Genomic DNA, 144,179 nt, shown 5'->3' on the forward strand with positions numbered 1-144,179 from the left:
ACGAGTTCATGCTTCTCCCTGCTTCCTTCTTCTTCAGCATTCCCTAGCCACTTGATGTAGGATATGTTCTATTAGCCAAATATTCTTGCACCAAGTCTCTGGTACTGATCTGCTTAGCTACCACTCTAAATTCAACTTCGGCCAGCTGACAGGGCGACCCCAGTTGCATGTTGCATAAGGGCCAGGTCATTCTGAAGCTCAAGCTCAGAGGACTCATGACCATTATCATCAGCTTCTCCCTGTTTTTCTCATCAGCCTTCATATAAAACCATTCATTTTTCCAGCCAGTTGGCCATTTTGTGCGGTAGCTAAGGACTGGTGCCTTTGTATCCTTTCGATACGCAAAATTATAACAACCAAAATTTTCGTGAAGACCATCTGCCCTGGCCTTCGTCTGATAGTGCAACTCATGCACGCGGCAGAAAGCTTTAGCATTTGGGCTCATCCCTTGGCTTCGAAGGGCCCAGATAAAGACTCTACGCCTAATAATAGCGTTAGGAGTCAGCTGATGAAGATATATTTCGAAGTTCTTTAGGACTTCCCCTATCATCTCATTCAGGGGAAATCGCAGCCCCGCTCTGAAGAAGCTCTTGAAACCCACAACTTCATCCTTCTTCGGCACTGGGGTAGTCTCTCCTCCGGCAAATCAAACAAGTTTGCTTTCAGCTTCTCCAAAATAGCCCAGTTTCATCATCATAGGCATGTCATCTTCAGACACAGTAGATTTTTCAAAATCTAGATGACTAGGCTTCATTGGGATCAGAATACTTTAGTCTTCTTCGCTCTCAGCATCTTCACCCTCAATCACAGTCTGCTCAGCTTCGACATTAGAAGTACCTTCGTCAGCTACAACAAGACCTGACAGTTTCATTACTTCTGAAATTGGTGCTGTTTCAGTGGCCTCGGTTTCTTCTCCCTCACGAGACACCTTTGCAGTTGATCGCACCCTGGCCATTTTGATGGATTTTTACAGTCTGACGAAGCTAACCCATTTGACGAAGTTAACCTTAAATGATGAAGTGTTCTCTTGAAAGCGCAGTGCAGAAAGCTTCGTCTATGGTTAAATTTTTTAACAGCACAATAGTGCAATGGCAATGAATGCTGTGGTAACTCTTCACCAACCCGTCTGTTTATATAGTCCTACAGGTGGAAAGGCGAACTGCCAAATCGCCTGCATTCGCTGAACGGTGGACCACTCGACGCTTGGAATATTATAATCGTTTCTCGGCAACGAGCTCAGGGAAGGTGTTTTTCGGACCTTCGGCAACGAGCTCAGGGAAGGCCTTCGAGTCTTTCGCGGATCGAGCTCGTTACGAAAATGATCTAGCGCCGCGAAGGGGCTACTGTTGGGGGCCTTCTTCTCTGTCGAAGGTCCTCTAAGAAAAAACACCTTCGGTAAGATGACATGCAAGCAGGCGTGACATGAAGATGTATGCCGAAACTACAACTGAAAGAGCTTCGACATGATGACATGCTTGAGACGAAGGGTGGCACCGACTTAAAAAGGAAAAGACCGCATAGTCCCTGGTAGTTTGTGTCATAGTTATGATTAGTTATCAAGGGCATGAATGTAATTTTGTTCGGGCTGTGTCCCATGCCTATAAATAGATGAATAGTACCCCCCGTACTATTCACGCTGACTTGTAATCGCTCGTACGTCACTCTTAGACTTTTGCTTTCTGTCAAGTCGAAGGTACAAATGTAATTCGATATCATTAATGTTTGTTCATGATCATATAAAGATAATATGAATAATATGATGATTTGATTTAATTATTCATGCTTCTTCTATGTCACTGTTTATATTCTTACATATCGAAATGATGAAGGCATGCCCTTCATGACCTTCGTCTGAAGATCATTATATCCTAAGAGAGATGTTGGGGGTATGCTTCGTAGCCGAAGATCCTGAAGAAAGAAACACCTTCGGCAGATTCTCTCAAAAGCAGTGCTGAAGCTATCACTTATAAAGCTTCGGCATAGTGACATGACTCAAGACGAAGGAGTGAACTGACTTAAAGATGAAATGACCAATAAACCCATGATAGTTTGTGTCATGATTGTAATCGATTGTAAAGGGCATAAATGTAATTTCACACAGGCTGCACCCTGTGCCTATAAATAGATGAACAGTACTCCCGTACTGTTCACACAATCTTGTAATCGCTTCCACGCGACACTTGAATTATTTCCCTCTGTCAAGACGAAGGTATAAATGTGATTAAATGTTATGCTTTAATATTTGAATTTATATGATGAAATATATAAATAAATTTATGTGTTTTGATATATTATTCCCTCATGCCTTATATTTCATATTTCATCTTTCATTATTTCACAATTCTAGTCACGAAGGTATGACCTTCGTGATTTTTGCTCATGACCTTCGTTCGAAGTTCATTATATCCTTGGGGAAATAATGCTTCAATGGACGAAGGTCATTAACATTTAACATTTTATGTTGCCTTGTTCTTAATTCGAAGCATTTGAGAACAAGTCACCAACATTGGCGCCCACCTCCTATGAACTCACGTCCACTTTTTGAGTTGATGGCTTCGTTCAACAACCAAGCTGAAGTTGCTTCGGCTACGAAACTAGTGCTCCCGATAACAGGCAGATCATGTTCAGAGACGACTAACAAGAAGCAGAAGAAAGAGGCTCAGAGAAGGGTACAACATGTCGGGGTACAAGGACCCTTCATCAAGTCGAAATGGTCCCACATCCCAATTACCTTCTCCCAGGAGGACCTTCAGCTCAAGGACTACCCTCACGATGATGCTATGGTCATTTCTTGCGTTATCAAGGGATTTCTGGTCCATAATGTTCTGGTTGATACGGACAGTGCAGCGGATATTATATTTTCCAAGGCCTTCAAACAGATGCAAGAGCCAGAGGATAAAATTCATGATGCTACACACCCTCTTTGTGGCTTCGGAGGAAGGCAGATCGTAGCACTCGACAAGATCACGATGCCAATGACCTTCGGATTTGTCAACAATACAAGGACTGAGCAAGTTGTGTTTGATATTGTCGACATGGAGTACCCCTACAATGCAATCATTGGTCGTGGGACACTCAATGCTTTTGAAGCAATTCTTCATCCACCATATCTATGCATGAAGATACCTTCGGATCAAGGACCTATTGCTATTCATGGAAGTCAGGAAGCTACCAGAAAGGCTGAAGGAAACTGGACAGATTCAAAAGCAATCCATAATATAGATGGAGCCAAAGCTTGTGAGTAGTATAAGTACAGAAGGGAGAAGGCTGCTTCGACCGATCAGCCGAAGCCCATGCTTCTATGTGAAGATATAGCAGAGCAGAAGGTATTGTTGGGATCTCAATTATATGAGGAGCAGGAGAAAACTCTAATAAGGTTTTTGTTCAATAACAAAGATGTCTTCACATGGTCAGCCAACGATCTCTGTGGTGTCAACAGGGACGTCATTGAACATTCGCTCAATGTCGATCCATCCTTCAGACCCAGAAAGCAGAGGCTTCAGAAAATGTCTGATGACAAAGCCGAAGGTGCTCAGAATGAAGTAAAAAGACTTCTTAGTGCTGGAGTCATCAGAGAAGTAAAATACCCAGAATGGCTAGCCAACACTGTTATGGTAAAGAAGGCCAATGGTAAATGGAGAATGTGCATTGATTTTACTGATCTCAACAAGGCCTGTCCAAAGGATGAATTCCCATTACCGAGAATAGATTCTCTAGTAGATGCAGCAACTTCGTCAGAGCTCATGAGTCTACTAGATTGTTATTCAGGCTACCATCAAATCTGGATGAAGACGGAAGATGAGCCAAAAACCAGTTTCATAACCCCCAGTGGTACATATTGCTATCTTCGGATGCCTGAGGGGCTCAAGAATGCTGTAGAAAGCTTCAGTAGGATGACAGCCAAAGTCCTTCACTCTCAGATAGGCATAAATGTGCTAACATATGTTGATGATATCATAGTAAAGAGTATGAAGCAGGAAAATCACATTGCTAATCTGCAGGAAACATTTGCTAATTTTAGGCAAGCTGGCGTGAAATCAAATCCAGAAAAATGTGTCTTCGGAGTAAAGAAGGGAAAATTCCTTGGTTGTTTAGTTTCAACGAAAGGGATCGAAGCTATTCCGAACAAAATCGAAGCTATTCTTCGGATGGAGCCGCCAAGCACGAAGAAGGGGGCTCAACGACTGACAGGAAGACTGGCATCTTTGAATCGATTCATATCTAGATCAAGAGAGAGAATTTTACCATTCTTTGAAGTGCTGAAGTCGGCCAAAGTCTTTCAATGGGGGTCAGCTCAGCAGAAAGCCTTCGAAGAGCTGAAGCAATACCTGATAGATCTAACAACACTAACTCCACCCACGCCAGGGGCTCCTCTGCTATTGTATGTAGCAGCTTCGCACTCTGCAGTAAGTGCGGTGCTTGTACAGGAGAAGCTTGAAGGACAAACTAAAAAGCAAGTCCCAGTATATTTTGTCTCTGAAGTATTAAGCTTATCAAAGAAAAATTACACAGAATTGGAGAAAGTGTTTATGCTGTATTAATGGCCTCCAGGAAGCTTCGACATTATTTTCAAGCTTACCACATAATTGTTCCTCGTCACAGCCTCTGAAGGACATTATGAGGAACAGAGAAACTACTGGAAGGGTTGGAAAGTGGGCCGCGGAGCTCAATGAATTCACCATTGACTATGTGCACAGATCTTCAATTCAATCCCAGGCGCTAGCAGACTTCATCGCTGACTGGACGCCAGGGGCTCACGAAGAAGGGACAAGCAAAGATACCGAAGCCTGGATGGTGTTCTACGATGGTTCTTGGGGAACCTTTGGTACAGGAGCAACTGCGGTCTTAGTGGCACCTTCAAAAGTCAAAACATGTTTTGTAGTCAAACTGGATTTCAGTTGCACAAATAATATTGCCGAGTACGAAGCACTTCTATTGGGGCTTCGGAAACTAAGGGCAATGGGAATAAGAAGGGCCATCCTAAAGACCGATTCTCAAGTTATTGCTGGCCATGTGGATAAGAGAAGCAAGGCACGAGATCCGAAGTTTGAAAAATATCTGGATGCAGTCCGAAGGTTGGAAGCTTCCTTCAAAGGTTTTTCCGTCAAGAATATTCTAAGAGGTGAAAATGAGCATGCAGATTTGCTAGCCAAATCAGCGGCTCAGGGGCTCCCCTACCCTCCGAAGTATTTTTTGAAGCAATAAAAGCACCTTCGGTTGAGCTCATGGAGAGAGCAGTGCTTACTATTTCTCCAGTACATAGTGAAGACTGGAGAACTGAAATAATATCTTTCCTTCAAGGCAATTGTCTTTCAAGTGATGAAGCTTATAACAAAAGAATGGAGGCAAGAACAAGACCATATGTGATAATAGAAGGGGAATTGTATAAATATGGAGTTTGTTCACCACTACTCAAATGTTTATCAAGAACCGAAGGTATGGAATTAATGAAAGAGATACATGCAGGTTAGTGTGGATCTCACATTGGATCTAGGCCCTTGTTGGGAAAAGTTTTTTGACAAGGATTTTATTGGCCGAAGGCAGCTTTGGATGCAGCAGAATTAGTCCAAAAATGCGAAGGCTGTCAAAAATATGCAAGGGATCAGAAGCAACCTTCATCTCTCACTCAATTAATACAACCCACTTGGCCGTTGCAAAGGTGGGGCCTCGATTTGCTAGGCCCACTTCCACCAGCACAAGAAAATCTAAAATATGTTGTGGTGGCGGTAGAATATTTTTCCAAGTGGATTGAGGCGAAGCCTTTAGCCACAATAACTTCGGTCACTGTCCAGAAATTTTTCTGGCAAAATATTGTTTGTCGCTTCGGAGTGCCGAAGGCTATTACTGTGGACAACAGAACACAGTTCGATGCTGAAGCTTTCAAAGAATTCTGTGAACAAATTGACACAAAGATTCATTTTGCATCAGTCAGGCATCCGGAGTCAAATGGACTTGTTGAAAGAGCTAATGGCATTATAATGACGGGAATAATGAAGTTAATCTTCAATCAGCCCAGAGGAAAGTGGCCAGATGAATTGATCAAAGTGCTGTGGAGCCACAATACAACAGTATCAAGGTCAATAGGTTTTACACCATTCAAACTATTGTTTGGTGACGAAGCAATAACCCCAGAAGAAGCTAAGGCAGGATCAATAAGAATAGTGGCTTCGGTAGAGGATGAAGCTGATTATTCTGTGGCAAAAGATGCTATAGAAGGGATCAGGCTTCAGGCTGTCGAGAACATCAATAAATATCAAGCCGAAACAATAAAGTGGCGTGACAGAAAAGTTCGGCTAAAGAACATCAAGCCAGGGCATTTGGTGCTTCGGAGAGTTGCCAACCTAGATATAGTAGGCAAGCTACAGTTGAAGTGGGAAGGACCTTTTCTGGTAGTATCTTCGTCAAGACCCGGCTCTTATAGACTGAAGGATATGGACGGCAACGACATTCCTAGATCTTGGAATGCGGATGAGCTTCGGCGATATTATGTTTAGCTTGATGTATTTTTATTTTTTCCTATGGCACCCTTTTCCTTTCCGAAGTGGGAGAAAGGTTTTTAATGGGGCCATAGCATGTAATTTCTCTTTTTCTTATTCAGCTCTACGAGAGCAAAATCCCCCAAAAATGTAAATGTAAAAACTGGGCATGCACCATCGAGTGCAGGCAAAAAGGAAAAAACAGGGAGAAGCTCGAAAGTCGTCCCTAAGGGGATGCAGAGCACGACGAAGCTACAAAAAGCCGTTCCTAAGGGAGCGCAGCGTAAGTTTTCTGCTCAAAAGTCGTTCCAAAGGGAATGCAGAGCTTACAACGAAAAGTCAACGCTGATTCCGCCGAAATATAAGGCGAAGCGCGAAAAGTCAACGCGATACCGCCGAAATAGAAGGCGAAGAAGTTCAAAAGACGTTCCTAAGGGGATGCAGAACTTACAGCGAAAAGTTAGCGCTGATACACCGAAAAATAAGCGGTGAAGCTGAAAAATAAACGGCAAAGAGACTTCGGTCATTCCCAAGGGAATGAAGGCTATGGTTCTGGCTTCGTATGTGCGTGTTTGGACATTCATTTGCATGACACATTACATGATACATTTGCATTCATAAACATTCATTTAGACATACATAGGATCATCATCATCATAACATACAGACACAGGCGGATGCTTCGGCTCTAAAGATAAGGCTTCGGCAAAAAGAAAAGAAAGCAGTTCATGCTTCGTTGTATACGAAAAGAAGGGAAGGTGTTTTTCGCCTTCGGCTCAAAAAATACTGGTTTTGTTCACATCGAAGAACTTCATACATTGATGGAAAGGTAAAAATATATTACAAGGTATGGACAAAGTTTACAGAGTAAAATCTAATTCTCAAGTTACAATATTCTTTACAAAGGTTATTACAAGAATTCTTAGAGCCCTTTCATAGCTATCTATTCAAGCTTCATCATTTTCTATTAAGCTTCGGCTTCGCGCTCTTCAGCTTCGTCAACTTACTCCTCAGCTTCATCATCCTATACATATTAAGGTATTGTAAGAATTATTCAAGTTTAAAGGGAAAGGTAAGCACAAGGTATGATTTTGTTACCGGCTTAAGATGACTTCGAGCTTCGTCACCAGCTATGCTTCATCCACCCTTTGTCCATATTAGTTTTATAAACCTGTTTCCTATGCTTCGGGCAATATTGGGAATATGAACCAGATCTCCTGGTGATAAACTAAAGTTGGGCCTATTAACAATATTTCCATGTGTGCAACCAGATTTGAGGAAGGGGACAGCTGTGCCCTGAGAAGCTACCAGGGCACAGAAATCACCATGTCCGGCTATAATTTCATCAAGGTCATTAATTTCACCCTCGATATGTTCGAAGGCCCCTAGCAAGTCTTCAGTCGAAGGATTAAAATTTTCACAGCTGGCTCCAACCGAATTGAAGATCTGCTTCAGCCGCTGTACACATCGGCTACTGAACTCCAGACATTTGTTTTGAAGCTCTATCAATGATTTCTGTAGATTCGAACTTTTCTCGACCTCAGTCTTAAATTTAGCATTTAACTTCTGCTTTTCCTGTTCAAAGCTTTCCGAGTTTGAGAGAAGCTTCGTATTTAACTGTGCAATTTTAGCTTCGGCTTCTGCCAATAAACCTTCTGTTGTCTGAAGCTCGAAATCCTTCTTTTCAAGAGCAGCTGCTTGATCTTTTAATTTGCTTTCTAAACCCTCAATTATAACTTCATGCTTTTTATCTTCAAGATCTTGTTGCATTCTCAAAGCTTTACTCAGCAGCATACTCTGTGCAGAAGCAACCTTCGTTAGAAAACACCTTCGTTGTTCAAAACAGCAAAAAGTCGAAGAAAAGTTTTTACCTTGAAGTTAGAATAGAATAAACTACCGACAAGATGCTGTCGTCGGTAGCGGCTTATGTCGGTCTCAAGCTTCGGGAAACCAATACTCTTTGACAGAGTACCGATAACCTTCGCTCCGATTTGATCTCGGACGTAGCCCAATTTTTCTTCATCAACACCACCGAAGAGTAGTGCCCCTGGTTGATACCCGCAAGATATGGCGTATTCTCTCAACTCTTCTTTCTCAGCCTCCGTCAATTCCTGCCCAATTAAGTTTTGAAAGTTAAAGTTTTCTTCTTCCGAAGATTCTTTAGCTATTTCCTTCTCCTTCTCAGGTACTGTAGCCATGGCTTCTTCAGTGGCTGCGGCAGCTTCTTCTGTGGCCATGTCCAGAAGTATCTTATCAATGTTAGAAATTGTGCTTTCTAAATGTACATCTTCGACCGTGGCATCTTCAGCAGCTGCAGCTTCAGCAGGTGCAGTTTCGGTCGCTGTTGTGCTCTCAACAACTGGTGCCTTCGAAGCCGAAGCTTGCGGTGGTGTCCCTTCAATGACTTCTGTCACTGTAACAATTCTTCGTTTTTTCGGCCCAGCTACCTTCTTCGTTAGCGAGGGCACCTTTTCCTTCTGAAAAAGCTTCGTCAGATGCGGCCCCAGTGGACTTAGCTTGATAGGCAAAGATTCAGTCATTACCTTTAAAATTTCCTCCACGTCGGTCGCAGAAGGTGTTGCAGCAGTTTCTTCTTCTATATCAGTTGCCTTCTGCTTCGGAGCCGGAGCCTTTGTTTTCTTCGAAGCATCTGTCTTCGGCTCGGGCCTCAGCCTTTTCTTTTTCAGTTTTTCTTCATCATCTTTCATCAATTTAGCATCTTCTTTATTAACGACGCTGGCAACTCTCTTTTTTTTCTGTCCTTCGGCGCCTCGGTCCAGCCGCTCATAGTCAGGATACTCAAAGTTCAGAGCATCCATTACCCGGTTTAACCTTCGCTTCGGACGAGTGCCGAAGGCTGCAGTCATTAGTTGATCTTCTTTTCTAGAATAATTGCCAAGAATGTCGTTGCACATAACTTTAATTGTGTCTAACCATTCTTGGCAAGGTACTTTGAAATGTTTCTTGAATTTATAATAGTAGGGCAGCCGAACAAGTTCCCCCTTTTTCTTTTCTCCCTTGAGCTTCGGCATGTCCCACTCTTTCAAAGTTGGGAACACTCTAAAAGCCAAGAATTCTTGCACCAGACCCCTAGTGCCAATATGCTCCGCAATAACTTGAAATTTGCCCAGTGCAATTTGGCTTGGACTGTTCGGTGTCATGTTGCACTAGGGCCTGGTTTCTCCGAAGATTAATTCCAGTGGACTTTGGACCAGCTTCTCCTTTTCTTCATCAACTTTGACGTAAAACCATTCGGTCTTCCAACCAGCTGGCCACTTGGTACGATAGCTGATAACTGGAAATTTTGTATTTTTGCGATAAGCAAAGTTATAGCAGCCAAAGTTTTCGTGCAGCCCATCATCTCTCGCTTTTGTTTGATAATGAAGCTCATGTACTCGGCAGAAACTTTCGGCAAATGGTTCTACCCCTGGCTTCGGAGGGCCTAGATGTAGACACTAAGCCTAACGATGGCGTTAGGAGTTAGTTGATGAAGATAATCCCAAATTTCTTCAAAACATCAGCAATCATCCCATTCAATGGAAATCTTAATCCTGCCTTAAAGAAGCTTTTGAACACTACCACTTCATCCTTTTCCGGCTTCGGAGTAATTTCCTCTCCGCCAAAACGAACCAACTCCTTTTTTGCTTCACTAAAATAGCCCAACTTCATCAGCTTAGACATATCACCTTCGGTAATGGTGGATTTCCCAAACTCCAAGTTGCTGGGTTTAGATGGCACGACGCTGTAATCATCTTCAGATTCAATTTCCTCAGCATCAACCTGCTCAGCTTCAGCGGCAGGTGCATCCTCCAATACTACCAGCCCTGACCGTTGCATCACTTTAGAAATTGGAGCGGTTTCGGCACCTTCGGCTTCCTCTCCGTCGCGAGTAACCCTAGCTGTTGAGCGTACCCTAGCCATCTGATGATTGAATTTCTTATTTTTTGACGAAGTTGAATTTTTTTTAACTTTGCCGAAGCTCTTTCTTGTTACGAAGCTTGAGCAAAATGAATAGCTTCGGTTGACGATGCAGTAAGCAAACTTCGTCTATGGTCAAATTTTTGGCAGCAAAACAGTGCAATAGCAATGAATGCTGTGGTAACTTCACACCTACCCATCTGTTTATATAGTGCCGCAGGTGGGAAGGTAAATCGTCAAGACTTTCGCACCGGACAAACAGTCGCCCGCACCCACTGAACGGTGGGCCGCAGAGTATGAGAAGGTGAATCGCCAGGACGCACGCAATCACTGTAGAGTGGGGCCGCCTCCCGCTCGGACCGCTCAAATTATTTTAATCGTTTCTCGGCAACGAGCTCAGGGAAGGTGTTTTTCGGATCTTCGGCATCCCGAAGCCTAGGAGATTTTTCACGGATCAAGCTCGTTACGAAAAAACGATCTAGCACCACGAAGGGGCTACTATTGGGGGTATGCTTCGTAGCCGAAGATCCTGAAGAAAGAAACACCTTCGGTAGATTCTCTCAAAAGCAGTGCTGAAGCTATCACTTATAAAGCTTCGGCATAGTGACATGACTCAAGACGAAGGAGTGAACCGACTTAAAGATGAAATGACCAATAAACCCTTGATAGTTTGTGTCATGATTGTAATCGATTGTAAAGGGCATAAATGTAATTTCACACAGGCTGCGCCCCGTGCCTATAAATAGATGAACAGTACTCCCGTACTATTCACACAATCTTGTAATCGCTTGCACACGACACTTGAATTATTGCCCTCTCTCAAGACGAAGGTATAAATGTGATTAAATGTTATGCTTTAATATTTGAATTTATATGATGAAATATATAAATAAATTTATGTGTTTTGATATATTATTCCCTCATGCCTTATATTTCATATTTCATCTTTCATTATTTCACAATTCTAGTCACGAAGGTATGACCTTCGTGATTTTTGCTCATGACCTTCGTTCGTAGTTCATTATATCCTTGTGGAAATAATGCTTCAATGGACGAAGATCATTAACATTTAACATTTTATGTTGCCTTGTTCTTAATTCAAAGCATTTGAGAACAAGTCACCAACATGAGATATGCTTCGAAGGGCGAAGGTCTTTAACCATTAACATTTGTGTTGCCTTGTTTTTAATTCATAGCATTTGAGAACAAGTGACAGGGACGACGACAAGAAGGGGATGAAGAAGGAGAAGAAGAGGTACTACAAGAAGAAGGGCAGCGATGCCCACGTGTGTCGGGAATGGGACTCCGACGAGAGCTCCACCGATTCCTCCTTCGACGAGGACGCCGCCAACATCGCCATCAACAAAGGCCTCCTTTTCCCCAACGTCGGCCACAAATGTTTCATGGCTAAGGACGGCAAGAAAAAGAAGGCACACCCTAGAGCCACCCCCAAATATACAACATCTAGTGATGAGGGTAGCTCTAGTGAAAATGAAGATGATTTACTTACTCTTTTTGCCAACCTCAGCATGGAACAAAAGAAAAATTAAATGAATTAATAGAAGCAATTCATGAGAAGGATGAACTCTTGGATAGCCAAGAGGACTTCCTTATTAAAGAAAACAAAAAACATGTTAAATTGAAAAATGCTTATGCTCAGGAAGTAGAAAAATGTGAAAACTTAACTAAGGAGCTTAGCATTTGTCATGATTCAATTTCTAGTCTTTGAACTGAAAATGCTAGTTTAGTTTGTAAGATTAAAGAATTGAATGTTTGCAATAATTCTATTTCCTGTCTTAGAGATGATAATGCTATTTTAAATGCTAAGATAGAATAACTAAACAATTGCAAACCATCTACATCTACTGTTGAGCATGTTTCTATTTGCACTAGATGTAGAGATGTTAATGTTGATGCTATAAATGATCACCTTGCCATGATTAAGAAACAAAATGATCTTATAGCCAAATTAGATGCTAAAATTGCTGAGCATGAACTTGAAAATGAAAAGTTTAAATTTGCTAGAAGCATGCTCTATAATGGGAGACGCCCTGACATTAAGGATGACATTGGTTTCCAACAGGGGAGCAATGTCAAGCTTAATGCCCCTAAAAGATTGTCTAATTTCGTTAAGGGCAAGGCTCACATGGTTCAGGATAATGAGGGTTACATTTTATACCCTGCAAACTATCCTAAGCACAAAATTAGGAAGATTCATGCTAGAAAACCTCACACTGTTTCTCATCATGCATTTATGTATAAAAATGAGGCTTCTAGCTCTAGGCATACTACTCATATTAAATTGCCTAGAAAGAAAATTCCTGCTACATCAAATGAGCATAATGTTTCATTTAAAACTTTTGATGCTTCATATGTTTTAACTAATAAATCAGGCAAAGTAGTTGCCAAATATGTTGGGGGCAAACACAAGAGTTCAAAGACTTGTGTTTGGGTACCCAAGGTGCTTGTTTCTAACGTCAAAGGACCCAAGACTGTTTGGGTACCTAAGAACAAGGCCTAAAATTGTTTTGTAGGTTTATGAATCCAGTGGTTCAAGTTGGGTAATCGATAGCGGGTGCACAAACCACATGGCAGGGGAGAAAAAGATGTTCTCCTCCTATGAGAAAAATGAAGATCACCAACGCGCTATCACATTCGGGGATGGAAATCAAGGTTTGGTCAAAGGTTTGGGTAAAATTGCTATATCAGCTGACCATTCTATTTCCAATGTTTTTCTTATAGATTCTTTAGACTACAATTTGCTTTCCGTTTCTCACTTATGCAAAATGGGCTACAACTGACTATTTACAGATGTAGGTGTTACTGTCTTTAGAAGGAGTGATGATTCAATAGCATTTAAGGGAGTGTTAGAGGATCAGCTATATTTAGTTGATTTTAATGAAAACAAGGTTGAACTTAACACTTGCTTAATTGCTAAGACTAATATGGGTTGGCTCTGGTATCGCCGACTTGCCCATGTTGGGATGAAGAATCTTCATAAGCTTCTAAAGGGAGAGCACATTTTAGGACTAATAAATGTTCATTTTGTGAAAGACAGGGTTTGTAGCGCATGCCAAGCAGGAAAGCAAGTTGGTCTCCATCATCCACACAAGAATATCATGATGACTGACAGGCCGCTTGAGCTACTCCACATGGATTTATTCGGCCTGATAGCTTACATAAGCGTCGACGGGAGTAAGTACTGTCTAGTTATTGTGGATGATTATTCTCGCTTCACTTGGGTGTTCTTTTTGCAGGAAAAATCACAAACCCAAGAGTCCTTAAAAGGATTCTTGAGATGGGCTCAAAACGAGTTCGGATTAAGGATCAAAAAAATAAGAAGCGATAATGGGACGAAGTTCAAGAATTCACAAATAGAAGAATTTCTTGAGGAGGAAGGCATCAAGCACGAGTTCTCTTCTCACTACACACCTCAACAAAATGGTGTAGTGGAGAGGAAGAATAGAACTCTACTGGATATGGCAAGGACCATGCTTGATGAGTACAAGACACCGGACCGGTTTTGGGCCGAGGTGATTAACACCGCCTGCTACTCCATCAACCGGTTATATCTTCACCGAATCCTCATGAAGACATCATATGAACTGCTCACTAGTAAAAAGCCCAATTTTTCATATTTTAGAGTCTTTGGGAGTAAATGTTTTATTCTTATTAAAAGAGGTAGAAAATCTAAATTTGCTCCTAAGGCTGTAGAAGGCTTTTTACTAGGATATGACTCAAACATAAGGGCATATAGAGTCTTCAACAAATCCACTGGATTGGTTGAGGTTTCTTGTGACATTGTGTTTGATGAGACTAATGGCTCCCAAGTGGAGCAAGTTGATCTTGATGAGCTAGATGATGAAGAGGCTCCATGCGTCGCTCTAAGGAACATGTCCATTGGGGATGTGTGTCCTAAGGAATCCGAAGAGCCCACACAAGCACAAGATCAACCGTCATCTTCCAGTCAAGCATCTCTACTACCCAAGATGAGGAATAAGCTTAAGATGTTGGGAATGAAGATCAAGAGGATGAGCCACCTCAAGAGGAGGACAATGTTCAAGGGGGAGATGAAGAGAATGAAGACAAGATGATCAAGAAATTCAGGGTCAAAGACCGCCACACCCAAGAGTCCACCAAGCAATTCAACGAGATCACCCCATCAATTCATAAGGGGGTAACCACTAGATCTCGAGTTGCACATTTCTATGAGCATTACTCATTTGTTTCCTCTAGTGAGCCATACAGGGTGGAGGATGCACTAAGAGATCCAGATTGGGTGCTGGCAATGCAAGAGGAACTCAACAACATCACAAGGAATGAGGTATGGCACTTAGTTCCACGTCCTAATCAAAATGTTGTAGGTACCAAATGGGTATTCTGCAACAACCAAGACGAGCATGGTGTGGTGACAAGAAACAAAGCCCGACTTGTGGTCAAAGGGTATTCACAAGTCGAAGGTTTGGACTTTGATGAAACTTATGCACCTGTAGCTAGGCTTGAGTCAATTCGAATATTACTTGCCTATGCTATTTACCATGGCTTTAAGCTCTATCAAATGGACGTAAAAAGTACCTTCCTCAATGGACCAATCAAGGAAGAGGTCTATGTTGAGCAACCTCCTGGCTTTGAAGATACTGAGTATCCTAACCATGTTTTCAAACTCTCAAAGGCGCTTTATGGGTTCAAGCATGCCCCAAGAGCATGGTATGAATGCCTAAGAGATTTTCTTATCACTAATGGCTTCAAAGTCGGAAAAGCCGATCCTACTCTCTTTACTAAAACTGTTGCAAAAGATTTGTTTTTATGCTAAATTTATGTTGATGATATTATATTTGGGTCTACTAAGAAATCAACTTGTGAAGAGTTTAGTAGGATCACGATTCAAAAATTCAAGATGTCAATGATGGGGGAGTTGAAGTATTTTCTAGGATTTCAAATCAAGCAACTCCAAGATGGCACCTTCATCATTCAAACAAAGTACATTCAAGACATACTTAAGAAGTTTGGGATGAAGGATGGCAAACCCATCAAAACACCCATGGGAACAAATGGGCATCTCGACCTCGACACGGGAGGTAAATCGGTAGATTAAAAGGTATACCGGTCGATGATAGGATCATTACTCTATTTATGTGCATCTCGACCGGATATTATGCTTTCTGTATGCATGTGGGCAAGGTTCCAAGCCGATCCTAAGGAAGTTCACCTTAGGGTCGTGAAGAGAATCATGAGGTATTTAGTTTACACTCCTAAGTTTGGACTTTGGTACCCCAAGGGATCCACTTTTGATTTAATAGGATATTCCGATACCGATTGGGCAGGGTGTAAAATTGATAGGAAGAGCACATCAGAGACTTGTCAGTTTCTGGGGAGATCCCTGGTGTCATGGGCTTCAAAGAAGCAAAACTCAGTGGCTCTTTCCACCGCCGAAGCCGAGTATATTGCCGCAGACCATTGTTGTGCGCAATTACTTTGGATGAGGCAAACCCTTAGGGACTATGGCTACAAATTGAGCAAAGTCCCTCTCCTATGTGATAATAAGAGTGCAATCTGCATGGCGGATAATCCCGTTGAACACAGCCACACTAAGCACATAGACATTCGGTATCACTTTCTGAGGGATCACCAACAAAGGGGAGATATCGAAATAGCTTATGTAAACACCAAGAATCAATTAGCCGATATCTTTACCAAGCCACTAGATTAGAAAACCTTTAGCAAACTTAGGAATGAGCTAAATATTATTGATTCTCGGAATTTTGATTGAAACATTGCACGCATAGCTCATTTACATACCTTTAATCATATCTCTTTCTTTTGGTACAAATGAATATTTCTTATTATTCTTGTACCAAGGCTACAACTAATGTGTTTCCAAGTGCATTTCTATACTAAGTCGTAGATTGAAAGGGAAATGGAGTATTCGGCGAAAACAAGGCTTCCACTCCACTCTAACGGTATCATTTACCCTTCGTCGTTGCTCCACACACTCTCAATTGGTATAATCCTTCACTCTTATTTATTTCTACCAATGGGAGAAAGTATTAAAGGGCTCTCAAAGTCTCTATTTTTGGCGATTCATGCCAAAGGGGGAGAGAATATTAAGCCCAAAGCAAAAGGACCGCACCACCATAATTTCAAAATTTTCGAAATAAAGCTTTAATTGATATTTGGCAATTTCTCAATTGGTATTCATGCTACACTTATCTTGAGAAAGCAAAATTTCAATTGGTATCTAAATAATGGAAATCTCTTCAATTGGTATCTTTAAAGATCAATTTTCAAATTAGTATATATTTCAAAACCCTCTTGAAAGCTAAGAGGAGAATTTCATTCAGGGGGAGTTTTATTTAGTCAAAGGAAAAGCATTTGAAACAGGGGAAGAAATTTCAAATCTTAAATATGCTTCTTGCAATCTTATTCATATACCTTTGACTATGTGCAAAAAGATTTTGAATAAATTTTCCAAAAAGATTTGCAAAAACAAAACAAGTGGTGCAAATGTGGTCCAAAATGTTAAAGAAAAGAAAAGCAATCCATTCATACCTAGAGAAATATTCAATTGGTTTAATTCCAAGTAACCTATGCACTTACCATATGCAAACTAGTTCATTTCTGCACTTTATATATTTGCTTTGGTTTGTGTTGGCATCAATCACCAAAAAGGGAGAGATTGAAAGGGAAATAGGGTTAACCTTTTCCTACAATTAATTTCGGTGGTTGAATGTCAACACAACATATGGACTAACTAGTTTGCTCTAGAACTCATGTATTACAGGTGCATAAGGTTAAAACAAACCAATAAATATTCAAGTTAGGGACCCAATTAAAAAGGAGCAAAAAGGACTTGAGTGTGCTGTGGACTGGCGCACCGGACTGTCTGGTGTGCCACTAGACAGTGTCCGGTGCACCATGCCCGTACAAATCCGAAGCAACCACTCTCGGGAATTTGCAGGCACCCTCTTGCTATAATTCACCGGACTGTCCAGTGTGCCAGCGGAGCAACGACTAACTTGCGCAACGGTCGACTCTGACAGGAGCTACAGTGAGCAATAGTGCCGCGCAGAAGTCAGAGCAGCGAAGTAAGAGGGGCACCGGACTGTCCGGTGTGGCACCGGACTGTCAGGTGCCGCAAGAGGACAAAGCCCCAACGGTCGACCGGGCTCTAGACCCTAACGGTTAGGTGACGTGGCGGCGCACCGGACAGTGAATAGTACCTGTCCAGTGCGCCCATCGACAACAGCCTCCCCAACGGCTACCTTGGTGGTTGAGGGCTATAAATACCCCCCAACCACCACCACTTCTAGCATCCAAGATTTCTGAGTATCACATTCAATACAAGAGCTCTAGCATTCACTCCTAGATACAATTCAAAAGATCAAAGCCTATCCAAGTCCCAAATTCATCTCAAACACTTAGTGACTTGTGAGAGAGAGATTTTGTGTTCTTTTGAGCTCTTGCTTCTTGGATTGCCTTTCTTCTTTTCTCATTCTTATTCTCAAGTGTTTTGTAAGCGAGGCAAGAGACACCAAGTGTGTGGTGGTCCTTGCGGGGTCTTAGTGACCCGTGAGATTAAGGAAGAAGGCTCACTCGGTCTAAGTGACCGTTTAAGAGAGGGAAAGGGTTGGAATATACCCGGTCTTTGTGACCTCCTCAACGGGGACTAGGTTCTTTGGAACCGAACCTCGGTAAAACAAATCACCGTGTTTATCCGCTTGTTTTCATTTGATTTGTTTTCTCCCTCTCTCCCGGACTTGATTTTAGTTCTAACGCTAACCTCGGCTTGTAGTATGTGTTTAAAGTTGTAAATTTCAGATTACGCCTATTCACCCCCCCGTCTAGGCGACTTTCAGGAACTGTTAAAGGCATACGTAGATGAATCTATTAAATAATGGACACTTTCATATGAGAAACCTAGTGCCCCTAGTTTTCTGTCGCATGAATCTAATATGGAACCACCCACACCAAACACATCGGCTACAAATTGGTCTCCCTTGGTCCATCATATGGTATGTCGATGCACATGTTCGTGTCACCATCACAACCGCCGCCGTCAGTTATGCGGCCGACTCTAGACACAATCGAACCGTCCGCGAGTCATCTCGGACAGTCTGGATATATCATAGACCATTTGGTGTATTTCGCTGGACAGTCTGACCCTACACAAGCCCGCACATAGATCACTCCGGTAGAACCATACATGATTGAACCATATAGGTGTACCCACGAATCATTCACCCCGGTCGTGGACCGTCCGGTCCCTTACACCAGACCATCTGAATACGTCATGAACCGTCTGGGTGTTTCGCCGGACCGTTCGACCCACATGAATCCACGTGCAGACCACCTAGGTCACATCGCACATGGCCGGACTATCCAGGTACAACCCCAGACAAATTGGTAAGGTCGCGGACTATTCGGTCCCTCCACCGGACCGTATGGGCACCGAACTACCTAGGCAGTGTCATATACGGTGAGACAGTCCGAATACACACTCGTTGTTTGCCCCAGTTGTGGACCATCTGTCCCCTTACACCGGACCGTTCGGGTTTGCGTACATAGAACCATGAGCTACACAATATGCGTAGTTCCCGCACCCATCGCAGCTGCACTACGGTGCCTCACCGACAACATATTATAACCATGTCGTGCCACCTCATGTACATAGGGTCGAATATTCTTCAACCACCGGAGAGCCCAAGAGATATAGGGCATGAGGTGGTGGCATTAATATGACACCTAACACACATATTGGACATCCCTATGAGGAAAGTCGATAGAATGATGTCAGGAAACCTATGGATGGTAGCCAGATGTGGTGGAAAAAATTAGGGCTGAGGTAGCCAGGTTGTTCAGAGACAAACTCAGTGTTAATGTGTCAGGCATAGGACAGTCGTATCAGAAACCTTATAGTCACCGATTTGACGTCGTGCCATATCCGCAAGGGACTAGGATACCATATTTCTCCACAATTTTAGGTGAAGGCAGGAAAAGCACGCATGAGCACATAAGCAAGTTCTTAGCACACCTAGGAGAATTGGTTGATAGGGAAGCCTACCGTGTTCGTTTATTCTCGCTATCTCTGACTGGTACCACATTCGCGTGGTACGCAACCCTGCCACCTAACTCTATTAACTCTTGGGAGGAATTAGAACAGAAATTTCTTGAAAACTTCTTCTTAGGATAACATGAGTTAGAATTGTTAATTTAGCTTCAATCCGACATGGGCCCAAAGAATTGGTTAATGACTATATCTGGAGGTTCCGGGACACTAGAAATCGATGCTTTTAGATCCGTGTCGCGGAAAATAGTTAGCAGGATTAGCTTTTAATGGGTTGCGACCTTACTTAAAAGAGAAATTAGATGGCACCCAGTTCTTTTCGTTAGTGTGCTTGCACCAGCGGGCTTTGGCCTGTGAAATCCGAAGTAAAGAGGCATCAAAATCAACTAGCCATAAGATGCATCTAGTGGGGCACGATAATTCGGATGATGAATCTACAGATGTACATATCGCCAAACTTGTTTGCCCAACACAGACTAAACCTTCTATATGTTCTTCTTTGCAGTCGGTTCAAAAGAATCAGCAAGAAAAAGTTAAATTTACTTTTAATATTGCCAAATGCGATAAAATATTTGACGAGCTATAAAAAATGGCAACATTAAATTAACGATAGTATTCCTCCTCTAGATGAATCAAAAAGATGTGCTTACTGCAAGTGGCATTATTCGTTTTCCCATGCCACCAATGATTGTGATGTTTTCCGTTGACAGATACAATTGGCCATAAATGAGGGTCGATTGAGTTTTTAGGAGATGCAAGTGAACGCACAACCATTTCCTATAAATATAATAGAGGTAGCAAGCAAAAAGGTCTTGGTTCGACCGGAAGTGGCTAGAAAAGGCAAAGGCAAAAACATCATCAAAGTTGATCCTCACACGTCGAATATATCATAAAGAGGGATTGCTCGTAAAGTTCCAGACTGAAAGACTAACAAGTCCGGAGGGCACCGGGGCGCAGGCTCAATCGAGCAGCCAAGCAAAGCTCCCTAACTCGAGCATCACTAACTGTCCGGCACCTGCGCGCGAACAGTTCGATGCTCATCCAGATGATCTGGCTGACTTAGTCGGATAGTTCGCCCATGGCCAGAGGTGTCGCTGTGACAGAAACTCCAAAGTCATTAGGCCCACCTACAGTTGTCCTTGTCCATCGGACCTCTGACAACCCTGCAGGTGCACCTGATCACTTGACAAGTTCAATATCTGAATTCTTTACCTTGCCCAAGAGTGTTTCACCCGTCACGCAGATATTACAACACATCGGAGGAACGAGTATGCGGAAGCAGTTATAATAACTTATTTTATTTTAAAGTATAGAAAGAGTAGTATTATTACAGACCAGGGCAAAAAAATATAAGAGTGCTGGAGTAATATTATTACATAACCTGGGAGGCAAAAACCCCTCCCGATAAACAGTAAAAAGTTTTAAAGGAGGACACTTCCTCCCGAGGCTTCGGCCTTGGCTTTCTTCTTTAGGCACCACCTTGGGACAAAAGCAACAAAAATATGCTGCTTCCTCACCTAAAACAACATGGGACAAAGCCCTGAGTACAAAGTGTACTTTCACAAGTCTTACCCGTCAAAATAAAGACTCTCAAGTATATGCTGGCTTTAAGGGAGTCAAGGTAAGGCTTAATCAAGAATCAAGACTCTGTTTGCAGAAATGCTTACTAATAGTGGATTCTTAAAATCCAATTTTATTAGCAGGTTAAGTCATTACCTGAGTCTAGACTTCTTACTACCCTAGTTCAAGCACTTGACCTATACTAGCCAATTTCTTACCAACCCTTCTTATTCACTGGAATGCTACGTGTAAGTCAGTGACCAAGTCTTCATGTCCGAGAAGTAACGGCGATCCGAATCGATTTATACTCAGTTGAGGATCTCCAATCACACGACATATGTAGCACTTAACCCTTGAATATGTCAACTCGCCACCGGGGTTCTTAAGACCAGATTAGGTTCACGCCAACCGAGAGCACAGATACACCACTGTCCAGCCTCTTGCCACGGAGGGTACACACTACTCTCGCCATCTCTCCACTCCCATTGCGTGTTATCTTATTCTGGTATTAGTCTGCCTGAGGCAAAGCTTTCCCATGATGAGGCATGTGACCAGTTAAAGGGTCCTTGATCATCAAGCCTACATCGACAAGGTCCTTAATCGATTCAGATGGAGACACTACATCGAGACTCTCTTCTCGTGCAAGTCACCTGCCCGGTCTCAGCTTTATCATTTCAAACCCAAAGTTTGGTACCTGGCAGAGGTACATCTTTTCTGATGTTGAATCCATCATGGCCATGATGGATCCACCATCAAGTTTTATTTTGAAAACATACCACCCACTTGAAGCATCATCTTTTGTTAAAACAAAACATTTTGTTTTTCTAGAGCAAGGCTAAGCATAAGAAAAACATTTTTATAAAACAGGGGATCAAGGAAAGGGAATCAAATTCTCAAGGAAGGAAATGCAGTAATTTGTTTAGCACACAACTCCTATAACTTAATGCATCAAGCAAGTGAGAAAGATTTTAAAATAGCAAGGAGGTGGCAAATGCACCGGGGCTTGCCTTGTGTTATAGGTCAGTCAGGCTCTGCTCCACAGATGTCAAAATAAAAGCAGTTCCCGGTCTGGGGTTCTTCAGGTGGTGGTGTAGTCCTTGCTTCTTCAACTTCTATCTCTTCTTCGTTTTCTATATATAGCCATATATAATCATGAATGCTCATGTAATGCTCATGTAAATGCAAAGATAATAAGAGTATATCATCTTAGGTCTTGAATATAATTTTCCTTCACGGATCCCCAGGAAACTAGGGTTTTTGAAGTCTATAGTGAAGTTCATAGGGAAGGAGACTAGGGTTTTAGGTTCTAGGTATCAAACATGGTCCAAATCATACCAAACTTTACCCAAGGCTTCTAAATAACATCTAAAGCTTATCTAAAGAGTTTGGTGATTTTTGGGATTAATAATTAATTTCTAAAATTCCAGAAGTATGGGTTTTGGCTATTTTAAATACACCATAATTCCTTATTTGGAATAAAAATCCTAAAACTATTTTTATTAAATACTATAGAAAATCAGGAGCCTAGCAAAATTGGTCTGGTATTTTTAACATTTTTCTATAATTTTCTAGGAATTCTCTAAGTCCAGAAGAAAAAGAAAAAGAGAAACTATGAACAGTGCTAGGCTGAATCTGGTCCAAGTCGGCCAGAAACTGGGAGAACGCGCGCCCGCACGCGTTGCGGTGTACATTTTGCGTAGGGGACCTTGGTGGTTTGAAATACTAATAAAGAGCCCCCACTGTTCCTTTGTCTCGCTGACATTTGCACAGAGGTCCCTCGTCTTCTGTTTCTTCTCTAACTCGACCCCTTGGCCACGGCGCGCTCACCGCCAACCACCCTGTTGCTCGGACCGGCCAAGGACAACGATGGCTGCCCAAATTAACTATGGGGCAAGTATTACCGACCTGAGGCGACCCTAGAACAGGCTCTAATTGGATTAATTCGGCCCTGGATTTGCCTGCCCACGATGACGACGATCACCGAGACCAAATCTAGGTGTTCCCGATGAGTGGATGCTGTCAAGCTCAGCTAGTTGAGTCAACAAGCATCACAAAGTATGCAAGGGTGCTAAAACACGGACACGAAGGGTGGGTGCGGACCTGGGAGCAGCTAGCCGCGATGAGGTGATTCACGGCGGCGCAGTCGACCAATTTGGGGGAAGAAGGAAATTCTCCGGCTATGGTGGCTGATTGAGGGCAGGGATGGATGCTTTGGCTTGGTGATAACTTAGCAAAGCAGACCGTGCCGTCAATTTATAAGGGCGCTAAGCGGTGGCCGGTGAATTTGGTCTCGCACGGTGGCGGCCAGAGAAAGAGGAGATCACTGGTGCAAGTGATTAGTGGCATCTACCGTGGCGGCTCTCCGGCGATCACCAGATATAGATGATCCGAGCTATTGCGATGTGGTTAAGGGCCTGAGGCATGGCGCAATCGCGGTGAACAACACAGATTCCGCTGACGACCGTAAGGCCAAGTCGCCGGTGAAGTGGTTGAGGGACAGTGCGGCCATAGTGTCCCGTACCTATCCGCGGCGTGATCTTTTCACCGTCGAGCTCAATCCACAGACCTGAAGCACGAATCGTGGCGATCAGTAGCAATCACGGCGAAGGGTCACCGGCGGCGAGATTCACGGAATCTGTAGATTTTTTTGCCACTGTACCATCAGAGGCTTCATCAGTTGGTCTGACAGGGCTTATTTGGGGCGAATTCTCTCTAGATTTTGTGTGGTGACTAGACCAATACTCTCCATCAAAGTTGTAGCTTATCAATCCAGTTTTAATTCGACTATAGCAACTATCCTCAATCGAGCACTAGATCCTACCCAAACTTGATCCCAAAGTTCGGCCAGTGGCACTGGTGGCCATGTTTCAGTTTCAAAATTGACTGACAGCCCAACTTTGTGCTTATTTTACTCCAATTTCTATTCAGCACCAGTGCTCAGTCACTTAATCAAACTTGTTCTCCTATGATAGCTCTACAACTTTGCTATATTGACTTTGAGCAAAAACTTCAAGAATCCTGAGATGTAGGGCTCCAAAGTAAGCCTTGTTCAACTGTATTTCAGACTTAACCATATGATCACTAGAGTGGCCTTTTTGCATTTAGGCCCGAATCTCATGGTTTCTTTTGCAAATATGCAAATATGTAACCCATATGACTTAAGGTACCCTAATTCCATGGTTTTTGCACTTAGGTCCAAAAATGGGCATTATTTACATATAACCCCTTAGGGTTTCAGTCCTAGGTTTTCTAGGGGTCTATTTATGGGTTTTGGTACTTCTGGGGTTTGGATGCCACTTAAGTCCATTAATGGTGACATTTTATGATCATTACTAATGAGTTTTGAAGTTTTCTCTTATTTAGGCTTTGTTTACTCTTTTAAGCCCAGTTTAGGGTTAAGTACCCTACTCTAGGGTTTTACCCATGACCAGTCACATCAATACAACTTGTTTGAAATTTTTTCCTAGTGAATGCATTCTAAGTGTAACAATCACATGATATGCTGATGCACATGATGTTTTGCTCAAGTTTTAGTGATAGTAACACCAGGGGTGTCGGCGTTTTGGACCCACGAGGACCCTCAACCGACCAGTGAATTTGACTCTGCGTGTCCCTGCCCAGATTGGTTGATGCAAGATGAAACACGAGAAGGAGGATGATGCTTATATTATCTTGCACCGGGGTGCTCGTAGTAGGGGTTACAAGCTTCGCCAGAGAGGGTGTGGCCTTGGAGTGAGCCGTCTGAGTTAGCCCCCCTCGCCCTTGCCTCCGCTTTCGCCCCCCTTGGGAAGGCCTTGGGCATCCCCTTTTATAGATACAAGGGGATGGTCCAGCTGTACATATGGGGGTGTAGCTATGTGCTAACGTGGCCGGCGGAGAAGTGCTTGAGCCTGGTAGTAGCGTAGCTGGTGGTACGACCCTGGGTCCTGCTGACGTTTCTTTGCCTTCGTAGAGAGCTGAGAACAATCGACGTCATGGACGCATGCAGGGAACCATCATTACCTGTTGCCAGAGTAATCTAGATGTGACACCGGTCTTGTTCCCTCGTAGCTTGAGATGGCTAGCTAGAGGTAGGGTAATGATGTATCCCCTGTAGCGTAGTCGGTCCGAGGCCGAGGTCGGGCGAGGCGGCGACTTCTCCTGAGGCCGAGGCTGAGGTCGGGCGAGGCGAGGACCTTCTCCCGAGGCCGAGACTGAGGCCGAGGCTTGGAGTCGGGCGAGGCAGAGACCTTCCCCCGAGGCCGAGGCTAAAGCCGAGGCCTAGGGTCAGGCGAGGCGGAGACCTCCCCCTGAGGCCGAGGCTGAAGCCGAGGCCTGGGGTCGGGCGAGGCAGAGACCTTCTCCTGAGGCCGGGGCTGAGGCCGAGGCCTGGGGTCGGGCGAGGCGGAGTTCCCTGTTGCGCCCGAGGCTGAACTCGGGAGAGGCCGCGACTTACTGTTGTTAGTCTTACCCTGGTGGTTGGCACAATAGTCGGAACGAGGTGAATAGTGTTGTTTTCCTGTCAGAACGATCAGTAAAGGGGCAAAGTGACTGCGGTCATTTCGACCTTGCCGACTGAGGCGCACGTGTCAGGATAAGGTGTCAGGCGATCCCCACATTAAATGCGCATGCAATACGGTCGGTTGGTAAGGCGATTTGGCCGAGGTTGCTATACGACAAAGTTTGCTTGAGCTTAGCCTCGAGCGAGCCGGGGGTGCACCCGTTGCTTGAGGACGCCTTCGGGCGAGTCATGAATCCGTCCGGGACTACTTGTTCTTACCCGGGGCTAGCTCGGGCGAGACGAGATCGCGTCCCTTGGTAGATGAGGCTTTAACTTTGAACCGCGCTTACCGGTCTTTACGGTCTGTTTTGAAGGTGTTTTCCAGCCATGCTTAGGAGTATTGGGGGTACCTCTAATTACGGTACCCGACAGTAGCCCCCGAGCCTCAAAGGGACTGTAGGCACTCGCTTGGAGGTTCTGCCGGATCCTTTGCAAGGGGACTAGACTTTCTCGGTTATATTTTGTTCCCAGGGGTGCGCGCGAGCGCACCCGTCGGTTGTAGCCCATGAGGCCTCTGAGGAGTGGTTTGACTCCTCTGAAGTCTTAATTCTTCTTGTGATTCCTCGGTCGGCCTTGTTGTTCCCTCATGCGGCCTGGCCGCAGCCCGGGTGCATGGACAAGCTCCGAGTTTTCAAGCTGTTTTGTCGATGTGGTCAACAATTTGGCCGTAGCCTGGTGCGAGAGCATCCTCCGAGCCTCTGCACGGAGCGAGAGGACGATCGAGGACTGTCTCGGCTTTTTATTGTACGCCCCTTCGTCGCCTTTCCGCAAGGAGGAGGGGGAACACGCCATGTTACCCTCGGTGGGCGCCGAGCATGGTGTTTCTAGTGAGTTGCTATTGGGTAATCCGAGCGAACGCCCAAGCCCTGTTCGATAAGGGTCGGCTAGTGGCCCAGAGGCGCGCTCCAAAAGTACCTGCAGGTGATTTGCTGGACCCGGACCCGTTCGATAGGGTCCAAGGGCTCAGCGCCTCCCTTCGGTGGCATTCCATTACAAACCGTTCCCGCTGGTCTCAGAAATGTCTTAGGGTACCTCAGGAGCGTAGCCCGAGCCTTGGCCATATAACGGACGTACCCAGGGTCATCCCTGACTCTGCATGCTCTGGGGCGGCTATCGAATCCCTTCGAGGGGCCAGCCTTCGAACCCCTGATCAGTAAAGGGCTCGGAGCCCGAGTGCTTTGGGGCGATCGTCGAACCCCGTAAGGCGCAACCTTCGAACCCCTGATCAGTAGGAGGGCTCGGGGCCCGTTTCCTTCGCTGAGAAGGATCCTTTCGAAATATCCCCTTTCCCGATCCCTGTGGCAAGAGAGAGAGAGGGAAAAGGAAAAGGATATAAATTTGAACAATGTGGCACACCTTTTTTGAGGCGGTCATCATGACGGAGGCGAAACGGCGCCCGCTTGGCCTGCCAGAGGTGTCGTGTGCCCTGCCAGGGAGTTAATGCGACGGGACGGGCGACTCGCAGGGCATCTATTGCGCGTGCGCGAGTTGTTCGAAGAACGGAAAAACCATTTTGCCTTCTAGTTTGAAATTCACGAAGGGTTCGGGCGAAGTTTTGGGTGGATCTCGCCCGGGCCTTTATATACCCGGAAGAGGGGCCGGTGGTGGTTCTTTACCCTGTCATTTGCACTTGCCTTCTACTTTTGTTTTCACAACCTAAGAGAGTAGATAGAGAAGAGAAAACCGCGCACCTCATCCCCTCCGCCTCCACCGCTTCTGCTTGGCGATGGCTGACAAGGCGATTGTCATTCCACCGCGCGACCCGTGGCCTTTCTCCATCGTCACCGTGGAGGATTTGCAGGCCGTTGTTACCGATGGTTTGCTCCGTCCCCTCTTCGGCGGGCCGCAGCCTGAGTGGTTTCTCCCCGGGAACGAGGCCGACCCGACTCCACCGTCCGGGTACGTGGTCAGTTTCACCCTCTTCCATGAGCAGGGGTTTGGGATGCCAGCGAGCCGCTTCATGCGGGCGCTCCCGCACTACTACGGGGTGGAGCTGCATAACTTCAACCCCAACTCCATCGCGCATGCGGCTATTTTCGTGGCGGTTTGTGAGGGGATTCTGGGGATTGACCCCCACTGGGACCTATGGACCCATCTCTTCTCCACGGAGTTCTTCACCGCGTCGACGGACGTGAAGAAGGTCCGTATGGCGGTGCGGGCTAGCGGCTACACCCTCCAGCTGAGGTCGGGGCGAGCACAGCAGTACATCCCTGCCTCCCTTGTGTCTTCGAACAAGGGGTGGTAGAACCGGTGGTTTTATCTCTGGAACAACGACGGGATGCTTCCGCCGTTTTCTCAACGAGTGGTTACCGCCGCCGGTGATAACTGGCGCTGGGGGGCCACACGCGAGAACCAGGAGAAGCTCCAGCCCATTCTCCATGCCCTACAGAAGTTACAAGCCGAGGGCCTTACCGCCGCGGGGGTCGTCGCCGACGTCTAAGTTTATGTAGCATAGTTATCCTAAGTATGTGTGTTTGTTTTCTGTGGCTGCTGATGCCTGAACGTTTGGGTATTTGAGTATAAAGCCGTGTTTCTTTCCTCTTATTTCGAGCATTAGGACTTGTTCGTCGGTAGCAGAATCACTTATCCAAGCGTGAGCTACCTTTCGCGGAAGGTGATGAGTGAGGTATCCGTATCCCGGAGGCGTAGGAGTCCCTCGGCTCGGTCGGCCTTGCCGTTCGAGGTCTCTCTCACTCGTTTTTAGGATTCCGTTACCGACATAGTCGAAAGGCACGAAAGTCGTTTTGGTAGAAAACTTTTCCGAGGAAAATTTTGACGCAGAGGGGGGTTCCCCCCTTTCTAGACCCGAGGCGACCGCTCGGGGCGGGACCCTTGCGGAGGGCCTAGCCGTGGCCGTCGGGTCTGCCCGGTCCGCCCAAGCCATGGCCTCACAACAGCGTGCCCGGGCCGAAGGTATGTTTTGCCCTCTTTGTGACTTTGTTTTAGCTTCATTCTTCTCCTCGTGTCTGAAGAATATTGTCCGGCTGTCTTCAGGGTTCAAGACGGCTCTTAACGAGTCCGTCAAGAACTGCAAGACGCTTGCCCAGGCGGCCGAGCAAAAGGAGGCTGACCGCATGGCCATATCCGAGGCCATCTCGACCTTTTGCCGGACCTTTGGCCTCGACGATGTCCCCTCGGGTAGCTCCCCCCAGAGTCACCTGCGGGCCTTGGGCGGCCACGTGCGCAGCAGACTCCGCGGGGCGCTGCACCACGGTGTTAGGCGGGCCTTCGCCGTCCTCTACGACGTGGATTTGGAGCGGGTTAGCGAGGGCTACTGCTTACCCGACGAAGAGGAGGACGCCCTATCCGAGGTCTGAAGGCTTGACGTGGCTGCCGAGGGCCTAGGCGCGGTGCTAGCTTCCTTTTTCGAGGTGGAGATCCTTCTGCCTGTGTCCCATCTGAGGCCGGGCCAGATTCCGCCGTGGGTAGGAATGACGCCGAGGGTGCCGTTCCTCCCCCTGCCGACACCTGAGCCTATAGGGAACAATTTGCTTTAAGTATGTGTATGTTTCTTGCGGCTGCTGAGGCCAAAACATTTTTAGTGTTATAGTATGAAGCTGCGTTTCTTTCCTCTTGTTTCGAGCGTTAGGACTTGTTCGGTAGCAGAATCACTTGTCCGAGCATGAGTTACTTTTTGCGGAAGGTGATGAGTGAGGTATCTGTATCCCGGAGGCGTAGGAGTCCCTCGGCTCGGTCGGCCTTGCCGTTCAAGGTCTCTCTCGCTCGTTTTTAGGATTCCGTTATCGATATAGTCGAAAGGCACGAAAGTCGTTTTGGTAGAAAACTTTTCTGAGGAAAATTTTGACGCAGAGGGGGTTGCCCCCTTCTAGCCCCCGAGGGAGGGTCGGTTTTTGCTGAGGCAAGGCCGATCCTCCCTTGACGGTTAGACTTTTTATTTATATATGTAAAGGGACCGAGGTACATGAACGACTTGAAACATTTTAGGGATAAAAGCGACGTAGTTGTTCGATGTTCCAAGCATTGCTGTAGACCTCGCCTTGATCGTTGGCCAGCTTGTATGTCCCGGGCTTCAGAATTTTGGCGATGATGAACGGCCCTTCCCAGGGGGGAGTAATCTTGTGGCGCCCTCAGGGAACCGTATTCCAAGTCCGTGGGTAAGATGGCCTCGGCCCCATAGACTAGGAAAAACAGCGAGAAGCCCGTGGCCCGGCTCGGCGTCGTCCTCAGACTCCAAACCACCGAGGGTAGCTCTTTCATCCACTGCTTGCCAAACTTGTTGAGGTCATTGTAGATCCTCGGTTTTAGTCCCTGCAAAATCATGCCATTGGCGCGCTCCACCTGCCCATTTGTCCTCGGGTGAGCCACGGCGGCCCAGTCCACACGGATGTGGTGGTCTTCGCAGAAGTCTAGGAACTTTTCCCCAGTGAACTGCGTGCCATTGTCGGTGATGATGGAGTTTGGGACCCCAAAGCGATGGATGATGTTTGTAAAGAATGCCACCGCCTGCTCGGACCCGATGCTGGTTAAGGGGCGGACTTCGATCCACTTGGAGAATTTGTCGATGGCGACCAGCAGGTGCGTGAAGCCCCCAGGTGCCTTCTACAAGGGACCGACGAGGTCCAGACCCCACACGGCAAACGGCCAAGTGATAGGTATTGTCTGTAGGGCCTGAGCGGGCAGGTGCGTCCGTCTCGCGTAAAATTGACACCCTCGGCAGGAGCGTACAATCCTAGTGGCATCGGCCATCACGGTCGGCCAGTAGAACCCTTTTCGGAAAGCGTTTCCCACGAGGGCTCGAGGTGCTACATGGTGACCTCAAGCCCCCGAGGGTATTTCCTGTAACAGCTCTTGTCCTTGGGCGACAGACATGCATCGTTGGAGAATGCCTGAGGGGCTGCGGTGGTACAACTCTTTTTCATCACCTAGTAAAACGAACGACTTGGCGCGCTGAGCCAGCCGCCGAGCTTCGGCCTTGTCGAGGGGCAGCTCTCCTCGGAGGAGATATTCCAGGTACGGTGTCTGCCAGTTTAGGTTTGGCGTAACCCCATTCTGCTATCTCTCGACATGCAGGGCCTCACCCTCGGCGGCCGAGGGTACCTTGGGCTAGGTCGAGGTCTCCTCGGGTTCGGGTGCGCCATCGAGTTTGACGGATGGTTGATATATGTCCCTGGAGAAGACGTTCGGGGGAACCGTCGTCCATCCCGAGGCTATTTTAGCCAGCTCATCCGCAGTCTCGTTGTACCGTCGAGAAACATGGTTGAGTTACAGCCCGTAGAACTTATCTTCCAAGCGCCGAACTTCGTCGCAGTAGGCCTCCATTTTTCGATCGTGGCAGTGGGAGTTCTTCATGACTTGGTCAATAACGAGCTACGAGTCGCCACGAGTGTCGAGGCGCCGGACCCCTAGCTTGACGGTGTTACGCAATCCATTAACCAAGGCCTCATACTCGACCACGTTGTTTGACGCCGGAAAATGGAGGCGCATCACGTAGCGCACATGTTTCCCGAGGGGTGAGATGAAGAGCAAGCTAGCACCTGCTCTGGTTTTCATAAGCGACCCATCAAAGTACATGGTCCAAAGTTCGGCCTGGATTGGAGCTGTCGGCAATTGGGTGTCGACCCATTCAGCTAGGAAGTCTGCCAAGACTTGAGATTTTATGGCCTTCCGAGGAGCGAATGACAGTGTTTCCCCCATGAGTTCCACTACCCATTTTGCTATCCTACCCGAGGCCTCTCGGCACTGGATGATCTCTCCCAGGGGGAAGGATGACACCACAGTCACCGGATGAGACTCGAAGTAGTGTCGCAGCTTTCGCCGTGTTAGAATCACCGCGTACAGTAGCTTCTGGATTTGCGGGTAGCAGATTTTGGTCTCGGATAGCACCTCGCTGATGAAGTAGACCGGCCTCTGGATGAGCAGTGCATGCCCCTCTTCTTGTCTCTCGACTACGACCGTGGCGCTGACCACCTGAGTGGTTGCGTCTACGTAAATCAAGTGGGCTTCTTGATAGTCGCCTAAAGGGGGGGGTGAATATGGCGAAACTGAAATTTACAAATATAAACACAACTACAAGCCGGGTTAGCGTTAGAAATAAAAACGAGTCCGCGAGAGAGGGTGCAAAACAAATCTCAAGCAAAATAAGAAGTGAGACACACGGATTTGTTTTACCGAGGTTCGGTTCTCGGAAACCTACTCCCCGTTGAGGAGGCCACAAAGGCCGGGTCTTTTTCAACCCTTTCCCTCTCTCAAACGGTCCCTCGGACCGAGTGAGCTTCTCTTCTCAAATCACTTGGGAATCAAACTTCCTGCAAGGACCACCACACAATTGGTGTCTGTTGCCTCAATTACAAGTGAGTGTTTGATCACAAGAAAGAATGCGAAAGAAAAGAAGCGATCCAAGCGCAAGAGCTCAAATGAACACTACAAATCACTCTCACTAGTCACTAATGCTTTGTGTGGAGTTGGGAGAGGATTTGATCTCTTTTGGTGTGCTTTGCAATGAATGCTAGCTCTTGTATAGTGGTTGGAAGCTGGAAAACTTGGATACATTGAATGTGGGGTTGGTTGGGGTATTTATAGCCCCAACCACCAAACTTGACCGTTGGTGGAGGCTGTCTGTCGTATGGTGCACCGGATAGTCCGGTGCACACCGGACATGTCCGGTGCGCCAGCCACGTCACCAATGCCGTTGGATTCCGACCGTTGGAGCTTCTGTCTTCTGGGCCCTCCTGGATGTCCGGTGCACACCGGACATGTACTGTTCAATGTCCGGTGCGCCAGTATGGGCATGCCTGACTTCTGCGCGCTTCTGGCGCGTATTGAATGCGCCTGCAGGTGACCGTTGGCGTGAAGTAGCCGTTGCTCTGCTGGTTCACCGGACAGTCCGGTGTACACCGGACATGTCTGGTGAATTATAGCGGACCAGCTGCTGCGCGTTCCCGAGGCTGGCGAGTTCCGGAGGCCGCTCTTCCTTGGAGCACCGGACAATGTCCGGTGTACACCGGAAAGTCCGGTGAATTATAGCGGAGTGCCTCTAGAAATTCCCGAAGGTGGCAAGTTTAAGTTGGAGTCCTCTGGTGCACCGGACACTGTCCGGTGTACACCGGACAGTCCGGTGCCCCAGATCAGAGGTGCCTTCGGTTGTCCCTTTGCTCCTTTGTTGAATCCAATATTTGATCTATTTATTGGCTAAGTGTGAACCTTTTACACCTGTATAACTTATACACTAGAGCAAACTAGTTAGTCCAATTATTTGTGTTGGGCAATTCAACCACCAAAATTATTTAGGAACTAGGTGTAATCCTAATTCCCTTTCACTTCTCCCACAGCGGGGGGCACCAAGATGGGCGCATTAGTAAGAAGTGCCTTTAAGTTTCTGAGGGCTTCTTCGGCCTCGGGAGTCCAAGTGAAGCACTCGGCCTTCCTTAAGAGGCGGTACAAGGGCAATCCTTTCTCGCCAAGGCGCGAGATGAAGCGGCTCAGAGCCGCAAGGCATCCCATGACCCTTTGTACTCCTTTTAAATATTTGATGGGTCCCATGTTGGTGATGGCCACGATTTTCTCTAGGTTGGCCTCGATGCCTCATTCGGAGACGATGAACCCTAGGAGCATACCTCGGGGGACTCCGAAGACACACTTCTCGGGATTGAGTTTTACGCCCTTCGCTCTTAGGCACCTGAATGTTATCTCAAGGTCAGAGAGGAGGTCGGAGGCTTTCCTTGTTTTGACAACGATGTCATCGACGTAAGCCTCGACCGTTCTACCGATGTGCTGCCCGAACACATGGTTCATGCACCTTTGGTATGTTGCACCTGCATTCCTCAAGCCAAATGGCATAGTAGTATAACAATACATGCCAAAAGGTGTGATAAAAGAAGTCGCGAGCTGGTCGGATTCTTTCATCTTGATTTGGTGATAGCCTGAATAGGCATCAAGGAAAGACACGGTTTCGCACCCAACAGTGGAGTCCATAATTTGATCGATGCGAGGCAGAGGGTAGGGAACCTTTGGACATGCTTTATTTAACCCAGTGTAGTCTACACACATCCTCCATTTCCCACCTTTTTTCTTTACAAGTACAGGGTTAGCTAACCATTCTGGATGGAATACCTCTTTGATGAACCCTGCAGCCATTAGCTTGCAGACCTCCTCACCTATGGCTCTGCGCTTTTCCTCATCAAAGCGGCGCAGGTGCTGTTTCACGAGTCGGGCACCGGCTCGGATGTCCAGTGAGTGCTCGGCGACATCCCTTGGTATGCCTGGCATGTCCAAGGGACTCCACGCAAAAATCTCGGCGTTTGCGCGGAGAAAGTTGATGAGCACTGCTTCCTATTTGGGGTCAAGCTCGGAGCCGATCCTGACTTTCTTGCCGGCGTCGTTGCTGGGGTCGAGAGAGACAGACTTAACCGCCTCAGCTGGTTCGAAGTTGCCGGCGTGTCGCTTCGCGTCGGGCGCCTCTTTGGAGAGGCAATCCAGGTCGGCGATGAGGGCTTCAGACTCGGCTAGGGCTTCAGCGTACTCCACGCATTCCACGTCGCAATCGTAAGCGTGTCAGTATGTGGATCCGACAGTGATGGTTCCCTTGGGGCCTGACATCTTGAGCTTGAGGTACGTGTAGTTGGGGACGGCCATGAACTTGGCGTAGCACGGTCTTCCCAACACCGTGTGGTAAGTCCCTCAGAACCCAACTACCTCAAAAGTGAGGGTTTCCTTTCGGAAGTTGGAGGGAGTTCCGAAGCAGACGAGCAAATCATGTTGCCCAAGGGGCAGGACGCGCTTACCAGGGACAATCTCGTGAAAAGGTGCTGCACCGGCCCGAATCGTGGACAGATCGACCCCCAAGAGCCCTAGGGTCTCGGCGTAGATGATGTTGAGGCAGCTGCCTCCGTCCATGAGGACCTTAGAGAGCCTAGCGTTGCCGATGATAGGGTCGACGACAAGCGGGTACCTTCCTGGGCTCGGTACGCAGTCGGGGTGGTCGCCTTGGTCGAAGGTAATGGGTTTGTCGGACCAGTCTAGGTAGACTGGCGTTGCTACCTTCACCGAGCAGACCTCCCGACATTCTTGCTTGCCGTGTCGAGCCGAGGCATTCACCACTTTCCCACCGTAGATCATGAAGCAGTTGTGGACCTTCGAGAACTCCTCTTCCTTGTCGCCCCCTTCTTGTTGTTGCCTTGGTCCTTGCCACCTTCTGGCGAGGGTCCTGCCTTATTGAAGTAACGCTGGAGCATGTCGCACTCTTCAAGGGTGTGCTTGACAGGACCCCCTGTGATAGGGGCACGACTCCTTGAGCATCTTGTCGAACATGTTGGCCCCTCCAGGAGGCTTCCGAGGATTCCTGTGCTCGGCAGCAGCGACGAGATCCACGTCAACGGCGTCGCGTTTTGCTTGCGCCTTATTCCTGGTCTTCTTCTTCGTGCCACGCTGGACGGACGCCTCGGGGGCATCTTCCTTCTGCCTTCCCTGGGGTTGCTTGTCCTTCCAGAAGATGGCTTCGACCGCCTCCTGACCAGAGGCAAACTTGGTAGCTATGTCCATCAATTTGCTCGCCTTGGTGGGTGTCTTACGCCCTAGTTTGCTCACCAGGTCTCGGCATGTGGTGTCGGTGAGGAAGGCTCTGATGATATCCGAGTCGGTGATGTTGGGCAACTCGGTGCACTGCTTTGAAAACCGCCGGATGTACTCTCGCAGGGATTCCCCTGGCTGCTGGCAGCAGCTCTGGAGATCCCATGAGTTCCCAGGGCGCACGTATGTACCTTGGAAATTGTCACACCCAGCTTTAAGGAACAAAGCCGGGTGCATCTCATATATGCGCCAAGAAGACAACATATATAATAATAGAGTGTATAGAGATAAATGTCACAATAATCAGAGTATTTATTACATAGCGGAAGTCTTACAAAAAAAGATAAACATAACAGGATCTAAAATCTATCCTTGGCGCCAGAAAGTCAACTGGGAGACGCCACCTAGATCGAATCGAACTCCTCGATACTTGGCTCCACTTGAACCACCTGTTGTTCTCCTATGGGGGGTGTGAGACAGGAAGGGTGAGCTCACACACGTTCATCGCTCAACAAGTTGTGGGGAATAATGTGGCATGAACTCACCAAAGGTGGGAGCTCATGTTATGTGTTAGGCTGATCAACAATAGGTGTTTAAAGCTGAGCATTGCTTTTAATTAGTTGGTCAAAATTTTATTAGCAGTTACTAAGTGTAAGTAAATACCAAACCTTAAATAAAGTAATAGAACAAAATTAATAATAATCCCATGCATATGCAAATGACAAATTGAATTTAAGTTCCATAAATTAATCATCAGAGAGTCCTGAGCTGCTCATGACCGTGAGCTCAGCTAGTATACCAGTTTTATACTCTGCAGAGTTTGTACCCTTTACCCACAAGTCGTGTATCCCATGTCGCCAGGGTTAGCTAGACCCTTAGACACTACCGAGGTGAATGGCTAGGGATCCACTACGAGGCCTTTACAAAGTTCCACTAGCTTCCGAAAACCCGCTACAGTTTATGGGAAGAGCACTTGCAAGAATCCCCCGTCTGACAGCCATCGCAGCAAAATCAACCCGAGAACCTCCTCGCATGCAATCCCCTACTGCCCTTGCCCCTTTCGGGTAAGGTAGTCTTCCACTAGCTTTCCTAGTTAGTTGGCCAAGTGCGTCCCATTAAACCCTTATGGTGGCACGTGTTTCTCAAGTTAAGCTCCATGTTCCAATTAACATTTAATGATCTTGACATGAACATAAATAATATAACAGAATAATTGGAACATGGATATAATGAAATATTATCCCAAAACCATATAAAGCGATAGCAAAACTACCCAAGTGATTCAGGGGTAAACAAGGTAAACAGGATAAACAGACTAGGGTGACCTATTGGGTCCCATCAAAATTAAACCTATGCATGGTACATGATTATAAAGAACATTATTGGGTAACAAAAGTGGTCAAGGGCACAACTTGCCTGGCACTTGAGATTCCAGGTACCAACTTGCTTTTCAGATGACACGTGTCCTCGCGCTAGTCGTAGCAATACAAACAAACGTGGTATAGATAAAATTAACATCACACCAACATAAGAACAAACTGAATAATAATCTACACGTCGCTACGATATCGCGGGTTCAAAAACCACTAAAATCGGAGTTAGGGTTATTAAGTTATGATTTTCTGAAGTTATTTAATGCCTAAAATAGAGTTATTCATGTGGATAATTTTAAATCAAGTTTCATGGTTAGACAAAGATACCAGGTGATAAACAATATTTAAACAAAATAAATGCCACTGGAATGAATCAATTTGGAGTTATATATTTTAAGTTATGAATTTCTGAAGGTTTTATGTGTTTTGTACAAGATTAAATAGGATATAAATTTTATTGTAACATTCATGTCAAAACAGTGGTACTAATTGATAAACAATAATATTAAAAATTATAGGAACTGAAATGAATTAATTTGGAGCTAGAATGGATTTTCTATGAATTAAATAAATTCTAGCTATTATTTTCATATTAAAATCCATTTCTAAATTAATTTCTCTGATTTCTTAATTCCCTGGACTGCGCCTCAATTTCTATACAAGACAGGGGCCCCGGTGTAAGGTTTCCTAAGACTCAGTTTACCCGTGCAGTGGACCGAGGGTTTATTTAGTAAAAGCATAAAGTCTTATTCGCAAAATGAACGGACGAAGGGGTATTGCACAATCCTGGCCGTTTGATTGAAACCGAGGGCCACGATTAAATCTGGCCGCGTTCGAATCGGTACGCAACCCGAACCCCACGATCCAAGATCTACGCCCCTGATTTAATGTGACTACGATCAATCCTATGCCCTTGGATTCCAATCTGGTGGTCCCGTTTTAATGAGCCGAACCGGTACATCTCCCTTCTAATCTCATCCGTCCATCAAGATCTGACGGTGCACGCGATTCTCCCAATCCCAGAGCGCCCAGGCGGCAGCGCCGTCCACCCGACGACGGCGAACCCGCCGGAGCGGCGTGCTCCCGCCCCTCCCGGGCCTATTTCCTTATCCGAACGACACTACACGAACTAGAGATGAACGCGAGTCGGGGGAAGGAGTCCTTACCGTGAATCACGCCGAGCTGCGCCCTGCCCACGAAGGTGTGCGGATCTGTGGCGTCGCCATTACTCCGGTGAGCAATCAATGGCGCAGGAAGCAGGAATCCCCCCGCGACAGCCGGTCCGAGATCACCCCACGCACCGGCGCCTATCCCCGGTCTCCCAATTCCATGGATTATCGGCGTCAGTGGGCAATTGAGGTGGTCACGATTTCTCTCCCTCGCGCGGTAATGTCTGGCGGCGGCGTGCAGATAGGGGAAAGCCACTGGGTCTGGCGTAGACATTTTATAGGTCGGGTACCCCGCACTCGAAGGCTCCATGCAGGACTCGGTCCCCGCACTTGCCGTGGTTGCCCACGATTCCCGCGCCGCGCGCCGGCTATTGAGTCCGTCCGAGGAGAGCGGCGAAAGAAGAGGAGATGCCCGACGACATGGCCCCACCGGCAGTGAAAGGGGGCGCGTGTTCAGCTGAGAGGGACACTGGGGATTGGGCCCGAGCGCCGCAACAACCCCCTGCGATTCGCGTCGGTATCCCGAGCTCCGCGGAGACGAATGCGCATGGGGAAGATGACGACCGCGACACTAACCCGATGGCCCCACCCACAGAGACAACCGGGAGCGGCGTCCAATTTTGGGCCGATGCGCGTGGCAGAAGGGGAAACGGGCTGCGCAGAGGTTAATGGCCAGATGGGCCGCGCCAGGAGGTTGGGGATGGGCTGAGGGAGTTGGGCCCAAAACGAGGTTTTCCTAATTTCCTTCTCTTTTCTTTTTCTTTTTATTTCCTCCTTTTGTTTTCTCTTTTTCATTTCTAATTCTAGTATTTGAATTCAAATTTATTTTGCAGCATAATTTGTTCTCAAATTAAGTACTCATCTTGAACATACTAGTGTGGAATTTATTTTGTATTTTATAGTATTTCCTCTTTCCTTCTCTATTTCAAACCCTTAATTCTCAATTTAGGATTCAACTTCATCTCAAGTCATTGTTTTATTTCTACTAGGATTATTATTGTTATTATTTTATTGCACAAGCAAACAAAAACTCCAAAGGATGCACAAGTTATTTGAGTGTCTTTTGTTAACTATTTATTCTTGTTAAGCAAAGTGTTCTCATGTGATGGTAAATAAATATAACACCCACTTAAAAATAAGAAAATAACCTTTCTCTTTTTTATATTATTTTTTTTACAAATTGGGTATCACAGAAATTTCCAGCGAAGGCCTTGACTAGGTCGTCCCAGCCAAAGATCTGCGCAGGAGGCAGATGCTCCAGCCAGGCCCGGGCAGCGTCGGAGAGGAAAAGGGGGAGGTTGCGGATGATGAGGTTGTCGTCGTCCGTCCCTCCCAACTGGCACGCCAACCGATAATCCGCGAGCCACAACTCCGGCCTCGTCTCCCCTGAGTACTTGGTAATGGTAGTCGGGGCTTGGAACCGGGCCGGGAACGGCGCCCGTCGTATGGCCCGGCTGAAGACTCGCAGACCTGGTGGTTCGGGCGAGGGGCTCCAATCCTCCTCACTGTCGTAGCGTCCCCCACGCCTGGGGTGGTAGCCTCGGTGCACCTTCTCCTCGAGGCGGGCTCGACGGTCGCGACGGTGTTGCTCGTCGCCGAGGCGATCCCGGGCTGAAGGTGTCCTGTCTCCCGTGTGCTCGGTGTGGACCAAGGCCTCGCACATGCGTCGAGAGGACACTGCATGATTCTCCGAGGGGCCTCCTCGCCCTCGGGAGGTAGAGCTCTCAGCTCGTCGGACAGCGGCGTTTTCCAGGAGGCCCTTGAGTTCGCCCTGGATACGTCACCCCTCGGTGGTGGATGGCTCCGGCATTGTTCGAAGTAGCATCGCCGCTGCGGCTAGGTTCTGGCCGGCCACGCTGAAGGCCGGGGGCAGCCCTGCCCTAGCATCGTCAATGATACGACGCTGGACGTCCCGGGCCCGATGACGCGCTCCTCTAGCGAGTGCTCGGCATGCCCACTCCTGCTCGATGTTTTGTTGGAGCTGCACAAGTCGCCCCGTTTCTTCGTCGAGCTTGGCCTGCATCTCGTGGAGTTGCTCGAGTTGTGTGCCCTGACCCCCCGCAGGGACTCGGACCACAGCTAGCTCCCGCGGGATCTCAACGCGAGACGCAGGCACAGGGGCGTCATCATTTCCTGGCATGCCGAGGTGGTTGTCTTCGTCGTGATCCCCCTGATCGATGTGGAAACACTCGCGAGTTGGGTTGTAACCCTCGTCGTCAAGGCTGTGGCCATCGTCAGAGTAGCCGGAGAGGCAGTGGTCACATGCGGACATGAAGTCTCGCATGGCACTGGGATCACGGAGTCGGGAGAAATCCCAACTAAAGTCGAGGTCGTCCTCTTCCTCGGAACCCGCGGGTCCGGAGGTTGAGACGGCCGTCAGTCGGGCCCAAGTTGACCACATATGGTACCCCGAAAGGTCAGGATATGCCCTTGCGAAAGCGCTTGCCGAAGCGGGGTCGCTTGGTGGATCGAAGCTGAATCTAAAGGGAACATGATGAAAAACTGATGGTACCTCCTGGTTGATGGATGGTGGTGAAGTTGCATCGGGGACGGAATGTGTCGTTTTCTCAGGTGCGAGACTAATGTCCGACAAGTCCCTCGCAAGGGTGCCGGAGTCATCAGTCCGCCCGGGGTTGGCACGTTGCTGGGAAGCGACACCCGTCGTTGTCCCAGGTGCGAGGATAACACCCGACATGTCTCCCACAGGGGTGCCGGTGTCATCAACTCGCTCTGATCCGACAGCCGACGAGGCACCGCCTCTTGCCTGGCCATGGTTGCTCCGTCTCCTCCTCCTCCGGCGAGGAGGGTGTCGGGGCAAACCCGGGTGTTCCTCTTCTGCCACAGAGAGATGACATTGTCGAGTTCGCCTCCACCGGGCGAGCCGACGACCATCGTTGTTGTCGTGCTGAGGGGGGAGGAGTACCATGTCGTAGCTGTTGTCGGGGGACATGAACTCGAGACTCCCAAAGCGGAGCACCGTCCCGGGCTGAAGAGGCTGCCGAAGATTGTCCATCTGGAACTCAACGGGAAAGTATTTGTCAACACGCAGCAGGACCCCTACCCGGTGCGCCAACTGTCGGCGTTTTGGACCCGCGAGGACCCTCAACCGACCAGTGAATTTGACGCTACGTGTCCCTGCCCAGTTGGGTTGATGCAAGATGAAACATGAGAGGGAGGATGAGGCTTATATTATCTTGCATCGGGGTGCTCGTAGTAGGGGGTTACAAGCTTCGCGAGAGAGGGTGTGGCCTTGGAGTGAGCCGTCTGAGTTAGCCCCCCTCGCCCTTGCCTCCGCTTCCGCCCCCTTGGGAAGGCCTTGGGCATCCCCTTTCATAGATACAAGGGGATGGTCCAGCTGTACATATGGAGGTGTAGCTATGTGCTAACGTGGCCGGCGGAGAAGTGCTTGAGCCCTGTAGTAGCGTAGCTGGTGGTGCGGCACTGCGTCCTGCTGACGTTTCTTTGCCTTCGTAGAGAGCTGAGAACAATCGACGTCATGGACGCATGCAGTGAACCATCATTACCTGTTGCCGGAGTAATCTAGATGTGACACCGGTCTTGTTCCCTCGTAGCCTGAGACGACTAGCTAGAGGTAGGGTAATGATGTATCCCCTGTAGCGTAGTCAGTCCGAGGCCGAGGTAGGGCGAGGCGGCGACTTCTCCTGAGGCCGAGGCTGAGGTCGGGCGAGGCGGGGACCTTCACCCAAGGCCGAGACTGAGGCCGAGGCTTGGAGTCGGGCGAGGCGGAGACCTTCCCCCGAGGCCGAGGCTGAAGCCGAGGCATAGGGTCGGGCGAGGCGGAGACCTCCCCTCGAGGTCGAGGCTAAAGCCGAGGCCTGGGGTCGGGCGAGGCGGAGACCTTCTCCCAAGGCCGGGGCGGAGGCCGAGGCCTGGGGTCGGGCGAGGCGGAGTTCCCTGTTGCGCCCGAGGCTGAACTCAGGAGAGGCCATGACTTACTGTTGTTAGTCTTACCCTGGTGGTTGGCACAGTAGTCGGAACGGGGTGAATAGTGTTGTCTTCCTGTTAGAACGATCAGTAAAGGGGCGAAGTGACTGCGGTCATTTCGACCTTGCCGACTGAGGCGCGCGTGTCAGGATAAGGTGTCAGGCGATCCCCGCATTAAATGTGCATGCGATACGGTCAGTTGGTAAGGCGATTTGGCCGAGGTTGCTATATGACAAAGTTTGCCCGAGCTTAGCCTTAGGCGAGCCGGGGGTGCGCCTGTTGCCTGAGGAGGCCTTCGGGCGAGTCATGAATCTGTCCGGGACTACTTGTTCTTACCCGGGGCCGGGCTCGGGCGAGACGTGATCGCGTCCCTTGGTAGATGAGGCTTTAACTTTAAAAACCGCACTTACCGGTCTTTACGGTCTGTTTTGAAGGTGTTTTCTAGCCATGCTTAGGAGTATTGGGGGTACCCCTAATTACGGTACCCGACAAGGGGTGTTACATCCTTTCCCCCATAAAAGAATCTCGTTCCGAGATTAAAAGTCGAGGGAAAGTAATGGAAAAGGAAACGCGTCATAACTTTATTTCCTTATTTCTGGTACAAGGCAGGGTGGTATGGGGTTTATTCCTTTATTACAACAAGTGTACATATCTTACAATTTACATGAAGCTAAAAAGCCTGGGAAGTTCTTGTCTAAAAAGTCTTGAGTTTCCCAAGTAGCTTCATCTTCCGTGTGTTGGTTCCATTGTATCTTATAAAACTTGAGAGTTCTCCTTCGGGTAATTCTGTCCTTTTGATCTAAGACTCGAATAGGATGCTAGGAATATGTCAAGTCTGGTTCTAAGGCAACATCCATCACTTCAATGGTTCGATCTGGAACCCGAAGACACTTCTTCAATTGAGATACGTGGAACACATTATGCACCGCAGACAATGTTTCGGGTAACTGGAGTCGGTATGCTACTGGTCCACATTGTTCAAGAACAGGGAAATGACCAATGTACCGGGGTGCAAGCTTCCCTTTTACCCCAAAACATGATACACCCTTCATTGGTGAGACTTTCAGGTAGACATAATCTTCAACTTGAAAGTACAAGGGTTTGCGTCGCTTGTCTGCATAAATCTTTTGGCGAGCTTGGGCTTCTTTCAAATTATGTATTATTCGTTAAACCTTCTCTTCCGTTTCTTTTACCATATCAGGCCTGAAAAACCATCTTTCTCCTGGTTCAGACCAGTTTAACGGAGTACGACACCATTGTCCATACAAGGCTTCAAAGGGTGCCATTTTGATGCTCTCTTGATAGTTGTTATTGTATGAAAACTCTGCTAAGGGTAAACAGTCATCCCATTTCTGTGGGAATTCCAGAACACACGCTCGCAACATATCTTCAAGTATCTGATTTACTCTCTCAGTTTGCCCACTAGTTTGAGGATGATAGGTCGAACCGTGGAGCAACTTAGTACCCAAGGATTTGTGAAGTTCTTCCCAGAATTTGGATACAAATTGAGGTCCACGATCCGACACTATTGTCTTCGGAACACCGTGCAAACTGAGGATGCAAGCAATATACATCTGGGCATAAGTGATGACCGAGTAATATGTCTTGATTGGCAGAAAATGAGTGATTTTCGTAAGCTAATCAATTATAACCCAAATAGAATCATATCCTTTTGCTGTCTTGGGCAATCCCATAATAAAGTCCATGCTTGTATCCTCCCATTTCCAAGTTGGGATAGGTAATGATTGCAATGGACCAGCAGTTTTCATATGTATGGCCTTGACATGTCTGCAAGTGTCACATCTCGCCACATAGCTTGCTATTTCAATCTTCATCTTTGTCCACCAATAATGCTGCTTTAGGTCATGATACATCTTAGTGCTTCCGGGATGAATAGAATAGCGACTAAGATGTGCTTCATCTAAAATTTGCTGGCGAATCTCATCATTCTTGGGCACAACTATGCGGTTGTTAAACCATACAATGCCTTGATCATCTTTTCTAAAACAGTTTGCCTTACCGGCCTTTATTTTCTCTTGAATGTGTTTCATACCCTCATCATTTCTTTGTGCATCAATTATTCTTTGCAGAAGAACCGACTCAAGCTTCAGGTGATTGAAAGTTCCATGTTGAATCATTCCCAGGTTCAACTTCTCCATTTCTTGGCATAATGTAATGTCAGAAGTTTTCATTTCAAGACAATGGCAGGAAGCCTTGCGACTTAGTGCATCTGCCACTACATTGTCCTTGCCTGGGTGATAGTGAATTTCCAATTCATAATCTTTAATCAGCTCGAGCCATCTCCTCTCCCTCATATTAAGTTATGACTGGGTAAAGATGTACTTCAAGCTTTTATGATCTGTATAGATATGACAAATATTCCCCAGCAGATAATGACACCATATTTTTAGGGCATGAACCACATCAGCTAATTCCAGGTCATGAGTTGGATAAAGTTCCTCATGCCGGCGCAACTGTCTTGAGGCGTATGCTATAACTCGGCCTTCTTGCATCAAGACACAACCTAAGCCACTGCCTGATGCGTTACAATACACATCGAATGGCTTTTCAATGTCCGATTGAGCTAATACCGGAGCAGTGGTCAATAACACCTTTAGCTACTCGAAGGCATCATTGCATCTTGAAGTCCAATTAAATTTGGTATCATTCTTCAATAAACTTGTGATTGGCTTCACAAGCTTGGAAAAATCTGGAATAAATCAGCGGTAATAACATGCCAGTCCAAGGAAACTTCGGACTTGATGTACCATGGTTGGTGGTTTCCATTCCAAAATATCCTTGACTTTGCTGGGATCAACCGCAATCCCCTTAGCAGACAATACGTGTCCCAGAAATTGAATTTCTTCCAGCCAGAACATGCATTTACTAAATTTGGCATATAGTTGATGCTCCCTTAAGCGCGTTAACACGATCCACAAATGCCGAGCATGCTCCTCTTCATTCTTGGAATATATCAAGATATCATCAATGAAGACTACCACGAATTTTTCCAACTCGGGCATGAATACCAAGTTCATAAGATATGTGAAGTGGGCAGGAGCATTTGTTAATCCGAAAGACATAACCAGATATTCAAATAATCCATACCGCGTAGTGAATGCGGTCTTGGGTATATCTGTGGGTCGGATACGGATCTGATGGTAACCTGACCTGAGGTCAATCTTGGAAAATACCCGAGCTCTGGTAAGCTGATCAAATAAGATATCAATCCGGGGAAGAGGGTAATTATTCTTGATTATGACCTCATTAAGGGGTCTGTAATCCACACACATCCAAAGCGTTTGGTCCTTCTTTTTGACAAAGATGGCTGGACAACCCCAAGGTGACGAGCTTGGTCGAATGAATCCTTTTTCTAGTAGATCTTGTAATTGTGTCTTGAGTTCTGCCAACTCATTCGGAGGCATTTGGTATGACCTTCTAGAAACAGGAGCCGTACCGGGCTTCAACTCAATCACAAATTCTACATCTCTCTCTGGAGGCAATCCAGGCAGATCTTTCGGAAGGACGTCCGGGAATTCACATACTACCAGAATATCTTGAATCTCCGGTATGATGGCTTCATAAACTCTGCCAAAAGGTTTAGCTGGCATAGCTACAGGGATGGACAAGAGAACCTCTTCCTGGCCATAGCTCAACCTGATGGTTCTCAGATCAGTGTTGAGGATAGCTTTGTGTTGGGCTAACCAATTCATGCCCAGAATTACATCTATATCTTGGCCTTTTAGAACAATCATATTTGTGGGAAAGTCCCGTTCAGCCAATGTTACGGGCACATGGAAAGCCATTTCTTTAGTGAATATTTGTCCCCAGGCGAATGAATAATGAACCCTTCCCTTGATTCAATGCATGGAATGCAATATTTCTCCACAAACTTCTTGCTTATGAATGTATGTGAAGCACCAAAATCAAAGAGAATGACTACAGGGTGATTGGCCACGAGAAACGTACCCATCATGACTGGCTCTCCCTCCGGCATCGTGGCCACTTGTGTATAATAGATTCGCCCAGTTTTCTTCATATTCTTCCCTGCTGCATTATTTGTCGTGTTTCCTTTGCCTTGGCTAGAATTTCCTGGGTTTTGTTGATTATTGGACTTGTTCCGCCTCAGATATGGACAGTCTTTGATGAGATGTCCAGACTTCCCACAATTGAAGCAACCAGTAGATGAACTCGGGAGTGCAGGGAAACGAGCACTAGGGGCACTCGGCTGAGTTGTTGAAGTGGGGGCAGTGGCAGGGCAGATGAATACAGGCTGTTTAAAGGGGTAGGAGGGTGGACGAGGTGAAGAACAATTTTGATTGAATGGTCGGATCACCAACCTTTGTAGCTTTTTAGGCCCTTGGTTGGACCTGTCACCTCCATAGCCCTTTGCCTTGCCTAGGCCTGCATACTTGGCTTCAACTGCCAGCGCGGTGCTGATAGCCCTGCTGTAGGAGAGGTTGAGGCAGGTGGCCATCTTCCGTTGCAGTCGGTCATTAAGGCCCCTCATAAAATAGTTTCTCTTCTTTAGGTCATTGTTGACCTAGTCAATGGCATACTGGGACAAATGATTGAACTTGTTGAGATACTTTGTAACAATATCTCCACCTTGTTTGAGTTTTATGAATTCTTCTTGCTTCATATGGAGCACCCCTTCTGGAATGTAGTGCTCCCGAAATGCCAATTTAAATTCATCCCAGGTGACTTGATGGCCGGCAGGCTGAATGGCCACATAATTTCCCCACCAGGTGCTGGCAGGGCCTCTTAACTACTGCGCCGCAAATAATGGCTTCTGGGTCTCTTTGCATCGGATGAACCCAAATTTCTGCTCAATGACCCGAATCCATTCGTCAGCTTCAAGGGGATCTTCAGCCTTGACGAATAGTGGGGGACATGTTTCCGAGAAATCCAAATATGAAGTTTCGTGGGGTCCTTGCGGATAAGCTCTCTCGCCTTGCTGCTGCAGTTGTTGTCCCGCCATTTCGCGAAGGAAGCGTGTGTTGTCAGCGATCGCGGTGACCAAGGCAGCGATAGCCTCGATCAGCGTAGGTGGAACTGGCAGTGGATTTGGTGTATCATCTTGGCCACGGGATGTTCCCGTGCTGTCATGTGCACGAGTTCGAGATGGCATCTGAAGCAAAGAAATATTTGGAATAATATCACATGCTGGTACATACCATCATTTTACATTACTTATGAGGTAATGTTACAAACTCAATGTACAACATGACATCATTACCTATTTTACATTAATATTATTTCTAAACTATACTACTACTAGTACTTATTATCATTAGCAGCTTCGTTGTCGGGTGTAGGAGTCCATTCACCAGCCAGGTTCATTGAAGGAGGGGGCTTGAAAAGATCCAGTTCCCCACCAAATGCTTCACCTGCTGTTCCAGAAGTTCCAACTCCCATTCCGACAGGGTCTGTAGGTACGTCATGGTTGAAAGTCGCCTAGAGGGGGGGTGGATAGGCGAAACCTGAAAATTAAAACTTTATCCCCCAACTAGATCCCTTGATTAGTGGTTAGAACAAGATATATAATTATCGGAGTATAAAAACTAAGTCCTTGCTTGTAAAGAGTATTGCTTTCAAATAATGCGGAATTGCTAAATCAATACTACTAATAAGTCTATGAGAATAAAGCAAGAAGGCTTAGGCAAGAAGAGCAATAACACAAGTTCTCTCTTGCAATGTGTTGCTTCACTAAATGAGAATTTAACTCAAAGCAACACCAAATAGAATTAGCAAAGAGTAGTGCAAGAAAAACTTAGAAAGGGAAGGGACAAACAAATCACAAGCAATAAGCACACGAGACACGGGTGATTTGTTTTACCGAGGTTCGGCCCTCGAAGGCCTAGTCCCCGTTGAGGAGTCCACTAAGGACGGGTCTTTTTCAACCCTTTCCCTCTCTCCACTGATTACCCAAGGATTGACGAGCTCTTCTTCTTCTCAAGGATCACTCTCGATCCCGCAAGGACCACCACACTCTTTGGTGTCTCTTGCTAGCTTTTACAAGCCTCCAAAACTTTGGAGGAAGTTCAATGGGAGTCAAAACTCCACGAGCAAATGAACACAAAGATGCAGTACACACTATCTCTTAATGAATCTCACAAGGAACTAGGGCTAAACTCAATTGAGTAGCTCTCAATTGCTTGCTCTCTCTTTTGTGGCACTTGTGTTGGTTGTAGTGGTCTAGATCTTGCGTATAGGATGTATCAATGAATATATGTGGTTGAGAGGGCTTGAGTATGTCAACTAGATGACTTGGAATGTTGCTTGGGCTCCCACACCTTGAAGTGGCCGGTTGGGGTGGTATTTATAGCCACCAACCAAAATCTAGCCGTTGGTGAAGTCTGCTGGTGACAGTGTCCGGTGCGCCACCAGACAGTGTCCAGTGCGCTGCCACGTCATCCTTCCGTTAGGGCTTGGAGTTGGTCGACCGTTTGAGGCTTTGTCCTCATGTGGCACCGGACAATCCGGTGGCACACCGGACAGTCCGGTGCCCCTCTGACTCGCTGCTCTGACATCTGAATTCCACTGTTCACTTTGCAGAGTCGACCATTGCGCGCAGGTAGCCGTTACTCCGTTGGTGCACCGGACAGTCCGGTGGCACACCGGACAGTCTGGTGAATTATAGCGGAGCTGCGCCTGAGAAACCTGAAGGTGAAGAGTTGGAGGTTGATCCTTCCTGGTGCACCGGACACTGTCCGGTGGCACACCGGACAGTCTGGTGCGCCAGACCAGGGAGCACTTCGGTTTCCTTTTGCTCCTTTCTTTTGAACCCTGGCTTGTACTTTTTATTGGTTTGTGTTGAACCTTTGGCACCTGTAGAATGTATAACCTAGAGCAAACTAGTTAGTCCAATTATTTGTGTTGGGCATTCAACCACCAAAATTATTTAGGAAAAGGTTTAAAGCCTATTTCCCTTTCAATCGCCCCCTTTTTGGTGATTGATGCCAACACAAACCAAAGCAAATATATAAGTGCAAAATTGAACTAGTTTGCTTAATGTAAGTGCAAAGATTGCTTGGAATGAAACCAATAAATATTCTCATAGGATGTGAATGGATTGTTCTCTTTATTTTTTATCATTTTTGGACCACGCTTGCACCACATGTTTTGTTTTTGCAAATGTTTTGGAAAATCTTTTCAAAATCTTTTGCAAAGAGTCAAAGGTAAATGAATAAGAATTTTTGAGAAGCATTTACAAGATTTGAAATTTTCTCCCCCTGTTTCAAATGCTTTTCCTTTGACTGAACAAAACTCCCCCTTAATGAAATCCACCTCTTAGTGGTTTTGATATTAATTTTGAAGAGGGTATACCAATTTGAAATTATATCACAAGTAAGATACCAATTTGAAAATATTTCTTTAAAGCCAAAATGAAAGACTAAGTTTGAAATTGGTGGTGGTGCGGTCCTTTTGCTTTGGGCTAATACTTTTCTCCCCCTTTGGCATGAATCGCCAAAAACGGATACTTATGAGTGAAATATAAGCCCTTTTACTTTCTCTCCCCCTTTGGCAAATAAAATATGAGTGAAGATTATACCAAATTGGAGGGCTGGCGGAATACCGACAAGGAAGGACAATACCGAAGATGTAGAGTGGAAGCGATGTCTTTGCCGAATACTCCATTTCCCTTTCAATCTAAGACTTAACACAAGATATGCTCATGGAAACATATTAGTCTTAGCCTTGGCACAATAGAGATAGGAAATATGCAAATGTACCAAAGGAAGGAGACATGATTAAAAGGATATGTCAATTAAGCTTTAAGTAGCTCTATATAACATGGATTGCTCCCCCTAAATATGTGCATGAAGAGGAACACACATTTTGGCCTTAAATGCCAATTGCACATAATTAGGTTAATGAAAGCATATCTATATCATACATAGGGTGAAGTGCATTATGTCATAGTATAAGAATGATGCTCATGACAGTTTATGCACTTATGAAAGCATGTTAAAATATAGCATTTACCCTTAAGGATTTCAAAAAGACTTAAGGACCATCCACCTTTGGAACAAAGGTAGCTTATCCTCGTTACAAGGTTAAGCTTTAAGCTCTTTGACAATAAAATCACTTCATCTAGTCGTAATAAAGATGCATAAGTGAATGTTTGAGGAGTTAAACTAGGTATGAAGTAGGGCAAATGTATGAACATGCTTTCTCTTCCTTTTATACAAGATATGCAAAGAATGTATAGAAAAGGAAGATTGAGGTACATGTTTAAAATGAAAGGAAGTCGTTTTACCCTTTTTGTACCTTCTCATAGAGATGCTCCCTTCATTGTGCTTTGTCCTTAGTCTTAGTCGCTTAATACCTATACTCAAGACAATATATGGAAATATTTTGCACAAGAGAGAGTTCTGCAACTAGTGATCCTTTTATAAGTCATTGTCAGCATATATCAAATGGATCACAAATTGTATAGATGATCAAGAATTCTCCTTTAAACTTAGTGCATATCAATAGATATTGATTGATAGAATATGCGGCACTAAGAAACATAAGTGTTCATTTAATGATCAAACAAATAACAGATGTGATCAAAAGAACAACATATGCAATAGCTAAGCTTTGAAAAATAGGAGAATCCATTAAATATGCTACTTTAGCAATGAAAGCAACAATCCTTGATAAGAGTGACATTATTTTAACAATTTGGATTGACATGTAGTAGCATACTTCATGAGAAACTTATTCTCATACAAGAGACTATATAAGATTACTAGGATAAAGTAATAGTCTCAACAGGATCAAGATATAGCAATAGGCTCCCCTAGAGATATGCATCAAAGAATTGTTGAAATGAAAGAAATAGATGCATTCAACTTTTAGAGACAAATAAGGAGAAGCCCCATTCATCTTAATCAAGGCTTACAAGATTTGCAATAAGTATTTTATGCCTAGTATTCTCATAATGAAAAAGACTTAGAATTCTTACAACCACACCATGATTGTTTTGAAGAGCTCATTATCCAAGCAGGTGTTGTTGCTCTTGATTGCTTCCTTTTTCATTTGAGTGACCTCCCTTTAGTTGACTCTTTTTCCTTCCAAACTTATTGAAAATAATTAAGAGAGATGTTAATAGCACAAGGGGGTACATGATGACGAATGATTTCTTTTAGATAAGGAATATAAACAATTCATCATTCATCAGTCACACTGACATGAAGTAAAATCCTTAACATTAGTGCACATTAGAGGAATAAGCACTTTTTAAAAATCTTGATCAATCATAGGAATTTTACTCGTTCATATTGAATTTATTATTACTTAAGAGCATATCAATATGAGAACAGATATAGCAAAGGCATGAATTAGATTAAACAATCATTGATGGGAACTATATTTGATTAAGAAGATGAGTTCCCATACCTTTGCTTTTACCTTTCTTCCTTTGGGTGAAGATCAGCCCTTTGAGGCTTGTGGCATTAAACTTGCACTTACTCTCTTGTAGATTTTCATAAGTAAGCTCAAGAGAAATGTTAATAGCAACACAAGTACTAGTTTCCCTTTTTGTAATCATTTTGATAAGGAATGAAAAAGTGGATTACTAAAGCATGGACACTTTATAATATGAACTAGATTATTCCTTGAAGTATTCTTAGTTTTAACTTATGGAACAAGCATAGTTAGTTCTTTAAGATTACGGGAATAAATCAAATTCATAACATGGAGAGCGATAAATGTAGAAGAATCATATCCAATATATAAGCAAGAAGCAAAACAACATAAATCATTGGATTGACTTTTCCTTTTATGTTAGATTACACATCTCCAAAGAGAAACTTATTCTCTACAAGTGAGACCACTTGATTTACTTAGAAAAAAGCATTAGTCTCACTTTTCTAGTTATAGAGAGAATTTTCCTTTTATAAGTGTCCTAAGGATTTGAATTCCTTACTTGACACCTTATTCTTTTAAGAACTTGGAATATCTCTCTATATCTAGAACAAGGCAATAATAAGATAATCTGAGAAAAGCATGCCATGAGGAACTTATAACAATTTAAAGCATGTAGATTGCTATGGTATAGAAATGTTGAATATACAATCTACCATATGAGAGCAATTTCTTCAAAGAAAGGTGACATAATTTAAAAACATTTGAAGTGCTTTCTTTTTCTATGTGACTACACAAGACACATAAGAAATGATACTTTAAGATACTTGCACTCAAAAATATAATTGTTACCATCCTTTGGCTTTCCTCCATGTTGTAGGTCTTGATTTTTCTGCACAGGATTAATTCCTTATTTCCTACAACACCAATATCTTTCCCGAGATGATACGAGTTTTAGATATAATAATTCAAAATAACCTTGGGCCAATCATGGATATATATCATTGAAGATTGATAGCTTGAGTTAATAGAAATTGAATTGACTTTCTCAAGCACCCCAAAGCTTCATACCATCTCCTCCTGCAAAGCTTGTCAAGTACATTTTGGTACACATCGCTTGATGGGTCCGTTAAGGTTAGTAAACAAAGATCTAGGAACCCAAAAGTCCTTTGTGTTAGCGCTTGATAAGCTCATTACCTTTCTAGCACAAGTTGCAATTTTGGGTTGCCTAGTTACATGCGAAATAATTGACAAGCTAGAAGTGGGGTTGTTACCAATGGGACAATCCTTGCATTGATGTCCCTTTTCCGGCATATGTAGCAAAGTCGATCCTCAAGTCTTGAAGACTTCTTCTTTCCTTGTTTCTTGCTTGCTACATGGTCAGTTAATATTTTCTTTTCTAACCCTATGCCTTTTTGTTTCAAATAGGGACAAGATTTGATTAAGTGTCCCTTCTTTGAGCATTTAAAACAAAGTCTATCATCCTTGCTAATAATCAAGCCATTTTTTATGTAAGGACATGACCTAATCAAGTGTCCCTCTTCAAGGCATTCACTACACTTCTTATTTTTCTTAGTGTGAAGTGTGGCTTGATCATTACCTTGGATGTTACCTTTTATGGAGGCATGGTTGAGGTTTTTCGAGGAGGTGTTGATTTCCTTTCTTTGTTCCTTCCTCTTGGCAATCCTCAAGTCCTTGACATTTTCTTCAAGGGAGTTAGTGCATGCATCGGTTGTTCCCGTCTCAAGCTTCTTCACCATGTAATCACGGTTATCTTGAGAAGGTTGAGCAATACACTTCCCTTTTAGTTGTGTCAAGCTCATCTTTAGCCTCTCATTTTCTTCTTTGAGCTTGTGATGTGTATCATCTTTTATTCCTGCAAATTCTAGCTCAAAGGAAGGTTTGCTTGTCGACGAACAACAAGCATTAGCACATGGTAATATAGTATCAATTTGAATACATGTGCATGAGTGAGGTTGTTGGGATTTTAAGTTTTCTATCACAACCTCATGAGCAATGTTTAATATGATATGATCATCTCTAAGATTTTCATGGGAACATAGAAGCATATCATATTTTTCTTGAAAAGCTAGATTTTCAACTTTTAGCTTTTCTACTTGGTCCTTAAGCAAGGTATTCCTATTTACTAATTGAGCGATACAATGTAAAGCGTTATCTTGCTTAATTGAAACAGTTTCATACCTTTGGACCAAATCAACATGAGAGCACTTTAGCTCCTCATGTTCTTTAGTCAACTCATCAAAGTGTAGCATTTTTATGGAGAGAACATCTTCTAGTCTTTGACGAGCTTCGCTTTGCTCTCTCGCTCTTTCTAGAAGTTTGAGCATGACCGCCTTATCTTCTTGCCTTAGGCGAGCGTAGAGTTGCACGAAGCTTTTTTCTTCCTCCTCATCCTCATTTGTACTTCCGCTATCATTTTCATTAGCCACACAACATATGTGGGAATCCAAATGGGAAGACAAACCTTTTGGAGAGGTGGATTCATCGTTTGGTCTCCATCGATCATTTTCCTCTTCTTCCTTGCAAAGGTTAGTATCACAAATACCAAAGGAAGTAGAGGTACAAAATGAACTATCACGTTTGGACTCATCAAATTTACTTTTAATCCTAGTCCAAATATCATGTGCATCGGGAATATGTTCATAATGATTCATTATGAGGGCATGATAATCTTCCTTGCTAAGACAATTAACTAAGATGTCAAAAGCTAGATAGTTTAAGCGTATACATCTTTGATCTTCATCGGAAACATTTTTCCTATCATAACTAGGAGGGATAATACTCTTGTCTAAGATTTGTTCTAATTGTGGATCTACTGTTCTAAAAGCATTTATCACTCTAGTAGACCATGAATCATAATTAGAACAATCAGAAAGTAATATTTCAAGAGTTACCTCCTTGTTCTCCTTCGGAGTTGTCTTCTTGTTCTTTTGGGATCTTCTACGAGCCATCACTTCGAGTTGTTAAACTCAAGATGAAGTGCCTAGCTCCGATACCAATTGAAAGTCGCCTAGAGGGGGGGGGGTGGATAGGCGAAACCTGAAAATTAAAACTTTATCCCCCAACTAGATCCCTTGATTAGTGGTTAGAACAAGATATATAATTATCGGAGTATAAAAACTAATTCCTTGCTTGTAAAGAGTATTGCTTTCAAATAATGCGGAATTGATAAATCAATACTACTAATAAGTCTATGAGAATAAAGCAAGAAGGCTTAGGCAAGAAGAGCAATAACACAAGTTCTCTCTTGCAATGTGTTGCTTCACTAAATGAGAATTTAACTCAAAGCAACACCAAATAGAATTAGCAAAGAGTAGTGCAAGAAAAACTTAGAAAGGGAAGGGACAAACAAATCACAAGCAATAAGCACACAAGACACGAGTGATTTGTTTTACCGAGGTTCGGCCCTCGAAGGCCTAGTCCCCGTTGAGGAGTCCACTAAGGACGGGTCTTTTTCAACCCTTTCCCTCTCTCCACCGATTACCCAAGGATTGGCGAGCTCTTCTTCTTCTCAAGGATCACTCTCGATCCTGCAAGGACCACCACACTCTTTGGTGTCTCTTGCTAGCTTTTACAAGCCTCCAAAACTTTGGAGGAAGTTCAATGGGAGTCAAAACTCCACGAGCAAATGAACACAAAGATGTAGTACACACTATCTCTCAATGAATCTCACAAGGCACTAGGGCTAAACTCAATTGAGTAGCTCTCAATTGCTTGCTCTCTCTTTTGTGGCACTTGTGTTGGTTGTAGTGGTCTAGATCTTGCGTATAGGATGTATCAATGAATATCTGTGGTTGAGAGGGCTTGAGTATGTCAACTAGATGACTTGGAATGTTGCTTGGGCTCCCACACCTTGAAGTGGCCGGTTGGGGTGGTATTTATAGCCACCAACCAAAATCTAGCCGTTGGTGAAGTCTGCTGGTGAAGGGCGCACCGGACAGTCCGGTGCGCCACCGGACAGTGTCCGGTGCGCCGCCACGTCATCCTTCCGTTAGGACTTGGAGCTGGTCGACCGTTGGAGGCTTTGTCCTCATGTGGCACCGGACAGTCTGGTGGCACACCGGACAGTCCGGTGCCCCTCTGACTCGCTGCTCTGACATCTGAATTCCACTGTTCACTTTGCAGAGTCGACCGTTGCGCGCAGGTAGCCGTTGCTCCGCTGGTGCACCGGACAGTCCGGTGGCACACCGGACAGTCTGGTGAATTATAGCGGAGCTGCGCCTGAGAAACCCGAAGGTGAAGAGTTGGAGGTTGATCCTTCCTGGTGCACCGAACACTGTCCGGTGGTGCATCGGACACTGTCCGGTGGCACACCGGACAGTCTGGTGCGCCAGACCAGGGAGCACTTCGGTTTCCTTTTGCTCCTTTCTTTTGAACCTTGGCTTGTACTTTTTATTGGTTTGTGTTGAACCTTTGGCACCTGTAGAATGTATAACCTAGAGCAAACTAGTTAGTCCAATTATTTGTGTTGAGCATTCAACCACCAAAATTATTTAGGAAAAGGTTTAAAGCCTATTTCCCTTTCAAGGGTACAGTCGCGAATACAAGTCATGAACTTCCTCATGCAATATATTGCAGTACACCTGCAAGTTATCAACGGTCGTGCTAAGCTCCTCCACACGGGCTCGAGCTTTGGCCTCTCGGTCCCAAGCAATGGAACGCAAGTTGGTGGCCCAATAGAGTGCCAAATCTCGTTCGGCAAGCTCGTCTTGCAGATGCCGGATGTCAGTCCTTAACTCATTTATGCGCTAACCATCCTCGACCACACAATGTTTCTATGACGCAATTCCGTTCGAAGCTGCTCCACCTGAGCTTCCAGATCTCCAATGGGGTCATTGCTGCCGCTGCTACTATCCTCATGCCTTGGAGCTAGCTGATGGCGAGGCACGCCAATCGGTCTAGTGGAGTTGCGCACGGTTTTCCTTGTGCGCGACGGCATATCTCCATAAGGGGGAAAATCTTATTAGTATAGTTTTAACATGATGCATGCATAATTACAGAATTAACCTTAGTTGATTCACAACCTTCTATACATTGTACTCTACTATCTGGTCTTTAAAATAAGTACTTCAGAAGGTAGTCGATAAGAAGGAAAGAAATTTTCTTAGATAAGTCTTTGAAAATTCTTTTTGAAAATGCCTCATAACATCTGCAGAGATGGGCTTCGCTCCGATACCAGCTGTGACAGAACCTCCCAAGTCATTAGGCCCACCTATAGTTGTCCTTTACCATCGGACCTCGGACAACCCTATAGGTGCACCTGATCACTTGACAAGTTCGGTACCTGAATTCTTTACCTTGCCCAAGAGTGTTTCACCCGTCACGCAGATATTACAACACATCGGAGGAACGAGTATGCGGAAGCAGTTACAATAACTTACTTTATTTTAAAGTATAGAAAGAGTAGTATTATTACAGACCAGAGCAAAAAATATAAGAGTGCTGGAGTAATATTATTACATATATAACCTGGGAGGCAAAACCCCCTCCCGATAAACGGTAAAAAGTTTTAAAGGAGGACATTTCCTCCTGAGGCTTCAGTCTTGGCTTTCTTCTTTAGGCACCACCTTGGAACAAAAGCAACAAAAAATTGCTGCTTCCTCACCTAAAACAACATGGGACAAAGCCCTGAGTACAAAGTGTACTTTTGCAAGTCTTACCCGTCAAAATAAAGACTCTCAAGGATATGCTGGCTTTAAGGGAGTCAAGGTAAGGCTTAATCAAGAATCAAGACTCTGTTTGCAGAAATGCTTACTAATAGTGGATCATTAAAAATCCAATTTTATTAGCAGGTTAAGTCATTACCTGAGTCTAGAGTTCTTTCTACCCTAGTTCAAGCACTTGACCTATACTACCCAATTTCTTATCAACCCTTCTTATTCACTGGAATGCTACATGTAAGTTAGTGACCAAGTCTTCATGTCCGAGAAGTAACGGCGATCCGAATCGATTTATACTCAGCTAAGGATCTCCAATCACACGACATATGTAGCACTTAACCCTTGCATATGTCAACTCGCCACCGGGGTTCTTAAGACCAGATTAGGTTCACGCCAACCGAGAGCACAGATACACCACCGTCCAGCCTCTTGCCACGGAGGGCACACGCTACTCTCGCCATCTCTCCACTCCCATTGCGTGTTATCTTATTCTGGTATTAGTCTGCCCGAGGCAAAGCTTACCCATGATGAGGCATGTGACCAGTTAAAGGGTCCTTGATCATCAAGCCTACATCGACAAGGTCCTTAATCGACTCAGATGGAGACTCTACACCGAGACTCTCTTCTCGTGCAAGTCACCCGCCCAGTCTCAGCTTTATCATTTCAAACCCAAAGTTTGATACCTGGCAGAGGTACATCTTTTCTGATGTTGAATCCATCATGGCCATGATGGATCCACCATCATGTTTTATTTTGAAAACATCCCACCCACTTGAAGCATCATCTTTTGTTAAAACAAAACATTTTGTTTTTCTAGAGCAAGGCTAAGCATAAGAAAAACCTTTTTATAAAACAGGGGATCAAGGAAAGGAATCAAATTCTCAAGGAAGGAAATGCAGCAATTTGTTTAGCACACAACTCCTATAACTTAATGCATCAAGCAAGTGAGAAATATTTTAAAATAGCAAGGAGGTGGCAAATGCACCGGGGCTTGCCTTGTGTTATAGGTGAGTCAGGCTCTGCTCCACAGATGTCAAAATAAAAGCAGTTCCCGGCCTGGGGTTCTTCAGGTGGTGGTGTAGTCCTTGCTTCTTCAACTTCTATCTCTTCTTCGTTTTCTATATATAGCCATATATAATCATGAATGCTCATGAAAATGCAAAGATAATAAGAGTATATCATCTTAGGTCTTGAATATAATTTTCCTTCATGGATCCCCGGGAAACTAGGGTTTTTGAAGTCTATAGTGAAGTTCATAGGGCGGGAGACTAGGGTTTTGGGTTCTAGGTATCAAACATGGTCCAAATCATACCAAACTTTACCCAAGGCTTCTAAATAACATCTAAAGCTTATCTAAAGAGTTTGGTGATTTTTGGCATTACTAATTAATTTCTAAAATTCCAGAAGTATGGGTTTTGGCTATTTTAAATACACCATAATTCCTTATTTGGAATAAAAATCCGAAAACTATTTTTATTAAATACTATAAAAAATCAGGAGCCTAGCAAAATTAGTCTGGTATTTTTAACATTTTCTATAATTTTCTAGGAATTCTCTAAGTCTAGAAGAAAAAGAAAAAGAGAAACTATGAAAGTGCTGGGCTGAATCTGGTCCAAGTCGGCCCAGAAACGGGGAGAACGCGCGCCCGCGTGCGTTGCGGTGTCCATTTTGCACAGGGGACCTTGGTGGTTTGAAATACTAATAAAGAGCCCCCTACTGTTCCTCTGTCTCGCTAACATTTGCATAGAGGTCCCTTGTCTTCTGTTTCTTCTCTAACTCGACCCCTTGGCCACGGCTCGCTCACCGCCGACCACCCCGTTGCTCGGACCGGCCAAGAACAACGGTGGCTGCCCAAATTAACTACGAGGCAAGTATTACCGACCCGAGGCAACCCTAGAACGGGCTCTAATTGGATTAATCCGGCCCTGGATTTGCCTGCCCACGATGATGGCGATCACCGAGACCAAATCCAGGTGTTCCCGATGAGTGGATGCCGTCAAGCTCAGCTAGTTGAGTCAACAAGCATCACAAGTATGCAAGGGTGCTAAAACACGAACACAGAGGGTGGGTGCGGACCTGGGAGCAGCTAGCCACGATGAGGTGATTCACGGCGGCGCAGTCGACCAGTTTGGGGGAAGAAGGAAATTCTCTGGCTATGGTGGCTAATCAAGGGCAGGGATGGATGCTTTGTCTTGGTGATAACTTAGCGAAGCAGACCGTGCCGTCAATTTATAAGGTCGCTAAGCGGTGGCCGATGAATTTGGTCTCGCACGGTGGCAGCCGGAGAAAGAGGAGATCAATGGTGCAAGTGATTGGTGGCATCTACCGTGGCGGCTCTCCGGCGATCCCCGGATATAGATGACCCGAGCTATTGCGACGTGGTTAAGGGCCTGAGGCGTGGCGCAATTGCGGTGAACAACACAGATTCCGGTGACGACCGTAAGGCCACGTCGCTGGTGAAGTGGTCGAGGGACAGCGAGGCCACAGTGTCCCAGACCTATCCGCGGCGTGATCTTTTCACCGTCGAGCTCAATCCACAGACCTGAAGCACGAATCGTGGCGATCGGCAACAATCACGGCGAAGGGTCACCGGCGGCGAGATTCACAGAATTTGTAGATTTTTGCCACTGTACCATCAGAGGTTTCATCAGTTGGTCTGACAGGGCTTATTTGGGGCGAATTTTCTCTAGATTTTGTGTGGTGACTAGACCAATACTCTACATCAAAGTTGTAGCTTATCAATCCAGCTTTAATTCGACTATAGCAACTATCCTTAATTGAGCACTAGATCCTACCCAAACTTGATCCCAAAGTTCGGCCAGTGGCACTGGTGGCCATGTTTTAGTTTCAAAGTTGACTGACAACCCAACTTTGTGCTTATTTTACTCCAATTTCTATTCAGCACCAGTGCTCAGTCACTTAATCAAACTTGTTCTCCTATGATAGCTCTACAACTTTGCTATATTGACTTTGAGCAAAAACTTCAAGAATCCTGAGATGTAGGGCTCCAAAGTCAGCCTTGTTCAACTGTATTTCAGACTTAACCATATGATTACTAGAGTGGCCTTTTTGCATTTAGGCCCAAATCTCATGGTTTCTTTTGCAAATATGCAAATATGTAACCCATATGACTTAAGGTACCCTAATTCCATGGTTTTTGCACTTAGGTCCAAAAATGGGCATTATTTACATATAACTCCTTAGGGTTTCAGTCCAGGGTTTTCTAGGGGTCTATTTATGGTTTTTGGTACTTCTGGGGTTTGGATGCCACTTAAGTCCATTAATGGTGACATTTTATGATCATTACTAATGAGTTTCGAAGTTTTCTCTTATTTAGGCTTTGTTTACTCTTTTAAGCCCAGTTTAGGGTTAAGTACCCTACTCTAGGGTTTTACCCATGACCAGTCACATCAATACAACTTGTTTGAAATTTTTGCCTAGTGAATGCATTCTAAGTGTAACAATCACATGATATGCTGATGCTCATGATGTTACGCTCAAGTTTTAGTGATCGTAACACCAGAGGTGTTACAGTCACCCTCTGCAGAAAGCGAGGAAGGGGATGCAAGGGCTGAGCACATGTAGCGCACATGGTCGGCTAGTCAAAGCTGGCCCTACTTTTGATCAATTTCTCTCCAAATCGCTAGTAGCAAGTCTGTTCTACACGATTGGCCAATAAAGGAACCCTGGTCACCTGCTAAAACAAAAAGGTCGAATAAAACGGTCCGAAAGACGGTGCAGCTGAGAGCACCTAGAGGGGGAGGGTGAATAGGTGATCCTGAAAAAACAACATAATAAAACAAACTTGGACTAATATTAGATTAGTGAAAGCTAAGGCCAAGTTTGAGAGAGGAGAATGAGTAGAGACAACTTCTTTACTTAATGGCTCTTTACAAGATTAGTATTATACTTAGAGCAATTATGAAGTGAATAGAAGTAGAGAGAATCACACAAGAATAAAAACAAGTGACACAACAACTTTTATCCCGTGGTTCGGTCAAGTAGAGCACTTGCCTAGTCCACGTTGTGGCGTCCCAATGGACGAGGGTTGTACTCAACCCCTTTCAAGTGATCCAAAGATCAACTTGAATACCACGGTTCTCTTTATCTCCAGTTTATCCCTTTGTGAGGAATCTCCACACTTTAGAGTCTCTCACGCCTTACACAAAATGATCTCGAATGAGCACATGAGTAAGGAGGGAATAGCAACACACACAAAAAGCGAGAGTCGCAACACTAACACGCACACAAGACGAGAACGAGCACACGAAAGCAGCACGACGAAGTTACAACTCAGAAAAGTGCTCAAATCTCTAACACAATGAATCAAATGCGCGAATGCAAGGTCTCGGCATCTTAGGATGTTCAAGAGGGGTTTGATGTACTGCTCCATGCGCCTAGGGGTCCCTTTTATAGCCCCAAGGCAGCTAGGAGCCGTTGGAGCTCCATTTGGAAGGCAATAGTTGCCTTCTGTCCGTGGGCGCACCGGACAGTCTGGTGCACCACCTGACAGTACATAGTGTGCGACTCCTTCCTTTTCTGGCGAACCCGAATATTGCAGCCACGACCCCCTTGGCACACCAGACTGTCCGGTGCGTCCTGGTGACCATTGGCGCTGGCCACGCGTCGCTCGCTGATTGCGCTGCTGACCATTGACGCGAGCGTGGTTGGCTCACTGGACAGTCTGGTGAATTTTAGCTACAATGTCCCCAACTTTTCCCGAGAGCAGCGAGTTCGTCGAGCGTGCCAGCCTTGGCACCGGACAGTTAGGTGCACCCGTAGGCTGGTGCAAGTCTAGCTAGGCACTGCCAACCTTCTCCAATCCAATCTCATTTGATTTGATAAAGTTCCTAGCACTTAGAGGAATATGTTAGTACCAAAAACAATTCACTAAGGCTAGAGACATACCTTGATTCTTGATTTGCATCTCTTTAACACTTTAGCACATATCAACTAAAACACTATGTGTTGGGCATCTAATCACCAAAACATTTATTAGAAATGACCCAAGGGCACATTTCCCTTTCAATCTCCCCCTAGTTTGTGATTTATGCCAACACATTAAAAGCAGCTCGAAATGCAACAACATTTTCAAATATAAGTTAAAGAGTGCGAATTTGAAGACAAATTTATCTCACATAGGATTTGGCATATTTTGATCACTTTTGCCACCACTTGGTTTATTTTCACAAAACAAATTCTTTTTCTATCTCTACGTCAGAAACACTTGTTTTGGCAAATCAAAAGATCCTTCAAGAGTAAATATGGTCAATGCCAAAAACTCCCCCTTTTCCCATAATCAAATTTCTCCCCCATAAGAGAACAATTTTTGCAATAAGAGGGTTTTGATCAAATACCAAGAATCTAACACTAAAATTTTGAAATTCACAAGTGGTTGGCTGATCCAGTTGTTTTGGCCTTAATTTCTCCTCCTTTGGCATTAAGCACCAAAATAGGATAACTAGTTGGCCCTTTAACCCCATTTCCTCACCAAAATGTCAAATAAGATCAAAAGGCAATGAGAACACAAAAAAGAACTTGGGACAAGATACATTGATACCGGAATGCAGTGGATGCCCTTTCTTTGTCCAAGTTCACCTTTTCTCTTTCAATCCAACTTTGAGACTATATCAAAAGTACTCAAGCAAACACGTTAGCCTCAAAGGATCAAGTTGTAGTACATCCTCCCTCTAAACATGTGCATCATGTGCATAGGGACGTGTGAGGTCTGAGGATGACTTGTACAACTTGAGCACCAAAAATAAACATGTAAAGACATTAATGCTTAAAGTAACATGATCAAAGGCATAAAACACATGTATGCTATAGACCAATCCAAGTTTCGCGAATCTAAGACATTTAGCTCATTACGCAACATGCAAAACCTTTTCTCATCTAAAAGCTTGGTGAAGATATCGACTAGCTGGTTCTCGGTGCTAATATGGTAGATATCGATATCTCCCCTTTGTCGGCGGTCTCTCAAAAAGTGATGCAGGATGCCTATGTGCTTAGAGTGGATGTGTTCAATAGGATTATCCGCTAAGTGGATTGCACTCTTATTATCACATAGGAGTGGGACTTTGCTCATATTGTAGCCAAAGTCCCAGAGCGTTTGCCTCATCCAAAGCAGTTGCGCGCAACACTGTGTTGTAGCAACATACTCGGCCTTAGTGGTGGATAGGGCAACATACGTTTGTTTCTTAGAACTCCAAGGCACCAGGGACCTTCTTAGAAACTGACAAGTCCCTGATGTGCTCTTCCTATCAACCTTGCACCCGACATAGTCAGAGTCTGAGTATCCGATTAAGTCAAAGGTAGACCCCTTTGGATACCAGATCCCAAAACAATGCATAGAAACCAAATATCTAAGAATTTGCTTAACGGCCACAAGGTGACATTCCTCGGGGTTGGATTGAAATCTTGCACACATGCATACACTTAGCATAATATCTGTTCTACTAGCACAAAGATAAAGTAAAGAACCTATCATAGACCGGTATGCCTTTTGATCAATGGACTTACCTCCTTTGTTGAGATCCAAGTGCCCGTATGTTCCCATCGATGTCTTTGCGGGCTTTGCATCCTTCATCCCAAACCTTTTGTGGAAGTCTTGGGTGTACTTCATTTGGGAGATGAAGGTCCCTTCCTTGAGTTGCTTCACTTGGAATCTAATGAAGTAGTTCAACTCACCCATCATAGACATCTCGAATTTTTGCATCATCACCCTGCTAAACTCCTCACAAGACTTTTGATTAGTAGAACTAAATATTATGTCATCGACATATATTTGGCATACAAATAGATCATGATTACAAGTCTTAGTAAAGAGAGTAGGATCAACTTTCCCAACCTTGAAAGCATTAAAAATAAGAAAATCTCTAAGGCATTCATACCATGCTCTTGGGGCTTGCTTAAGTCTATAGAGCGCCTTAGAGAGCCCGTAGATGTGGTCAGGATACTTGTCATCCTCGAAACCAGGGGTTGTTCCACATGTACTACCTCCTTGATTGGTCCATTGAGGAAGGCGCTCTTCACGTCCATTTGAAATAACTTAAACGAGTGGTGAGCGACACAGGCCAATTGAAAGGGAAATAGTCTCAACATTTCCTATAATTGATTTTGGTGTTTGATGACCATCACAAACTTTGTGGACTAACCAGTTTGCCTAGTTGATCATTTCACAGGTGCATAAGTTCATCTACAACTATTCTAAATCGATTGTCCGGAATACCGTAGATTATTCTGGACAGGAGAAGCTTTTTTGAAGATGTTAGAATCGACCATTGGAGGGTCGCGCACCGTCTGGGTCCTAGCCATGGACCGTCCGCCAGTGCAATTTCTTGCAGATACTGTAACACCCTGAATTTGGGGGTATAAAATTTCTTTGCTCATATTCACAAATTCAGGTGTTACTTCTCTTTTCTCATCCTTCCCCAATCTTCTCTTTCTCATTTCTATAGAAGAAGAGTGGTTATTTTATTTGTAATTTTAGTCTATTAGCTCAAACTCCAAGGGAGTGTGAATTGTTGCATCTTGTTGAACCCTAGATTTCACTTTTGTTTGGTGCATAATTCTTAGAAAGTCTAATTTGAATTTGTGGCTTATTTGGATTTGAATCAAATAGAGAAAATAAAAAGAAAAGGGAAAACAAATTCCAGAATAAAAGAAAAAGGAAAAGAAGCCCAACCCTGCCCCCCCCCTCGGCCTTTCGGCCCAGCCAACCCAATCCCGCGCGCGCGCCCCTTCCCCCTCCTCTCTCTCTCTGCCCTGGCGGGCCCGCCCGTCAGCGCGGCCACCTTCCCCGCGCCCGCGCCCGCTTTCCCCTCTCTCTCTGCTCACGGGCCCGGGCTGTCAGCCCCGTCATCCTCGCGTAACCGCCGCCCGAGCTGCGCGCTGCCGCGGACTCCACGCCCACATCGCGCGTGGAGCTCGCAACCACCCCGCCCCCGGCCAGTTGAGCCCAGAACCCCACTCGCCCTCTCCCCCTCCCTCATTTGCGCACCAGCAGACCCCTCTTCCACCTCCCCCACGCTGCGCGCACGCCAGAGCGCCGCCGCCATTAACCATCGCCGCCCGAGCCCGTTTCCCCGTCGCCGTTGGAGCTCCGCCGTGCCCTCTACCACGGTGAGCTTCGCCTCGACGTCTGCAACCCGGGACGCGCCCCAATTTCCCCTCCCCCTCCCTGTTTCCCTCTGCCCGCGCTCACCCGCCGTCCTCCATGCAGCCGCGGAGGTCCGCCACCGTCGACCCGGGCCGCCGTCGCGCCATTGCCGCCACCGAGGAGTCCCCGGAGCCCGCCTTGAGGTAAGGAACCTCTCCCGCCCCCTCCCGACCTTTGTATTGCCTCCTGTCGCGTTTGATTGCTCGTCGGAGCCCTTTTGCGCCGCCGCCGAGCCGCTTCGCCGTGGACCGCCCCCTCCGGTGCCCCTGCCCCGACCTAGCCCCCACCAGAAGACTCCCCGCGCCTTCCCCAACCTCCCCGGCCGCTCAGGTCGCCCCGGGGACCCGCAGGGCCCCCGCGCCCCTCGTCTCCGGCGAGTTCTCCGCCGCGGGAACGAGCGCCGCCGCCCCAGCTAGCCGTAGGAGAGGACAAGGCCGGCCACCCGATCCCCGTCGTCCATCCCAGATCGGGCGGCCCCGTTTCAATTAGGTCGAGCCCAACCCTAGCCGTTCGCCGGAGATCCAACGGCCCAGGGCCGCTTCCCCCCACACCCCGCGCCCGCTCTGCCCGCTGGCCCCGCCTGTCAGCCCGCCCTCGCCCGCGCTGCCCGCCTGGCCCCGCCTGTCAGCCGCTCAGGCCGTCGCGCGCTCGCGCGCACGCCCGCGGATCTAATCCTGCGCGTTGATCTGAGATCCGACGACTATTAGAGCCCGATACCCCTTTGCCCGTGCAACTTCTTAAAGAGACCCCCGGTTTTCTGAAATTTGACCCGCCGTCCCTGGATTCTCGCAGTTAGGTCCTCGGACCTTTTATTCAATTCAAAATAAGTATTTAGGGTATACTTTTAATCCCTAAACTTGTAAAATTCATAACTTTGTCATATGAACTCCAAATTAGGTGCTTCAAATTGCAAAATGCTCATAGTATTTTTGTCTATCTATTTAAACAATGTTTTCCTGCTCTTTCCATGTCCCAATTAATAGTTGATCATTAGGATAGGATTAAGGTTATTGGGACCCTATTTGAGATAATTAGAAGATGGTAGACTTTAATAAAAGTTGGAGCACCTAAGTTTATGGACTTAAACACCCAAGTTCAGGGACTTAAAACCATGTAATGATTTAACCCCACCACTGACTTAAACCTAATTAGTGGATAATGAATCACTTGGTATAGTCCTCTACCCTAGACCTAGGGAATACCAGAGGGCCAATCCTTTTCTATTATGAACTTGTGATCTCTCTGCTGCATATGTTTGGTATATTGCTTTTGTTTGTTATTTCCCAAGTGCATAGTGTGAATGATTACTTTACGTAGACAACGAGCAGTCTGTGTTTCCCGAGGAAGTTGCAGAGGAAGTCCCTGATCAGCAGTTTGGTGAAGGCAGGTGTCCTCTGACCCATTATGTCCTATTCACTTATAACTTACTATCCCGCATTACTTACTTGAAACCTAAGGATTGACTAGCTTTACACTTTACTTTATCCTTGATGACCTTATGGGCTGTTATGGTTAGCATTCTGCTATTGCCTTAACTTAATCAATGAACATGATGTGACTATTTATGATACTGTTATCCTGATGATGTTGATGATCTGGTGATACTCTAGGGGGCTCAGGCTGTTTCCTGAGTACCTCTCCGTAAGGACCTGTTCGTTGAGAGACCACTCGGGATAACAGTGCAACCATGAGGGTGAAATGGGATGCCCTTAGCTAATTAATTAGAGGAACTAGAGGTGTAGTTGCTTAGCCGTCGTGCCGTCAATGGGGTCCAGGCACAGTGCTTGCTCTGCCGAGGCTGAGTGCCGAGGTTCTTTCGTTTTGCTCTTTGTTAGTCACTCTCCTGCGGGGAGGGGTACTGTGTTTATCAAACTGGAGAAACCTAACGGGCAGCTATGATCTCTAGGGAATCTTTGTAAAAGCTACGTAGTGATGCCCTGCCGGACCACCTAGGTAGTGGTCAATGGGGATTAGCTCTCCCCGGGTAGAAAGGGAATCATGACTCATGGGTAAAGTGTGCAACCTCTGCAGAGGGTAGTGAAACTGATATGTCAGCCGTGCTCACGGTTAAGAGCAGCCTTGGGATCCTCTTTGATTAGAGATACAGATGGTTCGAGATACAAGGATTATGTTATGGTTTTGGTTCGACTATGATGATGTTGTTCCTCGATGAGGAAATGGTTTACGGGTTGGTTAATGCTAAAATCTGGCTTCTACTAATGATAAATACCTGACCAACTAAAAGCAACTGCTTGAGCCTAACCCCACATAAAGCTAGTCCACTTCAGCCAAACGGGACATTTGCTGAGTACGTTGATGTGTACTCATCCTTGCTTTACCACAAAACACCAGGTTGTCCGCATTGTAACCACTGCTCAGGAGAAGGTGAAGTCGTGGAAGGAGACTTCCAGGAGTTCCAAGACTATGACGAATTCTAGGTGTGGGTTAGCGGCAACCCCCAGTCAGCTTCCTGTGAAGGCCTTATCTTTACTGCGTTTCGCTAGCACTTTGATTTAACTGTTAAGTTGATGACTATGTGGATGTCTATGACTCTGTGATGTAATAAGTTAATACTCTTTTATGTTATTATTCGAGCATTGTGCGATGATGTTCATTTATGTAATCGCTGTGTACGTGAGTTCTGATCCTGGCACGTACATAGTTCGCATTCGGTTTGCCTTCCAAAACCGGGTGTGACATAAGTGGTATCAAAGCCGTGCTGACTGTAGGACCGCTGACCTAGAGTAGCACTGGTCGTACTAAGGACTATTGACCTTCCCTCTCACCTTGACCTCTGAGGTTACTTCAAAAGTCGGTCACCTCGACCAACCTTATGTTTTACTACATATATATATACTATATTATACCTTGTTAAAATTTTTATCTTGTTCTGTCTATGGTTTATGCACTTGTCATATTAGTTCTACTCTTACTCTTATGCTTACGGTGTCTTTTGTAGATGGCTCGTCTTAGACACACTGCACGTAAGTCAGTGATTCCTTTCCTGCCATCTCGACTTGCGGAGCGTCCTCTGCGCCGGACCGTGTCCGGTCAGTCGAGTCACCTGGAGAGACTGCACCACCGCCTGTGTGAGGAGCAGGAACGCCGGCGCCAGCACAGAGAGCAGCAGGGCTCTTCTCCCCACCCCAGCAAGAGGTGGAGTCCGTGAGGCCCCGTTCCTCTGTTGCCCAGCTAGAGGCGCCCCCTGCACCACCGCGGGACGTCCCGGCTGTTGGAGGAGCTACTGGAGGAGGTCCTGGAGGAGACCCCGACGACGACGACTCAGACCACAGCACGGAATCCTCTGAGCCACAGGAGGCGGAAGGATGGGTCACCCGACCCATCACCCGTGACGCCCCTCGCGGCTGTCACTTCCACGACGCACTCGACACCTTGCTGCGCCAGGCTTTCGACCGGCACACCTGGTCGATCGAGTATCGTTGTGTAGTCTACCAGCACAGTCGCGGGAGGTACCCGGACCGCTGGGAGGCTACCTGCCTAGTTCGCCGTCCGGAGGATGACCTCCGGGGTGCGGAGGCCGTTTCGGAGCACTACTCCATCTCCGAGAGGGACACTGCAGAGGCGGCTATGCAGGATGCAGCACGGCGTGCACTCTCCCAGTACTGTTCCTTGTTCGGTGGGGTGGCCGACGGTCTTAACCTTCGGTACTACCCCCGCCGTCCTACTGGCAGCACGGAGAGTGTGGTTGTCTCACCTGTTGGTGAGGCTAACCCTAGGTTGAGCAGCACAGTCAACCTAGTCGCGGTGCTTAACACTGAGCTGGATCACTCTCTGGACGAGCTAAGCAGGGCTCGAACAGAGATTGCGGAGTTGCGTGCTGAGCTGGCAGAGCGCCATCACCAGGAGGGTGGTTCCCCCGCTCCTGTTGGGACTCAGCACCCTTACCGCTCGCCGCCACGTGGTCACCACACTTATGGTTCCCCTGCCTGTAAGACCAGGATAGATCTGGATCCTTAGATCGTTAGCGTCGGAGTTTGTAATAATTCTTAAGTCAGATGTCTCACTCTTAGGTAGTCAGTTTAGTTTGCTTATCAGTTGCTTTCATGCTTGTTATGATGAACTTGTGCTGGATTTGAATCTTTGTAATGACTGTTGCCAACCTGTGGGTTTCCCCTGCAGTTTGGCTTAGCTAGTAATGTCAATGAAGTCAGTTGTTTAGTTGGGAAACCATTTACTTCTACTTTCCTTTCTATCTGAGAAGCTGTGTTGAATCATAATGAGGATCAGTGAAGCTCTTTGTTCACTCAGTGTCATGAAGAATTCTGTATTCTCTTTTCTTATGCTGAAGGGTTGTAAGATCAATGCTGATGTATGAATGTCTTCCACAGATGTCTGACAACAGGCGCCGATGCAACAGGCGTGCTCAACAAGAGCAGCATGACCAGCAGGAGGAACATCAGAGGCAGCCTCCCCCACCACCCCCGATGTTAGTGGAGCAGATGTTTTTGATGCAGACTCAGGCAGTGCAGGCCATTGGGCAGACTCTGGCAGCCATGCAGCAGGCTCAACAGCAACCCCAACCCCAATTGCAAGTGCAGATGCCCCAGATGCCACGGGATAAGCGTGGCGAGTTCATGAGAGGGCACCCTCCTACCTTCGCCCATTCTGCTGACCCCATGGATGCAGAAGACTGGCTGCGCGCAGTGGAAAGGGAACTGCGCACCGCCCAATGTGACGACAGGGAGAAGGTTCTGTATGGTCCCCGTCAGCTAAGGGGAGCAGCCCAGTCCTGGTGGGAGTCCTACCTCGCCACACATGCTGACCCCGAAGCCATCACTTGGGAGGAATTCAGCGAGAGTTTCCGTCGGTACCATGTTCCAGAGGGACTGATGATCGTGAAGAAAGAGGAGTTCTTGGCTTTGAGGCAGGGACCCCTGTCTGTTAGTGAATACAGAGACAAGTTTCTGCAGCTATCTCGTTATGCACCTGAGGATGTCAATACTGATGCTAAGAGGCAGTACAGGTTCATGAGGGGTTTGGTGGATCCCCTGCATTACCAGCTGATGAATCACACCTTCCCCACCTTCCAGCACCTGATCGATAGGGCAGTTATGACTGAGAAGAAGCGTAAGGATATGGAAGATCGGAAGCGCAAGATGAGTGGACCCCAGTCCGGAGGCATCAGCCGTCCACGTTTCTAAGGCAGTTCATCTCAGCAAGGCAGGCCTGGTCACCCACAGGGATATCAGAATCAGAATCAGCGTCCGCATCAGCAGCAGTTTCAGAGGAAGTACCCACAGCAGCAGCAGCAGTATCGTCAGAACAGCCAGCAGGGAGGTAATCAGTATCAGAAGCAGAACAACCAGGCACCTCGCCTTTCTGCCCCCGCAACAAATCAGAGCAACCAAACAGCCCCAGCACAAGGAGGAGGCAGAGGATGTTTCCACTGTGGAGAACAAGGCCACTGGGCGATGCAGTGCCCAAAGAAGATGGCGCAGCAGCAGACCAACCCCAATGCTCCAACAAGGCAAGGTGTACTGCAGCTGGCAACAGGCAATCGTAGCCAAGCGTACAACCGTGGAAAGGTGAACCACTTGGAGGCCGAAGCGATCCAGGATGCACCAGATGTGGCAGTAGGTATGTTCTCAGTCGAATCTCATCCCGCAAAAGTGCTATTTGATACTGGTGCAACTCATTCGTTTGTCACTGCAACATGGGTAGAATTGCATAACATCTCAGTAGAGGCAATGATGCCGCCCATGAGGATTAATTCGGTTGGTGGCAAGGTGCAAACAGATAAAATATGCTCAAATATAATGGTGGAAATAAGGGGGATAGGATTCCCCAGTGACTTAATAGTAATAGACACCCCTGGGATAGACATTATTTTAGGGATGAATTGGTTAATGAAGTATGAAGCAAATGTTAGTTGTGACAAGAGGACCGTAACATTGAAGTCCCCGTCAGGAGAAGAGGTAGTGGCCGAGCTAAGAATGCCTAAATCAGCAGAGGGAGTCTGTCACCAGATTTCAGTTGATAGTAAGGAGCCCAACCCGTTCGAGGCTATCAAGGTTGTGTCGGACTTTCCGGACGTGTTTCCTGAGGAGCTAACGGGCATGCCACCCGAGAGAAAAGTCGAATTTTCCATAGAGCTTATCCCTGGTACCGCCTCCATTTCCAAAAGAGCCTATCGAGTGTCTGGACCAGAATTGGTGGAACTCAAGAAGCAGATTGACGAGCTGTTAGAAAAGGGTTACATCAGGCCAAGCACCTCGCCTTGGGCCACTCCAGTGTTGTTTGTAGAGAAGAAAGATGGTACCAAAAGGATGTGCATAGACTACAGAGCCTTGAATGAAGTCACTATCAAGAACAAGTACCCCCTGCCAAGGATAGAAGATTTGTTCGACCAGCTCAGAGGTGCCAGCGTATTCTCAAAGATAGATCTGAGATCAGGTTACCATCAACTCAGAATCCGACCCTCGGACATACCGAAGACGGCATTCATCACCAAGTATGGGTTATATGAGTTCACAGTTATGTCCTTTGGTTTGACAAATGCGCCAGCCTTCTTTATGTATCTGATGAACAGCGTGTTCATGGACTATCTAGACAAGTTTGTGGTAGTATTCATCGATGATATCCTCATATACTCTCAAAGTGAGGAAGATCATGTAGAGCATTTGAAGATGGTATTGCAAAGACTTCGAGAGCATCAGTTGTATGCCAAGCTGGGCAAATGCGAGTTCTGGATTCTTGAAGTCTTATTTCTGGGTCATATCATAAATCAAGATGGGTTGGCAGTGGATCCGAAGAAAGTGGCAGATATCCTGAACTGGAAAGCACCAAAGGATGTTCGTGGGATCAAGAGCTTCATTGGAATGGCTGGGTATTATAGGCGTTTCATTGAAGGCTTCTCAAAGATTGCTAGGCCAATGACAGCGTTACTAGCGAAGAAAGTTGAGTTTAAGTGGACCCAAAAGTGTCAGGAAGCATTTGAAGAACTGAAGAATAGATTGACTACAGCTCCTGTGTTAGTCCTGCCTGATGTTCACAAGTCATTCTCAGTGTATTGCGACGCTTCTTACACCGGATTGGGATGTGTGCTAATGCAAGAAGGAAGAGTTGTAGCATACTCATCTCGACAGCTGAAGATCCATGAGAAAAATTATCCCACACATGACCTGGAGTTGGCAGCAGTGGTTCATGCCTTAAAGACCTGGAGACATTACCTGTATGGGCAGAAGTGCGACATCTACACAGATCACAAGAGTCTGAAATACATATTCACCCAGTCAGAGTTAAACATGAGGCAACGAAGATGGTTGGAATTGATCAAAGACTACGAGCTGGAGATACATTACCATCCAGGCAAAGCCAATGTTGTTGCAGATGCTCTGAGCAGGAAGAGTCAAGTCAATATGTTGGCCACGTACCCAATGCCATATGAGTTAGCCAAGGAGTTCGACAGACTGAGCCTCGGTTTCCTGAACAGTACGCAAGGAGTAACAGTGGAATTAGAGCCCACCCTAGAGCGGGAGATCAAAGAAGGGCAGAAGGATGATGAAAACATCAACAAGATCCGGTAGCTGATCTTAGAAGGAAGAGGCAAAGACTTTCGAGAGGATGAAGAGGGAGTAATACGGTTCAAGGACCGATTGTGTGTTCCTGACATCAAACCTATTCGGGAACTGATCCTCAAGGAAGCTCATGAGACAGCCTACTCCATACACCCTGGGAGCGAGAAGATGTATCAGGATTTAAAAAGGAGGTTTTGGTGGTATGGCATGAAAAGAGAGATCGCAGAATATGTCGCCATCTGCGATAGCTGTCAGAGAACCAAAGCAGAGCATCAGAGGCCTGCCGGATTGTTGCAGCCATTGCGGATTCCTCAGTGGAAGTGGGATGAGATCGGGATGAATTTTATAGTTGGCCTACCTCGTACCCGGGCCGGCTATGATTCCATCTGGGTGGTTGTGGACCGCTTAACAAAGGTGGCCCATTTCATACCTGTGAAGACAACATACACCGGAGCAACGTTAGCTGAGTTATACATGTCACGGATAGTCTGCCTTCATGGTGTGCCGAAGAAGATAGTGTCAGATCGAGGAACGCAGTTCACCTCTCATTTTTGGCAGCAGCTACAAGAAGCTTTGGGCACACATTTGAACTTCAGCTCAGCTTATCACCCGCAGACAGACGGTCGGACTGAAAGAACTAATCAGATCCTAGAAGATATGTTGAGAGCCTGTGCGTTGCAAGACAAGTCAGGATGGGACAAAAGGTTACCTTATGCAGAATTCTCCTACAACAATAGTTACCAGGCCAGCTTGAAGATGTCGCCGTTTCAGGCACTCTATGGACGGAGTTGTAGGACTCCGCTGCATTGGGACCAGCCTGGAGAGAGACAGGTGTTTGGCCCCGACATTTTGCTTGAAGCCGAAGAGAATATCAAAATGGTTCGAGAGAATCTGAAGATAGCACAATCAAGACAGCGAAGCTATGCGGACCGAAGGAGAAGAGAGCTGAGTTTTGAAGTGGGAGATTACGTCTATCTAAAGGTGTCACCTATCAGGGGAGTCAGAAGGTTCGGAGTTAAAGGCAAGTTAGCACCCCGGTACGTTGGACCAAATCAGATTCAAGCAAAGCGTGGAGAAGTGGCTTACCAGCTCAACCTACCAGAGAGCTTGTCAGCAGTGCACAATGTGTTCCACATTTCGCAATTGAAGAAGTGTCTGCGAGTACCAGAAGAACAGTTGCCAGTGGAGGGTTTGGAGGTCCAGGAGGATCTGACATACATAGAGAAGCCAACGCAGATTCTGGAGTTTGCAGACAAAGTCACCCGGAGGAACACCATCAGAATGTGCAAAGTCAGATGGGGTCACCACTCGGAGGAAGAAGCAACCTAGGAACGAGAAGATGATCTGAAGGCCAAATACCCTGAACTCTTTGCTGACCAACCCTAAATCTCGGGGCGAGATTCTTTTAAGGGGGATAGGTTTGTAACACCCTGAATTTGGGGGTATAAAATTTCTTTGCTCATATTCACAAATTCAGGTGTTACTTCTCTTTTCTCATCCTACCCCAATCTTCTCTTTCTCATTTCTATAGAAGAAGAGTGGTTATTTTATTTGTAATTTTAGTCTATTAGCTCAAACTCCAAGGGAGTGTGAATTGTTGCATCTTGTTGAACCCTAGATTTCACTTTTGTTTGGTGCATAATTCTTAGAAAGTCTAATTTGAATTTGTGGCTTATTTGGATTTGAATCAAATAGATAAAATAAAAAGAAAAGGGAAAACAAATTCCAGAATAAAAGAAAAAGGAAAAGAAGCCCAACCCTGCCCCCCCCCCCTCGGCCTTTCGGCCCAGCCAGCCCAATCCCGCGCGCGCGCCCCTTCCCCCTCCTCTCTCTCTCTGCCCTGGCGGGCCCGCCCGTCAGCGCGGCCGCCTTCCCCGCGCCTGCGCCCGCTTTCCCCTCTCTCTCTGCTCGCGGGCTCGGGCTGTCAGCCCCGTCATCCTCGCGTAACCGCCGCCCGAGCTGCGCGCTGCGGCGGACTCCGCGCCCACGTCGCGCGTGGAGCTCGCAACCACCCCGCCCCCGGCCACTTGAGCCCAGAACCCCACTCTCCCTCTCCCCCTCCCTCATTTGCGCACCAGCAGACCCCTCTTCCACCTCCCCCACGCTGCGCGCACGCCAGAGCGCCGCCGCCATTAACCATCGCCGCCCGAGCCCGTTTCCCCGTCGCCGTTGGAGCTCCGCCGTGCCCTCTACCACGGTGAGCTTCGCCTCGACGTCCGCAACCCGGGACGCGCCCCAATTTCCCCTCCCCCTCCCTATTTCCCTCTGCCCGCGCTCACCCGCCGTCCTCTGTGCAGCCGCGGAGGTCCGCCACCGTCGACCCGGGCCGCCGTCGCGCCATTGCCGCCACCGAGGAGTCCCCGGAGCCCGCCTTGAGGTAAGGAACCTCTCCCGCCCCCTCCCGACCTTTGTATTTCCTCCTGTCGCGTTTGATTGCTCGCTGGAGCCCTTTTGCGCCGCCGCCAAGCCGCTTCGCCGTGGACCGCCCCCTCCGGTGCCCCTGCCCCGACCTAGCCCCCACCAGAAGACTCCCCGCGCCTTCCCCAACCTCCCCGGCCGCTCAGGTCGCCCCGGGGACCCGCAGAGCCCCCGCGCCCCTCGTCTCCGGCGAGTTCTCCGCCGCGGGAACGAGCGCCGCCGCCCCAGCTAGCCGTAGGAGAGGAGAAGGCCGGCCACCCGATCCCCGCCGTCCATTTCAGATCGGGCGGCCCCGTTTCAATTAGGCCGAGCCCAACCCTAGCCGTTCGCCGGAGATCCAACGGCCCAGGGCCGCTTCCCCCACACCCCGCGCCCGCTCTGCCCGCTGGCCCCGCCTGTCAGCCCGCCCGCGCCCGCGCTGCCCGCCTGTCAGCCCGCCGCCCCGCGCTGCCCGCCTGGCCCCGCCTGTCAGCCGCTCAGGCCGCCGCGCGCTCGCGCGCCCGCCCGCGGATCTAATCCTGTGCGTTGATCTGAGATCCGACGGCTATTAGAGCCCGATACCCCTTCGCCCGCGCAACTTCTTAAAGAGACCCCCGGTTTTCTGAAATTTGACCCGCCGTCCCTGGATTCTCGCAGTTAGGTCCTCGGACCTTTTATTCAATTCAAAATAAGTATTTAGGGTATATTTTTAATCCCTAAACTTGTAAAATTCATAACTTTGTCATATGAACTCCAAATTAGGTGCTTCAAATTGCAAAATGCTCATAGTATTTTTGTCTATCTATTTAAACAATGTTTTCCTGCTGTTTCCATGTCCCAATTAATAGTTGATCATTAGGATAGGATTAAGGTTATTGGGACCCTATTTTAGATAATTAGAAGATGGTAGACTTTAATAAAAGTTGGAGCACCTAAGTTTATGGACTTAAACACCCAAGTTCAGGGACTTAAAACCATGTAATGATTTAACCCCACCACTGACTTAAACCTGATTAGTGGATAATGAATCACTTGGTATAGTCCTCTACCCTAGACCTAGGGAATACCAGAGGGCCAATCCTTTTCTATTATGAACTTGTGATCTCTCTGCTGCATATGTTTGGTATATTGCTTTTGTTTGTTATTTCCCAAGTGCATAGTGTGAATGATTACTTTACGTAGACAACGAGCAGTCTGTGTTTCCCGAGGAAGTTGCAGAGGAAGTCCCTGATCAGCAGTTTGGTGAAGGCAAGTGTCCTCTGACCCATTATGTCCTATTCACTTATAACTTACTATCCCGCATTACTTACTTGAAACCTAAGGATTGACTAGCTTTACACTTTACTTTATCCTTGATGACCTTATGGGCTGTTATGGTTAGCATTCTGCTATTGCCTTAACTTAATCAATGAACATGATGTGACTATTTATGATACTGTTATCCTGATGATGTTGATGATCTGGTGATACTCTAGGGGGCTCAGGCTGTTTCCTGAGTACCTCTCCATAAGGACCTGTTCGTTGAGAGACCACCCGGGATAACAGTGCAACCATGAGGGTTAAATGGGATGCCCTTAGCTAATTAATTAGAGGAACTAGAGGTGTAGTTGCTTAGCCGTCGTGCCGTCAATGGGGTCCAGGCACAGTGCTTGCTCTGCCGAGGCTGAGTGCCGAGGTTCTTTCGTTTTGCTCTTTGTTAGTCACTCTCCTGCGGGGAGGGGTACTGTGTTTATCAAACTGGAGAAACCTAACGGGCAGCTATGATCTCTAGGGAATCTTTGTAAAAGCTACGTAGTGATGCCCTGTCGGACCACCTAGGTAGTGGTCAATGGGGATTAGCTCTCCCCGGGTAGAAAGGGAATCATGACTCATGGGTAAAGTGTGCAACCTCTGCAGAGGGTAGTGAAACTGATATGTCAGCCGTGCTCACGGTTAAGAGCAGCCTTGGGATCCTCTTTGATTAGAGATACAGATGGTTCGAGATACAAGGATTATGTTATGGTTTTGGTTCGACTATGATGATGTTGTTCCTCAATGAGGAAATGGTTTACGGGTTGGTTAATGCTAAAATCTGGCTTCTACTAATGATAAATACCTGACCAACTAAAAGCAACTGCTTGAGCCTAACCCCACATAAAGCTAGTCCACTTCAGCCAAACGGGACATTTGCTGAGTACGTTGATGTGTACTCATCCTTGCTTTACCACAAAACACCAAGTTGTCCGCATTGTAACCACTGCTCAGGAGAAGGTGAAGCCGTGGAAGGAGACTTTCAGGAGTTCCAAGACTACGACGAATTCTAGGTGTGGGTTGGCGGCAACCCCCAGTCAGCTGCCTGTGAAGGCCTTATCTTTACTGCGTTTCGCTAGCACTTTGATTTAATTGTTAAGTTGATGACTATGTGGATGTCTATGACTCTGTGATGTAATAAGTTAATACTCTTTTATGTTATTATTCGAGCATTGTGCGATGATGTTCATTTATGTAATCGCTGTGTACGTGAGTTCTGATCCTGGCACGTACATAGTTCGCATTCGGTTTGCCTTCCAAAACCGGGTGTGACAGATACGCCCCAACGGCTATATGGGTGGTTGAGGGCTATAAAAGCCACCCCAACCAGCCTATTTACAAGCATTCATTGATCCATTTCATACACAAGAGTTGGGTATTCACTCCTATCTACTAGAGCAACACTTCTATACACATCAAAGCCTCACAAGTGCCACAAAAGAGAGATCAAGCAAGAAAGAGCTACTCGTGTGCGTTTAGTGATAGTGCCTTGTGAGAAATATTGAGAGAAAGTGTGTGCTACCTCTTGTGGTCATTTGAGCGTGGAGTTTTGACTCCCATTCATTGTAAAGCTAGCAAGAGCCCCTTATATTTGTGGGTGGCCTTGCGGAGATTTCGGTCTCTTGTTGACAAAGAAGAAGAGCTCGCCGGTCTTGGTGATTGGTGGAGAGAGGGAAAGGCTTGAAAAATACTCGTCCTTAGTGGACTCCTCAACGGGTATTAGGTTCTCGAGAACCGAACCTCGGTAAAACAAATCACCCGTGTCTCTTGTGCTTACTGCTTTTGATTTGTTTGTTTTCTTCCTCTCTAAGTTCTCTTGCACTATTCCTTGCTAATATTATTTTGTGTTGCTTCAAGTTAAATTCTCATTTAGAGAAGCAACGCCTTGCAAGAAAGAACTTGCGTTATTTCTCCTTTTACCTAAGTCCTCTTGCTCTATATTCATAAACTTATTAGTTGTATTGATTTGCTAATTCCGCATTCTTTGAAAGCAACACTCTTTACAAGCAAGGGACTTAGTTTTACACTCCAATAATTGTGCATCTTGTTCCAATTACTAATCAAGGGATCTAGTTTGTGTTTAGAGTTATAATTTTCAGGTTTCGCCTATTCACCCCCCCCCCTCTAGGTGACTTTCAATTGGTATCAGAGCTAGGCACTTCATATTGAGTCTAACAACTCAAAGTGATGGCTCGAGGAAGATCCCAAAAGAACAAGAAGACACCTCCGAAGAAAATCAAGGAGGTAACTCTTGAGATTTTACTTAATGATTGTTCTAATTATGCTTCATGGTCTACTAGTGTGATAAATGCTTTTAGGACCATAGACCCATGATTAGAACAAATTCTAGATAAGAGTATTATACCCTCTAATTACGATAAGAAAAATATTTCCGAGGAAGATCAAGGATGTATACACTTAAATTATCTTGCTTTTGACATCTTAGGTAATTCTCTTAGCAAAGAAGATTATCATGCCTTCGTAATAAATTATAATGAACATATTCCTGATGCACATAATATTTGGACTAGAATTAAAAATAAATTTGATGAGTCCAATCATGATAGTTCATCTTATGCGTCCACTTCCTTTAGTTCTTGTGAAACTAACCCTTTGAAGGAAGAAGAAGAAAATGAACATTGGAGACCAAACGATGAATCCACCTCTCCAAAAGGTTTGTCTTCCCATTTCGATTCCCACATATGTTGTGTGGCTAATGAAAATGATAGCGGAAGCACAAATGAGGATGAGGAGGATGAAAGAAGCTTCATGCGACTCTACTCTCATCTAAGCCAAGAAGATAAGGCGGTCATGCTCAAACTTCTAAAAAGAGCAAGAGAGCAAAGCGAAGCTCTTCAAATGCTAGAAGATGTTATCGCCATAAAAAGCCAATGCTTTGAAGAGTTGACTAAAGAACATGATGAGCTAAAGTGCTCTCATGTTGACTTGGTCCAAAGGTATGAGACTATTTCAATTGAGCAAGATAACTCTTTATAGTGTATCGCTCAATTGGTAAATAGGAATGCCTTGCTTAAGGACCAAGTAGAAAAGCTAAAATTTGAAAATCTAGCTTTTCAAGAAAAACATGATATGCTTCTATGTTCTCATAAAAATCTTATGGATGATCATATCATGTTAAACATTGCTCATGAGGTTGTGATAGAAAACTTAAAATCCCAACAATCTCACTCATGCACATGTATTCAAATTGAAACTATATTACCATGTGCTAATGCTTGTTGTCCGTCGACAAGCAAATCCTCCTTTGAGCTAGAATTTCCAGGAACAAAAGATGATACATGTCAAAAGCTCGAGGATGAAAATGAGAGGCTAAGAATGAGCTTGACACAACTAAAGGGAAGTGCACTGCTCAACCTTCTCAAGATAACTGTGATTACATGGTGAAGAAGCTTGAGACGGGAACAAGCATGGCATGCACAAAATCCCGTGAAGAAAATGTCAAGGACTTGAGGATTGCCAAAAGGAAGGAACAAAAGAAGAAAATCAATACCTCTACCAAAAGCCTCAACCATGCCTCCATGCAAGGTAACATCCAAGGTAATGATCAAGCCACACTTCACACTAAGAAAAGTAAGAAGTGTAGTGAATGCTTTGAAAATGGGCACTTGATTAGGTCATGTCCCTATATTAAGAATGGCTTGATTATTAACAAGGATGATAAACTTTGTTTTAAATGCTCTAATAAGGGACACTTAGTGAAGTCTTGTCCCCATGTAAAACAAAGAGGCACAGCTTTAGAAAAGAAAATATTAACTAACAATGTAGCAAGCAAGAAACAAGGAAAGAAGAAATCTTCAAGACTTGAAGATCGCCTTTGCTACATATGTCGAAAGAAGGGACATCAATGCAAGGATTGTCCCATTGGTAACTATCCCGCTTCTAGCTTATCAATTAATTCACATGTAACTAGGCAACCCAAAATTGCAACTTGTGCTAGAAAGGTAATGAGTTTACCAAGTGCTAACGCAAAGGACATTTGGGTTCCTAGATCCTTGTTGACTAACCTTGATGGACCCATCAAGCGATGGGAACCAAAATATGCTTGACAAGATTTGCAGGACAGGGAGATGATATGAAGCTTTGGGTGCTTGAGAGAGTCAATTCAACTCTTATTAACTCAAGCTATCAATCTTACAATCATCTATATATCCAAGATTGACCCAAAGTTATTGTGAATTGTTATGTCTAAAACTCATATCATCTCAGGAAAGATATTAATGTTGTAGGAAATAAAGAATTATCTTGTGCGGAAAATCAAGGCCTACAACATGGAGCAAAGCCAAAGGATGGTAACATTTATGTTTTTAAGTGCAAGTATCTTCAATTATCATTTCTCTTGTGTCTTGTGTAGTCACATAGAAAAGAAAGCACTTAAGAATATTGCCAAATTATGTCACCATTCTTTCCTCTCATATGGTAGATTGCATATTCATCATTTCTATATTATGGCAATCTACATGCCTTAAAATTATTGTAAGTACCTCATGGCATGTTTTACATTAATTATCCTATTATTGCCATGTTCTAGACATAGAGACATATTCCATGCTCTTAAAAGAATAAGGTGTCATATAGGGAATTCAAATCCTTAGAACACCTATAAAGGGAATATCTCTTTATAAGTAGTCTCACTTAGTGAGAATAAGTTTCTCTATGGAAATGTGTAATCTAATATGAAAAGAAAAATCAATCCAATGATTTATGATGTATTTCTTCTTGCTTAAATTGGATATGATTCTTCTACATTTATCGTTCTCCATGTTATGAATTAGATTTGTTCCCATAATCTTAAGGAATTAACTATGCTTATTTTATAAGTTAAAATTGAGCATACATCATGGAATAATCTAGTTCATAATATAAAGTTTCCATGCTTTAGTAATCCACTTTTCATTCCTTGTCAAAAATGATTACAAAAAGGGAAACTAGTGCTTGTGTTACTAATCACATATCTCTTGAGCTTACTTATGGAAATCTACAAGAGAGTAAGTGGATGTTTAAAGCCACAAGCCTCATGGGTTGCTCTTCACCCAAAGGAATAAAGGTAAAAACAAAGGTATGGGAACACATCTTCTTAATCAAATATAGTTCCTATCAATGGTTATTTACTCTAAATTATCATATTCTACCTATGTGAAGAATAGATTCTTTATTGGACTTAAATCAGCTAGATGTGCATTCAATCTCGTTCTCATAAATGCACTTGCCCATTAGAATCTAATTCATGCCTTTGCTATATCTATTCTCATATTGATATGCTTCTAAGTTATGATAATAAATTCAATATGAAGAAGTAAATTTCCTATGATTGATCAAAAATGTTTAAAAAGTGCATATTCCTCTTTTCTAATGATGTGCACTAATGTTAAGGATTTTACTTCATGTCTGTGTGACTTGTGGATGATGAATTGTTTATATTTCTTATCTAAAGAAATCATCATTTATCTCCCTTGTGCTGCTAATATTCCTTTTTTAAGTATTTTTATAAGCTTGCAAAGAAAAGTGGACAACTACAAAGGGAGGACACTCAAATGAAAAAGAAGACATCAAGAACAACAACACCTACTTAGACAGTAAGATCTTCAAATGGTAAATGGTGTGGTTGTACGTATTCTAAACCTTTTGATTTTTGAAGAATACCAGGCATAAGTTGATTATTGGAAATACTACATGCCTTGATCAATATGTTAATAGAATTCCCCTATTTTTTGTTAAAAGAGATGAGCATTCAAATACTTGATGCATACCTTTAGGGGGAGCTCCATTTCTATATCTTGATCATATTGAGACTAACATTTTATCTTAGTAATCTCATAAAGTCTCAAGTATGAGAATAAGTTTCTCATGAAGTATGCTGCTTCAATTCAATCCAATTTGCTAAAGTAATATCACTTTTATCAAGGATTGTAGCTTTTATTGTTAAAGTAGCGTATTTACTGGATTCTCCTATTTTAAGCTTATTTGATATTCTTATGTTGTTCTTTTGATCGCATCTGTTATTTGTTTGATCATTGAATAACTTCAATTGACATTTATGTTGCTTAGTGCCTCATATACTATCAATTAATGTCTCTCTTGACATGCACTAAGTTAAAAGAAGAATTTAGGATAAATTTATGCAATTTGTGATCTACTTGATATATGATAGCTATAACTTAGAAAAGGATCACTAGTTGTAGAACTCTCTCTTGTGCAAAATATTTCTATACATTGTCTTGAATATAGGTTTTAAGTAACCAAGACTAAGGACAAAACACAATGAAGAGAGCATCTCTATGTGAAGGTACAAAAGGGTAAACTACTTCCTATCATTTACACATGTACCTAGATTTCCCTCTTATACGTATATTGCATATCTTTAAATTACAAGAGGAAGAAAAAGCATGTCTATGCATTATCTCTGCTTCATACCTAGTTTAACCTCTCAAAAATTTCATTCCCACATTAATGCATTTTTGTTAAAACTAGGTGAAGTAATTTTATTGTCAACGAGCTTAAAGCATAACCTTGTAACGAGGATAAGCTACCTTTGTTCCAAAGGTGGAGGTTCCTTAAGTCTCTTTGAAATCTCAAGGGTAAATGCATCAAATATCTATAACATGCTTTCATAAGTGCATAGTCTGTTGTGAGCATCACACTTATATTATGACACACAATGCACTTCACATTGTCTATGATATAGATATGTTCTCATTATGTGCATTTGGCATTTAATGCCAAAATATGTATTCCTCTCAAGGCACATATTTAGGGGGAGCAATCTATATTATATAGAACAATGATAGAGCTCAATTGACATATCCCTTGATCATATCTCTTTCATTTGGTACACATACATATTTCTTATTCTTCTTGTGCCAAGGCTAAGACTAAAGTGCTTCCATGAGTATTTCTTGTATTAGTCTTAGATTGAAAGGGAAATGGAGTATTCGGCAAAGACAAAGCTTCCACTCAACTCCATCGGTATTATTTACCCTTTGTCGGTATTCCACCATCTCTCCAATTGGTATAATCTTTCACTTATATTTCTTTTATCAATGGGGGAGAAAAGATAAAAAGGGCTATCAAACAACTCCGTTTTTGGCGATTAATGCCAAAGGGGGAGAAATATTAAGCCCAAAGCAAAAGGACCGCACCACCAACTTCAGAAACTTTCAAAATAATGATTTATGTTTGTGTTTTCAATTGGTATGATATTTTCAATTGGTATACTTAAAAGATGGAATTTCAAAACTAGTATCTAAGTATAAGTTCCAATTGAAACCCTCTTGAAAACTAAGAGGAGAATTTTATTCAGGGGGAGTTTTGTTTAGTCAAAGGAAAAACATTTGAAACAGGGGGAGAAATTTCAACTTGAAAATGCTTCTAACAATCTTATTCATATACCTTTGACTATTTGCAAAATTCTTTGAAAAGAATTTCCAAAAAGAATTTGCAAAAACAAAACAAGTGGTGCAAATGTGGTCCAAAATGTTAAATATATCAAATCAAACTCATATGCTTAGAAATGCTTTCATTTCAAAACAACTTATGCACATCTGTCAAAATGCAAACTAGTTACATTTCTACACTTTGTATTTGCTTTGGTTTGTGTTGGCATCAATCACCAAAAAGGGGGAGATTGAAAGGGAAATAGTCTCAACATTTCCTATAATCGATTTTGGTGTTTGACGACCATCAGAAACCTTGTGGACTAACCAGTTTGCCCAGTTGATCATTTCACAGGTGCATAAGTTCATCTACAACTATTCTAAATCGACTGTCCGGAATACCGTAGATTATTCCGGACAGGAGAAGCTTTTTTGGAAAAACACCTAAGCACGGACCGTCCGGGCCCTTGCGGCGGACCGTCCGCGACACCATTTCGACTTCGGCTAGGAACTGAAAATCGTGGATAGTCTGACTAAATCACGGACTGTCCGACTATACAGTGCGGACCGTCCGGCTATAATTCATAGACCGTCCACATGTGAATACCTGGTTCAGCCCGAAGGTGACAAGTTGAGCAAAAGGAATTATAGAGCTAGCGCGGACCGTCCGGGACCAAGGGCGGACTGTCCGCATGGTGTCACCGAGGCAAATAGCCGTTGATCTAGCCATTGATCTGTCAGAAGTATCCGTTGAAGATGTCAGTATCGACCGTTGGAGGGTCGCTGACCGTCCAGGTCCTAGCCGCGGACCATCCGCCAGTGCAATTTCTGGCAGATACGCCCCAACGGCTATATGGGTGGTTGAGGGCTATAAAATCCACCCCAACCAGCCCATTCACAAACATTCATCGATCCATTTCATACACAAGAGTTGGGTATTCACTCCTATCTACTAGAGCAACACTTCTATACACATCAAAGCCTCACAAGTGCCACAAAAGAGAGATCAAGCAAGAAAGAGCTACTCGTGTGTGTTTTGTGATAATGCCTTGTGAGAATTATTGAGAGAAAGTGTGTGCTACTTTTTGTGATCATTTGAGCGTGGAGTTTTGACTCCCATTCATTGTAAAGCTAGCAAGAGCCCCTTATCTTTGTGGATGGCCTTGCGGAGATTTTGGTCTCTTGTTGACAAAGAAGAAGAAGAGCTCGCTGGTCTTGGTGATTGGTGGAGAGAGGGAAAGGGTTGAAAAAGACCCGTCCTTAGTGGACTCCTCAACGGGGATTAGGTTCTCGAGAACCGAACCTCGGTAAAACAAATCACCCGTGTCTCTTGTGCTTATTGCTTTTGATTTGTTTGTTTTCTTCCTCTCTAAGTTCTCTTGCACTATTCCTTGCTAATATTATTTTGTGTTGCTTCAAGTTAAATTCTCATTTAGAGAAGCAACACCTTTCAAGAAAGAACTTGCGTTATTTCTCCTTTTACCTAAGCCCTCTTGCTCTATATTCATAAACTTATTAGTTGTATTGATTTGCTAATTCCGCATTCTTTGAAAGCAACACCCTTTACAAGCAAGGGACTTAGTTTTACACTCCAATAATTGTGCATCTTGTTCCAATTACTAATCAAGGGATCTAGTTTGTGTTTAGAGTTATAATTTTTAGGTTTTGCCTATTCACCCCCCTCTAGGCGACTTTCACCAATAGTATATGAATTGATTCAAGCCTAGCTACAGGAGCAAAAGTCTCCTTAAAATCCAAACCTGCGACTTGGGCATAACCTTTTGCCACAAGTCAAGCCTTGTTCCTTGTCACCACACCGTGTTCATATTGATTGTTGCGGAACACCCACTTGGTTCCCACAATGTTTTGCTTCGGACGTAGCACCAGGCTCCATACTTCATTTCTCTTGAAGTTGTTGAGCTCTTCCTGCATGGCCAACACCCAGTCCGGATCCTACAAGGCTTCTTCTACCATGAAAGGCTCAATAGAAGAAACAAATGAGTAATGCTCACAAAAGTTAGCTAAACGTGAGCGAGTAGTTACTCCCTCGCTGATATCACCAAGAATCGGATCTACTGGATGATTCCTTTGAATAGTGGCCCGGACTTGAGTTGGAGTAGCTTGTGGTGATTCTTCCTCCTTATCATGTTCTCCATGTGCTCCCTCTTGTTCCAAGCCTTCATCTTGAGGTACATGTTCCTCATCTTGAGTTGGGGGATGCACCAATGTAGAGGAAGAAGGTTGATCTTGTTCTTGTTGTTCCTGTGGTCGCACATCACCTATCACCATTGTTCTCATGGCGACCGTTGGAACTTCATCCTCATCTACATCATCAAGATCAACTTGCTCTCTTGGAGAGCCATTAGTCTCATCAAATACAACGTCGCCAGAGACTTCAAGTAAACCCGATGATTTGTTGAAGACCCTATACGCCTTTGTATTTAAATCATAACCTAGTAAAAACTCTTATATAGCTTTGGGAGCAAACTTCAAATGTCTACCTTTCTTTACCAAGATGTAGCATTTGCTCCCAAATACACGAAAGTAGGAAACACTGGATTTGTTACCAGTTAGAAGTTCATATGATGTCTTCTTGAGGAGGCGATGAAGATACAACTGGTTTATGGCATGGAAAGCTGTATTTACATCTGAAAGTTGCATAGAGGGGGGGTCAATAGGCGAAACCTGAAATTTACAAACTTTAAACACGCACTACACTTGAGGTTAGCATTAGAAATAATTCGGAGTGCGAAAGATAGTTCTCCTTGCTATGAGTTGCTCAATCATTGTGGATAACCTTTGGAGCAAACACAAATCAATATGAGCAAGGGAACTTTTAGAGAGAGGAAAGAAGGGGAAACAAATCAAGTGGAGATCAACACAATGAACACGGTGATTTGTTTACCGAGGTTCGGTTCCAAACAATCTAGTCCCGTTGAGGAGGCCACAAAGGCCGGGTCTATTCCAACCCTTTCCCTCTCTCAATCGGTCACACAGACCGGTCAAGTGCTTCTCCTTAATCACTTGGGTCACTAAGACCCCGCAACGATCACCACACACTTAGGTGTATCCTGCTAGCTTTACAAAGCACTTAGAAGAATTAGAATGAAAAGTAGAAAGTTAAAGGGAAATGGGCTTAATCATTTCCTATAATCGATTTTGGTGATTGACGTCCATCACAAACCACATGGACTAATTAGTTTGCCAAGATGTTTTTTATCTCAGGTGCATAAGGTTCAACACAAACCAAGAAAGTAATTCTATTGGGGACAAATAAATTTGGAGCAAAGACTTAAGAGTGTGCTGCAAGTTGCACAACGGACAGTTCCGGTGCCCCAGACCGAGCTCCACTCGAACTAGCCACTCTCGGGTTTTCTCAAGACGCGCTCCACTATAATTCACCAGACTGTTTGGTGTGCACCGGACATGTCCGGTGAGCCAACGGAGTAACGATAATCTGGAGCCAACGGTCGACTGCCAAAGTGAACAGTGCGCGTCAGAAGTCAGAGCACACCGGACATGTCCGATGTGGCACCGGACTGTCCGGTGCAACTAAAGGACAAAGGACTCCAACGGTCAACCGCTCCAAACCCCAACGGCTTGCTGACGTGGCACGCACCGGACAGTGAACAGTACCCTGTCTCGTGCACCACCGGACTGTCCGGTGTGCCCATTGACAGCAAACTTAGCCAACGGCTAGGAAGTGGTTGGAGGCTATAAATACCCCAACAACCTCCTTCAATGGCATCCAAGTTTTCTGAACTCAAAATTCAATACAAGAGCAAAAGACTACACACCAAGACACATTCAATAGATTAAATCCTCTCCAAGCCTCCAAATCAACTCAATTCATTAGTGACTTGAGAGAGGGTGTTTTTGTGTTCTTTTGTTGCTCTTGTTGTTTGGATTGCTTTCTCCTTCTCTTTCTCTAAGTGCTTTGTAAAGCTAGCAAGAGACACCTAAGAGTGTGGTGATCCTTGCGGGGTCTTAGTGACCCAAGTGATTGAGGAGAAGCCTCGACTGGTCTGTGTGACCGATTGAGAGAGGGAAAGAGTTAGAATAGACCCAGCCTTTGTGGTGTCCTCAACGGGGACTAGGCTCTTTGGAACCAAACCTCGGTAAAACAAATCACCATGTTCACTCATTGATCTTCATTTGATTTGTTTCCCCTCTTTCCTCTCTCTAAAGTTTCCTTGCTAATATTGATTTGAGTTTGCTCCCAAAGTTATCCGCATCAATTTGAGCAACTCATAGTAAGAGAAATAATCTTCCGCACTCCAATTTAATTCCAACGCTAACCCCAGACTTAGTGCGTGTTTAAAGTTTGTAAATTTTAGGATTCACCTATTCACCTCCCTCTAGGCGACTTTCAATTGGTATCAGAGCCAATGCTTCATTAAGAGTCTAACAAACTCGAAGTGATGTCTGTAGATCACGCCAAGAGGGAGATTGTCACGGGAGACAAGGCCATAGGCTCGAGAAGGACTCTATCAAGGGAGTCTGACGACAAATACAAGGAGGAATCCTCTTTCTCCATCAAGTCACATAGGAAGGGTGACAAGAAGAAAAAGAAAATGAAGAAGGTGGTCTACTACGGACCGACTCTTCATCACCTTCCACATCTGGCGCTGAGTCTACAACTTCGAAACGCCACGAGCGTAAGAAGTATATGTCACACCCAGTTTTAGAAGGTAAACCGAATGCGAACCATGTACGTGCCAGGATCAGTAATTAACGTACACAACAGTTACATAATCAGACATCATCACACAGTGCTCGACTAATAACATAAAAGATAGTAATAGTCGATTACATCATGATGGCTGAGACATCCACATAGTCATTAACAGTTATCAAAGTGCGGAAAAGAAACATAGATACACACGGCCTTCATAGGCAGCCGACTGGGGGTTTGTCGCTAACCCATGCCTAGAACTCATCGTACCCTTGGAACTCCTGGAAGTCCTCCTCCACGGCTTCATCTTCTCCTGAGCAATGGTTGCAACGTGGACAACCTAGGAGGGGGGGTTTGGTGTGTAAAGCAAAGGTGAGTACACATCAACATACTCAACAATTGTCCCGTTGGGCTGTAGTGGACTAGCTTTATGTGAGGTTAAGTCAAGTAGTTGCTTTTAGTTGGTCAGGTTATTATTACTAGTAGAGAGCCAGGTTTTAGCATTAACCTGAGTTGTTAACCTAAAAGTACCCTTTCCAAACAGAAAGAATACCAGAAAACATTACCATAATCATAATCAAAACCATCATCCTCGTCATCACCTATAAACCAACCATCCCTGATCAAAGTATCTCTAATCAATGGAGCTCCCTTGGCCGCTCATAACCGCGAGCACGGCTGATATATCAGTTTCATAACACTCTGCAGAGGTTGCGCACTTTACCCACAAGTCGTGATTCCCTTTTGCCTCAGACCGATCAAACCCTTAAACACTACCAAGGTGAACAGGCATGGTTTCACTACGTAGCCTTTACAAAGATTCCCTGAGGCTGTAGCCGCCCGTTAGGTTTCTAAATGTACCGCACTCGTCCCCAAGGGGCAATCCACCCTCGGTAGAGCGAGCCGCATACACCGAGCCCCATTGACGGCACGACGGCGAAGCGAACTACACCTCAGTTCCTCTAATTATTCAGCTAAGGGCGTCCCATACCACCCTCATGGTTGCGCTGTTTTCCCGGGTGGTCATCCAACGAACCAGTCCTTACAGAGAGGCACTCGAGAAACCGCTCGAGTTCCCTTAAATGCCACAAGTATATCATCATAATCAAAAGGGAAAACAGCGTATCATAAATAATCTCATAATATTCATTGATTAATGTGAAGCACTAGCATAAAGCTAAACCAAAATAATCCAACCCACATAGGTAAACAAGGACAAGGTCAAGAAAAGCTAGTCAATCCTTAGGTATAAAATGTGTAAATGCGGGGAGTGAATTATAAAATGAATAGGACATAGATGGGTCAAGGGACACTTGTCTTCACCAACCAGCTGCTGCTTAGGGTCTTCACCTGCAACTCCTTCGGACTCTGCCAACTGACCGTTATCTATACGAGTTCAAACATACATTCCAAAAATTCAATATGAAAGAACAGTACACCATGCAGTATAATATAGTAAATAAGCAGACGTCGGTGCAGGGCTCGCACCTACGACTAAGCGAGAAAGAGAAAACAATGGTCGAGGCTACGATCGAAAGGCAATTATGTTAAGCAGTTCAGGATTAAAGTACTTGTCTAAACATAACCACATTAACTTGACAATCGCGCTATGCATAAACTAAGGTTACGCTACGTGTTTAAATATTATAAACAATTCAAGCTAAATTTAAAAGGTTGTCGCGCGACGAAACACATGACGACATACACGAACTAAACCGAGAATAAAATGAGTCATCGCGCGGCGAAGCACGCGATGCAACTTCTAGACTGAACTGAAATAAAACGAATCGTCGCGCGACGGAGCGCGCGACGAAGCACTTGAATTAATTATGAAAATAACGTCAAGCGTCACGCGACGAAGCGCACGACAGCATACGTTAATTAAACTGAATTTAAACGAAACGTCGCGCGACTAGACGAGCGACGCCACACATTAAATAATCTGAATTCAAGATGAACCATCGCACGACGAAGCGAGCAACGCAACACACTAATAAATCTGAAATTACAATAAACCGTCACGCGACGCATCACGTTAATGAATATGAATTTAAAATAAATCGTCGCGCAACGAAGCGCGCGACGCAGCACGTTAATGAATCTGAATTTAAAATAAATCGTCGCGCGACGAAGCGCACGACGTAGCACGTTGATTAAACTAAATTTAAAACTAATTAAACTGAAATTTAAACCTCGCGCACGCTGGGGTTGCACGCGGGAACATGCCGGGCGAGCCGCGAGGGGTTGTGCTGCCTCGAGGGTAAGGGCGGGGGCCGCGCTGCCGTGAGGGGCAGGGCGCCACGCCGCCACGGGCAGGGGCCGCGCGCTACCGGGGCCGGGGGCCACGCCGCGGGGGGCCAGGGGCCGCGCCGCCAGGGAGCCGAGGCCACGCAGCCGGGGCCGCGCTGCCAGGGACACGCGCGTGGGGGTCCAGGGGCGCAGGGAAGGAGAAAGGGGAGGGAGAGAGGGAGAGAGGGAGAGAGGGGGGGAGGGGGGGAGGAGAGGGGAGCTCACCTTGGGATCGAAAAACCGGCGATAACCGTCACCGGATCACCTAGGGCAAAGAGATGGGAGAGAGATGGAAGAGAGGGAGTGGGAGTTGCTGCACGGGAAAATCGAATGAGAGAGAGATAGAGAGGGGGCGCATGGGGGTGTGGGGCGCCAAGGGCGCGCGAGGGCACGCTGGGCCGGGCTGGGTTGGGCTGGGCAGGGTCGCGGGCCGGGACGGAAGCCCACACACACACAACCACTGATCGGAATCCAATTGCGAATCGAAATCCGAAATGAGGCGAGACAAACGCGCGATTAAACGCAACATCAAGCAAAAGAAATATGCTTCGGCATGATGCAACACCCATGTCAACTTAGGTTTTTGTTTACACGCGAGACGGACACCAGTCGCTATACTGCTTTGAAAATGGGAAAAGGAGCGAAACGGGAAGAGAAAAGAGAGTAATGCCTGAATTTGGTGAGTATCGAAGAAGAAAAATTCTACCCCCAAATTCAGGGCGTTACAAACCTATCCCCCTTAAAAGAATCTCGCCCTCGAGATTCAAGGTTGGCCAGCAAAGAGTTCGGGATACTTGGGCATCAAATCATCTTCACGCTCCCAGGTTGCTTCTTCCTTAGAGAGGTGACCCCATCTGACGTTGCACATTCTGATAGTTTTCCTCCGGGTGACCATGTCTGCAGTCTCAAGAAGCTGCGTTGGCTTCTCTATGTAGGTCAAGTCTTCTTAGACTTCTAGACCTTCCACTGGCAACTGCTCTTCTGGCACACGCAGACACTTCTTCAACTGAGACACATGAAAGATATCATGCACCGCTGACAAATCTTCTAGCAAACTGAGCTGATAGGTGAAAGGGAAATAGGGTAAACCTTTTCCTACAATTAATTTTGGTGGTTGAATGTCCAACACAAACATATGGACTAACTAGTTTGCTCTAGAACTCATGTATTACATGTGCATAAGGTGCAACACAAACCAATAAAAGATTGAAGTTAGGTACCAAATTGAACCGGAGCAAAGAATTGAGTGTGCTGTGGTCTGGCACACCGGACTATCCAGCGTGCCACCGGACAGTGTCCGGTGCACCATGCACGTACAAATCCGAAGCAGCCACTCTCGGGAAAACCCAGGCGCGCTCCGCTATAATTCACCGGACTGTCCGGTGTGCCACCGGACTGTCCGGTGTGCCACCGGACTGTCCGGTGTGCTAGCAGAGCAACGACTAACTCGTGCAACGGTTGACTCTGACAGGAGCTACAATGAGCAATAGTGCCACACAGAAGTCAGAGTAGCAAAGTCAGAGGGGCACCGGACTATCCAGTGCCGCAAGAGGATAAAGCCCCAACGGTCGACTCGACTCTGAACCCTAACGGTTGGGTGACGTGGCGGCGCACCGGACAGTGCACAGTACCTGTCCGGTGGCGCATCGGACTGTCCGGTGCGCCCATCACCAGCAGCCTCCCCAACGACTACCTTGGTGGTTGAGGGCTATAAATACCCCCAACCACCACAACTTCAAGCATCCAAGATTTCTGAGTATCACATTCAATACAAGAGCTCTAGCATTTACTCCTAGACACAATTCAAAAGATCAAAGCCTCTCCAAGTCCCAAATTCATCTCAAACACTTAGTGACTTGTGTGAGAGAGATTTTGTGTTCTTTTGAGCTCTTGCCTCTTGGATTGCCTTTCTTCTTTTCTCATTCTTATTCTCAAGTGCTTTGTAAGCGAAGCAAGAGACACCAAGTGTGTGGTGGTCCTTGCGGGGTCTTAGTGACCCGTGAGATTAAGGAAGAAGGCTCACTCGGTCTAAGTGACCGTTTGAGAGAGGGAAAGGGTTGAAATAGACCCGGTCTTTGTGACCTCCTCAACGGGGACTAGGTTCTTTGGAACCGAACCTCGGTAAAACAAATCACCGTGTGCACTTGCCTTATTTCTTAGTTGATTTGTTTTCCCTCTCTTTCCGACTTGAATTTAATTCTAACGCTAACCCCGACTTGTAGTGTGTGTTTAAAGTTGTAAATTTTAGATTATGCCTATTCACCCCCCTCTAGGCGACTTTCATTAGAGTCTAACAACTCGAAGTGATGTCAGGAGATCACACCAAGAGGGAGATCATGACCGGCGACAAGCCCGCAAGCTCGGGGAGAACCCTTTCAAGGGAGTCTGGCAACAAGCATAAAGAGGAATCCTCTTCCTCCACCAAGTCGCATCGGAGAGGTGACAAGAAGAAGAAGATGAAGAAGGTCGTCTACTACGAGACCGATTCTTCGTCACCCTCCACATCGAGCTCCGAGTCATCCACCGCTTCTAAGCGCCATGAGCGCAAGAAGTATAGTAAGATGCCCCTACGATATCCCCATATTTCTAAGCGCGCTCCATTACTTTCCGTTCCCCTAGGCAAACCACCATATTTTGATGGTGAAGATTATTGTATGTGGAGTGATAAAATGAGGCATCATCTAACCTCACTCCATGGAAGCATATGGGACACGGTTGAATTTGGAGCGCAGGTACCACAAGTGGGGGACAAGGATTATGACTCGGACGAGGCCGCCCAAATTAGGCACTTTAACTCCCAAGCCACGTCTATACTCCTCGCCTCCTTGTGTCGAGAGGAGTATAACAAGGTGCAAGGATTAAAGACTGCTAAGGAAATTTGGGACGTCCTCAACACAACGCACGAAGGGGACGAGGTGACCAAGATCACCAAGCGGGAGACGATCGAGGGGGAGCTCGGTCGTTTCGTCCTCAACAAAGGAGAAGAGCCGCAAGCGATGTACAACCGGCTAAAAACCATGGTGAACCAAGTGCGCAACCTCGGGAGCACCAAGTGGGATGACCATGAAATGGTCAAGGTTATTCTTAGATCACTTGTTTTTCGTAATCCCACTCAAGTGCAACTAATCCGTGGAGACCCTAGATATAAACAGATGTCTCCCGAGGAAGTAATTGGCAAGTTTGTGAGCTTTGAACTTATGATCAAAGACTCCAAACATATTGTCAACTTGGAGCAAGGTGCCACCTCCACACCCGAGGTGCAACCGTCGCATTCAAAGCGACGGAAGAAAAGAAGGAGGAGTCTACACCAAGTAGGCTTCCAATCGATGCCTCCAAGGTCGACAATGAGGAAATGGCACTCATCATCAAGAGCTTCCGCCAAATCCTCAAGCAAAGGAGGGGGAAGGACTACAAACCCCGCTCCAAAAGGGTGTGCTACAAATGTGGTAAGCCCGATCATTTTATTACAAAATGTCCAATGTCAAGTGAAAGTGATAGGGACGATGACAAGAAGGGGAAGAAGGAGAAGAAGAGGTACTACAAGAAGAAGGGCGGCGATGCCCACGTGTGTCGGGAATGGGACTCTGACGAGAGTTCCACCGACTCCTCCTCCGACGAGGACGCCGCCAACATCGCCGTCAACAAAGGCCTCCTCTTCCCCAACGTCGGCCATAAATGTTTCATGGCTAAGGACGGCAAGAAAAAGAAGGTACACTCTAGAGCCACCCCCAAATATACAACATCTAGTGATGAGGGTAGCTCTAGTGAAAATGAAGATGATTTACTTACTCTTTTTGCCAACCTCAGCATGGAACAAAAGAAAAGGTTAAATGAATTAATAGAACCTATTAATGAGAAGGATGAACTCTTGGATAGCCAAGAGGACTTCCTTATTAAAGAAAACAAAAAACATGTTAAATTGAAAAATACTTATGCTCAGGAAGTAGAGAAATGTGAAAATTTATCTAAGGAGCTTAGCATTTGTCATGATTCAATTTCTAGCCTTAGAAATGAAAATGCTAGCTTAGTTTCTAAGGTTAAAGATTTAAATGTTTGTAATGATTCTATTTCCTGTCTTAGAGATGAGAATGTTAAATTAAATGCTAAAATAGAAGAATTAAATGCATGCAAACCCTCTACATCTACCATTGATCATGTTTCTATTTGTACTAGATGTAGAGATGTTAATGTACAAGCTATGGATGATCACCTTGCCATGATTAAACAACAAAATGATCACATAGCTAAATTAACTTCTAAAATTAATGAGCATGAACTTGAAAATGAAAAGTTTAAATTTGCTAGAAGCATGCTCTATAATGGGAGACGCCCTGGCATTAAGGATGTCATTGGTTTCCAACAGGGGCGCAATATCAAACTTAATGCCCCTAAAAGATTATCTAATTTTGTTAAGGGTAAGGCTCCCATGGTTCAGGATAATGAAGGCTATATTTTATACCCTGCAAACTATCCCGGACACAAAATTAGGAAGATTCATGCTAGGAAACCTCACACTATTTCTCATCATGCATTCATGTATAAAAATGAGGCTTCAAGCTCTAGGCATACCACACATGTTAAAGTGCCTAGAAAGAAAATTCCTGCTGCATCAAATGAGCATAATGTTTCTTTTAAAACTTTTGACGCATCTTACGTTTTAACTAACAAATCAGACAAAGTATTTTCCAAATATGTTGTGGGCAAACACAAGAGCTCCAAGACTTGTGTTTGGGTACCCAAGGTGCTTGTTTCTAATGTCAAAGGACCCAAGATTGTTTGGGTACTAAGAACAAGACCTAAAATTGTTTTGTAGGTTTATGCATCCGGTGGTTCAAGTTGGATAATCGATAGTGGGTGCACAAACCACATGACAGGGGAGAAAAGGATGTTCTCCTCCTATGAGAAAAACGAAGATCCCCAACGAGCTATCACATTCGGGGATGGAAATCAAGGTTTGGTCAAAGGCTTGGGTAAAATAGCTATATCTCCTGACCATTATATTTCCAATGTTTTTCTTGTAGATTCTTTATATTACAATTTGCTTTCTGTTTCTCAATTATGCAAAATGGGCTACAAATGTCTTTTTACTGATATAGGTGTTATTGTCTTTAGAAGAAGTGATGATTCAATAGCATTTAAGGGAGTGTTAGAGGGTCAGCTATACTTAGTTGATTTTAATGAAAACAAAGCTGAACTGTAGCACCCTGAATTTGGGGGTATAATTTTTTTCTCTAATATCCATCAAATTCAGGTGTTACTTTCTTGTTCCTCTTTCTTTTCGCTCCTTTATTTATTTCTTTCCATGTAATAGGAAATTTTACTCCAGTTATAGCTATTAATAAAACCCTAAGGGAATAATGATTGATGCATCATGCGGAAATATATTTGTTTTTGTGTGATGTTTTGCTTTGGTGTGTATCCGTTTAATATGTAGCTCGTTATAGTAAATAAAATTGATAGCAGGAAATAGAAAAAGAAAAGGAAGAAAAATAATAAAAGGGAAAAACCTCCCCTTAGCCCAGCTCGGCCTCATGGCCCGCTCCCGTGGCCCACTCGATCTCCCCTCGGCCCGCCACCGCGAGGCCCACCCCGCTCTTCCTCCACCCCTCCCCGCTTGCGCGGCCTAGCGCCACTCCGCCGGCCTGCTCGACCTACTGCGCAGCCCAGCGCCCGCCTTCCCCCCTTTCCCTCCCACGGCCTCAAGGCCCATTCTGCGGCGCACCCGTCGCTCTCCTCGCAGGAGCGCTCGCGCTCAACCCTGGTCGCATGGGTGCCATCTGCCCAGGCCGCTCGGCCCAGCGCGTAGCGCCCCCCCTCCGGCCCATTTTTTCCCCACCACTCCCATCGACGCGCAGAGCGCGGCTGCAGCCGCCGCCGCCATGCGCGAGCTTGCACACCTGCTCCGTCTCCGCGCCACCCCTGGCTGGTGGGCCCGCAGGCAGAGCGCCCTAACCGACTGCCTGCTTCCCTCTCTAATCTCCTTCCACGATGCATGTTCTAGACCTCCCAAAAAAACTCGAAACCGTTCATCCCTGCACAGCCCTCTCGCCCTCACCTCCCTAGTGCTGCTCATTGCGTCGTTGTTCATCAGACCCGCGCCATCACCGCTCGTTCGCCGAGGTGAGCTCCCTTCTTCTCCTCTCCCTAAACTTCAACTTTGCCTTCTTCCTCGTTGGGGGTAGCCAATCCGCCGTGCTCCACCGCTCCCAGCGGGCGCGTCGAGCGGCCATGGCCGTGGCTCGGCAAGCCGACCCGGAGCCCCTTTCCCGAGGCCCTGCCCGTGGTAGTCCCCGCGCTTGGCCTGACGCGGCTCACTGCCATCGCACGGCACTCGGTGCCCAGCGCAGCGGCCAGCGGCCTGCGCGGCTCGGCCGTGCCCGACCGGCGCCCCTATGTGACCCGTGGCCGGTGTGCCTCGGTGCGGCCTGCGCGGCCAGTGCGGCTCGCCCGTGCTCGGCTGGCGTCCCTGCACGGTCATCTGCGGCCCACGCGCGTCCCTAGCATGTCTGTGCGTGGCCTAGTGCCCCGGCGTGCTTCGCGCGGCCCCAGTTCAGCTCCCGTGCGTGCCGTTCGTCGAGTCGCACCAGTGCCCTCGCTCGACGACAGCGTGCTTCTACCCCTCGTCTACCGCTAGACGTAGTAGTCTACCCTCGCCGGTGTCCACGCGTAGCGCGTTGAAGTCAGCGCGTGCCGTTCGCGCGCATCGTGTGTGTCGTTCACACGTGTCGATGCGCGCTGTCGCGTGCGCCGTTCCGCACGCCTTGTTTAGTTGGTTGTGCGCCGTGTCGCACGGCAATAAACTGTTTCGCCTAGAATCACTCACGTTAATTAATTTACGTAATTAAACAGCGAGTAACCGAGTAGCAAACCCATCAAAGCTAAGCGTCAATTTTATCTATGCATGTGATAGTTACCTGTTAGTATGACTAGGTCGAGTTAAAATATTGTAATTAATATTCGCTTAGCATGCACGCGGTATCTCTCGACCGTTGCGTCGATCGCCTCGGTTCCTCTGTCGCGTGTGTCGTCTCTTGCTGATCGTGTGTGTCTCGCGCGTTATTTAATTATTTCCATTATGGTCGCTCGCGCTATTTAGTCAATTCTTGTTTAGTTGTCGGTTATTTAAAATAATGATTTAATTAGAACGAGTCTATAGCTTTAATTCGTGCTTTTTATAAATATAAATGTTAATTAACTTGATTAATACCGGCTTAAATGCTTTTAACTAATTAGTTGGTTGTTGTTGTTCGCTAAGGCATCGTTTGCGCGTCATCGTGCTATTCACGCGCGTAGTCGCACGCTGTTGTGCGCGTTGTTTCGCGTACGCGCAGTGTGTTGTCGGGGTCCCGACGACGTTCATATACCCGTAGACGACGCCCGTCTACCCCCCGAACCCGTTCGTCTACCCCGCGTGTTAGTAGCATTATTTTGTCGTGGCACAGACTTTCATTAATTATATAGTTAGTTGATAATTATTAAAATAGAAATCTAGTTAAGCCTAACTTATAATTTAATTGGCGCTTTGAAAATACCGATTAACATGATTAATGCCACCTCAAATGTTTTGTGAATTAATATTTATTTAGTATAAACGCGATGATTATTAGTAATTCTCGTGTGTCGTAGGTGCTGTCTGCGTGCTGTTCGTGCGTGATGGGCTCGTAGTCGCGTGCTGATTCGCGTGTCCTTCACGTTGCTCGCACGCGCTGTTTCGTATTTCGTCAGCGCATTATGTCGTGCGTGTCCGTGCATCGTTCTACGCCCTGTTGTGTTGTTTCGTGTATCGTAAGTTCGCCTCGCGTAGAATCTTTCGTGTTAATTAAATCACTTATTTATTTGACAACTGTTAGTGTAGCAGATTTAATCAAAACTAAATAGTAGATGTAATTTATATTTGATTTGATAACGCCGAATTAAATGTCCTAGTTTATATTCGTTTAGTGTAAACGCGATAACTTGTCGACCGTAGCTTCGACCGTCACGTTTCTTTTGCTCGCATAACTGTAGAAGCACTCTCTATTTTATATTGCTCGCTTTTATAATGTTTTATCTTGTATGGTGTAATGTTCTTATATATATGTTTGTTTGCTTGTGCCTGTTCGTCTTTGCTTCGCGTTGCGATTAGATCGCGGTTTTCGTTTCTGAGCTTCGAGGAATCGACGGTCAAGCGTTGGCGACCAAGTGATCTAGCTCTTCGAGTTCTACAAAGTTGAAGACCCTGAGCATCTGTTGGTGAAGGCAAGTGTCATCTGACCTATTATGTCCTATCTACTTATAATTCACTGTCCCGTATTACTTAATTGAAACATAAGAATTGACTAGCTTTCTATTTACCTTGTCCTTGATTACCTTTTGGGTTATTATGGTTAGCTTCATGCTATTGCTCTACTTTAATCAATGAACATGATGCGAACACTTATGATACGATGATATTTTGATTATGCTAATGATCTTGTGATATTTTTGGGGACTCAGGCCATTTTCCTGAGTACCTCTCCATAAGGACCTGTTCGTGGAGTGACCACCCGGGATAATAGTGCAGCCATGAGGGTGGAATGGGATGCCCTTAGCTGATTAATTAGATGAACTTGAGGGTATAGTTGGCTTTGCCGGAGGGCCGTCAATGGGGGCCGGGGTGTAGCGCTCGCTCTGCCAAGGGGGGTGCAGAGGTTCATTCGATTTGGTTTTGTTAGTCACCCACCTTGGGGAGGTGTACTGCTTTTGTACGACTGGCGAAACCTATGAGCAGCTATGCACTAGGGGAGTCTTTGTAAAGGCTACGTAGTGATACCCTGCTAGGCCACCTAGGTAGTGGTCAATGGGGATTAGCTCTCCCTGGGCAGAAAGGGAATCATGACTCGTGGGTAAAGTGTGCGACCTCTGCAGAGGATTAGAAACTAATATATCAGCCGTGCTCACGGTTAAGAGCGGCCTTGGGATCCTCTTTGATTAGAGATACAGATGGTTCGATATACAATGGTTCTATTTATGATTTTGGTTTGATGATGATAATGATGTTCCTCGATGAGGAAATGATTCACGGGTTGGTTATATGATAAAACTTGGCTTCAATTAATAATAAATACCTGACTAACTAAAAGCAACTGTTTTGACCTTAACCCCATATAAAGCTAGTCCACTTCAGCCAAACGGGACATTTGCTGAGTATGTTGATGTGTACTCACCCTTGCTTTCACAAAACACCAGGTTGCCTTTGGTGCAATCTATGCTCAGGTAAAGAAGAAGGCGTCGAGGCAGATCTCCAAGAGTTCCAGGACTTCGACGAGTTCATGGTTTAGGCTAGCGACCTCCCCCAGTCAACTGCCTGTGGTGGGTTAATTTACGTTGGCTACGTTTCTATTCTGTGTACTTTGATTATATTATGTAAATGACTCTATTCTTTCATACTATTACTTACTCTTTATTGTTATTCGAAGCATTGTGCTATGATGAGTCATTTATGTAATCGCCGTGTACGTGAATTTCTGATCCTGGCACGTACATGGTTCGCATTCGGTTTACCTTCCAAAACCGGGTGTGACATGAACTTAACACTTGCTTGATTGCTAAGACTAATATGGGTTGGCTCTAGCATCGCCGAATAGCCCATGTTGGAATGAAGAATCTTCACAAGCTTCTAAAGGGAGAACACATTTTAGGACTAACAAATGTTCATTTTGAGAAAGATAGGATCTGTAGCGCATGCCAAGCAGGAAAGCAAGTTGGTGCTCATCATCCACACAAGAACATCATGACGACTGACAGGCCGCTTGAGCTACTCCACATGGATCTATTCGCCCTGATTGCTGACATAAGCATCGGTGGGAGTAAGTTCTGTCTAGTTATTGTGGATGAATATTCTCGCTTCACTCGGGTGTTCTTTTTGCAGGAAAAATCATAAACCCAAGAGAACCTAAAAGGATTCTTGAGATGGGCTCAAAATGAGTTTGGTTTAAGGATCAAAAAGATAAGAAGCGACAATGGGACGGAGTTTAAGAACTCTCAAATAGAAGGATTTCTTAAGGAAGAGGGCATCAAGCGTGAGTTCTCTTCTCCCTACACACCTCAACAAAATGGTGTAGTGGAGAGGAAGAATAGAACTCTACTGGACATGGCAAGAACCATGCTTGATGAGTACAAGACACCGGACCGGTTTTGGGCCGAGGCGATTAACACTGCCTGCTACTCCATCAACCGGTTATATCTTCACCGAATCCTCAAGAAGACATCATATGAACTCCTCACTGGTAAAAAGCCCAATCTTTCATATTTTAGAGTCTTTGGAAGCAAATGTTTTATTCTTTAAAAGAGGTAGAAAATCTAAATTTGCTCCTAAGGCTATAGAAGGCTTTTTACTTGGTTATGACTCAAACACAAGGGCATATAGAGTCTTCAACAAATCCACTGGATTAGTTGAGGTTTCTTGTGACATTGTGTTTGATGAGACTAATGGCTCCCAAGTGGAGCAAGTTGATCTTGATGAATTAGATAATGAAGAGGCTCCGTGCGTTGCGCTAAGGAACATGTCCATTGGGGATGTGTGTCCTAAGGAATCCGAAGAGCCTCCACAAACACAAGATCAACCGTCATCTTCCAACCAAGCATCTCCACCTACCCAAGATGAGGATCATGCTCAAGATGATGAGGATGAAAATCAAGAGGATGAGCCACCTCAAGAGGAGGACAATGATCAAGGGGGAGATAAGTATAATGAAAACAAGGAAGATGATCAGGAAATACAAGGTCAAAGACCGCCACACCCAAGAGTCCACCAAGCAATTCAAAGAGACCACCCCGTCAACTCCATCCTTGGTGACATTCATAAGGGGGTAACCACTAGATCTCGAGTTGCACATTTATGTGAGCATTACTCTTTTGTTTCCTCTAGTGAGCCATACAGGGTAGAGGATGCACTAAGAGATCTGGATTGGATGCTGGCAATGCAAGAGGAGCTCAACAACTTCATGAGGAATGAGGTATGTCATTTAGTTCCACGTCCTAATCAAAATGTTGTAGGTACCAAGTGGGTATTCCGCAACAAGCAAGATGAGCATGGTGTGGTGACAAGGAACAAAGCCCGACTTGTGCCCAAAGGTTATTCACAAGTCGAAGGTTTGGACTTTGATGAAACTTATGCACCTGTAGCTAGGCTTGAATAAATTTGTATATTACTTGCCTATGCTACTTACCACGGCTTTAAGCTTTATCAAATGGACGTGAAAACTGCCTTCCTCAATGGACCAATTAAGGAAGAGGTCTATGTTGAGCAACCACCCGTCTTTGAAGATAGTGAGTGTCGGGTACCGTAATTAGGGGTACCGTCAATGCTCCTAAGCACAGCCGAAAAACATCTTCAGAACAAACCATACACGACTGATAAAGCGCGGTTCAAGACAAGGCCACGCCTACTAAGGGACGCGACCTCATCCGAGCCCAGCCTCGGGCGGGAACAGTAGTCCCAGACGGATTCACGCCTCGCCCGAGGGTCCCCTCGGTCAGCAGATGCACCCTCGGCTCACCCGAAGCCCAGCTCGGGCAGACTTTGTCGTGCAGCGACCTCGGCCGGATCACCCTACCAACCGACCGTATCGCATGCGCATTCATTGCGGGGATCGCCTGACACCTTATCCTGACACGCGTGCCTCGGTCGGCAAGGTCGAAGTGACCGCAGTCACTTCGCCCCTTTACTGACCGATCTTACGGGAAAATAGCGTTGTTCGCCCCGCTTTGGCTACTGTGCCAACTACCGGGATAAGACTGAGGAACGATCTCCCACGAGTTCGGCCTCGGGCGCAACAAGGAGCTCCGCTTCGCCCGACCTCAGGCCTCGGCCTCGGCCTCGGCCTCGGAAGAAGATCTCCGCCTCGCCCGACCCCCGGCCTCAGCCTCAGCCTCGGCCTCGGGAGGAGTCATAACCTCGCCCGAGCCCAGCCTCGGCCTCAGGAGAAGTCTCTGCCTCGCCCAGGCCTCGGACCGGCTACGCAACAGGGATACATCATTACCCTACTCCTAGCTAGCTGCCTCAGGCTATGAAGGAACAAGACCGGTGTCCCATCTAAGGTTAGTCCGGTAATAGGTAATGATGGTTCCCCGCGTGCGCCCATGACGTCGGATTGCTCTCAACCTCCTACAGAAGCAAGACAACGTCAGCAGGATCCGTGCCACACCGAAAGTTGTGCTTCTATAGGGCTCAAGGCACTTCTCCGACGGCCACGTTAGCTCGTGTACAGGGCTCGAGGCACTTCTCCGCCAGCCACGTTAGCACATAGCTACACCCCATTGTACAGCTGGGCATCTCCTTGTATTTATAAAAGGGGATGTCCAGGGCCTTCCTAAGGCACGTTGGACGTCGAGGACAGACGGGGAGACACGGTGACACAATACGTTGACGTTGAGACAGGACACACGGACGTAGAGAGGGAGACACGCAGAGACTCTCTCTCTCTCTCTCGCTCTCTCTCTCTCTCGCTCTCGCCCTCGCTCCCTCGTGATGCTTGTAACCCCTACTACGAGCACCCCGGTGCGAGATAACATAAGCCTCATTTCCCTCTTGTGTTCCATCTTTCATGAACCCATCTGGGCAGGGACACGCAGCAACAAATTTACTGGTCGGTTGACGGTCCTCGCGGGTCCGAAACGCCGACAGTGAGTATCCTAACCATGTCTACAAACTCTCAAAGGTTCTTTATGGGCTCAAGCAAGCCCCAAGAGCATGGTATGAATGCCTGCGAGATTTCCTTATCACTAATGGTTTCAAAGTCAGAAAGCCGATCCTACTCTCTTTACTAAAACTGTTGCAAAAGATTTGTTTGTATGGCAAATGTATGTTGATGATATTATATTTAGGTCTACTAACAAATCAACTTGTGAAGAGTTTAGTAGGATCATGATTCAAAAATTCGAGATGTCTATGATGGGGGAGTTGAAGTATTTTCTAGGATTCCAAATCAAGCAACTCCAAGATGGCACCTTCATCAGTCAAACAAAGTACATTCAAGACTTACTTAAGAAGTTTGGGATGAAGGATGTGTTGGGGGCCTTCGTCTTCTGAAGGTCCTCAAAAACATGATTTAACAATGTTTTCCAAGTGTAACACATGAACAGGTACCTTTGGACACGGGTTAAAACCATATACGATATGAAAAGCATGGTCGAGACGAAGGCTGATGTTGCTCCGAAGCTACACGCAAGGGAGCTTCGGTGCAATGGCAGAAAAAGGAACCGACTTAAAGGGGAAAAGGCTATCTAGTCCCCGTTGGGTTGTCCATAAGTCAATAGTAAATATGAAGGGCATGAATGTAAATTTACACAGGTTGCGCCCTGTGCCTATAAATAGATGAACAGTACCCCTGTACTGTTCACCCTGACTTGTACTTGCTCGTGCGTCACGCTTGTACTTTCACCTTCTGTCTGGCCTAAGGTACAAATGTAATCCTATGTAATTCTTATTCATTCATAATTATATAATAAAAGACATATCATGATGTCATATGATTTTCCATGTTATTCCTCATGTTTCATATGCTTTGTCTTTCATTGACATATGTTGTGATTACGAAGGTACGTCCTTCATAACCTTCGTCCGAAGATCGTTATATCCTTAGGGAAATCATGTTTCGAAGGACGAAGGGCATTAACAATTAACCTATTTTTGTGTTGCCTTGTTCTTAATTCATAGCATTTGAGAACAAGTCCCCAACATTGGCGCCCACCATGGGGTGTACTCACTTCCACAACCTTCGGCAAAGCACTGACCTTCGTCATGCCGCCGAAGAAGATAACAGCACCAGGGATTGCTGCACTGCAGCGACTGGACACAAATCAGGAGACTCTCTCTCTCTCCGAGAGGCTCGAAGCCAGAAGAGAAAGGCCACCAGTCCAACATTCCAAGAGGAGGAGTTGGACCAAGAGATCAGGAACATGGAAATCATCCATCAACAAGTGCAAAGGAAGAAGGAGAAGATGGCTCAGCTGGCCGATCTTCAAAGGAAGATCGACGAAGCTACTGAAGAAGTATGTCATCTTGCTCAAGATGACCAAGACCGAAGGCCCCAACACAGGGAGCTTCGTCATGGCAGTCTGGAACGTGGCCCAGACATGGTATTCTTCCCTTTGGCCAGGGACAATCACGTCATGGTAGAAGCTCAAGGACATGCTGGTGACTAGTTTCCAAGGCTTTCAGACGAAGCCAAACACAGCTCAGGCCTTGTTCCAGTGCACGCAAGACCATGAGGAATACCTTCAGGCGTATGTCCAAAGGTTCTTGCGACTGAGGGCACAAGCGCCCACAGTGCCCAAAAAATTTGTCATTGAGGCCATGATTAAGGGTCTTTGGCCAGGACCTACGGCTCAATACTTCGCCAGGAAGCCCCCACAAACTCTGGAGAAGCTGCTTCAGAAGATGGATGAGTACATCCGGGCTGACAACGACTTCTGCCAAAGAAGGGAAGAAGCTTACAGATTCTCGGAGATGACCAGGGGCTTCAGAGGAAGAATCCACCTGAGGCATGTCAGGTCAATCCACAGCTCCAGTCAGAATGATGACAAAGGAAGCCAGCTTCAGAGGCCACAGTACACCTCACAATCTTCGGGGCAACAACAAAGCTCTTTCAGGCCGCCAGCTCCAAGGGGCAGAGGCGCCAGGGGCTTCGGAGGAAGATATGGGGATCAGCCCAGGAAGATCTATTGTTTATTATGTGGTGAGGACAAGGGTCATACTACAAGAATGTGCCAACTCACAATTCTGAAGCAAAAGGAGATCGCAGAAGCCGAAGCTCGGCAGAATCAGCCGAAGCAGGTCTTGCACACTGCTTCGTGCCACTCTCCTTACATACCAGAATATGTGGGCAATCACCCTACAACTTCTGTTGCTTCGGCTAGCCATTCACAGGCTTCCTGGCCACAGCTCCCACCCCCACCACCACTGCAACATACCTATTCCCGAAGCCAGCAGCCAGAAGGGCGCCAGCACTCCCAACAGCAACGTGAATTCAGGGAGGAATTCGAAGCTCGCACAGTCAACAGTACTGTGCCAGAATCAAAGCATTTATTGAGCGATATCCTACCTCTGAAATACTTTTATGTTTTATGTTATGTTCTATGTCATTTTGTTTTTCAATTAGGAGCAAGCAATGTAAATCTAGTTTTAATTCCTTGTAATAGTTTCGCTTCTATCAGAATGGAATATATCTTCTTCATAGACTTACGAAGCTCAAAAATAGCCGAAGCTCAAAAGTCGTTCCTAAAGGAATGTAGAGCTAAAAATTGCCGAAACTACAAAAAAGTCGTTCCTAAGGGAGCGCAGCGTAAGTTTTGCCGAAGCTAAAAAAAGTCGTTCCTAAGGGAGCGCAGCGTAAGTTTTCTGCTCAAAAGTCGTTCCAAAGGGAATGCAGAGCCAAATACTGCTGAAATATAAGGCAAAGAAGTTCAAAAGTCGTTCCTAAGGGGATGCAGAGCTTATACTGCCTAAATAGAAGGCGAAGAAGTTCAAAAGACGTTCCTTAGGGAATGCAGAACTTACACCGAAAAATAAACGGTGCAGCCGAAAAATAAATGGCAAAGAGATTCCAGTCGTTACTAAGGGAATGCAGAGATTGTGTGTTCCAGTGTGGGAGTGTGAGTATGTGTCTTCGGCATCATTATCATTTTGCATCATATCATCACATCATTTCGCATAGCATCACATCATAGATCATATTGCATCAATGACACAAGAATGGAATACGGAACCGATTTTCAGAAAATATTGTCAAAATTACACGAAGCAAGCTTCGAATTACAGCTTCGTCAGCCTGCACACAAAAGAGGGATCTCTCTTTGCGAAGCATGAATATCTTTATTTTACGAACCATGGATCTTCTTTCTTTACGAAGCATGAAAAGAAGGGAAGGTGTTTTTTCGCCGAAGGCTCAAAAACGGTATGTATGTAAGTTTCATGCATCATAAAGAAATAAATTATAATAATTTACATATTAGATCAAAAGTTACACACATCAAATATTACAGCTTCGTTACAACAAAAGCACAATGTCCATTCTAGTATCTCTTACATTGACCATTTAAAAATGTTTTTACAATAAGTGCTAGTCTTCTTTCAGGATTTTCTCCGCAACTTCATTTAACAATTTATTGACGACTTCGTCAACAATAGATTCAGCCATATTAATAATCTTTAGTGCTTCCTTCGTTTCTGGATCGGCCAGGGGATCGAACGGTTCCGGTGGCGGAGATAATTCAGCTGAAGTGGGAAAAATTAATCAGTCTGAAGCCACAAAAACAAATGCCAAAGCTAAACATCAAAAGATATTACCTATACGTTTTTCGCGCTCTGCAGCTTCTTCAGCTTGTCTTGCTTCTACTCGGGCGTCATGGATGTCTTTTTCACTTTTCTTCATAATTTCATGACCCATCTCTCGGTCACCATTCACCCAGACATCATTATAGAATTTTCCGCCCATCAAGGTTGCTTCAGCTGAAGGATCCTTCGTGTCATCTGCTGAGAAGGCAGCTTCGGCCTAGGCCATGGTCTTGATGTGATCACATCTCGCCTTCTTCAAGATAGCTAAAATCTCCCGCGCACCGGAAAATGCACAGACATCCCCGCGATCACTTAAGATTTCTTCGAAGGTCTCGACCTCCCCACTTATCCATTCAATAACACCTTCGGGGTCGCCTCGTATGAAGTTTTCTTCGGTAGAATAGGCACCCACGTTGGCGAAACTAGTTTTTATTTTCTTCACATAGTCCAAGGATTTTTCAAAGCATCTTTCCTTGGATGTGCGAAGTTCTTCAAGGTTTTTCTCTAATTGATTTTTCCAATATTCGTTAATTTCTCGGTTAGCTTCTGCGAGTGCGCATTTTTCTTTAGCTTCGGCCAGTTGCCTCCGAAGGTCTTCAATTTCAGTTTTTTGGGCTTCGGCCTGGGCTTTGAAGCTAGCTTCATCTTCTTTGACTTTGTTAACCTGAGATAATAAGATTTTGTCTTTTTCGAGACCTTCATTTCTCAGTTCAATTACCTCTGAACGAAGGTTGTTCAGGGCCATTGTATAGCCTTCATCCTCTATATTTTTCTATGCCCTAAGGGCATTACTAAGAATCAAGCCCTACAAATGGAGGAAAGAATAAGTATGACAAATAAAATACCCCATTTTTAAATTCAAATGTAACTCTTATTCCTTTATGCTATTATATGCTAAGCTGTCAGCAAGTTCATCCTTCGATAAAATTGAAAGGCCATCTTCCAGCTTCGGGAATCCCATGCTTTTACCTATCTCCCGATAGACGGATATTTCTTTGTTGTATAGGAGACAGTATAGGAATTCATCTTCATTGCTTCCATTAAATACTAATGCCCCCTTTGGATATTTCAATTTTTGGGCATAGTGTCGTGCTTCTAGCATTTCTTTTTGAGATAGTTCCTTTCCCGAAGCATGACGAATGATGTACTCAATGCTTTCTTTCGAAGCTTCGGGAGCAGGAGTTTCGACCTTTTCAGATGCAATTTGCTCTGTCGCCTTTTCTTCAACTATGGCAGGCTCTATCTCAGTGGGCACTGAAGGCCCAGCTTCGGCTTCATCTTGAACTTGCGCAGCTTCGGCTTGCCTAGTTTCGGTTTCGGCCTGCGATTTAGTTTCGGCTGGAATGACTTTCTTTACGAGAACAGGACTTAAGACTTTTGTCGTTTCCAGCACAACATCCAGCATGTTTGCCATCCTTCTCCTCTTAGGAGTGGCAGCAGAAGTCTTTTGTATCTTCGGCAGATCTGCCTCTATAGGAAGGCTCAGAATCTTTGGCATTTTTGTTATCTCGTCAATCTTTGGCTCTTCAGTCTTTTCAGCCTTATCTTCGGTTGGCTCAACTATATGTATCTTCGGCATTGTAGTTGGTTCTTCAGCGCCATGTGCGGTCGAAGCAGCTTGTATTGTTTTGGCCGCTGAAGAGAACCCTGCGTCAAACTCAGGCACCACGGCCGGTTCAATGTAACGTGGCCGGTGGGTAAGAACCTTCACCTTTTTGCCCTTCGGCACAAGTTCAACTGGGGTGGCCAAAGCAGCAGTTTTCCTCTTTTTCCCCTGTCCCCACAGCGGGTAGCGGTAATCGGGGTATACGAAGCCGATGGCGTCAAAAACTCTATTCAGTCTTTTCTTTCCCCGACCTCCAAAGCGTGCGGACAAAGCATTATCTTCCGCCTTGGAATATGCTCCAAGCAGTTCATCACTTGTAGCTTCGATACACTTCAGCCAGTCGTCGTTTGGCTCGTCAAATTTCTCCTTGAATCTGAAGGTATACTTCAGCCGGACCAGACCACCTTCGCTAGAGTCAGTGGTGGTCTCCTTCGGCATTTCCCAGCTGTCTACAAGCGGCCATACCCTAAAGGCTATATGTTCTTGAATTAAATCTCTTGTCCCAATAAAGGAGCAAACAGTGCTGAAGGCCCTTTGACACGCTTCAACTGTCTCATCAATTTCTATCTTCGGCCTTCAAAGGTCAAAGCGGGACCAAATAGGGCGCATGATGACTTTCTTAATGCCTTCCCTCACTTTCAAATCATTCTTCACATAAAACCATTCTTCCATCCAAGCTCCGGGCCATGTCTTCCGAAATGTTGGCATCGGGTGGCTTGCGTTGGGGCGAGCGATAAATCCATAACAACCGAAGTTGTTGTGGTACTGTTCTTAACCCATGGCCTTCGTCTCATATAGAAGTCTGTGCATACTGCAGAAGCACTTCGCGCTTGGCTCTAGCCCTTGACTCCTTACTGCCCAGACAAAAATCCCCATCCTTATTATAGCTTCTGGGGTAATCTGATGGAGGAAGATCTGGTAGATTTTCAACACTTCAACCACAAACTTGCTCAAAGGAAACCGAAGCCCAGCCTTGAAGAAGCTTCGGTAAATTACAACTTCGTTTTCCTCAAGGGCAGGGACGTTGTTGTCTCCACCAGCCCTCACAATAGACATATCCTGAAAGTACCTTCCTCTCATGTTCTCAAGATGACTCTGTTTGATGGTCAATTTTCCGAAGATTGAATAACTTGGCCGCCAGGGCCGATCCTCAGAATCTTCATCCCCACTTTCCACATCATAGCTATCGCTATCACCAGTATCTTCAGATAAACCTTCCAGTATCTCTTTAGTAATTTTCTCTGTGTTTGTTTTTGCCATTGACTCAACAAATCCAGCAACATAAGGATCTACAACCTTCTTCTCCTCAAACAGCTTCGCCCCTTCAGTCAGCTTCGTCTCTGCAACAACCTTCTTTTCTTGGGAAATTTTTTCTCCAGACATGGTGAAAACGCGCTTTTCTAAACCGAAGCTCAGAGAGCTTGAAAATCTAGCAAGCGCTAGTGAGCAAGAGCTAAAAGATTGAGAATATAATGCAAATGGCAGAAACAACGTATCAAATGCAGCTGGTGTGAGTTCCTATTTATACGCCCAGTGCGCTGCAAATTGGAGAGCCCCGTCTGTCATTGATTGTTGCTATTCTAGCAAAGGGAAGGTGTTTTTTCGGACCTTCGGCTTAAGGCCTTCATCCATGTCGCAGTCTGAATTCGTTATCTTAACAAATTAATACTGCGAGGGGCTACTGTTGGGGGCCTTCGTCTTCCGAAGGTCCTCAAAAACATGATTTAACAATGTTTTCCAAGTGTAACACATGAACAGGTACCTTCGGACTCGGGTTAAAACCATATACGATGTGAAAAGCATGGTCGAGACGAAGGCTGATGTTGCTCCGAAGCTACGCTCAAGGGAGCTTCGGCGCAATGGCTGAAAAAGGAACCGACTTAAAGGGGAAAAGGCTATCTAGTCCCCGTTGGGTTGTCCATAAGTCAATAGTAAATATGAAGGACATGAATGTAAATTTACACAGGCTGCGCCCTATGCCTATAAATAGATGAACAGTACCCCCGTACTGTTCACGCTGAGTTGTACTTGCTCGTGCGTCACACTTGTACTTTCACCTTCTGTCAGGCCGAAGGTACAAATGTAATCCTATGTAATTCTTATTCATTCATGATTATATAATAAAAGATATATCATGATGTCATATGATTTTCCATGTTATTCCTCATGTTTCATATGCTTCGTCTTTCATTGACAAATGATGTGATTACGAAGGTACGTCCTTCATAACCTTCGTCCAAAGATCGTTATATCCTTAGGGAAATAATGTTTCGAAGGACAAAGGGCATTAACCGTTAACCTATTTTTGTGTTGCCTTGTTCTTAATTCATAGCATTTGAGAACAAGTCCCCAACAGGATGGCAAATTTATCAAGACACCCATGGGAACCAATGTGCATCTCAACCTCGACACGGGAGGTAAATCCGTAGATCAAAAGGTATACTGGTCGATGATAGGATCTTTACTCTACTTATATGCGTCTCGACCAGATATTATGCTTTCTGTATGCATGTGTGCAAGATTCCAAGCCGATCCTAAGGAAGTTCACCTTAGGGCCGTGAAGAGAATCATGAGGTATTTAGTTTACACTCCTAAGTTTGGGCTTTGGTACCCCAAGGGGTCCACCTTTGATTTAATAGGATATTTCGATGCCGATTGGGCAGGGTGTAAAATTGATAGGAAGAGCACATCAGGGACTTGTCAGTTTCTGGGGAGATCCCTCGTGTCATGGGCTTCAAAGAAATAAAACTCAGTAGCTCTTTCCACCGCTGAAGCGGAGTACATTGCCGCAGGCCATTGTTGTGCGCAATTACTTTGGATGAGGCAAACCCTCAGGGACTATGGCTACAAATTGAGCAAAGTCCCTCTCCTATGTGATAATGAGAGTGCAATCCGCATGGCGGATAATCCCGTTGAACACAGCCACACTAAGCACATAGACATTCGGTATCACTTTCTGAGAGATCACCAACAAAGGGGGCTATCGAAATAGCTTATGTAAACACCAAGAATCAATTACCCGATATCTTTACCAAGCCTTTAGATGAGAAAACCTTTAGCAAACTTAGGAATGAGCTAAATATACTTGATTCTCGAAATTTTGATTGAAACATTGCACACATAGCTCATTTACATACCTTTGATCATGTCTCTTTCATTTGGTGCAAATGCATATTTCTTATTCTACTTGTGCCACGACTACGACTAATATGTTTTCAAGTGTATTTCTATACTAAGTCGTAGATTGAAAGGGAAATGGAGTCTTCAGCAAAGAACAAGGCTTCCACTCCACAACTCTGATGGTATCATCTACCCTTTGTCGTTGTTCCTCCACTTTCAATTGGTATAACCCTTCACCCATATTTATATTACCATTTGGGAGACAGCACTAAAGGGTTGTCAAAGTCTCTGTTTTGGTGATTAATGCCAAAGGGGAGAGAATATTAAGCCCAAAGCAAAAGGACCGCACCACCATAAATTTTTTTCGAAATAAAGCTTTAATTGATATTTGACAATTTCTCAATTGGTATCCATGTTTCACTTGTCTTGAGAAAGAAAAATTTCAATTGGTATCTAAATAATGGGAATCTCTTCAATTGGTATCTTTAAAGATCAATTTTCAAATTAGTATCTATTTAAAAACCCTCTTGAAATCTAAGAGGAGAATTTCATCCAGGGGGGTTTTATTTAGTCAAAGGAAAAGCATTTGAAATAGGGGGAGAAATTCTAAATCTTGAAAATGCCTTTTGCAATCTTATTCATATACCTTTTACTATTTGCAAAAGATTTTGAAAAGATTTTCCAAAAGGATTTGCAAAAACAGAACAAGTGGTGAAAAGGTGGTCCAAAATGTTAATAAAAAGAAAAGCAAGCCATTCATATCTAGTGAGATTATTAATTGGTTTAATTCCAAGTAACCTATGCACATTCCAAAATGCAAACTAGTTCATTTCTGCACTTAATATATTTGCTTTGGTTTGTGTTGGCATCAATCAGCAAAAAGGGGGAGATTGAAAGGGAAATAGGGCTAACCTTTTCCTACAATTAATTTTGGTGGTTGAATGTCCAACACAAACATATGTGAAAGCATCTAGGCCCCTGGTTGGTTTTAGTGATTAATGAAAACGTATTGTTATATGTGACTAACGCGTGTTTTGCAGAGACAAATGGTAAGTTAGGTCGCATTACAGGTAGAAGTGCTACAACGGTGAAAACAATCCCGGAGATAAGAACTCGAAGCGACAGCTAAAAAGACGAAACAAAAGGTGAAGGACTACGGAGTCCGAGTGTCAAGGAGATGTGGACACTCGTGATTTAGTTAGGTCTTTTATTCTATTTTAGCCATACTATAAAGAGGGGTTGTCGATGAGTAGTTTGACCAAGAGAGTTCTAGTGTAGTGTTGGTGCACAATCACACTCACATACAGTGCTAGGTGTCACTCTAGAACTCACTCACAAGTTAGAACAAAAACCGATTTGAAAATCAGCGGAAAAACAAGAGGTAGGGTTTCTGGCCCTGGGGCACCTGACTGTCCGGTGTGCACCGGACTGTCTGGTGCACCATCTGCCAGGTGGGCCAGGCCAGCCTAGGGGAAGGTCTCCCCGTGCAGCAAAACCCGAGCGCGACTGTTTCAGAAATGAATTATAGTGGCGCACCGGACAGTGCACCGGACAGTGACTGTTCACTGTCCGGTGTGCCATGAGTCCAACGGCTAACTGTCAGAACTAGCTGTTGGAAACGATCGTTGGCACACCGGTGGTGCACCGGACTGTCCGGTGCGCCCGTGCGCAGTGAAATGCCTGTAACGGCTAGTTGGTGGGTGAGGGCTATTTATACCCCCTCCACCCACCATATTCAATGTCTTGCACCCCACATTTATTCCAGCACATTGCTAGAGCATTGCAAGCACCAAAAGCCTAGTGAGGAGATTAGAGAATCTTAATCCCGCATTTGTTCCTCATTAGCGCTAGCGAGAGCCACCTAGAGCACACACCACTTGCATTAGGCTTATCTTGGTCAAGCGAAAGTCTATGGCTTGTTACTCTTGGTGATCGACATCACCTAGACGACTTGGTGGCGTTGGGAGCTCGGTGATCACCGTGAAGATCTTGTTGGTGACCCGACTCAAGTTTGTAAGCGGTCTCGAGGGATGCTGTAACACCTCAGGTGTTACCATGGCTAGGGCACATCTATGCACTAATGACTATGATCACATGTGGAAGAAACTTAAGGAGCAAAGTGTAAGGGCCTTGGAAGCTAGGTTTTAACCAAGAGATGTGGATGACCAAAAGCATTACCCAAGTTGTGTGCACTTATCACTTTGGACAAGGGGGGAGTAAACCCTAGACCTCTCTTGAACCCTATCTCCTAAGCACCTTGGTTAAAGATGAGGGATTAAGAAAAGGTGCAAGTCATGACCAAACCTTTGGCACAAAGTTAAGTAACTTATTAACCTACAATTATAGAGAGGAAACATTGCTAAAAGACCCCTTAAGAAACTCCAAATCCATTCCCTAAGTAGAGAAAGAGCTAGAGCTCTCTAATTCTCTCTAAGTCAAAAACTACACCTAATCTAAAGATCCACCATGTTCACCTTGAAGATGGCACCAAAACCACTTAAGTTCTACACCAAAAATGTGGCATACCACCTAGGGAACCCCCTGGAAAAAGTTGAGACCGAGACCTTGATGTTTGACATGGCTTGGCATCACTTTTGTCGCGCAGCGGGCAGGGGAACAAGCCAGATTTGGCGTCCGCATATCTTCTGACCTAGGGCTTATCTTCCCTTGGAACTCACATATGAGAGATAGCCATAGGTGCCAGGAAGAGGTCTGCGCCGGATTTTTGCCAAAGATTCGCACGTTTGCGATCTCAGCAGGCGTTTGAACACGGGCAGATGAACACTTCCACGTGTTCGACGCGTTCTGCGCGCGCCAGAGCACGCCCGCGCCCGACCTCGCGTGCCCCGCGTCGCGCCAAAGGTCAGCCGATGCCATGGCCCGCGCCTGCGCCTATATAACGCCTAGTGACCTTAACCGTACCCTTCCGCGCACGCTCAACCTCACCGGAGCTCAAACTCACCGGCGTTTGCCCGTGCACGGCGTGTCCGCGGCCACCCGAGCCCCTGCCACCGTAGACCGGCCAACCAAGCCTTTCCCAACCCCATCCGACCCTCGGAGAAGACTGAGCACACCTCGGTGAAGCTCCCCGAGCGAGGAATCAAAGTCTGCTTCGCCGGAGAGGCCAGTCCACGGTCGCCGGACTCCATCCGACCGCCGGCGAGCGTAGACCGGGTAAGCCACTGCGCCATTTTTCGATTCAATGCACAGATAGCCTCTACATCACCCTGTGAAGCTCACCGTGCCATTGGATTGAACTAGATCGCCATGATTTGGCCGGCACACCCGCCGCCGACGAGGACACCCGCCTGCATACGCGGACCGAGCGATTCCGGCCATCCCCGTCGTCAAACCGTACATCGTTGTGACCGCTAGAGCCTCCCCGAGCCAACCCCGCCCCTCGCCGGACCTCTCTCGCCGCCGGTAAGCCGCGCCGCCCTTTTCTTTCCCGCGGGTACTGTTTACATTAGGGGAAGGACCTCGGGGAAGAAGAAGGAAAGGTCGGGGGGATTTTTGAACTGTCAGTGACTCAGGGGAATAGTGGCGCAGGGGTAGATTTGAGTGGGTTGATTTGGATTAAACCCAGGGTCCTCGGCGCAAAGTAGTTTTCCAGGAAACCTTTATTAAATCTGATTTAAATTTTGAACAGAACTTGAATAATTCATAACTTCTGTTTTATTCATCCAAATTTAGTCAAACCAATTTTGTCAGACTGTAAATAATGTAAACTGCTTAGAAAAAATATAAAACCCTTATGTACTACAGAAAACTTTAGGGTTTTGATTTAATTATTGTTTTGGCCAAAAACTAAATAATAGGAATAAAAATAGTTGCACTATTTGACTAAGGTTAGGAAAATTTGGAGAAGTTTATGTCCACCTACTGAGCTAAACCTCTCTGTCCACCCCATTAAGTTAGTTTTTGCCATTTATTTTACCATATGCTTAAGGTTAAGAAAAATAGAAAAGGTGATTTAAATAATGAACCAGGGGGTACTCCTATTTTTGTTAGGGTACTTATTCAGTGTAGTTCACTAGAAAAATCTATGATACCCTGGTTTAGTATAAAATAAATAGGATACCTTTTATTTTAATAAAACAAGAAAAACTTAGAAAAACCCTAAAAAAAATAACCCCAAGGTGAAAACACCCCAACCCTTGGGATAGTTAATGTTTTGTTATTAAGAACTTAGGAAAAATATGAAATCTGCTGTTTGACATTTCTCAAATAACAATGTAGTAGAAAGTTCCTTTTTGGCATTAAACTTTAGAAAATCATAACTAAATAACCATCCCTTAGCTTTCTGTGATCTTTGGCACAAAAGCCTATTATTACTGTTAGATGCCAACAAAAATAACCTTTAGGACAGAACCCACCCCTAATTAAGAGTTGTAGTGCAAAGTGGCCCATTTACACAACTCTTGTTATTTTTGTCTAAAGCATAGCCTTTTTCAATTGAACCTCAAAGTCCTAGAACAGGCTATATTGACCATAGGCAAGCCACTGTAATTTTTACAAATTTTTTGGAAAAAGTTAAACCAATGTCGTAGTTCAAACCTACACTAGAATTCATAAATAGAAAATAAAGAAATGAAAATGAATAATGGAAAAGGGTGTCATCCTAAAACCCTTTGTAAATTGTCCACTAAATTATAATAAGGAGATACCAATCCTATATGCTTATCCTTAACAAAAACCTAAACCAAGTGATAAGCATAAACCACTAAAAGCCCCGCATGACCAAGAAACCCTAAGTTACTCATTAACTTAGTTTTTCTTCTTTTAGCATAATGTTATTAAATCCTGCATAATCATGACATACATGTTCATTACATTTCGATAGACTGTAACCTCGCTGACGGAGAGTACGTCCTCGTGTCGGAGCAAGGAGCTGCTCAGGAGGTAGCCCCAGATCCAGCACCCGAGCCTGCACCAGAGGATCTGCCTGCCACAGCCTTGGAAGGCAAGCACCGGTTTATGCATAACCTGTTATTTATGCTATTTTAATATACTTAATGATTGTAGGATTGATTGTGCACTTAAGTGTAGGAGTTGTTTCAAACCCTAGTTGCATGATCTCAGGAATCCCTTTGAGATGAATACTAGTATGCTAAGTCGAGTAGCTGCTCTATTCATTAGGATCTCGGTAGAAGTCGAGTGATTTTTCTAGCACTCGCGTGAGGTCAGGAAATTGGTTGTATCCACTTTCTTCTCATAATGATGCTAGGTTGTGGACAACAATTCATGGGGGTTGGTTGTCCACGGGATGAAAATTGGAATAAGGATTAAGGTGTGGTACCGTGTGGCAAGCGTTTGAACGTACTAAACACATACCGAGAAATATGGTAAATCGGTAAGCCTAGTACCTGAGTGAACCTGCCCGCAGATTGCCCTCCTCACGCGACATGAGACGTCATCTCCCATTCTGGTTATGGTGGGTACAAGTGTGGTCACTGCACGACGGCAGTCGGGGTCAGTGAGGCATTGTACGCCAAGGCGGTGAGCCCCTTTCTGTTGCCAGGGAATCGATGGGGATGGTTGATGTGTGTGGGGACGGAGTGCCTCGCCACGTCGTGTGTTTAGGTTTACCTTGCAAGGTTTAAAAACTCGATTCGAATCGTCTGCTTCTCGCAGCTAATGAGACTGCTTGATCCATGCTGCTACATTGAGTAACAAGTGGAAATATGATGAGTTGATACAAGATGTTGATTGCTAAGAATGTTTGCTACCATGTATGAGTAGTTAGTACATATTTAGCCTTAAGAGAGTCACACTTAAACTTGACAAAGTTAAAACTTGATTTAGAAACTCAGCTAGTGCTTTTGGCAACAAAACCCCACAGCCAAACAGCTGCATGTCTAGAGGTAGAGGAGTAGACTCCTCACACCGGGTAAGTCTAGCTGAGTATTAGTATACTCAGCCTTGCTTGTGGCATAATTTTACAGGTTCTCTGGAGGACATGGTTACTGGAGTGACTTGGCCGTCCATCTTGCCACTGGGTTGGACTGTCGAGTGGGACCCTACCTCGGCTGAGGAGGAGCATGAGGAGTGATGGGACAGGCTTCCTGTAACACCCGGGTTTTAGGGGTCCAAAGCCCGGGCGTAAACATAATCACCAAGTGTGCTGGGACCAAGTCTCACACATATGATGATTCATGGCACATGATCGAATGTCACATCTTTACTATATAACAGGAGTTCTATACAAAATAAATAAGTAATTACATTATAAGGAGACAACGGTCCAGCAACCCAAAGTTGACTGGGAGACGACGGCCTAGATCTCTCTCACGAACTCATCGCAGCATCCTCCATGCGCCTCATCCTACGGTACCTGTTCTTGACCTGTGGGGGGGGGGGGTGTGAGACAGCAAGAGTGAGCTCACATACGTTCATCGCTCAACAAGTTGTGGGGAATAATGTGCATGAACTCGCCAAAGGTGGGAGCTCACGTGAAGTGTAAGGCTTACCAAAGAGGATGGTTAGAGCTGAGCATTGCTTTTAAAGTTGGTCAAAATTTTATTAGCAATTACTAAGTATAAGTAAATACCAACCCAATTAAGTAGTAGAACAGAAGTAACAACATCACCTGCGATGCAATGCATATGACAAATTGAGTTTAAGTTCCATAATTTAATCATCAGAGAGTCCTGAGCTGCTCATGACCGTGAGCTCGGCTAGTATACCAGTTTTACACTCTGCAGAGGTGGTACCCTTTACCCACAAGTCATGTTACCCATCTGCCAAGGGATCGCGACTTCCCATACACCTCTACCGAGGAGGCGAGGCAGGGTAACACTACGAGGCCTTTACAAAGTTCCACTAGCTTCAGAAAACCCGCTACAGTTTATAGGAAGCTCCAATGCAGGAATCCCTTGCAGGACCGCCATCGCAGCAAAATCCTCCCGAGGGCCTCCCTACACTGACCACTCCCCTACTGCCCTTGCCCCTTTCGGGTAAGGTAGTCCTCCACTAGCTTTCCTAATTAATCAGCCAAGGGCGTCCATAAACCCTTGTGGTGGCACGTGTTTCTCAAGTTAAGCTCTATGTTCCAATTAACATTTAATGATCTTGTCATGAACATAAATAAAATAACAACATAATTGGAACATAGATATAATGAAATATTAACCCAAAACCTTATAAAGCAGTAGCAGAACTACCCAAGTGATTCAGGGGTAAACAAGGTATTCAGGATAAACAATCTAGGGTGACCTATTGGGTCCCATCAAAATTAACCTATGCAGATCATTATGATTAATCAGAACATGAGTAGGTAAAAAGAAGTGATCAAGGGCACAACTTGCCTGGCACTTGTGATTCCAATTAACAGGGTGATTCTTCAGATCCTCGTAACCTCGCGCTAGTCGTAGCAATACAAACAGACATGCTATAGACAAAATTAACATCACACCAAACATAAGTACAAATTGAATAACAATAATCTACGCGTTGCTACGAGATCGCGGGACCGTGGACTACTAAATTCTGAGTTATAGTTACAAAGATATGATTCTCAAAAGTTCTAGGTGATCAAATAGTAAAACCATATTCTCTATTGATTAATATAGGACAGGAAAGATATGACAAATAAATAGCTAACTTATCTTTAGTCTTAGATTACACTTGACTAGGGGTTACATTTTTTTTTGTTATACTATTGTTATGGATGTATTAACTTCAATTATAGAAAGGATAATATACTAAGCATAAATTAGACAAATATTTATTTCCAGAAACATGTTACTTGCTAGAATAATGTTACTAACTTGTAGACAATTTTATTACGAGACTAGCGCAACTGGAACGGATTAAAACTGAGTTAAAACGAATTAAATAGGAATTAAACAAGTTTCTGGAATTTTCTTTATACCAAAAATCCTTTCCTTTATCAATTTTATTCATTTTATTTTATACTTGGACAACACGCATTAATACCACAGAGCTCGGGGTGCGTCTAATAAAATTTAGGACTAAACCGCACGACTCTTCCCACAGCCCCGGACGGCGGGTTATTTTTAGAAATCCCGGAGGGGTCTTCTGCAAAACAGATGAGTGAAGGGGGTATCGTGATATATCCACCATCCGATCGAACCTTGGCAGTCCAGATTAGATCGGCGCCTTCGCGAACCGGTACACCACTAACAACCCTCCGATTTCAAATTAACGCCTGAGATTTAAAACTCTCAGATCTATTTTCAAGCGCCCGATCCAGATCAGACGGCTCACATCGGATCTGGGCGGACCAGTATACATAGATCTAATCCTAGCCTTTGCTCAGAAGATCAAGGGTTCACGACGCTCTGCCCGAACACAACGCCGACGACGACGGCAACCCCACCTCAGCGGCGGCGCCATTGCCAGGATCTACCAGCACTCGACTCCACGCCTAAACCTCGATCCGAACCGGGATACACATAGCAAGGGCAATGGTATACTACTGAAACCCGTACTCACCAGCGGTGACGCCGCAGAAGCCTCCTACCACGGAGTTCCCTGTCACGCGATGGAGTTTGAATGACCGCGAGGACCCCCGGTTGGTCTTCATCACCCGACAGGCTACGATCACGCGTGGCCCAACGGTGGTTCTCCCTGGTATTTCGACGGCGCCCGCCCAATGGTGTCCAGCGCCATAGCATGATCTTCACCCCTCGGTCTCGCTCACGACGGCGGGGCGCAGCTGCCCAGGAGCTAAAGGACCATGCAATCGGTAGATGGCAAAAGGAAATTGAGGGCGCTCGGTTTTATAGCCCCCTGGCCCGGCCAAATCTCCACCCCGCGCGGCCATAACAAACTCCTAGATAGCAATTTCTCTGGCGGTTACAAGAATCTGAGATCTCTGTTAGCTGAGCCCAAATCACACGCGATGAAAACAATGGCTTCTGACAAGGCGTGCCCACCGTACAAAGAAACAAGGACATGTGTACGCGCGGATAACCAATCGTCCGCGACGGCCAACGTGCATCCAACCAGCACAACGTGCATGGCTAGAGATACGGGATTAGTTCACCCCTGCGGCCCACATGTCATTGAGACATGGCTGTCATCATCTCCGATGTCACGCTAATGCAGAGCGCGGCTAGATGATTAAATAAATAATAATAAAAACTATACATGACAAGGACATACGTGTGGGTCGGCTGGATGTGTTTCCAATACACACGATGCTTTGCTTTCTATTTTCTTTTATGTTTTCTTTTTTTTATTGTCTGTTTTTTTATTTCATTTCTATTATAGTTTTAAAAAGATTCAAATTAAATGCACATTTCAAGGGACCCAACAAGATGCACATGTATTTATTATATTTCTATTTTAAATTACGTTAAATAATTTTTTTTTTGATCTCTTACAAGGTGGTTTTATATTCATGGTAACGAAATATGAAAAAAAAATCACACACACATAACCAGAGAGATTCCTTTTGTTTCTATAGAATTCTGATGTTACAAATTCTACCCCCCTTAAAAATAATCTCGTCCTCGAGATTTATAAGAAAAGGGTGTATACTCATATCGTCTCAACACATATGCACAAACAAAATCTCAGGATGATGCATACTTTATTAGAAACACATGGGTCAATTAGACCTTATTATTCCTCCTAAAATAGTATCATACCATCTACTAACTAAAGTAACATCTAGATCTTACAAATAGTAGTAATTTATATATATGTTTATGTAGCTTGGTGGGGCTGGTGGTGGTGGTGGAGGTGGAGGTTGTTGTTGTTGTTGTCTCTCCAACCGCGCTTGCCTTATTTCTTGGTGGACTTGACGTATTTCCTCGCGTTCTTGTCTTATCTGATTTTGCATCTCGGTCACCAGGTTTGTTAATTGTTGTATTACCAGTCTTTGGGCAGCAACCACTTGATCGATTTCAACAAGTGGAGGATTTGGAGGATTCATTTCTGTTTGCTGTTGCGTGATAATCTTTCCTTTCCTGGTATTGACCATGAAAGTTAGGAGCATATGGTGATAGTTTTGCAAAGGAAATTATTCAATAAGCGGAATGAATAAGCTAGTAGCTGGTTATAATCTGAAGATTCTTTAGTAGGGCTTAATCTTTGTTTTATGTCCAGATTGGGGTAACCAGTCGTATAAGGTGAATATCCAAGGGTAAGATAGAATCTGTCAAGATGAGAGATATATATAGGTGAGATAGACTACAAGATGTAGGCTAAAAGTTTGTTTGTTGTTAGGTGGGAATAGATCATATTCATTAGAAGGTTATGATTTAAGCCAAGTGGTTGGGATAAGTATGCTTGTTAGAACAAGACAAGTCTCTACGAATAAGACATAATCTTTTGAGATTAGTTAGATCTAGTACGAAAGGGTAGAATCTTTTTCGAGATAAGATGGATCTATTAAGGTAAGAAAGAATCTTTTAATATAAGAGAGAATCTTTTAAAATAAAAGAGAATCTTTTAAGATAAAATGGATCTATTAATATAGGAGAATATCTTTTTAAGATAAGAGAATCTATTAAGATAGGAAAGGATCTTTCAAGATAAGATTGATCTATTAAAATAGATACACTTTAATGGAGAGTAATCTAGACTGTTTAGTTATCTTATGAATTCTATTTATGCCTATATGTATATGCAGATGTAATTGTGGACATCACTCCACAACTCATCACACTCAATCAAAGATCCAAATCAGACAAATATCATAAGAACAAACATTCAAGTGCATAGATAAAATTGTTTTGTTTTTTTATTCCTATGAGTAGGTCTCCTATTTCTAAAGGTCACTTTAGTCACAGGATTTCAATGTGTGAAATCCACATTGGTCTTTAGAAGGAACAGGTAAGAATAATCAGAGTAAAGCGGAAATAGATGAGAAAAGATTTAAGGAAAGTTTAGAAAGAATCAGAGTAAGGTAAGTAGGTAATAGTTTTGTCCATTTCTATCTAGGTTTCGTCCTACAGTTAACATTCCTCTGATACCACTTCTGTAACACCCGGGTTTTAGGGGTCCAAAGCCCGGGCGTAAACATAATCACCAGGTGTGCTGGGACCAAGTCTCACACATATGATGATTCATGGCACAGGATCGAATGTCACATCTTTACTATATAACAGGAGTTCTATACAAAATAAATAAGTAATTACATTATAAGGAGACAACGGTCCAGCAACCCAAAGTTGACTAGGAGACGACGGCCTAGATCTCTCTCACGAACTCATCGCAGCATCCTCCATGTGCCTCATCCTGCGGTACCTGTTCTTGACCTATGGGGGGGTGTGAGACAGCAAGAGTGAGCTCACATACGTTCATCGCTCAACAAGTTGTGGGGAATAATGTGCATGAACTCGCCAAAGGTGGGAGCTCACGTGAAGTGTAAGGCTTACCAAAGAGGATGGTTAGAGCTGAGCATTGCTTTTAAAGTTGGTCAAAATTTTATTAGCAATTACTAAGTATAAGTAAATACCAACCCAATTAAGTAGTAGAACAGAAGTAACAACATCACCTGCGATGCAATGCATATGACAAATTGAGTTTAAGTTCCATAATTTAATCATCAGAGAGTCCTGAGCTACTCATGACCGTGAGCTCGGCTAGTATACCAGTTTTACACTCTGCAGAGGTGGTACCCTTTACCCACAAGTCATGTTACCCATCTGCCAAGGGATCGCGACTTCCCATACACCTCTACCGAGGAGGCAAGGCAGGGTAACACTACGAGGCCTTTACAAAGTTCCACTAGCTTCAGAAAACCCGCTACAGTTTATAGGAAGCTCCAATGCAGGAATCCCTTGCAGGACCGCCATCGCAGCAAAATCCTCCCGAGGGCCTCCCTACACTGACCACTCCCCTACTGCCCTTGCCCCTTTCGGGTAAGGTAGTCCTCCACTAGCTTTCCTAATTAATCAGCCAAGGGCGTCCATAAACCCTTGTGGTGGCACGTGTTTCTCAAGTTAAGCTCTATGTTCCAATTAACATTTAATGATCTTGTCATGAACATAAATAAAATAACAACATAATTGGAACATAGATATAATGAAATATTAACCCAAAACCATATAAAGCAGTAGCAGAACTACCCAAGTGATTCAGGGGTAAACAAGGTATTCAGGATAAACAATCTAGGGTGACCTATTGGGTCCCATCAAAATTAACCTATGCAGATCATTATGATTAATCAGAACATGAGTAGGTAAAAAGAAGTGATCAAGGGCACAACTTGCCTGGCACTTGTGATTCCAATTAACAGGGTGATTCTTCAGATCCTCGTAACCTCGCGCTAGTCGTAGCAATACAAACAGACATGCTATAGACAAAATTAACATCACACCAAACATAAGTACAAATTGAATAACAATAATCTACGCGTTGCTACGAGATCGCGGGACCGTGGACTACTAAATTCTGAGTTATAGTTACAAAGATATGATTCTCAAAAGTTCTAGGTGATCAAATAGTAAAACCATATTCTCTATTGATTAATATAGGACAGGAAAGATATGACAAATAAATAGCTAACTTATCTTTAGTCTTAGATTACACTTGACTAGGGGTTACATTTTTTTTTTGTTATACTATTGTTATGGATGTATTAACTTCGATTATAGAAAGGATAATATACTAAGCATAAATTAGACAAATATTTATTTCCAGAAACATGTTACTTGCTAGAATAATGTTACTAACTTGTAGACAATTTTATTACGAGACTAGCGCAACTGGAACGGATTAAAACTGAGTTAAAACGAATTAAATAGGAATTAAACAAGTTTCTGGAATTTTCTTTATACCAAAAATCCTTTCCTTTATCAATTTTATTCATTTTATTTTATACTTGGACAACACGCATTAATACCACAGAGCTCGGGGTGCGTCTAATAAAATTTAGGACTAAACCGCACGACTCTTCCCACAGCCCCGGACGGCGGGTTATTTTTAGAAATCCCGGAGGGGTCTTCTGCAAAACAGATGAGTGAAGGGGGTATCGTGATATATCCACCATCCGATCGAACCTTGGCAGTCCAGATTAGATCGGCGCCTTCGCGAACCGGTACACCAATAACAACCCTCCGATTTCAAATTAACGCCTGAGATTTAAAACTCTCAGATCTATTTTCAAGCGCCCGATCCAGATCAGACGGCTCACATCGGATCTGGGCGGACCAGTATACATAGATCTAATCCTAGCCTTTGCTCAGAAGATCAAGGGTTCACGACGCTCTGCCCGAACACAACGCCGACGACGACGGCAACCCCACCTCAGCGGCGGCGCCATTGCCAGGATCTACCAGCACTCGACTCCACGCCTAAACCTCGATCCGAACCGGGATACACATAGCGAGGGCAATGGTATACTACTGAAACCCGTACTCACCAGCGGTGACGCCGCAGAAGCCTCCTACCACGGAGTTCCCTGTCACGCGATGGAGTTTGAATGACCGCGAGGACCCCCGGTTGGTCTTCATCACCCGACAGGCTACGATCACGCGTGGCCCAACGGTGGTTCTCCCTGGTATTTCGACGGCGCCCGCCCAATGGTGTCCAGCGCCATAGCATGATCTTCACCCCTCGGTCTCGCTCACGACGGCGGGGCGCAGCTGCCCAGGAGCTAAAGGACCATGCAATCGGTAGATGGCAAAAGGAAATTGAGGGCGCTCGGTTTTATAGCCCCCTGGCCCGGCCAAATCTCCACCCCGCGCGGCCATAACAAACTCCTAGATAGCAATTTCTCTGGCGGTTACAAGAATCTGAGATCTCTGTTAGCTGAGCCCAAATCACACGCGATGAAAACAATGGCTTCTGACAAGGCGTGCCCACCGTACAGAGAAACAAGGACGTGTGTACGCGCGGATAACCAATCGTCCGCGACGGCCAACGTGCATCCAACCAGCACAACGTGCATGGCTAGAGATACGGGATTAGTTCACCCCTGCGGCCCACATGTCATTGAGACATGGCTGTCATCATCTCCGATGTCACGCTAATGCAGAGCGCGGCTAGATGATTAAATAAATAATAATAAAAACTATACATGACAAGGACATGCGTGTGGGTCGGCTGGATGTGTTTCCAATACACACGATGCTTTGCTTTCTATTTTCTTTTATGTTTTCTTTTTTTTCTTGTCTGTTTTTTTATTTCATTTCTATTATAGTTTTAAAAAGATTCAAATTAAATGCACATTTCAAGGGACCCAACAAGATACACATGTATTTATTATATTTCTATTTTAAATTACGTTAAATAATTTTTTTTGATCTCTTACAAGGTGGTTTTATATTCATGGTAACGAAATATGAAAAAAAAATCACACACACATAACCAGAGAGATTCCTTTTGTTTCTATAGAATTCTGATGTTACACTTCCCCATCTCTCTGTTTATTTACCGTTAGTTTTATTCCGCTGCACTTCGAACAATGATGACTACTTTTGCAAAACTCTGATGGTGATGTAATAATTTAATACTCTTACATGCATGGTTTTATGCTTTATTGTATTTGCTCTGTGACTCACCATCGAGTGAAATTGTGGTACTTGATCCTGTCAGTGGCCGTGTCGGACTAGATCCGAGGGATTGACGGGTTATTCCCATTTAAGTGTGGTCTAGCCTCTAAGGCGGGACGTAGGCACTTAAGTTGGAATAATTCGGGCAGTTCTGCCACAGCTGGTATCGGAGCTTGTACCACCACAGAGGAATCAATAAAATATAAATACCATCCTTTCCGAAGTAAAACTTGATAGAAACAATGTTGGATAGATCGTAGGACGATCAGGATAGACCTAGGACGTGAAGTCTTAGGATGATAGAAGGGTAGCTAGGTGGCTAAGTGTTTAAGCCCTACATGATACTATAAGGGATGGGAGTTCTTCCCTATTCCTTTTTTATTGATGTGAGGTCGTTTAGGATGAGCACGCATGCATTCTTAATTAAGCAAATGGATAATTCAGTAAAGACTTAAATACAAAATGATGACCAACTAAGTACCCCAGTACCATTTTTATAGTTGGAGAGAAGCCGAGTCTTATTTTCTTGTTCTTTTTATAATTATTTTTCTTTTACTTACGCTTAACCGTACACAGATGACTTCCCACGGATCCTCAGACGACGGAAATGCACTGTCCCACACTGACGGGCTTGCACGAGAGGGCTTTCCCCGCATTTTGTGGGAGGTACTTCAGGGGGCCGGATACACGACACCTCCTCAGTACGCGGTGCAGCAGTTCGAGAAGCACCGAGTGCCCCGCTGTAGGGTGAGGATGACCTTGGAGCCTCATCCCCTACAGCCAGGCTGGCATTCACTGGACTCTGAGTCCTTTGGATACCGGGCTGAGGACACGATCGAGGCAATTGCTCTGCACGGGTTGACCACTTTCTGCGAATTCCATCCCTTGGAGCTGTCTACCCACCCCATTGGCTTGTTCCCCGTAGAAAGGGAGGACGACCCAATGTGGAAGGATCGGGTGGAGCACGCCAAGGACATCTAGGCTATCTACCTGGGTCAGACTGCTCTCTTAACAGTGCGGTGCATGAATGCCCTGTACCGTCTGCAAGTGATGCGTGGTGAGGCGATGTCCCATCTGATGGCATTGTTGGAGGCAACAAAGATCACCCTGGACAACAGAGAGGAGCTTGTGGTTGATTTGTCCACTGAGATGGTGGAAAAGGATTTGCAGGTGGAGCAGCTATCCAATGAGATCCAAGAGCTGGAGGAATTAGTGGGGACCAGGGAGAACACCATCGAGGTTCTCGAGGATCAGCTTATTAACACTCAGCAACAGCTTACTGAGGCTAATGAGCACCTGGATATGCATCACCAGGAGATCCAGGATATGGAGGCCAACGAGGACGTCGACATTGAGGGAGGAGAGGAGCCTGCCTCCAGCTTGGACACTGCTGGCTCAGGGAGACCACCTTCCCCAGAGTCGAGTGTTGCCTCGTTCGCTCACTAGGTATCAGGGATAGAGTTAGAAGTCGGTGATGGTAGGACTCCTCACAGCTAGCTTAGCTTTTGCACCCTTGGGGTACTAGGCTAGATAGAGTTGAGTCTTTTTGGGACCATTGATGTAATCGTGATAAACTCTTTTGGAAGCATGGTTGATGGATGATGTTAGTTTTAAATTGGGAAGGAAAGTTTATGCCTTTTGAAATCCTTTATGTTTATGTCGAAATCTATCAATTCGCCTTTGACTCTTTCACCCTTTTTAAACCTTAAACTTGAAGATGTGTTGTTGAGGATATATGTGATTTTTTAGATGGCCGGGAGAGCGCGTCGTGGCCAGAATGAGCGCGTTCCTCCACCGCCGCCACCGCCTCCCACTCTGCAGGAGCTAATGGCTCAGCAGAATGAGATCTTGAGGCAGCTAGCTCAGCGTCAGCCACCACCTCAGCACTATGGTGGTGGAGATCATCAGCGTCACCCCGCGGTAGCTACCTACCAGGAGTTCCTCAGTACCCAGCCTCCTTTGTTCACTAGGGCAGAGGACCCACTTGATGCAGATGTGTGGTTGAGAGTAGTGGAATCCAAATTCCCGCTACTCCATGGAGTTTGCTCAGAGGTCACTAAAGTCAGGTTCGCCACACAGCAGCTTCGTGGACCCGCAAGGACTTGGTGGGACCATTTTCTTGCCATGCAGCCAGATGACCGAGAGGTGGAATGGAGAGAGTTCAAGGCAGCTTTTAGGGGACACCACATACCAGCCGGGATTATGGACCGAAAGCTCAATGAGTTTCTGGCACACACTCAGGGCAACAGGACAGTGTTGCAGTATGCTCAGGCTTTTAATGACCTGTACCAGTATGCTGGGTATCATGCAGATACGGACGAGAAGAAGTGAGACAGGTTCAGGAGGGGGCTCAGCACTAAGCTCCGTGACCGTCTCAACACCGTCAGGGCCAACAACTACAATGAGTTGGTCAACATGGCCATCTCCCAGGAGGACTGCATCATAGCTCATCAGGCAGAAAAGAAGAGGAAGACCCCTATGGCAGGACCTTCATCTTAGCCACAACGTTTCAGGATTGTGTCTGACACTCAGAACAGGGGACCCCAGCAGCAGCAAGGGAGATGGGTGATCCGACCACAGCAGCAGCAACAGCAGGCACCCAACTGCACCCAGTTTCCAGCTCAGAGGAACAATCAGCAGCAGCAGTATCGCCAGACAAATGACAACAAGTGTTTCACATGCGGCAACACCGAACATTATGCCAAGAATTGCCCCAGGAACCAACAGAGGCAGGGGCAGAATGTGAATCAGAATCAAGGCAAGAGACAGAAGGTGCAAGTGAGGCAGGGCAGGCTGAACTTCACCACCATGGCTCATATTCCAGAGGGGGCACCCGTCATGACTGGTATCTTTACAGTTTTGAATTATCCTGCTATTATTCTTTTTGATTCTGGTGCATCACATAGTTTTATCAGTGCTAAATTTAGTGCCAAGTGCCAGTTGCCCTTTCACCACACTAATGGGGGCATTACAATTTCAACCCCAGGCAGGGTTGGCACCTATCAAATCAACAGGCAAGTGCCTATAAAATTTGGTAGTCTTGTGATTAGAACCACCCTTCTCATCCTAGGATTGGATAGCGTGGATATCATATTGGGAACTGACTGGTTGACCAGGCCTCAGGCAGTATTGGATATTGCAGCAAGGGCCATTGAAATTCATTCCCCTACTTATGGCGAGACTGTTTTATATTTGCCTGATCAGGGTTATACCCGTTCTTGTGCCTTCGTTATGATAGAATCCCCAGTGGAAAAGATCCCAGTGGTCTGTGACTACCCAGATGTTTTTCCAGATGAATTGCTAGGGATGCCACCTGACCGAGACATCGAGTTCGCAATCGAATTGCAACCCGGGACTGCTCCTATCTCCAAGAGACCCTATAGGATGCCTCCCGCGGAATTGGCATAATTGAGACACTACTTGATGGGAGCTCACTGTAACATTTACACGGATCACAAGAGCCTCAAATACATTTTCACTCAGGCAGATTTGAACATGAGGCAGAGGAGATGGTTGGAATTAATCAAGGACTATGATTTGGAAGTACATTACCACCCGGGCAAGGCCAATATTGTGGCAGATGCCTTGAGCAGGAAGGCCCAGTGCAATTGTATGAGCATGGATGCAAGAGTTACCACACTGTGTGATGAATTGTGCAAGCTAAACCTGGAAGTTGTTTCTTCAGGTGACTTAAACTATATCTCGGTGGAGCCCACATTGCAAGAGCAAATAGTAAGGGCACAAATTGATGATAAGGGTGTTCAGGTTATCAAAGACATGATCAAGAAGAAGGCAGAAAAATACAAGTGCTTCCGTCAGGACAGCAAGGGAATTCTATGGTTTGAAGATCGATTGGTTGTTCCCAAGGACCCTGAGCTCAAAAAGAAGATATTGGATGAAGCTCACCTTTCCAAATTCTCCATGCACCCTGGTAGCAACAAAATGTATCATGATCTCAGATCCTTATATTGGTGGACCAGAATGAAGAGGGAGATTGCCAAGTACATATCCGAGTGTGACACCTGCCAAAGGATTAAAGCTAGTCATCTGAAGGCAGCAGGTCCTTTGCAACCCCTTCCCATACCATCTTGGAAATGGGAGGACATTTGCATGGACTTCATCGTAGGACTGCCCAATACCTCCAGGCACCATGATTCAATTTGGGTTATTGTGGACAGATTGACCAAGACCGCTCATTTCTTGCCAGTGCACACCACCCACAGGACCGAGAAGTATGCAGAGATCTACATTGACCAGATAGTTCGTTTGCATGGGATACCAAGGACTATAGTATCAGACAGAGGAGCACCATTTGTGGCACGATTTTGGGAACAATTGCAGGAATCACTTGGGACCCATGTAATACGAAGCTCAGCATACCATCCCCAAACCGATGGCCAGACAGAAAGGGTAAACCAGATTTTGGAAGACATGTTAAGGGCATGTGTACTGCACTACGGAAAAGATTGGGACAAGTGTCTTTCCTTGGCAGAGTTTTCTTATAATAACAGCTACCAGTCCAGTCTAAAGATGGCACCTTTTGAAGCCTTGTATGGGAGAAGATGCAGAACCCCGCTAAATTGGTCTCAAGCAGGAGAGAGGGAAATTTTTGGGCCAGATTGTGACACCCCAGGTGTCAGTTTCGTGTTATGACGGGAGGTTTATCCTAATCTTGGACGCTCAGTGAAATTTTCTTTTTCTCGGTCACATTTATCTCAATTTATCAAGTTACTTGTGAAGGTTTCACCGATTTCTGATTTTTCCCGATCTCCAGAAGGCCAAATTTGGAGCTTGTTAAAACTTTTATTCTCGGAACGAATGCAAACTCGAAAATCATCCTCGAATTATAAATCTCATCTGAAGCTTAGTTAATCAAACTCTCAACAGCTGTCATTTGATCTGAGCCTGAGTCTAATTTCTCGAACCTCGATCGATGTCCAACTATTTTAATCTGAGCCCGTACTCTCAAACGGAATACTCAGTACGTCGTCCTCTAATTATTTCTTACTCGACTCGGTCGAATATCTCTATGTCCAAACCGAATTCAAAACTCCATATCGACAGCGATTTTAAATTATCACGATTCGCCTTCTCGACTAAAAATCCAAGCCGATCAAATCTCAGCGATTTATTTTCGAATCACGCGTAGGGAATTATTTCCGAGCAAATTCAAATCAAACTCTCGGTCGAATTAATCGCTCAATCTTTCGTTCGTCCGAACTCCAGCTCGCTCTGTTTTTACACAGACGAAATCTGCAGGAACATTTTTATCCTAGAAAATAAATTAGCGCGACCCGATTTCATGTTTTGGGCCAAGCCCATTCTAGCCCGACCCAGCCCACTAAGAAAACCCTAACCCTAGCCATCTTCTATAAATAGGGGTGCCCTTCCCTTGCACTTGGGCTATTTTGCACTCCCACCCTCCATTTTTTTCCTTAGCCGCCACCAGCCGTACTCCCTGCCTTCTTCCTCGCTGCTCACGGCAGCAGCAGCCAGCGCAGGGAGCAAGGCTAGCCCCCATGGCGCCCTTCCTCCTCGGCTCAAATGGTGTGGCCGAGCAGCAGCCCCCCAGCTCTCCTCTCTCCATGGCGCAGGAAGCTTTCCCTCTTCTCCGTGGCGTCCGGCAGCAGGGAACCCTTCTCCCCTGCGTGCAGGAACTTCTCCATGGCCGGCGAGCAGCCTAGTAGCCGAGCTCCTCTTCTCCATGGGCGCGGGTACCTCTGCTCCAACCATGGCGCCTCCCTCTCCCTGCTATACATGGCGTGCAGCAAGCTGGGAGCTCAGCTCCTTCTCCCATGGCACCTAGCAGCAGCGCCCTTTTTTTTCCCCAGCCGACTCCCCCTTCCTCCCTGCGCCCAACTCTTCTTTCTACTGCACAGCAGCACCCTCCATGGGCGCAAGCAGCATGGAGGCCGAGCCCCTGCTCCCAGCCGTGACGCCCAGAATTTTTCCAGAAGAGAGCCTCTTCCCATGGGCGCCACCCCCCTGCAGCTTCCCCTTGCCGGCGCCCAGAAATTGCAGCAGCAGCTCCTCCACGATGCAGCACCGCTGTTCCTGCAGCCCCGGCCCCTCCCCCGGCTTCCTCGCTGCCAGCGCTGCGCGCGTGCCACGTGCTCGACAAAATGTCCTAGTGGGGTGTTGCGCAGTGAGCAGCACGCCGTGATGCCCCCCCGGTGTTCGCTGTTTTTGCGCGATCCCAACATCGACACCGTTCACCCCGGTGAGACCGCGTAAATCCTCATTCGATTCCGCATCGACATTATTTTCATACGATTAATTATGTATGTGTGCTGTTTTATTTTATTTGGTGGAGGAGAGGCACCCCGTGTTTTGCGAGAAGAAGGCCAATCGTTCAACGCTCGTCGATGTGCGGAGCAATGCACAAATCGGAATCACCGTCGTTCTTGCAAACGTCGTTTGGGTTTGATATGGTGAGCCGATGTGTTATTTTGTTGTTGGATTGGATATATATAGATATGTGTGGCTGCGATAGTTCTTTTGTGCATCGTAGAGATTGGTTCGCGGATGTATTAATTATTTGCTAAAGCACTTCGTCGTAAAGTAGTGTGTTAACTGTGGTAAATTTAATAAAGCGTAAAACATGCTTGATAATTTCCGCAGTCGGCTAAGATGTTAGCCTATGTTAAATATATCTTATGTACTCATCGTGGCGTAGGATAGTGTGGGTTGAAAATATAAATTATGTGACATGTGATTCATGTTTTAAAGGCGAGATGTGCGAATGATCGGTTAGTGTTTCACTTGTCTAGTCGATAAACGTTGTCATAAATAATTGTGCTAAAAATTGGGCATGAGAAGGCAGTGGGGACATGTATGTACGGGTGTGTTGTGGTGTAATGTAGTAGTGGTGGCGTAAGATAATTGATTGAGGTGTGCGGGTATATGCCGTAATGTGGTTATACTCGCGACGAAGAAAAGAGGTATGTATTGTGTAACCCGACGTGTAGGTTGCTATTGTATAATCGTGTGAAGGATGCTCCCGATGGTCATGTGACTAAAGGGTGGTGTAGTGGCGAAGCGAGAAGTAAGTTTAATATGTTTAAACAGGTAGTTGATAGCATCCATCGGTGCCGTCATGATTTCAGTTGTATGGTGGATTGATACTTTGTTTTGTCAATCATTGCGTTCCATGTCCGTTGGATAAATAAATGTCTTGATAATCGATTATAGGTCTTATATGAGCGTTATCGCAGCCCAATAATTATTGGAAGCGAGTAGCGTTCATAAGTCGGTCCTTGTTAAAATTTAAGAACAACCCGCTAAGATATGCACAGCAGTGTTTTAGGTCCTTTAGTAGCAAGTAAGTCTTATGAAGTTTTATGCCAGACGTTAATGCCTCTATGTTAGACCTCCTAAAATATGGTGTTCTAAGTGACTTGTGTGTTGTCTTGTTTAAGTTGAAGAAAAGGTTAAGAAACGTTAATTAACCTGCTCCCGCCCATGTTTTTGAGTTACGATGTCTAAAATAGTTCGCTAAGTTTTATGCTGTGTTAGCCAACTCATGTAAGTAGGAGTCGTTTGTGTAAGTGAGTGTGATATATATGTTGTGTCTCGGATTGTGGTAATAATAGGCAAACCGATGTGTATGATGTATAGCGGCCTAGGTTGTTGCTTTGGTTAACCAACTTGCTAGATGGCCTTGGTTAAGCTCATAGTCACGATGATTTGCTTGTTGTAGTCTAAATGTGTATGATTATGGTCGCGGGTAAAAATCTGTAGTGCTCATGTGGTGTCTAAACTAAAATGCGGACTAGTGGGTGAAAAGCGCTTAGATATAAGTATATGCCGGATTTGATGATTGTGGTGAATGCGTTTGTTAACTGAATATGGTAATTTTAGTGCACTAAATGATTTGGATGAAAAATTGGTAAGTCTACTTGTTGGTCCTAATTTGATTAATTTAACTCTAACAAATGGTAAAGCGTTAGAATAATTCAAGTCTCTAGAACGCGAAATTCTTGAAGTGTATAGAAGCTGAATTTTATTGATTGCTGTTTTGGACTGCACGCGCTGTTTTAGTTGTGTTGTATGTTTGATGAATAAAATTGTATTTTCTGTAGATATGAGCTATAGAAAAGTGGTAGATAACTTTATTATCTTGCTGGTGTTCAAATTTGACAGCCATAGGTCTGACAGTTTAGGAGTTGTGCTTTTTACAAATTCAGTAACTGAATCTGTCCAAATTCTGTACAGATTTCAGAAACTGCATTGTTTGCCTAATTTAATGTTACAATCTGTTTATGGTCATTATAAGAAAGTTGTAGATGCTTTTCTGATCTTGCTTGTGTTAAAATTTCATAAACACAGGCCTGATAGTTTAAGAGTTATGAATTTTACAAACTGGTTGCTGTGTTCTGTCCTCTGTCAGGACAGATTTCGAAATCTGTAATGTTTGATTTGATTAAACCTGGAATCACTTCTTGGTGATTATAAAAGTTATGTAGTGCAATTGCCAAGCTTTCCAAAAAGTCTTGGATCACTATTTTTGGTGGTCTGAAGATTTAGTTACATGTGTTTGAAGTGTGAAGACTGAATCTGTCCAGTTCTGGACAGCACAGCCTTCATAGTGTATTTCACCCTTGATACATGTTAAACCAGCCAGTGATGTTTATAAATAATTTGTAGAACATTTAATTAGCTTTCCAGAAAGTCTAAGATCACTTTGTTTAGATGTCTGAATCTTTAGTTGTGAATTTTTGAAGTTGCAAGTCTGAATCTGCCCAAATCTGGACAGAGCTGCTGTGATTGCACTTTTTGGCCTTGCTAAGTGTGGAACCATGTTGTGATAAAAATACCAAAATTGTAGAGCACTTTCTAAGCTTTCCATAAAGTCCTAGTTGCTAGTTTTGGATTAATATTTGAAAAGTTATGATTAAAACAAGTGACTGCTGTATTGCTGTCCAAAAATCTGCAAGTGCCCATTTGATGATTGAGTTCACCCTTTTGGCTAAAAATGCTTAGTTAGCACTTAGCGGACATAGACTCGTAATGGCTAAACATAGGCTAACATGTGTTCCATGATTAAGGTGCTTGCTTGCTATAGTTGATTGTGATAGATGAGTCCATCGACATTGATGCATCGGTCCTCTGTTGAACTTGTGTTGTGATGCTTTTGTGTGATCAATAGAACTAATGCAAAGTCGTAGCAATTAAATAAATGCGTGTACCTGTGATATCGTATTTGTGTTGCGTAAATAAATAAGATATAGTCGTCTTGTTAATGGTGTTAATGATGAACGCTGATAACGTACAAATAGCTAGCGCTTGCGTATAGTCGTTGCGGTGTCTTACTACTTGGTGTTTAGTTCGCTACCGTGTATTGTATATCTTGTGATAACTTTTCATTATATTCATACATATGCATCTTGCATCTCATTTAGGACCGAGAGATGGTGATCGTGCACGTGATATGGTGCCAACCATAGGATGCCGTTGGTGGACGACCCAAGGAAGGATGGACTTAACCACTGGATGCTCGCCAAGCGAGTACCTCCCCCAGCAACACTATCTAAGTGTTAAATTAAAGGCAAGCCCCGGTTTTATGCATAACCGTTTATATATGCTATTTTACTACACTTAATGTTTGTAGGCTTGTACTGTGCACTTAAGTGTAGGAGTTGCCTGAAACCCTAGTTGCATGAACTCAGGATTCCTTTGAGATGGATACTAGTATGCTAGGTCGAGTAGCTGCTTTATTAATTAGGATCTCGGTAGAAGTCGAGTGATTTTTCTAGCACTCGCGCGAGGTCAGGAATTGGTTGTATCCACTTTGATAACAGAATGGTGATGGTCTGTGGACACGGGTCCATGGGGACGCGTGGTCTACGAGATGAAAATTGGAATAAGGATTAACGTGCGGATACCTGTGTCAAGCGTTTGAACGTACTAAACATATACCGAGAAATATGGTAAATCGGTAAGCCTAGTACCTGATTGAACCTGGCAGTGGACTTTACCCCTCACGCGACCTGAGACGAGGTCTCCCATTCCGGTTATGGTGGGTACAAGTGCGGTCACTGCACGACGGCCAGTCGGGGTCAGTGAGGCATTGTACGCCAAGGCGGTGAGCCCTGATCTGCTGACGGGGAATCGATGGGGACGGTTGATATGTGTGGGGACGGAGTGCCCCTGCATGTCGTGTGTTTAGGTTTACCTTGCAAGGATAAAAACTCGATTCGAATCGTCTGCTTCTCGCAGCTAATGAGACTGCTTGATCCATTGTACTGCATTGAGTAATAAGTGGAAATGAGGTGACTGGCAAAAGATGTTGATTGATAAAATGTTTGATACCATGTATGATTAGCTAGGTACACATCTAGTCTAAAGGATTCTACTAAAACTTGAAAAGCTAAAACTTGTTTTTAGACTCAGCTAGTGCTTTTGGCAAACCAAACCCCTCAGCCAAACAGCTGCATGTCTAGAGGTAGAGGAGTAGACTCCTCACACCGGGTAAGTCTAGCTGAGTATTAGTATACTCAGCCTTGCTTGTGGCATAATTTTTGCAGGTACTTCTTAGGTCGATTGGTTGATGGTGTGACTTGGCCTTCATCCCTGCCACCGGGATAGACGGTCGAGTGGGTTATTGCTTCCGCAGGAGAGGACCAGGAGGAGTAGCGTGGCCAGGCTTCGCCATGTTACTCGGTTTTCTCCGTTAGTTATTTCCGCTGCATTAAAATTTATGGTTATTATTTCTGAAACTCCGATAATGTAATCACTAATGATACTTATTAAATTGTGGTATTATGTTTTATTGTATTTCTCTGTGCCTCACCTTCGAGTGAGCTAGTGGTATTCGATCCTGGTAAGTGGCTTTATCGGACTAGATCCGAGGGACTGACGGGTTATTCCTGTTTAAGTGTGTTGCTGCCCTTAAGGGTGCGACTTGGGCACTTAAGCTGGAATAATTCGGGCGGTTCCGCCACAGCTGGTATCGGAGCGAATACCATCACAGAGAAGTCAATAAGTCATGACTACCAACTTTTTCTAAAGTAAAACTTGCTTAGAAACCAAGTTGGATAGCTGTCAGGACGATTAGGATAGACCTAGGACGTGAAGCCCTAGGAATAGATGGGTAGCTAGGTGGCTAGTTATCTAGGCCATAAAGGCTACTATTACTATTAATAGGGATGCTGTAGAAGCACCCGAAAATTAGTTAGGTCCGAGAAGACGACTAGAATGAGCATGCATCATGATTGTCGCATTATAATTGTCTTTTGTGCATCAACATGCTTCTCTCACCTTTATTCCAATGAAAAGAACTTGTGAATAATGTGATGTACTGCTATATTAGAAATGCCTTACCTCGTGTCAGATCGATAAGTCTTGTTAGGTCGTGCTACGTGTTTCTCTTGCCTTGCTAGCTAGGTGGTATTGTAATTGTTCACCTCTCTTTGCCAATAAAAATTGTTGCCTGTTTTGCCCATAAAAAGACCCCCCCTTCTCCAAACAACCTTGAGTTTAGCAAGTACAACCTCTTAAAAAAATCATGATGGTGTTGGTGTTTTCTAGCCCTTGTGTGTTGCGCTATTGGTAATGCACCTGCACAGCTTATAGACCCCCATAGCTTAACCACTAGCCAAACCGGAACTTCCTTGTGCATGCGGTTATGTAAAAAAAACATCGTTTGTTGTCTAGTTGCGCAAACCATGACCAAGCCATGTTTCTTTCCATAAATCCTTGCCCCTAAAACTTCATAGCATTTCTGTTAATCATCCTAGCTGATCCTGTTTGCCTACCTCTCCTTTCGCCTAGATCTGGTAATCCTTCTTCTTGTGAATCATGTTTGCTTTATCGTCCGAATCTCGGGATCCCCAATTGATTCTGCCCCGTTATCTGGTTATCTGCTATAACCCGTTCTCAAGTATCGGATGTTGATCTGCCTAAATCTCTCATTTCTGGTCATTCTCATACCCCCTTTCTCCGAGGATCATGACGCTTGTTTTAGCAACTGTATCTCTAAACAGTGTATCCATTCGGTTCAATGGATTTTGCTTTTGTCTTTAATTCTCTCATGTCTCTAAAAGCTTATCAATCTCGATCTCATGGTTGGTTCCTCCTCATATTAAATATCATATCAATCTTTAGCTGATAATCCCCGTGATGATCATAAAATAGTTCTCTGAGTTGAAAATTCTCATGTGATGCTCTTTTGCCAACAGTCTTTGCTTCAACTCCGGTCACGTTCTTATTTTCTGAGCCATACTCTCATGGGCTCCATCTACCTGTGCTATGTGGATTTCTCATTGGTTGTGTTTGGTAATGGTATCATGAGTAACGACCGATGGTGCCGCGACGAAACCGAGAGCCTACTATGGTGCACACATGGTTGAGCTGCTCGGCACGCGTTGGTATTGCGGTTAATAGTTATGATCCGTTATAAAACTACACCGATGTGCTATCTTTTGTGGACACTCTCAGAATGATCGCTGCATTTTGTCTCGATATGTCGCGATATTCTAACCAAATCTGTCTTTAGTATCTTGTCAGATCCCATCTCATAAATTTGAATCTATCTCCAGCCTGGGAGTTACATGCTTCTCCACCCTTAAATATCCTCATTCGAATCTCGGGACGAGATTCTTTTTAAGGGGGGAAGGCTGTGACACCCCAGGTGTCAGTTTCGTGTTATGACGGGAGGTTTATCCTAATCTTGGACGCTCAGTGAAATTTTCTTTTTCTCGGTCACATTTATCTCAATTTATCAAGTTACTTGTGAAGGTTTCACCGATTTCTGATTTTTCTCGATCTCCAGAAGGCCAAATTTGGAGCCTGTTAAAACTTTTATTCTCGGAACGAATGCAAACTCGAAAATCATCCTCGAATTATAAATCTCATCTGAAGCTTAGTTAATCAAACTCCAACAGCTGTCATTTGATCTGAGCCTGAGTCTAATTTCTCGAACCTCGATCGATGTCCAACTATTTTAATCTGAGCCCGTACTCTCAAACGGAATACTCAGTACGTCGTCCTCTAATTATTTCTTACTCGACTCGGTCGAATATCTCTATGTCCAAACCGAATTCAAAACTCCATATCGACAGCGATTTTAAATTATCACGATTCGCCTTCTCGACTAAAAATCCAAGCCGATCAAATCTCAGCGATTTATTTTCGAATCACGCGTAGGGAATTATTTCCGAGCAAATTCAAATCAAACTCTCGGTCGAATTAATCGCTCAATCTTTCGTTCGTCCGAACTCCAGCTCGCTCTGTTTTTACACAGACGAAATCTGCAGGAACATTTTTATCCTAGAAAATAAATTAGCGCGACCCGATTTCATGTTTTGGGCCAAGCCCATTCTAGCCCGACCCAGCCCACTAAGAAAACCCTAACCCTAGCCATCTTCTATAAATAGGGGTGCCCTTCCCTTGCACTTGGGCTATTTTGCACTCCCACCCTCCATTTTTTTCCCTAGCCGCCACCAGCCGTACTCCCTGCCTTCTTCCTCGCTGCTCATGGCAGCAGCAGCCAGCGCAGGGAGCAAGGCTAGCCCCCATGGCGCCCTTCCTCCTCGGCTCAAATGGTGTGGCCGAGCAGCAGCCCCCCAGCTCTCCTCTCTCCATGGCGCAGGAAGCTTTCCCTCTTCTCCGTGGCGTCCGGCAGCAGGGAACCCTTCTCCCCTGCGTGCAGGAACTTCTCCATGGCCGGCGAGCAGCCTAGTAGCCGAGCTCCTCTTCTCCATGGGCGCGGGTACCTCTGCTCCAACCATGGCGCCTCCCTCTCCCTGCTATACATGGCGTGCAGCAAGCTGGGAGCTCAGCTCCTTCTCCCATGGCACCTAGCAGCAGCGCCCTTTTTTTTTCCCCAGCCGACTCCCCCTTCCTCCCTGCGCCCAACTCTTCTTTCTACTGCACAGCAGCACCCTCCATGGGCGCAAGCAGCATGGAGGCCGAGCCCCTGCTCCCAGCCGTGACGCCCAGAATTTTTCCAGCAGAGAGCCTCTTCCCATGGGCGCCACCCCCCTGCAGCTTCCCCTTGCCGGCGCCCAGAAATTGCAGCAGCAGCTCCTCCACGATGCAGCACCGCTGTTCCTGCAGCCCCGGCCCCTCCCCCGGCTTCCTCGCTGCCAGCGCTGCGCGCGTGCCACGTGCTCGACAAAATGTCCTAGTGGGGTGTTGCGCAGTGAGCAGCACGCCGTGATGCCCCCCCGGTGTTCGCTGTTTTTGCGCGATCCCAACATCGACACCGTTCACCCCGGTGAGACCGCGTAAATCCTCATTCGATTCCGCATCGACATTATTTTCATACGATTAATTATGTATGTGTGCTGTTTTATTTTATTTGGTGGAGGAGAGGCACCCCGTGTTTTGCGAGAAGAAGGCCAATCGTTCAACGCTCGTCGATGTGCGGAGCAATGCACAAATCGGAATCACCGTCGTTCTTGCAAACGTCGTTTGGGTTTGATATGGTGAGCCGATGTGTTATTTTGTTGTTGGATTGGATATATATAGATATGTGTGGCTGCGATAGTTCTTTTGTGCATCGTAGAGATTGGTTCGCGGATGTATTAATTATTTGCTAAAGCACTTCGTCGTAAAGTAGTGTGTTAACTGTGGTAAATTTAATAAAGCGTAAAACATGCTTGATAATTTCCGCAGTCGGCTAAGATGTTAGCCTATGTTAAATATATCTTATGTACTCATCGTGGCGTAGGATAGTGTGGGTTGAAAATATAAATTATGTGACATGTGATTCATGTTTTAAAGGCGAGATGTGCGAATGATCGGTTAGTGTTTCACTTGTCTAGTCGATAAACGTTGTCATAAATAATTGTGCTAAAAATTGGGCATGAGAAGGCAGTGGGGACATGTATGTACGGGTGTGTTGTGGTGTAATGTAGTAGTGGTGGCGTAAGATAATTGATTGAGGTGTGCGGGTATATGCCGTAATGTGGTTATACTCGCGACGAAGAAAAGAGGTATGTATTGTGTAACCCGACGTGTAGGTTGCTATTGTATAATCGTGTGAAGGATGCCCCCGATGGTCATGTGACTAAAGGGTGGTGTAGTGGCGAAGCGAGAAGTAAGTTTAATATGTTTAAACAGGTAGTTGATAGCATCCATCGGTGCCGTCATGATTTCAGTTGTATGGTGGATTGATACTTTGTTTTGTCAATCATTGCGTTCCATGTCCGTTGGATAAATAAATGTCTTGATAATCAATTATAGGTCTTATATGAGCGTTATCGCAGCCCAATAATTATTGGAAGCGAGTAGCGTTCATAAGTCGGTCCTTGTTAAAATTTAAGAACAACCCGCTAAGATATGCACAGCAGTGTTTTAGGTCCTTTAGTAGCAAGTAAGTCTTATGAAGTTTTATGCCAGACGTTAATGCCTCTATGTTAGACCTCCTAAAATATGGTGTTCTAAGTGACTTGTGTGTTGTCTTGTTTAAGTTGAAGAAAAGGTTAAGAAACGTTAATTAACCTGCTCCCGCCCATGTTTTTGAGTTACGATGTCTAAAATAGTTCGCTAAGTTTTATGCTGTGTTAGCCAACTCATGTAAGTAGGAGTCGTTTGTGTAAGTGAGTGTGATATATATGTTGTGTCTCGGATTGTGGTAATAATAGGCAAACCGATGTGTATGATGTATAGCGGCCTAGGTTGTTGCTTTGGTTAACCAACTTGCTAGATGGCCTTGGTTAAGCTCATAGTCACGATGATTTGCTTGTTGTAGTCTAAATGTGTATGATTATGGTCGCGGGTAAAAATCTGTAGTGCTCATGTGGTGTCTAAACTAAAATGCGGACTAGTGGGTGAAAAGCGCTTAGATATAAGTATATGCCGGATTTGATGATTGTGGTGAATGCGTTTGTTAACTGAATATGGTAATTTTAGTGCACTAAATGATTTGGATGAAAAATTGGTAAGTCTACTTGTTGGTCCTAATTTGATTAATTTAACTCTAACAAATGGTAAAGCGTTAGAATAATTCAAGTCTCTAGAACGCGAAATTCTTGAAGTGTATAGAAGCTGAATTTTATTGATTGCTGTTTTGGACTGCACGCGCTGTTTTAGTTGTGTTGTATGTTTGATGAACAAAATTGTATTTTCTGTAGATATGAGCTATAGAAAAGTGGTAGATAACTTTATTATTTTGCTGGTGTTCAAATTTGACAGCCATAGGTCTGACAGTTTAGGAGTTGTGCTTTTTACAAATTCAGTAACTGAATCTGTCTAAATTCTGTACAGATTTCAGAAACTGCATTGTTTGCCTAATTTAATGTTACAATCTGTTCATGGTCATTATAAGAAAGTTGTAGATGCTTTTCTGATCTTGCTTGTGTTAAAATTTCATAAACACAGGCCTGATAGTTTAAGAGTTATGAATTTTACAAACTGGTTGCTGTGTTCTGTCCTCTGTCAGGACAGATTTCGAAATCTGTAATGTTTGATTTGATTAAACCTGGAATCACTTCTTGGTGATTATAAAAGTTATGTAGTGCAATTGCCAAGCTTTCTAAAAAGTCTTGGATCACTATTTTTGGTGGTCTGAAGATTTAGTTACATGTGTTTGAAGTGTGAAGACTGAATCTGTCCAGTTCTGGACAGCACAGCCTTCATAGTGTATTTCACCCTTGATACATGTTAAACCAGCCAGTGATGTTTATAAATAATTTGTAGAACATTTAATTAGCTTTCCAGAAAGTCTAAGATCACTTTGTTTAGATGTCTGAATCTTTAGTTGTGAATTTTTGAAGTTGCAAGTCTGAATCTGCCCAAATCTGGACAGAGCTGCTGTGATTGCACTTTTTGGCCTTGCTAAGTGTGGAACCATGTTGTGATAAAAATACCAAAATTGTAGAGCACTTTCTAAGCTTTCCATAAAGTCCTAGTTGCTAGTTTTGGATTAATATTTGAAAAGTTATGATTAAAACAAGTGACTGCTGTATTGCTGTCCAAAAATCTGCAAGTGCCCATTTGATGATTGAGTTCACCCTTTTGGCTAAAAATGCTTAGTTAGCACTTAGCGGACATAGACTCGTAATGGCTAAACATAGGCTAACATGTGTTCCATGATTAAGGTGCTTGCTTGCTATAGTTGATTGTGATAGATGAGTCCATCGACATTGATGCATCGGTCCTCTGTTGAACTTGTGTTGTGATGCTTTTGTGTGATCAATAGAACTAATGCAAAGTCGTAGCAATTAAATAAATGCGTGTACCTGTGATATCGTATTTGTGTTGCGTAAATAAATAAGATATAGTCGTCTTGTTAATGGTGTTAATGATGAACGCTGATAACGTACGAATAGCTAGCGCTTGCGTATAGTCGTTGCGGTGTCTTACTACTTGGTGTTTAGTTCGCTACCGTGTATTGTATATCTTGTGATAACTTTTCATTATATTCATACATATGCATCTTGCATCTCATTTAGGACCGAGAGATGGTGATCGTGCACGTGATATGGTGCCAACCATAGGATGCCGTTGGTGGACGACCCAAGGAAGGATGGACTTAACCACTGGATGCTCGCCAAGCGAGTACCTCCCCCAGCAACACTATCTAAGTGTTAAATTAAAGGCAAGCCCCGGTTTTATGCATAACCGTTTATATATGCTATTTTACTACACTTAATGTTTGTAGGCTTGTACTGTGCACTTAAGTGTAGGAGTTGCCTGAAACCCTAGTTGCATGAACTCAGGATTCCTTTGAGATGGATACTAGTATGCTAGGTCGAGTAGCTGCTTTATTAATTAGGATCTCGGTAGAAGTCGAGTGATTTTTCTAGCACTCGCGCGAGGTCAGGAATTGGTTGTATCCACTTTGATAACAGAATGGTGATGGTCTGTGGACACGGGTCCATGGGGACGCGTGGTCTACGAGATGAAAATTGGAATAAGGATTAACGTGCGGATACCTGTGTCAAGCGTTTGAACGTACTAAACATATACCGAGAAATATGGTAAATCGGTAAGCCTAGTACCTGATTGAACCTGGCAGTGGACTTTACCCCTCACGCGACCTGAGACGAGGTCTCCCATTCCGGTTATGGTGGGTACAAGTGCGGTCACTGCACGACGGCCAGTCGGGGTCAGTGAGGCATTGTACGCCAAGGCGGTGAGCCCTGATCTGCTGACGGGGAATCGATGGGGACGGTTGATATGTGTGGGGACGGAGTGCCCCTGCATGTCGTGTGTTTAGGTTTACCTTGCAAGGATAAAAACTCGATTCGAATCGTCTGCTTCTCGCAGCTAATGAGACTGCTTGATCCATTGTACTGCATTGAGTAATAAGTGGAAATGAGGTGACTGGCAAAAGATGTTGATTGATAAAATGTTTGATACCATGTATGATTAGCTAGGTACACATCT

This window comes from Zea mays, chromosome 5 (genome assembly GCF_902167145.1).
Source record: "Zea mays cultivar B73 chromosome 5, Zm-B73-REFERENCE-NAM-5.0, whole genome shotgun sequence".
Classification (NCBI taxonomy): domain Eukaryota; kingdom Viridiplantae; phylum Streptophyta; class Magnoliopsida; order Poales; family Poaceae; genus Zea; species Zea mays.